The 140372-nt window shown below is 49.5% G+C and overlaps 4 protein-coding genes, 1 long non-coding RNA gene and 1 other non-coding gene across 22 annotated transcripts; 4 read left to right on the top strand and 2 right to left on the bottom strand.

The window, feature by feature from the left end:
- Nucleotides 1–41415: 41415 nt before the first annotated feature.
- FKBP6 (FKBP prolyl isomerase family member 6 (inactive)) lies at nucleotides 41416–72100 on the bottom strand. 5 transcript variants are annotated; one of them, XM_005549355.4, is made up of 9 exons: nucleotides 71636–71997; nucleotides 71430–71547; nucleotides 70676–70765; nucleotides 69780–69982; nucleotides 68354–68473; nucleotides 60203–60397; nucleotides 59653–59762; nucleotides 58131–58223; nucleotides 41416–41858 (listed from the first exon to the last, which is right to left on the bottom strand). In XM_005549355.4, exons 1-8 carry the CDS (start codon nucleotides 71690–71692, stop codon nucleotides 58133–58135), a joined length of 984 nt encoding a protein of 327 aa, XP_005549412.1. In that variant the 5' UTR covers nucleotides 71693–71997; the 3' UTR covers nucleotides 41416–41858; nucleotides 58131–58132. The 5 variants fall into 5 exon arrangements, with proteins under 5 accessions (XP_005549412.1, XP_005549414.1, XP_015302699.4 ...); XM_005549357.4 differs by having other exon boundaries at nucleotides 71806–71997; XM_015447213.4 differs by lacking the exon at nucleotides 71430–71547 and having other exon boundaries at nucleotides 71806–72100.
- On the top strand, nucleotides 62516–62623 carry LOC123572590 (U6 spliceosomal RNA). The gene has a single exon (XR_006697156.1). It is a non-coding gene; the product is annotated as a U6 spliceosomal RNA (small nuclear RNA).
- A 2869-nt stretch (nucleotides 72101–74969) lies between the features above and the next one.
- On the top strand, nucleotides 74970–88331 carry TRIM50 (tripartite motif containing 50). Of its 2 annotated transcripts, none has more exons than XM_015447212.4 (7): nucleotides 74970–75147; nucleotides 75798–76208; nucleotides 80230–80325; nucleotides 81452–81682; nucleotides 81797–81816; nucleotides 83848–83972; nucleotides 87360–88331. In XM_015447212.4, the coding sequence occupies exons 2-7, from the start codon at nucleotides 75807–75809 to the stop codon at nucleotides 87947–87949; spliced, it is 1464 nt and encodes a 487-aa protein (XP_015302698.1). In that variant the 5' UTR covers nucleotides 74970–75147; nucleotides 75798–75806; the 3' UTR covers nucleotides 87950–88331. The 2 variants fall into 2 exon arrangements, with proteins under 2 accessions (XP_015302698.1, XP_015302696.1); XM_015447210.4 differs by having other exon boundaries at nucleotides 81794–81816.
- Nucleotides 88332–92097: 3766 nt separating this feature from the next.
- Nucleotides 92098–97571, top strand: NSUN5 (NOP2/Sun RNA methyltransferase 5). 12 transcript variants are annotated; one of them, XR_012432308.1, is made up of 10 exons: nucleotides 92098–92196; nucleotides 92342–92464; nucleotides 93197–93371; nucleotides 93447–93555; nucleotides 95666–95804; nucleotides 95901–96016; nucleotides 96406–96580; nucleotides 96768–96978; nucleotides 97063–97203; nucleotides 97279–97571. XR_012432308.1 is itself a non-coding variant. In XM_074034675.1 (10 exons), the coding sequence occupies exons 3-10, from the start codon at nucleotides 93333–93335 to the stop codon at nucleotides 97403–97405; spliced, it is 1053 nt and encodes a 350-aa protein (XP_073890776.1). In that variant the 5' UTR covers nucleotides 92098–92196; nucleotides 92342–92464; nucleotides 93197–93332; the 3' UTR covers nucleotides 97406–97571. The 12 variants fall into 12 exon arrangements, 9 of the variants coding, with proteins under 9 accessions (XP_073890776.1, XP_073890777.1, XP_073890781.1 ...); XR_012432307.1 differs by having other exon boundaries at nucleotides 97274–97571; XR_012432309.1 differs by having other exon boundaries at nucleotides 95876–96016; nucleotides 97274–97571.
- Nucleotides 97572–97574: 3 nt separating this feature from the next.
- On the bottom strand, nucleotides 97575–124045 carry POM121C (POM121 transmembrane nucleoporin C). Its single transcript, XM_005549354.5, has 13 exons — nucleotides 123441–124045; nucleotides 122729–122944; nucleotides 122243–122404; nucleotides 120742–120822; nucleotides 119103–119274; nucleotides 107587–107678; nucleotides 106864–106937; nucleotides 106304–106425; nucleotides 105761–105863; nucleotides 105270–105446; nucleotides 102725–104419; nucleotides 100201–100323; nucleotides 97575–99772 (listed from the first exon to the last, which is right to left on the bottom strand). Exons 1-13 carry the CDS (start codon nucleotides 124007–124009, stop codon nucleotides 99675–99677), a joined length of 3684 nt encoding a protein of 1227 aa, XP_005549411.3. The 5' UTR covers nucleotides 124010–124045; the 3' UTR covers nucleotides 97575–99674.
- A 10426-nt stretch (nucleotides 124046–134471) lies between these two features.
- On the top strand, nucleotides 134472–136602 carry LOC141409836 (uncharacterized). The gene is made up of 2 exons (XR_012432310.1): nucleotides 134472–134570; nucleotides 136266–136602. It is a non-coding gene; the product is annotated as an uncharacterized lncRNA (long non-coding RNA).
- The last annotated feature ends 3770 nt before the right edge of the window (nucleotides 136603–140372 follow it).

Here is a 140372-nt window from a genome sequence, read left to right as displayed (position 1 = left end):
ACAGCTTAGGGTGTGGCCCCCTTGCTTGCCCTGAGTTTGCTTGGCTGGAGGGACAGGCCTTTCAATGACTCTGATAATGGAGTAGGGGACCCACAGTGGGGGGCAGCCAGCTCTGTCTATGAGAGTTTTGGCGTGGGGGGGTTTGTAGAAAGATTTCTGATGAGTTTTGTTTTTTTAAAAAAATTTTCGTTTTGAGACAGAGTTTCGCTCTTTCGCCCAGGCTGGAGTGCAGTGGCTCAATCTCCACTCACGGAAACCTCCGCCTTCCAGTTTCAAGCGATTTTCTTGCCTCAGCCTCCCAAGTAGCTGGGATTACAGGTGCCCGCCACCACGCCCAGCTAATTTTTGTATTTTTAGTAGAGACGGGGTTTCGCCATGATGGCCAGGTTGGTCTTGAACTCCTGACCTCGTGATCCACCTGCCTCGGCCTCCTAAAGTGCTGGGATTACAGGCGTAGCCACCGCATCCGGCCAGGTCTGATGAGTTTTTAAGGGTAAATGGGAGTTTTTCAGGCTGTTGGGAAGTGATGTCCCCGCTGTAAGCATGCTGGCCCCACATCTGCTTTGATGTTTCCCAGCCCAGGATGGAGGAGCAGCCCGCATGGGTCTCCTCCATGGGTCCACGGGGCAGCAGGGCCAGAGAATCCTGCCTCTCTTAAGAGAACAACTGGCTGGGCGCAGTGGCTCACGCCTGTAATTTTAGCACTTTGGGAGGCCGAAGAGGGTGGATCACTTAAGGTCAGGAGTTCGAGACCAGCCTGGCCAACGTGGTGAAACCCCATCTCTACTAAAAATACAAAAATTAGCCAGGCGTGGTGGCGGGCGCCTGTAGTCCCAGCTACTTGGGAGGCTGAGGCAGGAGAATCGCTTGAACCCGGGAGGCGGAGGTTGCAGTGAGCTGAGATCATGCCACTGCATTCCAGCCTGGGTGACAAGAGCAAAAAAACTCCGTCTAAAAAAGAAAAACAAGAGAATAACCACCCCTCCTAGCAGCAGTCCAGATGGAGACACCCATAGCAGGGTGCTGTATCCAATCTCTTCCTCTCCTCCCTCGGCCTTCCTCTCCCCACAAACCCCAGGGTCTAGAAAGTAGAAAGCTCTCCCATCTTCTCTCCTTCCTCATAATGAACTCGATGGAACTGGCCCGAGTGCAGTGGTGGTTACACTTAATTGATCACAACCAGTTACAGATTTTTTTGTTCCCTCTCCACTTCCACTGCTTCACTGTAAGAGCCTAACACAAATAAATAAATAAATAAATAAATAAATAGGCAGGTCACGATGACTCATGCCTCTAGTCCCAGTGCTGTAGGAGGCCAAGGTCGGTGGATTGCTCGAGCCCAGGAGTTCAAGACCAGCCTGGGCAGTATGGTGAAACCCCGTCTCTATCAAAAAAATAAATAAAAATAAAAAGAAGAAGCAAAAACTGGCCAGGCATGGAGGTACATGCCTGTAGTCTCAGCTACTTGGGAGGCTGAGGTAGGACCAGGGATCCTCAGAGGACTGGGTGATGTCTGACAGTAGCTGCCTGGCCTGAAAATTGCCCTTGTCTTTCCAGCCTGGCCTGAATTTCACCCACATCAATTCCTTCCTTCCTTTCTTCCTTCCTTCCTTCCTTCCCTCCCTCCCTACCTCCCTCCCCTCCCCCCCCCTCCCTCCCTCCCTCCTTCCTTCCTTCCTTCCTTCCTTCCTTCGCCAGGGTCCCACCCTGTGGCCCAGGCTGGAGTGCCATGGTGCTATCATAGCTCACTGCAGCCTCAAACTCCTGGGCTCAAGCAATCCTCCCACCTCAGCCTCCAGAGTGGCTGGGACTACAGGAACGCAGCACTGTGCCTGGCTTATTTTTCTTTTTTTTTTTGGTAGAGATGGGGGTCTCGCTATATTGCCCAGGCTAGTCTCGAACTCCTGGCCTCAAGTGATCCTCCTGCCTTGGCGTCCCAAAGTGCTGGGATTACAGGTGTGCCATTATGCCCAGCTAAACCTGTTCCTTGAAGAAAGTGTGGACCTCAAATCCAAAGCCCCTTTCCTTCTCTTCCCTTATCAGAGCTTGCTCCCAGACACGTGCCACTCCTGAATGCATCTGGTAAACTCACTCACACTGAGGCCTTGGGGACTGAGGTGAGCTGGGCCCAGCAGTGGGGAGATATATCGGGGAAGTGTTAGTGTTGGTGAATCCATGTGGATTCACCTCAATCCTTGCCTCCTCAGAAGAAAGAATTCCACTGAGGTGCATGAGGCAGAGTGAGGGACCGAGGCAAGTTTTAGAGCAGGAGTGAAAGTTCATTAAAAAGTTTTGGGGCAGGTGCTGGGCACGGTAGCTCACACCTGTAATCCCAGCACTTTGGGAGGCCAAGGCAGGTGATCACCTGAGGTCAGGAGTTCGAGACCAGCCTGGCCAACATGGTGAAACCCCGTCTACACTAAAAATACAAAAATTAGCTGGGTGTGGTGGTGAGCGCCTGTAATCCCAGCTACTCGGGAGGCTGAGGCAGGAGAATCACTTGAACCCAGGAGGCGGAGGATGCCGTGAGCTGAGATCACACCATTGCACTTTAGCCTGGGCAACAAAGTGAGACCCTGTCTCAAAAACAAAAAACAAAAAGCAACAACAAAAAAACTCAACCATCTGACCGTCACCTGGTGGTGCCTGACATTGCTGGTTGTGGGGGTCCTGCCCTGCTCCTGTGTCACTAGCTCCCTACGGTAACAGAAGGACTTCTCAACAAGGCTGCATGGCAGGGTGAGGCGGGGAGGGAGGCCGGAGAGAGGCTGTGCAGGCCAGGGCCTGAGTTCTCTGTCCAAGTGAACACGAGTGTGGGGCCAGGTGTATTTATAACACAGGCCCGAACAAACGGGACCAGGCCTCACATAAATCAGGCTATTTCCTCGGCAGGGGTAAAAATAGCCACATGGCATCCTGCACGTGGTTGTGTGTGGAGCAGAGATGGCCTGGCCAACCCTGCATCCCCCCGCACCCCGCCCCCAAGCAGGCCCCACCTGCTGGTCAAGCCCCGTTTGCCCATGGAGACCAGGTTTCTTCCCTTTCTGTCTCCTCCTCTCCCTTCTCCTTTTCCCCCTCCTCCTCTGCTTCTCCTCCTCCCCCTCCGCCTCCTCCTCCTCCTTACTCTTCCCCTCCCCTTTCCCCTACTCCTCCTCCTTCTCCCAGTCCCCTTCTCCTCCTCGCTCTCCTCCTCCTCCTTCTCCTCCTCGCTCTCCTCCTCCTCCTCCTCCTCCTCCTTCTCCTCCTCCAGCAGTTTACTGCCTGCCCTGTGTCTCCCAAGACGGGGGCTAACTGAGCTGCTGGAGAAGAGGGGCCCGGCAGAGACGGCTGACTTGGGCTGGCTCAGGCCAGCTGCAGAGGAGACAGGACAGATCCCTGGGCAAAGCCAAGGTGGAGGAACGGTCAGAGCCGGCAGCGGTGCGGACTGTGAGGCAGAGATTTCAGCTGAAAGCTCCTAAAAAGCACTATTGGTTCCTCTGTGATCTGACAGCAGGTGAAACTGAAGCAGAAGGGAAGGGAGGAGCTTAGGGTGACCTGGAGCCAGGGTTGAACTGGGAGGAGACTCCTCTGCCAGTGTAGCCTGGGGTCTGCAGCAGGGTTATTTGGGGGGCTTCTTATGATAAAGACTCCAGGGCCTGCCTCGAGTCCCCCAAGACATGGACTCTCTGGGGGTGGGGTCAGAGGTACATCATTTTATTTTTTAATTTATCATTTCACATTTATTTATATTTTTTAAGAGACAGGGTCTTGCTCTGTTGCCCAGGCTGGAGTGTAGTGATGTGATCATGGCTCACTGCAGCCTCAACCTCCTGGGCTCAAGTGATCCTCCCACCTCATCCTCCACAGTAGCTGGGACCACAGGTGCGCATGCTGCCATGTTTAGCTAATTTTCAATTTTTTTGTAGAGACAGAGTCTTGCTGTATTGCCCAGGCTGGTCTTGAACTCCTGGCCTCAAGCAATCCTCCTGCCTCGGCCTCCCGAGTAGCTGGGATTACAGGCATGTGCCACCACACCTGGCTAATTTTTTTGTATTTTTAGTAAAGATGGGGTTTTACCATGTTGGCCAGGCTGGTGAACTCCTGATCTCAGGTGATCCGCCCGCCTCGGCCTCCCAAAGTGCTGGGATTACAGGCGTGAGCCACCGTGCCTGGCCCCAGAGCCACGTTTTAAACAACGCCCCATTCCCGTGCAGCTCCAAGAGCCACTGTCCCTGCCTTAAGTGTCCCAGGCCCCCCGACCTCCACTCTGAGGCAGCCCCCACCAGAAGACTGGCACCCTGGGAGGTGGGAGGGGGTACAGGGTCAAGGTGTCCCTCTGTGCCCTCCCTGCCATCCCTTCCCCTCGGGCCAGCCAGTTTTCCAGCTGTCTCTAGGTCAGCAACTGTGGGAAAAAGTGACAGGCTGGAAAAGCAACCTATTTGGGGCATGATCACACTCTGCCCTGGTCACCCAGTTCTCCTGTGTCCCAGCCTCTCTCTGAAGAATCCATTCCCGGCTGGGGGTGCAGGGAAGTAGGCTTCCTGGGGATCAGGCCCCGGGTCAGGTCTGGGAAGGGCCAGTGGGGAAGGACCTCCTAGGGACCGTTCACAAGCACATTCATTCAATCCACACAACACATGTTTGCAGCAGCTATTATCTCTATTTTTACACACTGGGATTTGAACTGGGGTCTCTCCAACCACAACCCAGGGTCTGGTTCACAGTGGAAAACTCCAAATTCCTTTTGTGTCCAAGCTCAGGATTGTCAGGCAGCTGCCTCCAGCGTCTCTCTCCCGTAATGTCCAGGGTGTGGGCATCCAGCCTCGGCCCGACCAGCGGGTGGCAAGGTGCCCTCTCCGCCCTCTCTGGAGTCCGGCCCTCTTCCCCGGGCAGCGGCCTCTGCCTGGCAGAACATCACCATGCCCTGGGCACTGAGGGGAGAGGCTCTCATCCTGGCAGAGGCTGCAGGCACTTAATTCATCTAATTGGACTTGAGCAGTGGTTCTGGCCACACCACGCCCCAGGAGACCTCGGAGGAGTTACTCTTTTCTGAGCTTCCTTTGTGTAACTGACCGAGGTGTTTGAACCAGAGTGACTCCATCTTGAAGAGCGGCTGGGTAAAATGAGGCTGACACTGGCTGGGCTGCGTTCCCAGGCGGCTAAGGCATTCTAAGTCACAGGATGGGATAGGAGGTCGGCAGGTCTGGTATCACAAGATACAGGTCCAAAGACCCTGCTGATGAAGCAGGATGCAATAAAGAAGCTGGTCAAAACCCACCAAAACCAAGATGGTGACCAAAGTGACCTCTGGACATCCTCACTGCTCTTTAATGGTAATTATAATATATTATCATGGCGTCTGGGCACAGTGGCTCACTGCTGTAATCCCAACACTTTGGGAGGCTGAGGCAGGTGGAGCACGAGGTCAGGAGTTTGAGACCAGCCTGGCCAATATGGTGAAACTGCATCTCTACTAAAAATACAAAAATTAGCTAGGCGTGGTGGTGCGTGCCTGTAGTCGCAGCTACTCAGGAGGCTGAGGCAGAAGAATTGCTTGAACCCACGAGGCAGAGATTGCAGTGAACCAAGATCGTGCCACTGCACTCCAGCCTGGGTGACAGAGCGAGACTCTGTCTCAAAAGAAAAAATATATATATATGTGTATATATATAATATATATAGGATGCTAATAAGCATACAAAAGACACTCCCACCAGCGCCATGACAGTTTACAAATGCCATGGCAATGTCCAGAAGTTACACTATATGGTCTAAAAAGGGGAGGAACCGTCATTTCTGGGAATTGCCTGCCCCTATCCTGGAAAATTCATGAATAATCCACACCTTGTTTAGCATATGATCAAGAAATAACCATAAAAATAGCCAATCAGGCAGCCCTTGGGTTTGCTCTGCCTACGGAATAGCCATTCTTTATTAGTCTGTTTTCATGCTGCTGACAAAGACATACCCAAGACTGGGTAATTTATAAAGAAAAAGAGGTTTAATTGACTCACAGTTCCACGTGGCTGGGGAAGCCTCACAATCATGATGGAAGGCGAAAGGCACGTCTTACATGGTGGCAGGCAAGAGAGCACTTGTGTAGGGAACTCCCCTTCATAAAACCATCAGACGTGTAAGACTGATTCACTATCACAATAACAGCATGGGAAAGACCCACCTCCATGAGTCAATTACCTCCCACCGAGTCCCTCCCAGGATACGTGGGAATTATGGGAATTACAATTCAAGATGAGATACGGGTGGGGACACAGCCAAGTCACATCACATTTTTTTATTCCTTTACTTCTCTAATAAACTTGCTTTCATTTGATGGACTTGCTCCAATTCTTTCTTGCGTGAAGTCTAAGAACCCTCTCTTGGGGTCTGGATCTGGACCCCTTTCTGGTAACATAAACAACACTTGGTGAGCACAGAACCCACTGACAGGCCCCTCTTATCCAGTTCTTATCTGGGAATTCTCTCACTCATTCTACAGGCATTCATGGAGGACCTCTTATGGGAAAGGCGTTATTCCTGAGTCGGGGTAGAGCAGGGGACAGGACAGGCAAGGTCCCTGTACACCTGGCACTTACATTCTAGAGAACATCAGTGCTGCACACAGTGTCTCATGCCTGTAATCCCAGCTACTCAGGAGGCCAAGGCAGGAGAATCACTTGAAACTGGGAGGCAGAGGTTGCAGTGAGCTGAGATTATGTCACTGCACTCCAGCCTGGGCGACAGAGCAAGACTCCATCTTGAAAAAACAAAAACCACCTGATTATCGCTTGATTGTCACCTGACATTCCTGGTGAGGGGAGGGGCCCTGTCCTGCCCTGCTCATCTTTGCCTAGCTACCTATTCAACAGGATTATGGCAAGACATTAGGAATCGACGTATGAAACATCACAGTTGTTCTCCCGGTGGCCCCAGCATGCGTTCCCTCTTCTGTGTTGAAAGGGATCCAACCTTGGCCAGGTGCAGTGGCTCACACCTGTAATCCCAGCACTTTGGGAGGTCGAGGCAGGCAGATTACCTGAGATCAGGAGTTCAAGACCAGCCTGGCCAACCTGGTGAAACCTGGCCTCTACTAAAAATACAAAAATTAGCCGGGCGTGGTGGTGAGCCCCTGTAATTCCAGCTACTCGGAGGCTGAAGCGTGAGAATTGCTTGAACCTGGGAGGCAGAGTTTGCAGTGAGCCAATATCGCGCCACTGAACTCCAGCCTGGGTGACAGAGCGAGACTCTCTCTCATAAAACAAAAACCAAAAAAAAAAACCAAAGGGATCTGCCCTGACCTTCTCCCCAGATTGTTTCCTTTGGGACCACAACTGACAACCTCCTGAATGCTTATGCAACTGGAAGAAGGGCTTGGGATTCAGCAGAGAATACAGACACCGCCTTTTGCCTGACGTGGCTCGGTTTTTATCTTTCCGTTTATACAATCTGCTCACAAGGAAGACATTTGACAGTTGTTTACCTTCCGCTTACTTCCCGTTAACATCATGTTGGGAACGTGACTGAGGTCTGTTGGTTCTCTAAGAAGCAAAACACCTAGTCCAGCCCCAATGGGAACAGAGGGATCTTTAGTCACAAGGCCCCTGGGTCTGTATGCAGACAGGACAGAGTTCCTTTCAGATCTGCGGGGGCCAGCATGCTGACTTAGAAAAACAGGTAAGAGGCCGGGCACGGTGGCTCATGCCTGTAATCCCAGCACTTTGGGAGGCTGAGATGGGCAGATCACGAGGTCAGGAGATGGAGACCATCCTGGCTAACACGGTGAAACCCCATCTCTACTGAAACTACAAAAAATTAGCCAAGTGTGGTGATGGGCGCCTGTGGTCCCAGCTACACGGGAGGCTGAGGCGGGAGAATGGTGTGAACCCGGGAAGTGGAGCTTGCAGTGAGCCGAGATCGTGCCACTGCACTCCAGCCTGGGCGACAGAGCGAGACTCCGTTTCAAAAAAAAAAAAAAAGAAAATCCTGGGACATATTAATAATGGTTAATTATTAAGGCTGCCTGTGGGCCAGACACGATTCTAACTGCTTTTCAGATCTTAATGCAATAACTTGTAACTGGCTTATGAAATAAACACTATTGTACTATTATTTATCCACCAGTATCAGAGAGGATGGGCTGGAGCAGTGGTTCTCAAAGTGTGATCCCTGGACCCCCCAGCATGGACTTTCCCTGGGAACTTGTTAGAAATGTGAATTCTGGCCGGGCACGGTGGCTCACACCTGTAATTCCAGCACTTTGGGAGGCCGAGGTGGGCAGATCACTTGAGGTCAGGAGTTCAAGACCAGCCTGGCCAACGTGGCGACACCCCATCTCTACTAAAAATACAAAAATTAACTGAGCGTGGTGGCGGGTGCCTGTAATCCCAGCTACTCGAGAGGTTGAGGCAAGAGATTCTCTTGAACCCGGGAAGCGGAGGTGGCAGTGAGCCGAAATCATGCCATTGCACTCCAGCCTGGGTAACAAAGCAAGACTCTGTCCCTCCCACCAAAAAAGAATAAAGCCAGAAATGTGAATTCTTAGACACCAACCCAGATCTGCTGAATCAGAAACTCTTGGAGTAGGGCCCAATTTTCACAAGGCTTCTGGATGTTTCCAATGAATGCTCAAGTTTGAGAAGCACTGAGCTAGATTTGCTGTCATAACGAAAACTCTCCTCTTAGGGGCTTAACACAGCAAAGAAATAGTTCCTCATGCTTCTTGTCCACCGGGGGCGGGAAGCTCACCACAGCCAGACACCCTCTGGAAATGGTCCTAAAGGCATTTCAAAAGATGAATAAACATTTATTCAACAAATCTACTCAAATTTAATGAGAACAGTGAGAGTCTGTGGTATTGAAATTAAGACCTGCTCCCCACCCCTTGAGCTCAAAAAGATGGAAATTCCATTCCAGACTAAAGGTCCCCTCCCTCCGGCTCCCAGTAGGAAAGATTTCTTCCCAGGAGGGGCAGGAAATCAGAATTTCTCACCTTGTCCCCAGCTACTGGTTGGTGAAGCACTGTTCTGGGCAAGTATGCCTGTAACCGCCCCAGGGGTTCACCTTGCCCGCTGCGTAGACAGAGCCGATTTACTGAGACAGGGGAATTACAATGGGGAAAGAGTAATTCATGCAGAGCCAGCTGTATGGGAGACTGGAGTTGTATTAATTACTCAAATCGGTCTCCACGACCATTCAGGGAGCAGAGTTTTTAAGGACAGCCTGGTGGGTGGGGGGAAGCCAGTGAACCGGGAGTGCTGATTGGTTAGGGATGAAATCATAGAGAGTCGGAGCTGTCTTCTTGTGCTGAGTCAGTTCTTGGATGGGGGCCACAAGATTAGATGAGCCAGTTTATCCAACTAGATGGTGCCAGCTGCTCCATCAAGCGTAGGGTCTGCAAAATATCTCAAGCACTGATCTCAGGAGCAGTTTAGAGAGGGATCAGAATCTTGTAGCCTTCAGCGGCATGACTCCTAAACCATAATCTCTCATCTTGTAGCTCGTGTTAGTCCTATAAGGGCAATCTAGTCCCCAGACAAGAAGGAGGTCTGCCTTGGGAAAGGGCTGTTATTGTCTTTGTTTTAAACTGTAAACTAAGTTTCTCCCAAAGCTAGTTCAGCCTACGCCCGGGAATGAACAAGGACAGCTTAGAGGTTAGAAGCAAGATGGAGTCAATTAAGTTAGATCTCTTTCACTGTCTCAGTCATAACTTTGCAAAGGCAGTTTCATGTCCAAGAGGTGAGGCCTCCCACCTTCCACCCAGCCCCCGCTCTGCTGTGAGCATGGCACCACTGAGGCTCCTGGGGTCCTCAGCCTCTTTGTTCTGGCTCATAAGACAGAAGTCCCTTGGCTGGATGTGGTGGCTCACGCCTGTAATCTCAGCACTTTGGGAGGCCGAGGCCGGCGGATCACCTGAGGTCGGGAGTTCAAGACCAGCCGAGTCAACGTGGTGAAACCTTGTCTGCACTAAAAATACAAAAATTAGCCAGGCCTAGTGGCGGGTGCCTGTAGTCCCAGCTACTTGGGAGGCTGAGGCAGAAGAATTGCTTGAACCCAGGAGGCAGAGGTTGCAGTGAGCCAAGATTGTGCCACCGTACTCCAGCCTGGGCAACAGAGCAAGACTCCCTGTCAAAAAAAATAAATAAAATAAAATAAAAGACAGAGTTTCTATGGTGGGAGAAGCAAGCCAAAAAGACCTGAGGCTACTTTTCCTCCACTGAGTGCTCAGCCCCTAAAGCAGGAGTGTCATTCAGAGAGAAGCATGGGTTATCCCACCCCTAGCTATATAGCAATGGCACAGAGATTTCGCCCGGAAGGTGAGGCAGGCTGCAGCACAGAGAATTCCAGATCTCTTCCCAATAGAACTGACTTCATCGGCAACTGAATGTGGAAAGGTTGAAGCCTAAGGGTGCTCTCAAAAACAGTAGAGGTTGTGGTGAAAGATAATTGGAAAGAGATGGGTAGATTCATTAGAGATGTAGGCTAAACTTTAGGCTGGCTAGTTTTCTGGAAAGAACCAGGGAAGGAGACCACTGAGAGGTGTCCTTCTGGGATCAGAACAAATCTCAAACACTGACCTTGGGACCTACCTCTTGAAAAATGAGCCTGAATTTGATTGGATTAGTCTGATTGGGACAATTTATGCCCCAGGGGAATGTTGGGAACAATAGAGCTCTATCAGGTATAGGTTTTATTTAAAAAAAAAAAAAAAGAGAGAGAGAGAGAGAGACAGCGTGAAAAATACAGCAATCAACTAACAATTAGTAGAGCTTAACAAATGGGTGTGGTCAGGGAAAAAGATGGTCAAATAGAGACCTTCCCAAACCACCGTCATCTCAGGGTGTCTGTGAGCATATCCAAGGCTGCATCCCCTAAGAAGCAACATCAGTGGCCACTTGCTTAGGAGGGGAAGAGGGTGGAATAGATTATGCTAAAATAATCCATCCAGGCCAGGTGTGGTTGTTCATGCCTGTAATCCCAGCACTTTGGGAGGCTGAGGCGGAGGATCTGCTTAAGCTCAGGAGTTTGAGATCAGCCTGGGTAACACAAAGAGACCCTGTCTCTATAGAGAAAAAAAAAAGGAAAGTAAAAAGGTTAGCCAGGTGTGGTGGTACATGCCTGTGGTTCCAGCTACTTGGGAGGATCACTTGAGCCAGGGAGGTTGAGGCCGATATGAGCTATGATTACACCACTGCACTCAAGCCTGAGCAACAGAGTGAGACCCTTTCTCAAAAGGAAAAAAAATCCATCAAGTCATTAAACAAATAACCAAATAACAAAGGTAACCCTGGGAAGTGGATGACCAGTACTGCGCTGCTACACCATATTATCTAAAGTGTTTAGTTTCCGACAAAAATATATGAGACATGCAAAGAAACAGGTGAATATGACCCATACACCAGGAAAAAAAGCAGGTAACAGAAACTACCTGTGAGAGTGACCAGATGTCAGATTTAACAAAGACCTCAAAAAAGCTGTTAAAAATGTGTTAAAAGAACTGTTAGATATGAGTTCTAAATTTCTCTTCAAAGAATCAATATGTCAGTATGTTCAATTCTTTGCCTTCTACTTTTAAACTTAAATTCCTCGTAAAGCAACCTTTTCCAATTACCTGCTCCACCCTGACTCATTCTGATTACCTACTCCACCCTGAATCATTCCAATTACTTGCTCATTCTCCACCCTGACTCATTCCAGTTTCCTTCTCTGCCATAACCATTTTTCCTGCTGTACCACTCACCCTGTCGCTCTCTTTAAAGTAGCCAAACGGAATTTGTTTAGTCTGTGTGGTCTAATCCTAGCCAATAAGGGAATGACACAGCAGCAGGGGCCACATGCGTCAGAGGTAAGAACCCCTTCCCCTCCCTTGTCCAAGTGTGTGCTTACCATTGCCCCATCTGTAAGGGCGCACCCTTCTATAGAAGTACATTGCCTTGCTGAGAATTAAAAAGAAAATTCTAGGCCGGGCGCAGTGGCTCATGCCTACAATCCCAGCACTTTGGGAGGCTGAGGTGCGCAGATCACAAGGTCAGGAGATGGAGACCATCCTGGCTAACACGGGGAAACCCTGTCTCTACTAAAAATACAAAGAATTAGCCAGGCGTGGTGGAGGACGCCTGTAGTCCCAGCTACTCGGGAGGCTGAGGCAGGAGAATGGCGTGAACCCAGGAAGCGGAGCTTGCAGTGAGCCAAGATCGTGCCACTGTACTCCAGCCTGGGTGACAGAGCGAGACTCCACCTCAAAAAAAAAAAAAAAAAAAAGAGAAAATTTTATATTCAAGTGCTATTTCTTTTGTGGCTCTGAAACTTTATTTATAACAAGAACTAAAGAAAACCATGATTAAAGAAGTAAGGGAAGGTATGATGACAAAGTTGCATGAAGTACAGAATATCAATAATGAGATAGAAATTATAAAAAAATGGAAATACTAGAATTGGAAATACAACAACCAAACTGAAAAATACACTAGAAGTACAGCAGTAGATTTAAACTGGCAGAAGGAACAATTAGTAAACTTGAAGAAAGATTAATAAAGATTGTGCAATCTGAAGAACAAAGATTTTTTTAAATTGTGACAAGAAATGAACAGAACCTCAGAGAAATATGTGGCATCATTGAACACAATGGGAGTACCAGAAAGAGAGGAGAGGGAGGAAGGAGCAAAACAAAATATTTAAAGAAAGGGCTGGGCACGGTGGCTCATGCCTGTAATCCCAGCACTTTGGGAAGCTGAGGCGGGTGGATCACTTGAGGTCAGGATTTTGAAACCAGCCTGGCCAACATGGTGAAACCCCGTCTCTACTAAAATATACAAAAATTAGCCGGGCATGGTGGCAGGCAAGTTAATCCTAGCTACTTGGGAGGCAGAGGCAGAAGAATCGCTTGAACCCAGGAGGCGGAGGTTGCAGTGAGCTGACATTGAGCCATTGTCTTCAAATCTGGGGGATAAGAGTGACACTTCTCTCAAAAAAAAAAAAAAAAAAAAAAATTTAAAGAAAGAATGACTGAAAACCTCCAAAATTTATTGAAAAACATTAATTTACATCTTTAGGAAGTTTAACAAACTCCAAACAGGATAAAGAGATCCACAAATAGGCACATTGTAGTGAAAATATTGAAAGCCGGCCGGGCGCGGTGGCTCAAGCCTGTAATCCCAGCACTTTGGGAGGCCGAGACGGGCGGATCACGAGGTCAGGAGATCGAGACCATCCTGGCTAATATGGTGAAACCCCGTCTCTACTAAAAATACAAAAAACTAGCCGGGCGAGGTGGTGGGCGCCTGTAGTCCCAGCTACTCGGGAGGCTGAGGCAGGAGAATGGTGTAAACCCGGGAGGCGGAGCTTGCAGTGAGCTGAGATCCGGCCACTGCACGCCAGCCTGGGCGACAAAGCGAGACTCCGTCTCAAAAAAAAAAAAAAAAAAGAAAATATTGAAAGCCAAAGCCAATGAGAAAATCTTGAAGACAGGAAGAGGAAAACAACTGATCACTTACAAATGACAGCTAGGCCAGGTATGGTGGCTCATGCCTATAATCTCAGCACTTTGGAGGACTTGAGGCCAGGAGTTCAAAACCAGCTTGGTCAGCATAGCAAGACTGTATATCTACAAAAGAAAAATAAAAAAATTGGCTGGGCATGGTAGCACAAGCCTGTAGTTGTAGTTACTCAAGAGGCTGAGGTGGAGGATTGCTTGAACCCAGAAGTTCAAGGCTGCAGTGAGCCATGATTATGCCACTGCACTCAGGCCTGGGTGACAGAATGAGACTCTGTCACAAACACTCTGTCACAAACAAACAAACAAAAAGAATGAAGGCCAAAAGGCACTGAGATAGATACGAAATATTCAAAATGCTCTAGGGGGAAAAAAAATCTATCAACCAAGAATCCTATATCCAGCAAGGCTATTGTTAGAAAATCAAAGCAAAATAAAGACATTCCCAAATAAACAAAAAACTGGGATAGTTAGTTGTTAGCAAGCCTTCCTTATAAGAAATACTAAATAGGGCTGGGCACGGTGGCTCATGCCTGTAATCCCAGCACTTTGGGAGGCCAAGGAGGGCGGATCATGAAGTCAGGAGATTGAGACCATTGTGGCTAACGCAGTGAAGCCCCATCTCTACTGAAAATACAAAAAATTAGCTGGGCGTGGTGGCAGGTGCCTGTAGTCCCAGCTACTTGGGAGTCTGAGGCAGGAGAATGGCATAAACCCGGGAGGCGGAGCTTGCAGTGAGCTGAGATCACGCCACTGCACTCCAGCCTGGGTGACAGAGTGAGACCCCATCTCAAAAAACAAAAAAACAGAAATACTAAATAAAGTTCTTCAGGCTGAAAGCAAGTGACCTCAGACAGTGAATCACATAAAAAACAAACAAACAAAAAAAAACAATAAAGACAATTATATAATTATAAAAGTCAGTATAAAGTCATATTTGGCCGTGTGCAGTGGCTTATGCCTGTAATCCCAGCATTTTAGGAGGCCAAGGCAGGCAGATCACCTGGGTCAGGAGTTTGAGATCAGCCTGGTCAACATGGTGAAACACCTAGTGTCTACTCAAAATACAAAAAAATTAGCCAGGTATGGTAATATGTGCCTATGTAATCCCAACTATTTTGGAGGCTGAGGCAGGAGATTCGCTTGAACATGGGAGACGGAGGTTGCAGGGAGCCAAGACCATGCCATTGCACTCCAGCCTGGGCAACAAAACAAAAGTTCATCTCAAAATAAATAAATAAATAAAAATAAATACAAATAAAGTCATATTCCTTCTTCTTTCTTCTCTTAACTGTTTTAAAAAGCAAAAGTATAAAACAATCTGTATAATACATATTGTTGGGCCTATGACATATGGAAATGTAATGTATTTGCCAATAACAACACAAAGGAGATGAATGTGAGGAAAGCTGTATTGAGTGAAGAAAATGACTCAAGATAGTAACTTTATTATTATTATTATTATTATTTTGAGCAGAGTCCCACTCTTTCGCCTAGACTGGAGCGCAGTGACATGACCTTGGCTCACTGCAACCTCTGCCTCCCGGGTTCAAGCGATTCTGCTCCCTCAGTCTCCCCAGTAGCTGGGACTACAGGCACCCACAACCATGCCCAGCTAATTTTCATATTTTTAGTAGAGATGAGGTTTTGCCATGTTTACCAGGCTGCTCTTGAATTCCTGACCTCTAGTGATCTGCACACTTCAGCCTCCCAGAGTGCTGGGATTACAGGTGTGAGTCACCATGCCTGGCCTTAATCTGATTTTTACCTTTGCTGTTCAGTAGTAATTTAGTTAAATAAATAATTCTAAGCTCATTATTATTTTCTCTTAGCACTTTAAAGATAATTCTTCAAGATAGTCTTTTTTAAAAAAAAAAAAAATATATATATATATATATATATTTTTGAGACAAGTCTTGCTCTGTCTCCCAGGCTGGAGTCCAGTGGCACAATCTTGGCTCACTGCAACCTCTGCCTCCCGGGTTCAAGCAATTCTCTGCCTCAGCCTCCCGAGTAGCTGGGACTACAGGTGTCTGCCACCACGCCCGGCTAATTTTTTGTATTTTTAGTAGAGATGGGGTTTCACCATCTTGGCCGGGCTGGTCTTAAACTCCCGACCTCAGGTGATCCACCCGCCTCGGCCTCCCAAAGAGCTGGGATTACAGGCATGAGCCACCGTGCCTGGCCAAGTTTGTTTTTTTTTTTTTTTTTTTTGAGACGGAGTCTCGCTCTGCCGCCCAGGCTGGAGTACAGTGGCCGGATCTCAGCTCACTGCAAGCTCCGCCTCCCGGGTTCACGCCATTCTCCTGCCTCAGCCTCCCGAGTAGCTGGGACTACAGGCGCCCGCCACCTCGCCCAGCTAGTTTTTTGTATTTTTTAGTAGAGACGGGGTTTCACTGTGTTAGCCAGGATGGTCTCGATTTCCTGACCTCGTGATCTACCCGTCTCGGCCTCCCAAAGTGCTGGGATTACAGGCTTGAGCCACCGCGCCCGGCCCTGGCCAAGTTTTTAAAAAAGTTTTATAGAAGGAATGAAGGGAAGTACACTTGGAAGAGGGCCAAGTGGGTGACTTGAGAGATTCAAGTGTCCCGTCCAACCCTTGACTTAGGTTTTGTTTTTAGGAGACAGGGTCTTGCTATTATGCTCTGTGGCTATTTACAGGTGCAGTCATTGTGCACTCCAGCCTCAAACTCCTGGGGTCAAGGAATCTTTCTGCCTCAGCCTCCCATGTAGCTGGGACTATAGGTGCATGCCAGTGGCTATGCATTTATTTGTAATTGACAAATAAAATTGTCTATATTTATAGTGTACAACATGATTTGAAATATACACACATTGTGAAATATCTAAATGAAGTTAATAGCAAATGCTTTGCCTCACATATCATTTTCTTGTGGTAATACTTCAAACGTATGCTCTTAGCAACTTTCAAGTATACAATACATTGTTATTAACTAAAGTCACAGCTGACTGTTGTGGCTCCTATCTGTAACCCTGGCACTGTGGAAGGCTGAGTGGGGAGGACTGCTTGAGCCCAGGAGTTCGAGACCAGCCTGGGCAACATAACGAGACTCCCATCTCTATAAAAAGTAAAAAAAAAAAAAAAAGTCAGTTGTGGTAGAGTGTGACTGTAGTCTCAGCTACTTGGGAGGCTGAGGCAGGAGGATTGCTTGAGCCTGGGAGGCTGAGGCTGCCATGAGCTATGATTGCGCCACTGCACTCCAGCCTGGGCAACAGAGCAAGACTCTGTCTCAAAATAAAATAAAAATAGTTATTATGTTGAACAATATATTTCTTGAATTTATTCCTTTTGTCCACTTGAAATTTTGTATCCTTTGACCAACATCTCCCCAGTCCTTTCCCACAGCCTGTGGTAACCACCATTCTACTCTCTGTTTCTGAGGCTGCTTTTTAAAATTTCACATATAAGGGAGATCATGGCCCGGCGCGGTGGCTCACGCCTGTAATCCCAGCACTTTGGGAGGCCGAAACGGAAGAATCACGAGGTCAGGAAATCAAGACCATCCTGGCTAACACAGTGAAACCCCGTCTCTACTAAAAAATACAAAAAACTAGCCAGGCAAGGTGGCGGGTGCCTGTAGTCCCAGCTACTCGGGAGGCTGAGGCAGGAGAATGGCGTAAACCCGGGAGGCGGAGCTTGCAGTGAGCCGAGATCCGGCCACTGCACTCCAGCCTGGGCGACAGAGCGAGACTCCGTCTCAAAAAACAAAAAACAAAAAACAAAAAACAAGGGAGATCATGTGTCATGTGGTATTTACTTTTCTGTGCTTCGTTTATTTCACTTAATATAATACCCTCCAGGTTTACCCATGTAGTCACAAATGACAGGATTTCCTTTTATTCATTTTATTTATTTTTATTTATTTTTTTTGAGACAGGGCCTTGCTCTTGTTGCCCAGGCTAGAGTGCAATGGCGCGATCTTGGCTCACTGCAACCTCTGCCTCCTGGGTTCAAGCTATTCTCCTGCTTCAGCCTCCCAAGTAGCTGGGATTACAGGCATGTGCCACCATGCCTGGCTAATTTTATATTTTTAGTAGAGATGGGGTTTCTCCATGTTGGTCAGGCTGGTCTCAAATTCCCAATCTTAGGCGATCTGCCCACCTAGGCCTTCCAAAGTGCTAGGATTATAGGCATAAGCCACTGCACCTGGCCGAGAGTCTTTTGACTTCCAATGTTGCTACTGATGAATCTACTGGCAGAATGGTTGTCATTTCTTTGAAGGCAATCTTTCTTTTCTTTTCTTTTTTTTTTAAATAGAGACAGGGTCTTGCTATGTTGGCCAGGCTGGCCTCAAACACCTGACCTCAAGTTATCCTCCCACCTCAGCCTCCCAAAGTGCCGGAATTACAGGCGTGAGCCACTTCTCCTGGCCAGTCTTTTACTTTACTTTTCTTTCTCTCTGTTGCTCTCTCTCTCTCTCTTTTTTTTTTTTTTTTTTTTTTTTGAGACGGAGTCTTGCTCTGTTTCCAGGCTGGAGTGCAGTGACATGATCTCAGCTCACTGCAACCTCCACCTCCCGAGTTCAAGCAATTCTCCTGCCTCAGCCTCCTGAGTAGCTGGGATTACAGGTATGCCCCACCACGCCCAGCTAATTTTGTATTTTTAATAGAGACAGGATTTCTCCATGTTGGTCAGGCTGGTCTCGAACTCCTCACCTCCAGTGATCCGCCAGCCTCGGCCTCTCAAAGTGCTGTCATTACAGGTGTGAGCCACCGTGCCCGGCCTGTCTTTTCTTTCTGATTGCCTTTTAGATCTTTATGGTGTTTGGCAGTTTCATAGTGATGTGTCTAGGTGTGGATTTATTTATATTCATCATACCTAGAACCAGTACTTTTTGAAACTGAGGACTGATATTTTTCACAGAAGCTGGGACTTGGTAGACATCATCTCATTGGATATGTCCTCTCCATCATTTGCCTCTTCTTTCTTCTATGGAACTCCGGAACTCCTTGTAGATAGATGTATGTTGGACCTTCTCATTCTATTCATGTCTTTTATTCTCTCTGCATCAGAAAGCTTTTACTGTGTAACAAATCATCCAACATTTACAAGATTAAAATAACAACTGTTTGTTTAGCTCATGATTCTGTGGATCATTGATTTGGACTAGACTCAGCTGGGTGGTTCTTCTGTTCTTGGCTGGTTGGCTGGAGTCACTTGTGCATACACAGGCAGTTGCCAGGTCAGCTGGGAGCTAGCTGGTCTAGGATGGCCTCAGTTGGAATTTTCTTTGCTTCACATAGTCTCTCATGCTCCAACGGGCTTGTCTCAATGACTCACTAAGGGTTTCAAGAGAGTAAGCAGAGTTGTGCAAAGCTTCTTGCAGCCAAGGCTCAGAAACCAACATCACTTCTGTTTTTTGTTTTTGTTTTTGTTTTTTTCCTTTTTTTGAGACAGGGTCTCACTTTGTCACCCAGGCTGGAGTATAGTAACTTGAACACAGCTCACTGCAGCCTCAACCTCCTGGGTTCAAGAGGTCCTCCTGCCTCAGCATCTCCTGCTGCTGGGACCACAGGCATGTGTCGCCACATCTAGCTAATCTTTTTATTTAAATTAATTAATTAATTAATTAGACAACGTCTTGCTCTATTGCTCAGGCTGGAGTGCATTGGTGTGATCACAGCTCGCTGCAGCATCGAACCCCTGGGCTCAGGTGATTCTCCCACCTCAGCCTCTTGAGTAGCTGGGACTACAGGCACACGCCAGCATGCCCAGCTAATTTTTGTATTTTTTGTAAAGAGCGTTTTTGCCATGTTGCCCAGGCTGGTCTCAAACTCCTGGTCTCAAGTGATCCTTCTGCCTCAGCCTCCCAAAGTGCTGGGATTACAGACGTGAGACGTGCGTCATCATGCCCAGCATTACTTCTGTCACTTTCATTGGTCAAACAAGTTGCAAAGTGGTGGAGGAAAAGACTCTGTTTCTAGATGTTAGAAGCATTAAAATGACATGGTGGAAAACTGAATTTTATAAAATAAGAAAGTGACATTTATTACACCTTTGTGTTGGTGGCCTATATGTGCCAGTGGTTTAGATCATAAACTCTGGGATCAGGCTGGGCACGGTGGCTCACAACTATAATCCCAGCACTTTGGGAGGCCAAGGTGGGCGGATCACCTGAGGTCAGGAGTTCGAGACCAACCTGGCCAACATGGCAAAACCCCATGTCTACTAAGTATACAAAAAATTAGCCAGGTGTGGTGGCAGGCGCCTGTAATCCCAGCTACTCAGGAGGCTGCTGAGACGGAGAATTGCTTGAACCTGAGAATTGGAGGTTGCAGTGAGCCAAGATTGTGCCACTGCACTCCAGCCTGAGTAACACAGCAAGACTCCATCTCAAATAAATAAAATAAAATAAATAAACAAACAAACTCTGGGATCAGAGTGGAATTTTGGCCATTTTTGCATGCAATCTACCATACTCTCTGTCATGGGTACTTTTTTTTTTTTTAACTCTGTACTTCCTTGTGGAGAAATCACCTCATATCTGTCTTCTAGTTCACTAAATCTCTCTTCAGCTACAGCCAATGTGGTGTTTAACCATGCACTTGAATGTTTAATTTCAATTACTATAGTATTCATTTCTAGAAGTTCCATTTGATTTTTCTCAAATCTATTCTTTTTTCTTTTCTTTTTTTTCCCCTCGGGATGGGGTCTCACTCTGTTGCCCAGGCTGGAGTGCAGTGGTGCGATTTCAGCTCACTGCAACCTCTGCCTCCCAGGTTCAAGCGATTCTCCTGCCTCAGCCACGCAAGTAGCTGAGACTACAGGCATGCGCCATCATGCCCAGTTAATTTCTATATTTTTTGTAGAGACGGGGTTTCACCATGCTGCCCAGGCCGAGTTGAACTCCTGAGCTCAAGCAATCCTCCTGCCTTGGCCTCCCAAAGTGCTGGGATTACAAGCATGAGCCACCGTGCTCGGCCAAATCCATTCTTCTTTCATAGTGTTAGTTCTCTTGTGTTTTTGACTTCTTTGATCAGTTCATCGTCTCTATGAGATTGTTCTGGGATCTTTATTCTGCTGTTTGTGTACCTCCCGAGTTTTCATCATGCCTGTTTCCTTCTGTCCACATCAACAGGGCTTTATCAGTGGGAGCTCTACACAGATATCGTTAGTCTAGGATCAATATTTATGTTGATCTCTGAGTTTTAGGATGAAAAGGGTGGAGTTCATTTGAATCTGAAACGTGTGAGCACTGGCCCATAGTAACAAATCCATAGGAGCGATATTTTTCTTTTTTAACATGGGAGAGGTTTTTCTTTTGTTTTGTTTGTGTGTGTGTGTGTTTGTTTGTTTTTGTTTTTTTTTTTAGATGGTGTCTCGTCCTGTCACCCAGGCTGGAGTGCAGTGGCGCGATCTTGGTTCACTGCAGCCTCCGCCTCCCGGGTTCAAACGATTCTCCTGTCTCAGCCTCTTGAGTAACTGGGATTATAGGCTCCTACAATCATGCCTGGCTAATTTTTGTAGTTTTAGTAGAGACGGGGGTTTCACCATGTTGGCCAGGCTGGTCTCGAACTCCTGACCTCAAGTGATCCACTTGCCTCGGCCTCCCAAAGTGCTGGGATTACAGGCGTAAGTCACTGTGCCCAGCCTTTTATGGGAGAGTTTTAAAAAAAATTCCACCAGCTCAGGTTGAGACAGGCAAATTTCTTTCTTATCTCTCTGTGCCTAAAAATCTTCTTTCTCAAGCATTTGTTTCGCTGAGGGGATAGCTTGGACAGCCTCATTTTAGTTGGCGACACTGTTTCAATCCCTACTTTAGTTTTTGTTTGTTTGTTTTTTTGTTTGTGTGTTTTTTTGAGACAGTCTCGCTCTGTCACCCAGGCTGTAGTACAGTGGTGCGATCTTGGCTCACTGCAACCTCCACCTCCTGTATTCAAGTGATTCTCCTGCCTCAGCCTCCCAAGTAGCTGGGACTGCAGGTTTGCACCACCACGCCTGGCTAATTTTTGTATTTTTAGTAGAAACAGGGTTTCACCATGTTGGCCAGGCTGGTCTCGAACTGCTGACCTCAAATGATCTGCTCGCCTCGGCCTCCCAAAGTGTTGGGATTATGAGCGTGAGCCACCGTGCTCAGCCTCTTAATTCTTTTCGAGATAGAGGTCTCATTCTATTGCCCAGGTTGGAACGCAGTGGTACGATCATGGCTCACGGGAGCCTAGAACTCCTGGGCTCAAGCAATCCTCCCATCTCAGCCTCCAGGGGAGCTGGGATTATAGGCCTGAGCCTCTGCTCCCAGCTCCATTCTTTTAAATTAAGAAATAAGTGGCACGTGCTTGTTATCTCAGTACTTTGGGAAGCCAAGGTGGGAGGACTGTTAGAAATTAGAAGTTTGAGAACGGCCAGGCGCCGTGACTCACGCCTGTAATCCCAGCACTTTGGGAGGCCGAGGTGGGCAGATCACGAGGTCAGGAGATCGAGACCATCCTGGCTAACACGGTGAAACCCCGTCTCTACTAAAAATACAAAAAATTAGCCGGGCATGGTGGCGGGCGCCTGTAGTCCCAGCTACTCGGGAGGCTGAGGCAGGAGAATGGCGTGAACCCCGGAGGCAGAGCTTGCTGTGAGCCGAGATTGCACCACTGCACTCCAACCTGGGAGACAGAGTGAGACTCCATCTCAAAAAAAAAAAAAAAAAAAAGTTTGAGACCAGCCTGGGTAATAGAGCAAGACCCCAACTCTGGAATTAAAAAAGAAATACAAAAAACAGTGTGGTTGGTGTTTTGTAACCAGGATGTTTACAGCAGCATGGTTTTCAAGTTATCTAATTTACTACTATACTGCTCAAACCAGGAGTCCAAATACACACACAAATTAAATATATTTTTTTGAGATGGAGTCTCGCTTTGTCACCCAGGATGGAGTGCAGTGGCACAATCATAGCTCACTGCCTCCTCCAATTCCTGGGCCCAAGGGATCCTCTTGCTTCAATCTCCTGAGTAGCTGGGACTATAAGTATGTGCCACCATGGCCATGCCCAGTTATTATTATTATTTTTTAATTAAAGAATTTTTTTTTTCTTTTCCTGAGACCGAGTCTTACTCTGTTACCCAGACTGCTGTGCCGATCTCGGCTCACTGAAACCTCCTCTTCTGAGGTTCAGTGATTCTCCTGTCTCAGATTCCTGAGTAGTTGTGATTACAGGCGTGTGCCACCACACCAGGCTCATTTTTGTATTTTTAATAGAGATGGGGTTTCACCATGTTGGCCAGGCTGGTCTCAAACTCCTGACCTCAGGTGATCTGCCCACCTCAGCCTCCCAAAGTGCCGGCATTACAGGTGTGAGCCACCACACCCGGCAGAAGGTTACTTTTGTAGACGGGGTCTCACTATGTTGCCAGGCTGGTCTCAAACTCCTGGGCTTGAGCAGTCCTCCCATCTGGACCTCATGAAGTGCTGGGATTACCAGCACGAGTGACTGCCTGGCATATATATATATATATACACACACACATATATACACACACAATATAAATATATTGTGTGATTCTAAATAATTAGAATCATACATTTCCAGGACCCACAATATGAACAGAAGCTCTGCAGAAAACAGTTTGAAAACCAGGCATCCAGCAGGGAGAACCTGGGCTTGCCGTCACCTGCTTTTTCATTCCCACCCTAGCACCCTCATGCTTCACAACTTGGGGACAAGTTAGTTGTCTTCCGTGAGCCTTCTTTTTCCCTTCTGCAGCGATAAACATACCTGACTTCCCTGGCCACAAGAGGCTTGCCTGGGAACATGCATGGAAAGCTCTGCGATGAGCCCTGTGATGTTTGAAGTGAGAACTCTCCAAACAGCCACTGTGGGTATAATCTGGAAAATTCCCTCAGGTGTAAAGACCCTCTGCCGGGCAAGTGAACAAAGGGCTGACTGGTGACAGTTTCCAGACACTGTGGCAGGCTGTTTAAGCCCACAAGCAAGCATCAGTACTGAGTAGGGTCTAGGGCTGGGCACGGTGGCTCATGCCTGTAATCCCAGCACTTTAGGAGGCCAAGGCAGGAGAATTGCTTAAGGCCAGGAGTTCAAGACCAGTCTGGGCAACATAGCGAGACCCCCACCTCTAAAAAAAAAAAAAAAAAAAATCAAAACATTAGCTGGGTGTGGTAGCAATGCCTGCAGTCCTAGTTACTCGGGAGGCTGGGGCAGGAGGATCACCTGAGCTCAGGAGGTAGAGGTTGCAGTGAGCTATGATTGCACCACTGCACTCCAGCCTGGGTGACAGACCAAGACCCTATTTCAGAGAAAAAAATAAAAATAAAAAAGAGTAGGGTCTTTCCCAGCAGGACTAGTGTCCTGTCTCACTTCCTACCCGCTCTGGGAGGACAGCCCCAGCTGGCCACACCTGGTGACACCACTCTCTGACCGGCTCCAGGGAGGGACCCCTGGAGGAGGTGCCCACCCCCTCCCTGCTGACTCTGATTTCCAAACAACCCGTTCATTCATCCCCGGGTTGGGGTTGTGGGGGTGGTCGGAGGAGGACCCCCATCATGTCCTGCACCCCCGGGGGGGCGCAGGATGGGGAACCCCTAGCGGTGGCGGCGACCCCGAGGAGGCCCAGGTACAGGAAGAAAGAAAGACATTTCTGTCTCCCTCCTTCTCCGCCTCGGGTTTCGCCCTTCCCTTCCCGGGGACAATCCCGACCTTCACCATGAAGGCCTTTTGCAAACACACACGCACGCACATGTATTTTTGGAAGAAGGGGAAAAATTCCAAGAGAACCTCTGCTGGGTTAAAAATGAAGTGAAGATTATATTAAGAGTGAAAGGCGAGCGGGGCGGCTGGGGCGCAGACAGAGGCCCCTTTCATGCTCCCGGCCGCGCGCCGCGGGCTGCTGCCAACACAAACGCGGGCGGAACCGAACCCGCGGAGCGCCGGCCGCGCTGCCAGGCCCCATCCAGCCCGCCCCGGCTGGCGCCGCTCCGCGTTTCCGCTCTGCTGACGCGCAGGAATCGCGGGGCTGCCGGACGGGGGGCGGGGACCCCTGTGCACCCCGAGCCCCCGGGTGGGGGCCGCACCCCTGCCCGTCTCCCCTCCCCCTGCTCCTGCGCCACCCGTTTTCTTCCAGGCCCTGGCGGATCGCGGGTGCCCAGGCGCTTGGAGGCCGCCTCCTCCGGGAAGCCCGCCCAGGTTCTGCTGCACTCGCACAGGCAATACCGCTGGGCCTTCCTGGCTGCCCCTGTTGGCCCCAATCCCCCCACCCCCTGCAAGGTCTGTGCCTCTCCTGCAGCCCCGCCACCAACTAGGGCGAGAGGAGCTCGCCCCCACCCAAACGTATTGGTGTGATGAAGGAAGGGCCCGTGGTTCTGCCACTCGCCCTGGACACCCAGCGCTGGCTCCCCGTGGAAGTCCCCCTGGACTGAGTAGAGGCTGGGTGGCCTAGTGGTTTGCGACCTGGGGCCTCTGACTTCTATCATGTTGGGAAAGTCATTGAACCTCACTGGTGAAACGGGCACAGTGAAGTCATTTCCCCGAAGTCTCAGGACTCTGTGTAAGGCTCCGGACAGGGGCTGTGGGGTCCTAAGGGCACCTTGGGAACTGCAGGAGCCCATCCTGCCTCCACAAGACACTCACTCCTGGCAGGGTCCTCTCTCCGGGCAGAGCCCAGATTCGCCACCATCATCCCTCTCCATCAGTGGCTCCGTGCCCCTCACAGAGGATTCATCACTCTGTTCAGAATCCCCAGGACTCCCTGGAGGAGGAGGTCCTAGCCCTGCCTCCCCAGTTCCAGGACCTCCTCACGTGGCTCCTACCACCAGTGCAGAAGCGGCACTAACCCCGGTGGTCAATCAGGGAGCACCACCAAGCTTCTCATTGGTCCAGGGATGAGCAGCGATGCCTCAATCTAAGCCAATCAAAGCCTTCCCTGGGATTTTCTCAGGAAGTCCGCGGTGAGATTCTGGGTCTCAGTACTGGGAAAGGGTGAGGCTGAGGCTGCCTGCTGTCTTGGGGGCCTCACCCTGCTACCAACAGGAAGCCACACACGGGGAAGCAGAAATGGGACGGAGCCAGTGAGGGCAGGGGACAAAGGTGAGATCCCAGAGAGACAGATGCTGGGACATCATCCTTGGGTACTGGATGCAACAGTGCCTGCAGACGGAGCCGCCCTCGGACAGTCCACAATAGCAGCCAATCCATTCTGTGCGTGTCTGAGCTACTTTAAGTCGGGTTTTTGACTGTTGGAATGAGAGTCCCATCTTGGCTAGGCACCATGGCACAACCAGCTGGGGAGGTGGAGGTAGGAAGATCGCTTGAGGCCAAAAGTCCCAGAGCAGCCTGGGCAACCTATCAAGACGCTGTCTTTACAAAAAGAAAAACAAAAACAAAAACAAAACTAGCTAGATGTGGTGGTGTGTGCCTGTGGCCCCAGCAACTGGGGAGGCTAAGGTGGGAGGATCGCTTGAGCCCAGGAGGTGGAGGCTGCAGTGAACTACGATGGCACCTCTGTACTCCAGCCTGGGTGACAGAGCAAGACCCTATCTCAAAAAAAAAAAAAAAAAAAAAAGTCCTACCGATAAGGAAACCGAGGCTTCAGTATGAAGTACTGTACCCCATGTCACGCAGGTAGTGGGGGATGCGAATGAACTTGAGCCTGTCATCTGACTCCACCCCCCGCTCTCACCTTCACTCCCCTGCTCTCCCACCTCCCCTGACGACTGACTGTTCCTAACCCGGCACTTGGGCGTCTTCACCATGCAGCGTGACTCAAATGCTTCCTTCTCCTCTCTGCTGATTCAGACCAGCTCAGTGTGTGCCACCTCCCTTAGGTGCTTTCTGCATAAGCCCCTCTCCTGCCCTGGTCCTGCACCTGCCTCAGGTGTTGACGCCTGAGCTCCCGATGCTTAGGGCTGGGTGGCTGCCACCCATCTTGTTACCCAGTGTGCAGAATTGGGTGCTGGAGGCACGAGCCTGCTCTATACCTCTTTTTTAAAGATTTTAAATTATTATTATTGTCCTCCTGAGTAGCTGCGATTGCAGACATGTGCCACCATGCCTGGCTAATTTAGTATTTTTTAGTAGAGACAGGGTTTCTCTATGTTGGTCAGGCTGCTCTCGAACTCCTGACTTCAGGTGATCTGCCCTCCTTGGCCTCCCAAAGTGCTGGGATTACAGGCGTAAGCCACTGCTCCTGGCCAATTACTATTATTTTTTGGGGCGGAGTCTCGGTCTGTTGCCTAGGCTGGAATGCAGTGGCACAGTCTCGGCTCACTTCAACCTCCGCCTCCTGGGTTCAAGCAATTCTCCCTGCCGCAGCCTCCCGAGTAGCTGGGACTACAGGAACCCACCACCACACCCAGCTAATTTTTGTATTTTTTAGTAGAGATGGGGTGTCACCATGTTGGCCAGGTTAGTCTTGAACTCCTGACCTCGGTGATCCATCCAGCTTGTCCTCCCAAAGTGCTGGGATTACAGGTGTGAGCCACCACACCAGACCTCTTTTTAGATCTGCTTTTTTTTTTTTTTTTTTTTTTAAACAGGATCTTGCTCTGTTGCCCAGACTGGAGTGAAGTGGCACAACTATAGCTCACAGCAGCCTTGAACTCCAGGCTCAAGTGATCCTTCCGCTTCAGCCTCTCCAGTAGCTGAAACTACAGGCACACACCATCACGCCCAGCTAATTTTAAATTTTTTTTTTTTTTGTAGAGACAGGGTTTCACTATGTTGCCCTGGCTGGTCTAAAATTCCTGGCCTCCAGTGATCCTCTTGCCTCCGCCTCCTGAAGTGCTGGGATTATAGGCTTGATGGGGTCTATAATCAAGATGGGGTCTTCTTGATTATTATTATAATAGAGATGGGGTCTTCACCATGTTGGCCGGGCTGGCCTCGAACTCCTGACCTCAGGCGGTCCACCCACCTCAGCCTCCCAAAGTACTGGGATTACAGGTGTGAGCCACCACGCCTGACCTGAAAATAGGTGTTTAAATAAAAACAGACACAAATGTTCATAGGAGCTTTATAAAAGGCAAAAAGTGGAAACACACCAAATGTTCATCAACAAATGAACAGATAAACAAAAGATGTTGAGTAGTGCCATATAATGCAACATTATTCAGCCATAAAGAGGAATGACAGGCTGGGCGTGGTGGCTCACACCTGTAATTCTAACACTTTGGGAGGCTGAGGCGAGCAGATTGTTTGAGCCCAGGAGTTTGAGAGCAGCCTGGGCAACATCGGGAGACCCTGTCTCTACAAAAAATACAAAAATTAGCCTGGCCTGGTGGCACGTGCCTGTGGTCCCAGCAACTTGGGGGGCTGAGTCAGGAAGATGGCTTGAGTATGGGAAGTCGAGGCTGGAGTCTGCTATGATTGCATCATTGCACTCCAGCCGGGGTGACAGAGCGAGACCCTCTTTAAAAAAAAGGGGAGGCGCTGGACGCGGTGGCTTATGCCTGCAATCCCAGCACTTTGGGAGGCCAAGGCAGGTGGATCACAAGGCCAGGAGTTTGAGACCAACCTGGCCAGCATGGCAAAACCTTGTCTCTACTAAAAATACAAAAAATTAGCTGGGCGTGGTGGTGGGTGCCTGCAGTCCCAACTACTCGGGAGGCTGAGGCAGGAGAATTGCTTGAACATGGGAGGCGGAGGTTGCAGTGAGCTGAGATCATGCCACTGCGCTCCAGCCTGGATGACAGAGTGAGGCTCTGTCTCAAAAAAAAAGGAATGACAGAATGACATATGGACATGGATGAACCTGGACAGTATTGCGCTAAGTGAAAGAAGCCAGACACAAAAGTCTATGTATTTTACGATTCAATTTTTTTTTTTTTGAAATGGAGTCTGGCTCTGTCAGCCAGGCTAGAGTGCAGTGGTGCAATCTTGGCTCACTGCAATCTTGTCCTATGGGTTCAAGCGATTCACATGCCTCAACTCCTTGTGCCCTGCCTCAAGGTAGCTGGGATTACGGGCACCCAACACCACACCCAGCTAATTTTTGTATTTTCAGTAGAGACGGGGTTTCACCATGTCGGTCATGCTGGTCTCGAACTCCTGACCTCAGGTGATCCACCTGCCTTGGCCTTCCAAAGTGGTGGGATTACAGGCATGAGACTCTGCATCTGGCCAAATATGATTCCATTTCTATGAACTATAGAAAAGGCAAATCTCGGCCGGGCGCAGTGGCTCATGACTGTAATCCCAACACTTTGTGAGGCAGAGGAGGGAGGATCATTTGAGTTCAGAAGTTCGAGACCACCCTGGCCAACATGATAAAAACCCCATCTATGCTGGGCGCAGTGGCTCACGCCTGTAATCCCAGCATTTTGGGAGGCTGGGGCAGGCAGATCACGAGGTCAGGAGATCAAGACCATCCTGGCTAACACGGTGAAACCCCGTCTCTACTAAAAATACAAAAAAATTAGCCGGGCGTGGTGGTGGGCGCCTGTAGTCCCAGCTACTTGGGGGGCTGAGGCAGGAGAATGGCTTGAACCCGGGAGGCGGAGCTTGCAGTGAACCGAGATCGCACCACTGCACTCCAGCCTGGGCAACAGAGTGAGACTCCGTCTCAAAAAAAAAAAAAAAAAAAAAAAAACATTTCTACTACTAATAAAAAATTAGCCGGGCGTGGTGGTGTGTGCCTATAATCCCAGCTGCTTGGGAGAGTGAGGCAGGAGAATTGCTGGAACTCGGGAGGCAGAGGTTGCAGTGAGCCGAGATTGTGCCACTGCACTCCAGCCTGGGCGACAGAGGGAGACTCTGTATCAAAACAACAACAACAACAACAACATCAACAACAACAACAACAAAAACAACAGACAAATCTGGAGTCAGAAGTGGGGAGTGACTGTTGTGGGGCTCGGGTTTCTTTTTGAGGTGATGAAAATATTCTGGAAGGCCGGGCGCGGTGGCTCAAGCCTGTAATCCCAGCACTTTGGGAGGCCGAGACGGGCGGATCACGAGGTCAGGAGATCGAGACTATCCTGGCTAACACGGTGAAACCCCGTCTCTACTAAAAATACAAAAAATTAGCCAGGCGCGGTGGCTGGCGCCTGTAGTCCCAGCTACTCGGGAGGCTGAGGCTGGAGAATGGCATGAACCCGGGAGGCGGAGCTTGCAGTGAGCCGAGATCGTGCCACTGCACTCCAGCCTGGGTGACAGAGCGAGACTCTGTCTCAAAAAAAAAAAAAAAAAGAAAATATTCTGGAATTAGATAGGGTGATAACTGCACTATGCTTAAAAACACATCCCCTGAATTGTATACCTTAAAAGAGTAAAATTCAGGGTATGTGGATATCTCATTTTATTTTTTTATTTGAAACAGAATCTTGCTCTGTTGACCAGGCTGGAATGTAGTGGTGCAAACATGGCTCACTGCAGCCTCAAACTCCTGGTCTCAAATGATCCTCCTGCTTTGGCCTCCCAAAGTGCCAGGATGACAGGTGTGAGCCACTGTGCCCAGCCATCCAATATCTCAATTAAAAAAAATAGGGAAGAATATATATATATAAAATATTTAAAGATATCATCATGTAAAAATTGCTCACCCTCAGCTGGGCGCAGTGGCTCACGCCTGTAATCCTGGCATTTTGGGAGGCTGAGGCAGGAGGACTGCTTGAGGCCATAAGTTCGAGACCAGCCTGGACAATGTAGCAAGACCTTGTCTCTCCAAAAAGTAAAATAAAATAAATTAGCCTAGTGTGGTGGTGCACATCTCTAGTCCCAGCTACTTGGAAGACTGAGGTGGGAGGATCACTTGAGCCTGGGAGTTTGAGGCTGCAGTGAGCTGTGATGGCACCACTGCACTTCGGCCTGGGCAACAGAACTAGACTCATTAAAAAAAGAAAAACAGTTGGTTGGGCGCGGTGGTTCACACCTGTAATCCCAGCACTTTGTGAGGCTGAGGCGGGTGGATCACCTGAGGTGGGGAGTTCGAGACCAGCTTGAGAGAAACTCCATCTCCACTAAAAGTACAAAATAATTAGCCAGGCGTGGTGGTGCATGCCTGTATTCCAGCTACTCAGGAAGCTAAGGCAGGAGAATCGCTTAAACCCGGGAGGTGGAGGTTGCGGCGAGCTGAGATCATGCCATTGCACTCCAGCCTGGGCAACAAGAATGAAACTCCGTCTCAAAAAAAAAAAAAAAAAAGTCACTCACTTTCCTCGAGGCATGACTAAGAAAATGCTAACAGTGAGAAGGGCCTAGAGTGGGTGAGACACAAGGATTGGTGGCAGGGCACTTGTCGAACCTCAGTTTTGAATTGTGTGAATGGATTATATTTTCAAGACATAAGTAAGTGGGTAAAAGGAATGGATCTGGCTCTGGGTGAGAGGAGGAGGCAGGCTTGGAGCACTGTCACATTTGGAAGGAGGCACGGGGCTGTGCTTGGAGGTAGAGGATGGTCATGGAGCCCGTGGGGCCAGTGTCACTGGCACAGAGGAAGAGACATGTCTGCCCCCAAGGACCCAGAGGAGGCAGTGAGGGTGGGTGAGGATTCAGGAGTAGGAGGAGGTGTGAGGGAAGGGGTCTTTGGCCCGTGGGAGGGCTTATTTCCTGCCTGGTGGCTTTTATTTTCTCTGGGCCTGGAGAGAGGTGTGGGGGTGCCTGGAAGGGAAGAGGGATCTGGGCGTCAAGGGGGAAGCTGGGAAGGGCCTCCTTGCAGAATCAAAAAGGAGCCAGTGACGCAGGAAAGGGCTGCTGAGTAATTCTGAGGTTGGAAACGCACGTCGGTGACTTTCACGTCTATTACATGGAGCCGGAGTGAGGCTCCTTGTGCACCTCCATGGAACACTGTGCTATTGATGGCTGTGAGCTATCGGCTGTGTCCACACTGGAGTCGCCCATCTAGGCGCCTGCTTTATAGCCCAAATGCTAAGTGGGGTGGGGCAAGTGGACCTTCCAGTGCCCTTTGAGGAGCGGCTACCAGGAGGCAGGGCCACGTGTGTGTGTGAAGAGGGGATGGAGGTACCTGGCCCAGGCAGAGGTGCACAGTGTCCATGAGGGCCAGGGGTGCCCCCTGTGATGGCTCCTTCTCTAAACTGGGTTGGGGGCTGGGTGCGGTGGCTCATGCCTGTAATCCCAGCAGTTTGGGAGGCCGAGGCAGGTGGATCACCTGAGGTCAGCCTGGGCAACTTGGTGAAACTGCATCTTTACTTAAAATATAAAAATTGGCCGGGCGTGGTGGCAGGCACCTGTAATCCCAGCTACTCAGGAGGCTGAGGCATGAGAATAGCTTGAACCCGGGAGGCAGAGGTTGCAGTTAGCAGAGATCCTGTCACTGAACTCCAGCCTGGGCGACAGAGCGAGATCCTGTCTCCAAAACAAAAAAAACCAACCTGGGTTGGGGACCCAAATTGGTTAGGGGATGTAGAAGAGGTAGGTGACATGGTTTAGGGTTTCAATTCTTCCAGTCAACTGTGATTTTTCTTTTTTTTAAGACAGGGTCTGGTTCTGTCACCCAGGCTGGAGTGCAATGGTGCAATCTTGGCTCACTGCAACCTCCGCCTCCCAGGTTCAAGCAATTCTCTTGCCTCAGCCTCCCGAGTAGCTGGGACTACAGGTGTGCACCACCAAGCCTGGCTGATTTTTGTATTTTTAGTAGAGACAGGGTTTCACCATGTTGGCCAGGCTGGTCTTGAACTCCTGACCTCAAGTGATCCGCCCGCCTTGGCCTCCCAAAGTACTGGGATTACAGGTGTGAGCCATCGTGCCTGGCCTCAACTGTGGTTTTTCAGTTTTCAGCAAAAACTGTGGTTTTTCTGACAATTATTCACAGCTATGTTTCAAAACCTCCCTGCATTTCTAGCCAACGGGTTGCTTTCGGAAGCCCTGGGGCTCTCCCGACACCCGCACTGTGTGTCTGGCAATGTGCAGGTTCACCTGAGGATGTCATCGAATCTGAGGGTCACAAACAGCACGAATGGAGGGAGCCCCATTGCCCCAGGTGTAGAAAAGCCACAGAGCACAACTTTGTTCACTCCATGTGTCCCCTGGCACTTCCCTGTGTTGGTGACTGTCCTCAGAACTGCAGTCTGCAGGTCTGCCTGGGGTCCTGTGGCAGGAGAGTAACCCAGCACACTCCAGGGGCTACCACCTACCTGGGTCGTGGTCAGGGAAGGCTACCTGGAGGAGGAAGTGAAGCTTCAGCTGTTTTTTTCTGTCCAGGTGTGTGTGTGTGTGTGTGTGTGTGTGTGTGTGTCAGAGTTTCGCTCTTGTTGCCTAGGCTGGAGTGCAGTGGCGTGATCTTGGCTCACTGCAACCTCCGCCTCCTGGGTTCAAGCGATTGTACTGTCTCAGCCTCCCGACTAGCTGGGATTACAGGTGCATGCCACCATGCTGGCTAATTTTTGTATTTTTAGTAGAGATGGGGTGTCATCATATTGATCAGGTTGGTCTCGAACTCCTGACCTCAGGTGATCTTCCATCCCTCAGCCTCCCAGAGTGCTGGGATTACAGGAATGAGCCACCGTGCCGGGCCTATGCATGTATTTTTAACTACCTTCTATGCGTGGTTTTTGTATAAGGAAATGAAAATGTTTCTTTGAAAACATGAGAAAGGAATATTTTAATACCAGGCAAAGAGGAGAGTTCCTGTAGTTTTATTTGGATGGGGAAAGAGTTCACTCCTGCGCTGAGGGGCCCCTTTTCCACGGCTGCTGGGTCAATGGTGCCTGGACTCCTGGGTCCTGCGCCCTGAGGTTGGTGAGCCATGGGGCCTCTGCTGTTTTAGAAAGGCACAGGGATGCAGTCCAGGCAGAGCGAGCTGCACGCGGGAAGGCATGGGGTGGGGGTGGCTGCTGTGGACATTCAGGACCCGCAGTGGTTCAGTGCGGCTGGAAGGCAGAGAGCAGCTGTTGTGGCGGGTAGCGGGATGGGCTTCTGTGCTAAATAGAGAGTTTGAACTTGGTTTCAAAGGCTTCTGGGGCGACTGAAGGACTTCCAGCCAGGGCGAGGCAGGGCTGGCAGGTGGAGAGGGGAGGCTGTGGGGACAGTGTGGCAGTAATCGATCTAGGTGAGAAGTCTTAGCATCCCATCCGGGCAGGGCAGAGAGATGGAGAGGAGGAGTGGGTATCCAAAGCCACAAAGCCCAAGGCCTCAGAGACCAGTCGGATGGGGCTGCGGGGAGGAGAGGCAGCAGGACAGTGTCTGGCTCAGGGGCTGGGCAACAGGTGGCAATAAATGACATTTTTTGTGTGTGTGTGTGAGCCAGGGTCTCGGTCTGTCACCCAGGCTGGAGTACAGTGGCATGATCATAGCTCACGGCAACCTCAACCACCCTGGCTCAAGTGATCCTCCCGTCTCAGTCTCCCGAGTACCCAGACCACAGGCACACGCCACGACCCCTGGCTAATTAAATTTTTTTTTTTTTTTTTAATAGAGACAAGGTCTTCCTATATTGCTCAGGCTGGTCTGAAACTCCTGGGCTCAAGTGATCCTCCCGCCTTGGCCTCCCAAAGGTCTGGGATTACAGGTGTGAACCACCATGCCCGGCAGATAAGTGACTCTCCCATACCTTGTGTGGAGGGTACTGAGGTCCACACTGTGTGTGTGGCGGTCTCTCGACCTGTGTAGGAAGCGTTTTGGAAAAAACCAACCCACCCAAGTTTGGCGAGCCTGTTCAGGAACAGACTGCGACTCCAGCCACCCTGAGACTTCTCCATCTCATCGTCTACTTCAGTGTGAGAGCCCACATGAAGGTCAGCGTCAGCGACTTCACACTCCACTGGCACTCCTCGAGCACCCACAGCGCGCCCAGCACAGAGTGACAGAAGCTCCCTTGGCACAGGCCTCATGGGCGTCACCGCAGTGATGCTGGGGCTGTCACCTGGCAGGAGTAAGTTCGGGGCTCTTTCTGGGATGCCATATGGCCCCTTTTCCACAAACTACCTTTTCCACAGTACTTGTTTTCCAGAGACTGGCCTCCTGGGGCTGCTCCTGTCTTTCTCCAAAAGCAGCTACCAAATCCCCAGCACCCCCAAGCTCTTTCCTTTTTCGGTGGCGATTGTCTGGGTCTGAATGGTTCTACCTGGAGGGCCTTTCTGCTTTGACCTGAGCCAGTGGGATAAGCTCAGCAGGAGCGAGCGGGAAGAGGGGCAGGACAGGGGACAATGGAGATCTGACTCAAGCCCCCTCCACTGCCACTCTCTAGCACATTTACATTTTTATTAATTCCTTCCCCCCCGCCCCCCAGGATGGAGTTTTGCTCTGTCACCCAGGCTAGAGAGCAGTAGTGCGATCTTGGCTCACTGCAACCTCCGCCTCCTGGATTCAAGCGATTCCCCTGCCTCAGCTTCCTGAGTAGGTGGGATTACAGGCACCCGCCACTACACCCAGCTAATTTTTGTATTTTTAGTAGAAACGGGGTTTTACCATGTTGGCCAGTCTGGTCTTGAACTCTTGACCTCGTGGCCTTCATTTTTATTTTTAACAATATTTTCTGGCTGGGCGCGGTGGCTTACACCTGTAATCCCTGCATTTTGGGAGCCTGAGGCGGGTGGATCACTTGAGGTCACAAGTTCAAGACCAGCCTGGCCAAAATGGTGAAACCCCATCTCTACCAAACACACACACACACGCACACACACAAATTAGCTGGGTGTGGTGACGCATGCCTGAGGCTGAGGTGGGAGAATCGCTTGAACCCAGGAGGTGGAGGCTGCAGTGAGCTGACATCGCACCACTGCACTCCAGCCAGGGCCATAGAATGAGACCTTGTTTCAAAACAAAAAACAAAAATATTTTTTGTTATTTAAAAAATATAGAGAGATGAGGTCTCACTCTGTGGCCCAGGCTGGTCTCAAACTCCCGGGCTCAAGCAATCCTCCCGTCTTGGCCTCCCAAAGTGCTGGGATTACAGGCGTGAGCCACCGTGCCCAGCCCCAGCTGCACTTTTAGTTTGAATGGTTGGGAGTGAAAGAATATCACATATATAAGATGAAACACTTTTCATTACAATATTTATATTATATATTGTTATTTGCTGACATTTGTCTCTTTCTAGAGTGTTTGCCTCCTGGATGGACACACACACACACACACACACACACACACACACACTGGCTTAGCAGTCACCGTGGGTGAAGTCCCTCTGCGCCCTTATCACAGCTGAGTTGGCCAGAACTGTCAGAGTGCTCAAGGGAAGCTTCTTCACCTGCCAGGAGAGAGCACGTGCCAGAAAAGCAGCTCTGCCTCTTCCCCGCACCAGCCCAGTTCTTGAGCCCGTAAAAGAAGGGGCCTCTAGCCCCTTCTTTTCCCTGGGGGCTCAGGGTCCCCTAGGGCTCCCCTCTGCAGACAAGAGGGGCTGGCTGCCATCATTTCCAGGCTCCTGCCGCTGTGCCTGGAGGACTGCCCGTGGCCGTGCCCGCCACCTTTCCTCCTCTTGGAGGGCAAGGGTGGTGTCTGTGTCAGCCCCAATGCCCTTTCCTGGGGACTGTGTCTAGCATTCGGGTGGCAGAGAGAGGCCAAATACCCTTCTCAGCAGCTGCCCTGGCACCCAGGCTCAGGCCATGGGCAGGAGGCTGAGGTGGGTGACCAAGTTCCCTCGGGGCCACCAGGCTCGCCCAGAAAGCAAGGAGTGGGTTATGTCGCCACCTATTGCCAGATCTGCTGAGCAAACATCAGCCTGGCCTGAGCCCAAATCCTCTCTTCAAAAGAAAGACCCAGGTTCGGGGAAAAGCCTGCGTGCGGCTCCAGGCTGCAACTGGGGTCTCCCTCAGCTCTGCCTGTCCCCCAGGGCAAATCCTTCTGCCCAGGGTCTCATGACCTTCCCTCTGAAATGACCCTGGAGATTCCACTGTAGGGAGAAGTGGGGCGTGACAAGGCAGGCCCCCAGGGCGGACCCAGCCCACCGTGCCTCAAGTGAGGCCAGAAAGGCAGCCCCCGATGCTGGGATATGACAAGCAGCGGAGCTCTGGGAAGTCTCTGGACCCCTCTGAGCCAGCCTCCTCCGTCCTTGCAAAGTGCAGACACTTCAGTGGTCTCCAGTGTTGCTGGGAGAGTGAAGGGAAGCCCCCTGCAGAGGCGCTGTCACTCCTCCACCACACCATCCCACAGGCTACTGGGAGGCTGGCTTCAGGACACCCACGGCAGACATGTTTTGCAAGAACACTCAAATACAAAGATGTACATGAAGCACGTGGGCACGGCTGTCCATAGGAGAGTGTACAGGACTAGAATAATGAGGGTGTCGCAGACGGGTGTGGTGCCGTGCATGACTGAGGGGTGTTGTCAACTCCATGCTGTCCATCTGAGCTTATAAAGGGGGCACTCAACCCCCAAATCCACTTCAGGGGAAAGATTGAGAACTGTGATGCGCTGGACAAGGTCAGTTTCACCTGGCGGCCACTTTAGTGCCACGTCCTGCCCACTCGCCTGCGTGGGGGCCTCTTCCGCAGCTGGTCTATGGACCTCCAGTGTGGAATTTGGTTTCCATGTGCTTCAGGGACCACGTGTCTCCTTGGCAGACACAGGGTACACCACCATGCCACTGACCTCCTGTGCGATGGGTTAGGGGCACCCAGCTTGCCTTCCTCCTTGGTGCTCCCTGCACGTGCCTCCAGCACGAGGCCTGGGTGAGCCATAGCAGAAGGACCCCACCGCACTCCTGCGCTCCCCAGCTCCAACCCCACAGTCCACGCAGCAGGCAAGTCGCATTCCTTCTCATTTCTAAAGTGCACTAATAATACATGGATGCGTCTCAAATTGTATAGAAGCACCCAGGAGAAAACAGGGGACCTCCTTCCCCTCCCCGTGCTGTGCTTGCCATAGTGACAGGGCGTTTGAGCCTGTGCCCTCCGGTGCTGTGCACACACAGGTCTCCATGCTGTTTTTTTTTTTTTTTGAGACCGGGTATTGCTCTGTCACCCAGGCTGGAGTGAAGTGGTGCAATCACAGCTCACGCAGCCTCCAACTCTTGGGCTCAAGTGATCCTCCCAAGTGCTCAACCCCCTGAGTAGTGGGACCACAGGCACACACCACCGTGCCTGGCTAATTTTCTAAAATATTTTCTGTAGACACAGGGTCTCTTTATGTTGCCCAGGCTGGTCTCAAACTCCTGGCCTCAAGGGATCCTCCTGCATCATATTTTTTTTGTTGTTGTTGAGACAGAGTCTGTCTCTGTTGCCCAGGCTGGAGTGCAGTGGCGTGATCTCAGCTCACTGCAGCCTCCATTTCCCGGTTTCAAGTGATTCTCCCGCCTGGGCCTCCCGAGTAGCTGGGATTACAGGCGCCAGCCATCACGCCTGGCTAATTTTTTGTATTTTTAGCGGAGACGGGTTTTCGCCATGTTGGCCAGGCTGGTCTCGAACTCCTGACCTGGTGATCCTCCCGCCTCAGCCTCCCAAAGTGCTGGATTACGGCCTCTTGTTATTTTTTAAATGCAACATACTAACTTTATTTAACAAAGGTAACAGTTAAAGTAACAGGTAAGTCCCAGGTAAAGCACTTATCATGAGAGAAGCACTGACTGGAAGAAATGTTTGGAACACCATGCAGCTTCATCTTCCTGGGTGCTGGGGCTGCCAAAAGCTCAGCTCAGCACAGGGCTAGGGGGTCTGTACCTTCCTCAAGCGCTCACCGAATACCCCCCTTACATACATGTGTGTTAAATTTGAAAAAGATGTAATGGGGGCCGGGCGCGGTGGCTCACACCTGTAATGCCAGCAATTTGGGAGGCTGAGGCAGGTGGATCACCTGAGGTCAGGAGTTTGAGACCAACCTGGCCAATGTGGCGAAACCTCGTCTCTACTAAAAATACAAAAATTAGCTGGGCGTGGTGGCTTACACCTGTAGTCCCAGCTAGTCGGGAGGCTGAGGCAGGAGAATCACTTGAACCTGGGAGGTGGAGGTTGTAGTGAGCCAAGATCGGACCACTGCACTCCAGCCTGGGCGACAGAGTAAGACTCTGTCTCAAAAAAAAAATTGAAAAAGATGTAATGGGTAGTCCTCAGATAGACCTTACTTTGTTAATCTTTTGGAATAGGTGGTCTAAAAGGATCATGCAGTCTGGCTCATGGATCACGTCGTGAACCCAGCCTAGACTCTGTTGGATGCCAGGTGGGTTTTGGGTGCCTGTCCAGAGAGTTATCTGGGTAACGTGACATGCTGGGACTCCCAGTGCTCATCACAGGACCCGTCTGGGTAGCAGATGTGCTGTGGGCCCTCCTGCCAGGGCACAGAGAGCCAGGGGATGGTGTGAGGGCAAAGAGCACGTCTCTTTGGCCAAAGCATGGCTGCGACTGTGACCTCTTACTTTTTAAAAGCCACAGAGTCCTCCTCAGGCAGATGTGCTGGAGTTTCTTTCACCAGTCCCTCTGAAGGCCTCACAGCGGCCTCCAATTTTACCACCTCATCAGCAATGGTGCAATGAATGAACATGCTTTTAGTCCACAAGTGTGCATGTCTTTGAAGGCAGAGTCCTACCAGCAGAAGTGCTGCGTGCAGTGCATTCTTTCATTTTTAATATTCTCAAGTTAGAAGAGTGATTTCCTGAAACACCCATCTCTTCACGGCACTTCTGTGCTGAAGCCCTTCCAAAATCCCTCTTCCAAAGAAAAGCCTAGAAAGGAGGCTGGACAGGGGGCGGGCAGTGACCAGTCAGCTCCCACCACTGCACGCCACAGGGGGCATGCCTGTGCTGTGGGACAGGAGGCTGGGCTGGGGACAGGGAGCCAGGCCACAAGAAATGAGGCAGAGGAGGTCCAGGAAGGTAACCACAGCGCCATTTAGAGATGATGGGGCCCATCTTTAGAAAGACCATTCTGGGCTGGGCGCGGTGGCGCAAGCCTGTAATCCCAGCACTTTGGGAGGCCGAGACGGGTGGATCACGAGGTCAGGAGATCGAGACCATCCTGGTTAACACGGTGAAACCCCGTCTCTACTAAAAATACAAAAAATTAGCCGGGCATGGTGGCGGCACCTGTAGTCCCAGCTACTCGGGAGGCTGAGGCAGGAGAATGGTGTAAACCCGGGAGGCGGAGCTTGCAGTGAGCTGAGATCCGGCCACTGCACTCCAGCCTGGGTGACAGAGCGAGACTCCGACTCAAAAAAAAAAAAAAAAAAAAAGACCATTCTGGGGGCCAGGCGTGGTGACTCATGCTGATAATCCCAGCACTCGGGGAGGCCGAGGTGGGAGGATGGCTTGAGTCCAGGAGTTCGAGACCAGCCTGGGCAACATGGTGAAACCCCATCTCTACTAAAAATATTTTTTAAAAAATCAGTTGGGCACAGTGGTGTGCACCTGTAGTTCCAGCTACTCAGGAGGCGGAGACAGGAGAATCACTCGAACCCAGGAGGTGGAAATTGCAGTGAGCCGAGATTGCAGCACTGCACTCCAGCCTAGGCAACAGAGCGAGACTCCATCAAACACAAAGCAAGCAAGCAAACAAACTTTTAAAAAGACTGTTCTGGCTATATGGGCATGTTAGAGAAGGCTGAAAAGAGATAGCTGGGCAGGTGACAGTGCTGGTGACTGACGCAGGGCTCAGCAGCAGGCTGGGTGGAGTGTGGTGTGGGGTCTGGGCCTTCCTGAATTGGGAGGGACTAAGGGACGTCTCATGCCAGATGAAGCCAGACCGTGGTCATGAGGTCTGGAGGTGCAGATGCGGGAAACATCACCAAGTTCCTCGTGACCTCTGAGAAAGCCACTCTTCCGGAGCCACCACTCCAGCAACGCGGGCTGAAGGGAGCACGGGGGGAGGGCAGGCACCTCCAGGGGAGGCCTCTTGATAGCCTGATCCCCTGGTGGCATCACCCAGCCTCCTCCTCCACAAAGAGAGGCAGTGGAGCCTGTTCCCCCAGGACTTGGTTTCTGCTCTCTAAGCCGATTCTGTCAGGTGAGGCCCTGGAAGGCGGGGGCATGGGCCAGGGACCTCCTAGGCCAGGCAGTACACCCAGCCCTCAAGAATGACCCATGGCCTGGATGGGTCCCTTTCCCAGCCCTGGATTACATCTGAAATGCTGGATTACATCTGAAATGCTCTAAAGTGTTTTGGGGGTGGTGGGAGGCAGGCAGTGGGGAGAGTACAACCAATGGGCAGCCTTCCCAAAAGAGAAGCCAGGAAATTCCGGAGCTGGAAGCCTGGAAATACAAGGAAATTCAAGCCTGGAAATTCAAGTGTCTTGGGGAGGAGGAAGTTTCAGAGTAGCAAAGTCTGGTCCAATCGGTACAAAGAAATGCCTGCTGGATCCGATGGCCCAAGCAGGTCAGCAGCAAGATGGGACAGCAGCAGGGCAAGGAGTCGCTGGCTGAGAGTGGAGAAGCCAGTGTAGACGGCACCCTTGAGGAAGGAAGGCCCAGGAGGGTGACCAAGGTCAGGGAGGGTGATGAGAGGGGACACGGGGCCAGGAAAGGCTCCAAGGATAGTGTGGGCACTGTGGGGGAGACCTGGAGGCACAGCTGTGGGTACCCGCGGAGGCTGAGAGGTGGGGCAGAACAGGCGAGGGGAGCCTCCTGCCTCAGCCCCACGAGGGAGCGTGGGACCCTGGGACAGGCGCAGAGAGGCCTGTGTGCAGCAGGGAGCCCTGGGTTTCGGGGTGCAGGAGGGTGAGATAGCCTCAGGCCTGTGTGGGGCAGGGAGCCCTGGGTTTTGGGGTGCAGGAGGATGAGGTAGCCTCAGGCCTGTGTGGGGCAGGGAGCCCTGGGTTTTGGGGTACAGGAGGGTGAGGTAGCCTCAGGCCTGTGTGGGGCAGGGAGCCCTGGGTTTCGGGGTGCAGGAGGGTGAGGTGGCCTCAGGCCTGTGTGGGGCAGGGAGCCCGGGGTGTCGGGGTACAGGAGGGTGAAGTGGCTTCAACTTTCTGTTAAGTTGCTGGCATCAGCTCCTGACACTGGGAGCGGGCTGTAGGGAACCCCAAACCTGGGGTGCAGCGTTTCACTATCAGGTGAATCAGAACCGCTGGCTCCAGAGCTTGAGCCCCAGCCCCACTGGCAAATGGCCTCCCCCACCCGTCTGCAGACTCTGGAAGCTCAGCTGAGTCCCCGCAATTCACTTATACTGGATCTTGCAAGGACAAGGAAGTGTTTTATTTATTGACAACAAAAACATTTGTAACATAATTCTCTCTTCAAAACAGAGAACCCTACAAAATACACAAAGCAATCTCTATTGGTGTCCACCCGGGGACACTCGCAGCCGGAAGGGGGGCTGGGACTGGGAGGGAAGCCAAAGACTAATTCCGTCTAAAAAAACAAGAAACTGCCTTAAAAAAGTAGCAGTGTTCTACTTGTCAGTAGCTACGCTCTCCCCTCCTGTGTTATGAACACGGAAAACAGAAAACAGCACCTGTGAAAACACATTTCAGCCGCGTCTGTCAGAGATGCGGCCACGGGGCATTCCAAGCCCTGCTCCAGGAAGGTGGCTGCCACGGTGGCACTGGGGAGCTCCCTTCCACTCCCCCAACGATGCAGAACCACAGCTCTCTCCCCTCGCTGGTAGGTGAAGAACCTGGGAATCAAACACAGCCATTAAAAACATCTCAGGACTCAGCAGCTGCCACACAAAGTCACAGTCACATGTGCTGGGGGCCAGCGGCTGAGGTCAGAGAAGGGCATGGCCGGTGACCAGACAGGAGCCAAGAGACAGACGCTATCATGGTGTGGCCCTACTAGATGGACTCTGGGAAACTTTTTTTTTTTTTTTTGAGACAGAGTCTTACTCTGTCACCCAGCTGGAGTGCAGTGGCACAGTCTCCACTCACTGCAACCTCTTCCTCCCGTGTTCAAGTGATTCTCCTGCCTTGGCCTCCCGTAGCTGGGATTATAGGCATGCACCACCATGCCCGGCTCAATTTCTTGCATTTTTAGTAGAGATGGGATTTTGCCATGTTGGCCAGGCTGGTCTCGAACTCCTGACCTCAAGTGATCTGCCTGCCTTGGCCTCTCAAAGTGCTGGGATTATAGGCATGAGCTACCCTTTCCCTTCTCTTTCCTCCCTACCCCAACACAACCAAAGGAGCCAGCACCTAAGAGAGGGAAGAGGAGGTGGGGTGTAAAGAACAGACCCCTTTCCAGTCAGACTTCCAGAACCGTAGGCAATGGGAGAGAAGTAAGTAAAGACAGGTGGTGGCCATGTGCAGTGGCTCACACCTGTAATCCCAGCAGTTTGGGAGGCCAAGGCGGGCGGATCACTTGACATCAGTAGTTTGAGACCAGCCTGGCCAACACGATGAAACCCCATCTCTACTAAAACTACAAAAATTAGCCAGGCATGGAGGTGGGTGCCCGTAATCCCAGCTACTTGGGAGGCTAAGGCAGGGAGAATTGCTTATACCCAGGAGGCAGAAGTTGCAGTGAGCCGAGATTGTGCCACTGCACTCCTGCCTGAGTGACAGAGACTCCATCCCAAAAACAAAAAACCAAACCAAACAAAAAACCAAACCAAACAAAAAACCAAACCAAACAAAAAAACCAAACAAACATTTCTGTAACATGATAAGAAAAAAATACAGTTCAGCCAAAGCCAGCATGGTGTTTAATGGTGGAGCCAGCAGCAGCTCCATTACACTCATGAGGCACGTTTGTCGCTACTAACCCTGTTCTTGAAGCATGCACCCCCCCCATCAGACAGGCTCTGAATAAGACACGAGAGGAGGGCCAGGTGTGGTGGCTCACGCCTGTAATCCCAGCACTTTGGGAAGTAAAACTGGGGGGATCACCTGAGGTCAGGAGTTCAAAACCAACCTGGCCAACATGGCGAAACCTTGTTTCTACTAAAAATACAAAAATTAGCCGAGCATGGTGGCGGGCACCTGTAATACAAGCTACTTAGGAGGCTGAGGCAGGGAGAATTGCTTATACCTGGGAGGCAGAGGTTGCAGTGAGCTGAGATCGCACCACTGCACTCCAGCCTCAGCGACAAGAGCGAAACTCTGTCTTGCAGTGGAGGAAACAACAACAAAAAAAAATACAAGAGGAGAAGACAAAATGACCATTACCTACATATGGTATCACATGGCTGGTGCATGCAGTGAAGCTGCTGATAGAACTCACAGAACTAATGACAGAGTTATCAAAAATAACTAAAAAACGTCGGAAAGGTGTTTGATTACAGAGAAACAAATAGGCAATTTACAGAAAGGCCGCCTCAGTCTGGAAACATGTGAACAGAGACCTGGTCAGGGATGTGCTAATGCTAGAAATGAGATCCTATTTGAGATACACCAACCTGGCAAATATTAAAAAGTCTGGCAATCCAAATGATGACAAAGTGACGGAATGGAACCTCTCAGACACTACCAAGGGCAAACTGGTACAGCCACTGGAGACGTCAGTTTAGCACTACCTAGTTCAGGCAAAGACACACCCATCACAACCAGTGACAGGACTTTGACTGTCACAAGAAAAGTCAGGCGTGAGGATAACTCCACGACCATGTTTCTGTCTATTTAATCTCTATCTACCTACCTACCTGCTAATCACTGTTAAAACTATTTCCATATCCTGACAGGATGGAATGCTATCCAGCCACTTCTTCTTTTTTTTTTTTTTTTTTGAGACATGTCTCACTCTGTCGCCCAGGCTGGAGTGCAGTGGCGCGATCTCGGCTCACTGCAAGCTCCGCCTCCCGGGTTCACGTCATTCTCCTGCCTCAGCCTCCTGAGTAGTTGGGACTATAGGCACCCGCCACCATGCCCGGCTAATTTCTTTTTGTATTTTTAGTAGAGACGGGGTTTCACCGCGTTAGCCAGGATGGTCTCGATCTCCTGACCTCAAGTGATCTACACGCCTCAGCCTCCCAAAGTGCTGGGATTACAGGCTTGAGCTACCGTGCCTGGCCTGCCACTTCTTAAAAAGTAACACAAAAAGGTAGCTCTTTTTGTGTTAACTTAGAAAACACCCAAAATGTAATAAAAATATATTCTAGTACAAAATGTGTAATTCTTTTTGTGGGCAAGTTACATATACACTCATATTCTTTTTTTTTTTTTTTTTTTTTTTTGAGATGGGGTCTCACTCTGTCACCCAGGCTAGAGTGCAGTGGCATGATCTCGGTTCACTGCAAGCTCTGCCTCCTGGGTTCAAGCCACTCCACTGCCTCAGCCTCCTGAGCAACTGGGACTACAGGCACTCGCCACCACACCTGGCTAATTTTTTGTATTTTTAGTAGAGATGGGGTTTCACTGTGTTAGCCAGGATGGTCTCGATCTCCTGACCTTGTGATCTGCCTGCCTCGGCCTCCCAAAGTGCTGGGATTATAGGCATGAGCCACTGTGCCCGGCCAGCATGTGGCATTTTTGTAATTCAAAATTAAGTACTACCAAAAAATTGGAGGGTGGGTACAGGAACAGCAGAAAGATGTTCATTGTCAAGCCTGGGTAATGATACATGGGTAGTGATCATGTTATTTTTATGTTTATTTTTATTTTTTACCTTTGGAGACATTTGAAAATGTCCATAATGACAAGTTTAATAATAATCAAGTGAAAAAAGAAAGTTTCAATCTAGGGTGTGTCCCATGAAATGACTTTAGGAATAAACCCTAAAATCAATATTCTCTGGGCATGAATGCAGATGGGTGGAGATAAACTTCAAGCTCCCTTCAGACAAAGGGATCCCACGAGGTTCTGGTAGTTGAATTTTCAAATCGGAGCCAATAAAAAGTAACACTTTAGCATAAACGAGAATGCACCAACATAGGAAAGCTCAGCTTACATTTCATTTTGAAAACCCAATATATGTAGCACACAGAGGTGCAAAGTCAGAAAAAAGCTGTATCCGTGGCTCAAGGAGAAACAAGCCCGGAGATTGACAAAGACAATGGCAGTCAGGCTGAGGCAGGGAACACAGACAAAGGTCCACAGCCGACTCCAGCTGAATCTATTCCTATGAACCAGGCTGCTTCCAGGGCAGGCGGGCCCCAGGCCTCGGGAAAAGGCACAGGGACCGTGAACTAGAAACCCAAGCAGCAATGCCAGTGGTGTCCACTATAATTGTACAACATAATGAGCAGTAATCAAAGAAGGGTGTGAAATGTAACAGAGAAGACAGAAGAGTGATGTAATCACGGAGGCTGCAGAGCCCAGGATGTTTCTGTCGGAAATCTGAGGACAAAGAGCTGAGGATCAAGGCTCAGCAGGTTCCGTTCCCACGGTGGCGGTGGGTGTCACATGCCAGCCCTGCCTCGCAGCCCCAGCCTCAAGCACTTCCCTGTACTCTGCAAAGAGGAACTAGAGTCAACTCAGCCATGAACATCATTGGGTGAGAAGACTCTGGAACCTTGCATGGGTCACTCAGCCCTTCAAAAACACTGATCAAAGTTATGGCTGCCTCTTCAAAATCCCAGCAGATGAACCAAGGCTGTACGTAGTAAACGTGGAGATTGAAAGACCTTCCTGAAACTACTCAACTGGTTCCCCTTCACAAAATGCATTACTCAGCCAATCTGGATATCTCCAAAAATTCCAACTTAGGGGAAAACTTTTTTAAGGAGTCCTCGTCCCTTGGGACTCTGGTGTGACACTCTGGCCAGCCCACAAGGCGGCAGTCCTCTGGCCTGCTGGGCCCTCCACCTGCCCCTTCCAGTCCCTCCAGGCAGCTGCTCAGAGCCGACCCTCGCTGCGAGGCCTCCCCGACTTGCTTCTCCCCACCCACCCTGGGGCCCTGGCTCTCTGGCGGCCACTCCATGCTGACTGCTGCACTTCCCACAGTTGCCCTCGTGGTCCTCCAGGCTAGCTCTCTGCTCCTCCCTTGGCCACATCCCTCTGCAGGGAGTGTGATTACTTCCCCACTGTCACAGCTGGCCACCTAGTCCCATGAGAATATGCATGGAGCTGAGTGGTCTGGAGCCCACCCCTTCCAGGCTGACATGGAGTGACAACGCTTGCAGGTGCCTCCCGGATTTGGGGGTGGGCCAGGCCTCACAGCGTGGCTCTGCTGCACTTCCTCCAACAACTGCAGCTCACCACCACCAGCTGCCACCGTGCTGTGATACATGGTCAAAGAAGGGTCAAAGTGCCACCTCAACTGCTACCCTTGTTTAAAAACAAGGTTTAGGGAGGCCAAGGCAGGAGGATCTAGGCCAGGAGTCTGACACCAGCCTGGCCAACATGGTAAAACCTTGTCTCTACTAAAAATAACAAAAATAACCTGGGCGTGGTGGCACGCACCTGTAATCCTAGCTACTGGGGAGGCTGAGGCAGGAGAATTGCTTGAACCTGGGAGGCAGAAGTTGCAGTAAGCCGAGGTCGTGCCACTGTGCTCCAGCCTGGGCAATAGAGTGAGACCATGTCTCAAAAAAAAGGAAAAAAAAAAAAAAACCGTGATAATTACCAAAATGTAAATCAGAGAAATAAATTCAGCATATGCTGTTGGAAAAATGGCACCAATGGACTTGCTTGATGTGGGGTGTAGCAAACCTAGCATTTGTTAACAATGTAAACAATGCAGCAACCCTCAAGTGCAGTAAGCAAACAGCAGAAAGATGAGGTGAGCTGTGTCCATCCGGCCCCAGCCACCAGAAGTGAGCACGAGAAAGGAAACGTTCTGAAAGACGGCTGTCAGGATGATCTCATCTGGGACGGAAAGGATTAAGCCGAGAATGCTGAGGATGCAGAGTGCTGAGTTATCTCTACATTGGCAAGATGTGTAGTCCCCTGCACATGCTGATCTGTAAGAGGGTATGAGAGATGGGAAAATGGCCCCCAAGATGTCCTTGTTCCAATTCCTGGAACCCATGAATACATTACCATACATGGCAGAAGGGATTCTGGGGTTAAATGAAGGATCTTGAGCTGGGCAATTATCTTGGTCAGCCCGGTGTAATCAGATTCTCGTTAAGAGGGAGGCAGGAGGGTCAGAAAAAGAGGAGGAGACAAAATGACAGGAAGCAGAGGGGAAAGAGGGGCTGAGAGAATGAGATTCACAGAGGGGGTGAGAGAGGGAGAGACAGAGAAATACTGGAAGATATCATGCTGCTGTCTTTGAAGATAGAGGAAGGGGCCACTAGCCAAGAAACGCAGGCAGCCTCACTAGGCCATTTCTTGGAGAAGCAAAAGGAAGTTAGCGCAGATTTGCTCACATTCATCGCCATGATACTCAGCTCACCAAAAAAATGAAGCTCTATGACCTCAGGATGCAAAACATTCTGGAGATGCCCCTCGGTCTGCCTCTTGCTGTCTTTTCTGTTTGGGCTGATGCTGACAATGACTGTTGTGGGTGCTCTCACAGGGACAGGCAGACCACATCCTTCTCACCTTGTGAATGTCTGAGCAACCTCTGAGCTAGAGAGAACTTTTGCTCATAGCTCTTTACTTCTTTTATCCATTAGATTTGAAAACACTTCTCTGGGTTCTTGAACCTCTGAGGCTCACCCCAGTTCATCTCAGCTTCACCCTGCGTCTGTGGCTGCTTGGGAGCATAGGGGAGCATCAAAAGTATGACAGTCAGTAACAGCTACAACTGAAGGTCCTGAGAGCATGATCAGCACCCGCAGAACAGGGGTCAGCCAGCAAAGCTGACGGGGACTCATGCTCTTCCTAGAAGGTACAAGGCACTGGCTGCATGTCAATTCCGTATTGCTTAGGCTCACTTCTTTCACTCACTGCCTGTACACTTAATTATCCAGGTTGGTGTTTCAGATTATGTATGCTTGGAGGCTGGGCTTATGCACCTAATGAACCCGAGAAATTAAAAACAGACTAAGCCAATATCTGACGGTCTTAATGAAGCATAAACAACTCCACAGTGACCTTAAAGATGTGCCTGCTCCATGGCTGGGCGCGGTGGCTCATGCCTATAATCCCAGCACTCTGGGAGGCCGAGGCAGGAGGATCACTTGAGGCCAGGAGTTCGAGATCAGCCTAGTTAACATAATGAGACCCCATCTTACAAAATAAAACAAAAATCAGCAGGGCCTGCTGGCACATGCTTGTAGTCCCAGCTATGCAAGATGCTGAGGTAGGAGGACTGCCTGAGCCCAGGAGGCTTCAGCGAGCTATAACTGCACCACTGCACTCTAGCCTGGGTAACATAGGAGACCTTGTTTCTCTCTTAAAATAAAAAAGTGATTCAGCTTCACCCTACAGACAATGAAATCAAGGCCCAGAGACGTAAAATGACTTGGCTAATGTCATAGCAAGAGATAAAACTGAGGATCCAAACGTTCTGTCTTTCAGCCCCATCATGAATCATAAAGGGCACGTCCATGATTGTGGACGATCAGCGAAAGGAGCCCGTTATCTCCAGGAGTTTAACTTAGCAGCTCTCATTCATACCTCATCCGCAAAGAACACAGAATCCACAACAGTAAATCTTAGCAGGAAGCAGGGTTTAGGCCCATCTCAGCTGCCAAGAGAGGATGTGGAGAGGGAACGAAGGGCCAAAGCAACCCTTCCAGGGGAAATGCCTTCCCAGGAAGGGGTATGATGAAAAGGCAGCCACCGAAGTCGAGGTATTTATAGCCACACAACAAAGGGATGACTTCAGGGACACCTCCAGAGCTGGGAGAAAAGGCATTTCACAGATACGCAGAAGATCAAGAGCCCAGGTCACACAGTTTGCCTGGAACACGGCACGGCCTTCATCTGACAACAAGAGAATGCCTTCTTGGCCCAGATGCCCTGCAGAAAATGCAACGCCATTTTGAGGAGGAAAAAAAAAAGTAGAGGCATAGGGAAAAAATTAATTACAAAAATCACCAGGTGCAGTGACTCACACCTGTAATCCCACTTTGGGAGGCTGAGGCAGATGAATCACCTGAGGTTAGGAGTTCGAGACCAGCCTGGCCAATATAGTGAAACCCTGTCTCTACTAAAACTACAAAAATTAGCTGGGTGTGGTGGTGCATGCCTGTGGCGAAGGTTGCAGTGAGCTGAGGTCATGCCACTGTACTCCAGCCCGGGTGACAGAGCGAGACTCCATCAAAAAAAAAAAAAAAAAAAAAAAAGGAAAAAAGAAAAAGAAAAAATTAATTATAAAAATATATTTAAACAAGTCTTTATTCAGGACTCAGAAGTGTCTCACTGGATGCACGAAGTAACTCTGAGAGACTCAATACTGGATAGTTCTTAATCTCTTTGGGAAGAAGGGGATCAAATAGATTCCCTGCCTAGATCCAGTCACATACTGTGAGAGATGATGATCTGCTCCTGGGGTTTCCTGGCAACTGAGCAGGGCAGCCGGGTCACAGGAAGGCTATTTTGGAACCAGGGAATCCCGGGCCCCAGAGGCCTCCTGTGGCCTTGGCGCTGGCACCGGGCTGAGGGCCCACTGCTCTGGGGCTCACTTCAGGCCACCTCTGAGCCAGGACCAAACCCCGGAATCTCAACAGACCAGAGTGTACTCTCCACAACCTGGCCTTTACTTCCACTGGGGCCTCCTGGGAGCTGCTCTGACTTTCCAGAAAACATTGTTTTTAGTCTGTTAAGATCCTCTTTCCCCAGGGCTGGCCAAGTAGTAGGCCTCAATCCTCTACAGCCCAAAGGCTTCAGCTTCTCTTCAACAGAAGAAGCAAAGGAGGGGGAATTTCCTCAACATCTGAGAGAAGGATAAAAGTGCACGGCCACCCTGGGGTCATGCGCCACCTGAATAAAGCAGCTGAATATGTTTAAGGCTTCAGGCATCATCTGGGGCTTAACATTTCAAATCCAATGAAAACGCTCAGTTATTTATATACGCAGAGGCCTCCTCAGGGAAAGGCCCTGATTCACTAAGCTTTACTCCTTCCCCAATCTGAGGCAATCATTTCTTCCTCACAAGAATGTCGGGAAAGTTAAGTGGGTTTACAGACATGAGAAAGCACTACAAACATGGGACGACGCTTCCACTCTGGGCCCACATGACGATGGACTGGACTCTTCATTCATGGCGACATGGGATTCTAGTAATATGCCAGTACCTCTTAAGCTGCACATCATCATGCTGTTAAGGAGTCTGTGGCCGGACAGCAGGGGGTGGACTGTGACATAGTCAGAAATATATATTTGGTCTCTATCCCTTTCCTGGCACACAGTTCCTAAAACCCCCAGAATCTCTGAAACGATGGGTGTTTCTTTGTATGCTAATGACTGGTAGCTGGGGATTCTTGGACAACCTCAGAAAGGGGGCTGGCTGCCAGGGAACCAAGCATGGGACTAGGGAAGGGCTGAAGCAACCTTCAATTGGCAATCACCAATGGCTAACCATTTCTGTGCCAGAAAGAAGGTTTGGAGAGCTTCCGGGCTGCAGAACACCGGTGGGTGCTGGCACATCCCTTCCCTCACATCATGCCCTGTGCGCCACCCCATCTGGCTCATCGGTATCTTTTTTTTTTGAGATGGAGTCTTGCTCTGTTGCCAGGCTGGCATGCAGTGGTGCGATCTCACTGCAATTGCAACTTCCACCTCCTGGGTTCAAGAGATTCTCCCGCCTCAAGTAGCTGGGGCTATTCTCCCAAGTAGCTGGGGCTACAGACGTGCACCACCACGCCTGGCCTTTTTTTTTTTTTTTTTTTTTTATTTTAGACACGGGGTTTCACCATGTTGGCCAGGATGGTCTCGATCTCCTGACCTCATGATCTGCCCACCCTGGCCTCCCAAAGTAAGGGATTACAGGTGGGAGCCACTGCACCTGGCCTTTTTATTTGTTTATTGAGATGGAGTTTTGCTCTTGTTACCCAGGCTGGAATGCAATGGTGTGATCTCGGCTCACTGCAACCTCCACCTCCTGGGTTCAAGCGATTCTCCTGCCTCAGCCTCCCGAGTAACTGGGATTATAGGCATGCGCCACCACACCTGGCTAATTTTGTATTTTTAGTAGAGATGGGGTTTCTCCATGTTGGTCCAGCTGGTCTTGAACTCCTGACCTCAGGATCCACCCACCTCGGCCTCCCAAAGTGCTGGGATTACAGGCGTGAGCCACCCTGCCCGGCCACCCTTTTTTTTTTTTTTGAGACAGGGTCTCACTCTGTCACCTAGACTGGAGTACAGCGGCACAATCTAGGTTCACTGCAGCCTTGACTTTCCAGGCTCCAGCAATCCTCCTGCCTTAGCCTCCCAAGTAGCTGGGACCACTGGCACACACCACCACATCCAGGTGATTTTTGTATTTTTGGTAGAGAAGGAGTTTCATTCACCATGTTGTCCAGGCTGGTCTTGAACTCCTGACCTCAAGCGATCTGCCCACCTTGTTCTCCTGAAATGCTGGGATTACAGGTTTGAGCCATCATGTCTGGTCCATTTGTATCCTTTTAAAAGCTTCTGTAATAAACTAGTGACTACGAGTAGGTGTTTCTGAGTTCTGAGCACCATTCCAGATGACTCAACCCAAAGGAACAGGTGTGAGAACTTCTGATATATATATCCAGTTAGTAAGAAGCACAGGTGACAACCTGGAATTGTGACTGGAGTCTGAAATGGGGTCAGTCTTGTGGAACTGAGCCCTTAACCTGTGGAGTATGCACTAAGTCCAGGTCAAGTGTCAGAGCTGTAATGTAGGACACTGAGCTGCTCTCAGTGTAATGTAGCTGAAATGGAGGACACTGAGCTGCTTTCAGAATGGTTGGAAATGTCTGGTGTCAGAAGTGAAAGGTTCTGGAAGTCCTGAGTGTTGTGAATGAGAGTATAGAAGGAAATAGGCTTCCCCGCTATACAGGGAGGACGTGGGTGGAGTCATAGAAGGAAACCTTGGCTTTATGTTGGTAATTGTTAAAGCCGGAGGTTGAGCACATGGGGGAATCTTAATATTCTTCTCTTTAGTTATGTAACTTTGAGATTTTTTTCAAAGAAGGGAAGAAAAGTGTACTATTATGAAAAAGATCTGAGAAGAGCTCTTAGATTCAAAAATTTGATTGCTGAAATCGAAATGGAAGAGTTGGAAAATTAAGTACATTTCGCAAGGGAGAAAAAAAGATTTTAAGGAGACAGAATAGAAGATCCCTGAAGAAGGTCCAACTTCCAAACAATAGGTGTCCTGGAACAAGATGCCAGGGAATAAAGAGGAAGACACGATTAAAGAAATAGTACACAGGAATTTCTCAGCTCTTACAAGCTTAAGCCTCTAGAAGTAAGGGACCTATCTAAAGGACTTGAGCAACAGGAAGTGCCTGGACATGCTACTATGGAATTTTAGATGAATCAAGAATAAACAGATATGGCTGGGTACTGTGGCTCACGCTTGTAATCTCAGTACTCTGGAATGCCAAGAAGGGAGGATCACTTGAGCCCAGGAGTTCCAGACCAGCCTGGGCAACATGGTGAGACCCTGTTGCAACAAAAAATAAAAAATTAGCTGGACATGGTGGCACGTGCCTGTGGTCCCAGGTGCTCAGGAGGTTGGGGAGGGAGAATTGCTTGAGCCTGGGAGGTTGAGGCTGCAGTGAGCTATGATCGTGCCACTGCACCCCAGGCTGGGTGACAGAGCGAGACTTTGTCTCAAAAATAAAAACAAACAAAGTGGAGCACAGGAGATACTGTCTTTAGCTATATGAAGCCAAGAACATCAGTATTGAGTATATTATTTTTGTTACAATAATGTAATAGAGGATCTACAAGTAGTAACGTAAGAGAGGAAAGAGTTATATTATAGCAGGAAGTCAACAGATAAATATCCAAAACATAAATCAAGAAATGGCAAAAGAACCATAGTACTGAGCCCTGTGGAAGCCTCTCCAGAAGAAACTGAAATTCAAATCGGGGTCCCTGTGTATATGCAGCATTTGGCTCCAGCTCTATCACTTAGGAGCTCTGCAACCTTGGCAATGACATGGCATTTTCATGCCTAATCCATCAACTGTAAAATGGGGTCATATCTACATTATGCAGATCTTACATTAAAATATTAACACATGTAAAACATGTAGAAGAATACCTGGCATTTAAAATATGATTAATAAAAATTTTGACCAAAATTAATAAAAATACACTAAGAAAAAAGTAATAAATGCTAGGTGATACTACCTAGAAGAAAAATGTTATGATAAACCAAGAGCAAAAGAATGACAGCCACGCCTAGGCAAACTGACCATGTGGGTGCTCACCTCACCCTGCACCCCTGCTCCTGCCAGGTAACCCAAGACTCCCTCAAGTTCTGGCCACCCCGATGGAGCTTTCCCAGTCACTCCTGGTACATGGGGACCAGCCCTGGACTCCTGGTTCTGGCCCCTGCCCACCCACCTCTGTTAGCAGATGGCTGACACATCACTAAAGCTGCCCTCCTCCACAATCAGTGACTTCGGTTAGGGCACCTTCAGACCCTCGGGCACTATGGTCATGCTCCCTCAGGTAAGCTCTGGTTTGTCATGAGAACTCTTCACATGAGAACCCTACTGTCGGTTCCAGATGGGAGGCCGCATGCTCCTGCAACCTTTCCTCTCTTGCCAGTAGGTTCACCTCCAGGCTGCCATCACCTCTCACTCAGACACCTGCCACCTGATGGACCTGCCACTTTAAATGTGTCCCCACGCTGCCCCTTCAGCCCCTCAGAGCAGCTCAGCTCTGGCTAGGTCTTCCCCTCCTCTATAATGCCCTACAGAATGCCACCCACGTTCCAAGGAGGCCCCAAATGAAGGGACGATATCAGAAGCTCTCACAACTCCCTCCCAGGGCCCCTTGGGTCCATCCCCCAGGCCTGGCTCAGCAAAGCCTCTCTCTGATCAGGGGCGCCCCCCTACAGCCCACTCTTGAACACTGTCATTTAAGGGACTTGTCTTGTTGTCCCTGTTTAGACTCCCAATCCCTGCAGGTCAGGGCTGCAGAAGTGGTACTGGACCTCTCTCTATATGCCACACAGCATCCAGAGTGCCCCCCAACAGTCAGCTCCCCACAGGGATGGCTGGAGACAGTGAGGAAGGCGGGCCACACGGGGCAGGGCAGGCATGGCTTTCCCCCATTCGGAATGCTGTTTCCTTTGGCAGCCATTCCTTGCATTTGGTGTGTTTGGGACCAGCAGGCAACAAAATCTTCACCTGCTCTTGAACAAGGCCTCTCTTGCTACTTCCTTTCCTTGGGTGGTGTTTTTGACGCTAAGTATAAGATGTCATATTTCATCTCTGCTGCATGCCTTGGGGATGGGAGCTGCTACCTCTGCCTTGAAGGTCTGCAATTGCCTGAGGGTAAAAAAGGACACGAAGGTGATCTACTTTCTCCCTTCACCCACCTCTCAGGCCCTCCAGTTCTGCTCGGAGAGACCCTAACAGGGACTGCACCAGCTCCCGAGATGCCTCACAGCCCTGTGGAACACAGTGGAGCGGCCCAGGAACAGATGTTTCCCCAAGGCCATTCCCCAAAAGCAGTCAAAAGTGGCCCCTTCTACTGTGTACTCCATGGTGGGAGAACTCATGGTAGGACATTTGACTGGTAAATCTCTTATCAGGCCAGATTCTGTCTTCCTATTGTGTTGGCTTACTGGTCCTGACCTTTGGAAACCGCAGAACAAATTTTACCTGTTGTATGTTAACCATTTAAATGGTTGAATATAGCTATAGAGCTCCCTTTACAGCTCCTTTCCAGACATAGTAAAATGATCACAAGGGCCTCAGATACCAGCATGTCAGGATAGGAAGGACAAAACACAAACTCCGATTCATGGGGTTCTACATATCCTCAACCAGGCCGGAGTCCTGCCCAGGATCTTTCAAACTGGAGTTATGGTTGGGGCAGGAAGAGGAGGGAGGCACGGGGTATAGAACTCTCACTCCATTAGGGAGGAGGCTGCAGAAAGGGATGCATGGGCACTCCCTATGGAGGGAGGAAACAAAGCTGAGGGGAGACTGAATCCCTAAGGCCCTCAGAGCTGCCTGGTTGCTGCCTGCCCAAGGACTGCCAAACTCCTCCTCAACTCTGTGAGCCACTCCCAGGACCCCCTTCTGCAAATTTTTTTCTTTTTCTCTTCTGGCTGATGCTAAAGATGGGTTTCTGTCCCTGGCAATACCAAGGATCTGACAGCCAATCCCAGACCCAGCCTGAAGGATTTTCATTAGAGGCTGGTCTACTGCTTCGGTTATTTCACATTTAGTCCAACCAACATTCCTGAGCACCAATCGTGCACCAGGCTTCAGATGCTAGAAAATGCAAAGATGGAAAAGGCATGCTGTCTACTATAGTCAAAGGCTTAGAGCACATAATTAATAATTAAGAGAACACTCGTTCCACCGGAAGTAATCTTATAAGTCAGTGGTATCTAACATCTAAGATGAAAAGAACAAAAGTTAAAATTGTCCAGGTGCAGTGGCCCACGCCTGTAATTCCAGCACTTTGGAAGGCCAAGGCGGGAGGATCACCTGAGGTCAGGACCAGCCTGACCAATATGGTGAAACCCCGTCTCTACTAAAAATACAAAACTTAGCCAGGCGTGGTGGCGCACACCTGTAGTCCCAGCTACTCAGGAGGCTGAGGCAGAAGGATCACTTGAATCTGGGAGGCGGAGGCTGCAGTGAGCCGAGATTGCACCACTGTACTCCAGCCTGGGTGACAAGAGGGAGACCTTTCTAAAAGAAAAAAAAAATTGTCCTGGTTAGTGACAACTAGGTTGTCAAGATGACTGGATTTTTAGCTTCTTTTAAATGACTACGCCACAAATACTACAGAAAAAAAGGGGAGCAGGGAGAGCAAGGACACAAAAGCTAAAACTTATCACAATTGTGACAGCAGTAGCAATATGACCGTGGTGGCTACTTTTTTTTTTTTTTTTTTGAGACGGAGTCTCTGCCGCCCGGGCTGGAGTGCAGTGGCCGGATCTCAGCTCACTGCAAGCTCCGCCTCACGGGTTCACGCCATTCTCCTGCCTCAGCCTCCCAAGTAGTTGGGACTACAGGCGCCCGCCACCTCGCCCGGCTAGTTTTTTGTATTTTTTTAGTAGAGACGGGGTTTCACCGTGTTAGCCACGATGGTCTCGATCTCCTGACCTCGTGATCCGCCCGTCTCGGGCTCCCAAAGTGCTGGGATTACAGGCTTGAGCCACCGCGCCCGGCCGGTGGCTACTTTCAAACACAAATACAGTCATTGCTGATAGTAAGACAAATGCTCAAGTTGGAAATATGTAGGACACCATCTAAAGATCAGCAGCCTCCAGTGCTACAGACTGAAAAGGCTGGGAGGTAAACATGATGCAGAGGAAAACTGTTGCCCAGCTGGGCTGCCCAAGCAGGGTCTGGGATGGACCCTGGCAGAACTGGGTCTTCATTCATGATGGGACTTGTGGGGTCACAGTCCAAAATGTTTGGCAAACAGTCACTGCTCTTCATCTTTACTCGATACTAGAAGTGGCCAAACAAGGGAAGTCCTCTGGCTCACATAGCAGTTCTGAAGACCTGCAAATATGTACTCCAAAGGCCCCTGAAAGACCTGAAGGCCGGGCTTCACAGGGCCAGCATCAGTGACGAAGGCAACGTTTACCTGTGATGCTGATGGGCGCATCTGAAAGTGCAGATAGCAGTTTATGGACCTCTGTGAAAATGCTGGGGATGAATAGGCCTTTTCACTGCCTCCTCCTCTCAAGCCCCTTTTGTAGGGAGATGGAGGAAGCAACAAAGGAGAGATTTATCACCATGAACCCGTTCAGCAGCTGTTTTCTTGTTGTTCCTTGTTTAACTTCTCTCAGGAGAGAGCAGAGTTATCTGTGCAGCTAAGCAGGTGTTTCAGGCAGGTGATTTTGTTTCCATTAATTTTATTAAATAGTAGACCAGACTGGAGGGTTCAGACTGGAGGGTTATCTCATGCACTTGGGAACTCCCGCCCCGTGCCTGCAAAATTACTAGGTGTGTGCTCGAGAGGAATGTTATATGCCGCTCCCTGTTGCTTTCAGCATCTTCAAATCTCTAACTCTAGCAGAATTTAAGAGCCAAAGCCCATCCCTACCCTGCGACACCCACATCTTGTCTGCTTTAGTAATGTGTTAGAGACACAGTCAAGTTGGAGGCTTTCGAGTTCTCAGGAGAAAGAAGATGAAGAGAAGCTTGACACGTCAAAGCCCAGCTCTATCAACCATCACATTCATGACTCTACTCATAGTCTCATGTTACAAGCAACTGCAAGAGAGTTTCACATAAAACATGGAAAAAAAAGTTTGGTTTTTTTTTTTTTTTTAAAACAGTCCTGCTCTGTCGCCCAGGCTGGAGTGCAGTGGCGTGATCTCGGCTCACTGCAAGCTCTGCCTCCCGTGTTTACTCCATTCTCCTGCCTCAGCCTCACGAGTCACTGGGACTACAGGCACCCGCCACCATGCCCGGCTAATTTTTTGTATTTTTAGTAGAGATGGGGTTTCACCATGTTAGCCAGGATGATCTCGATCTCCTGACCTCATGATCTGCCCGCCTCGGCCTCCCAAAGTGCTGGGATTACAGGCGTGAGCCACCGCGCCCGGTCAACAAAGTTTTTTAAAAAAATAAATTTAGGCTGAGCACCGTGGCTCATAGCTGTAATCCCGGCTCCTCAGGCGGCTGAGGCAGAAGAATCACTTGAACCTGGGAGGTGGAGGTTGTAGTGAGCTCCACTGCACTCCAGCCTGGGCAACAGAGTGAGACTCTGCCTCAAACAAACAAACAAACAAACAAACAAACAAACAAATAGCGCAAGGCCCCCTGAACCTATACATTTAACCCGAAGGTCTGGGCGAACTTTATTCTCACGGGGAAGGCAGGCATGCAGCACGTGCATCCTGCACTACCGTTGTGTTGTTTGCTAGAGCAAGGAACTTGTCTACCCCTCGTCCAGCCTCAGCCGCAGACAGCCACCATTCACCCTGGGCGGAGGAGAGCAGCACGCTTCTCCATCCTGAAGCCTGTGTGCCACCCCAGCCCTTTGATTACCTTCAGCTTTCTCCTGCTGTAGAACCATCGCCACAGCGCGCGAACATGCGGTGCCACATTTCTTTCTCTTTATCCACGTAGTCCCTGTAATCGCTGGAGAGGGAAATACACACTCATTAGAGAAGGTCTGTGTTTGGAGGAGGTGACATCTGGTGGCCGGAATTTTCCACTCACATCCAGAAACACTGAAAATTCATCAGGACTCAAACTGAATCGGGAAGGATGGAAGTAAGCTGGAGAAGTGGGGAGGCAGGGAAAGCTCCCACAGCTGGCCAAGGAGCCAAGCCCCTGGACAAAAAGCCCGTAATTGGAAAGGACGGCCGCCTTGAAGGGCAGGTGCCTCTGGCCATGAGGCTCCAGGCTGAGTCTCACCAAGAGACCCCACACCCTCAGCAGCCTCTAACCTCTCCTGATTTTCTCACTAAATAATGACCAGATCTGACAGGATACTTTTAAATACCAGAAAGGAAATTGCTGGCAAGTCCTAAAAGGCTTGAAATGTAACCTAAGAGATACTCACATCTGAGACACTGATGCCAAGCAAGATTTAACTAGCAATCTGGACTGAATGTTTAATATTAAGACAAGTAGAGAATTTCACCATTACAGAACATATACCTTAAAAGCCATGTACCTATTACCAAGTGATGGAGTTATGGGGGACTCCTCTTTATACATAGATATTTTCAAGGGTTTCTACAATGAACACAAAACTTCTATAATGAGAAAAAATTACATCACGAAAAGACTGGTGTGCTTAGTCATGTGGATAACAAGGAGGTCAATCTACGGGTATGAGTCAGACCCGAAAGGCCTGTTTCTGGTTGCACGAGGACCTACGAGGAGCCTTTCTGCACTTGGTTAGGAGCAGTGGTTCTTGGTGGAGCACGCAGGGAAGAGCACACCAGAAGACTCTTTTTAAGTGACATCAGGGCTGGTTGCGGTAGCTCGTGACTGTAATCCCAGCACTTTGGAAGGACGAGGTGGGGGGATCACCTGAGGTCAGGAGTTTGAGACCAGCCTGGTCAACGTGGTGAAACCCTGTCTCAACTAAAAATACAAAAAAAATTAGCCAGGCGTGGTGGTATACGCCTGTAATCCCAGCTACTTGGGAGGCTGAGACAGGAGAATCACTTGAACTCGGGAGGCGGAGGTTGCAGTGAGCCAAGATCGGGCCATTGCACTCTAGCCTGGGTCACAGAGGGACTCCATCTCATAAAAAAAAAAAAAAAAAAAAAAGAAAAAGTTACACCCTCCCGCCTCTATAAGGGGTGCTTATTTGCAGTAGGGGAAACAGAAAGGTGGGCGATGATGGAGATGTATAGTTTGGCAGTCTGTCCCACCTGCTTGCTGGGAACTGCTAGTGCAGCGCACTGCTAAGCACTTCAGAAACCCAGCTGCAGAGGGGGCTGCCTCCTAACACTCTGGGCAACACCGCCAGACCATCCTTTACCCAGGTGGACAGACCAGAGTCGCAACCCCACCCATCTCCTCTCTTCATGCTCCTGCAAACACAGCTCACCTAGCCAGTTTCTTCAGCTCGTTATTGATGTCGTGATTGAAGGGTTGCTCCCTCTGGGCTCGAACTAGAAAATCCCGGGCCTTTTGATACTCAGTCAGGAGAAGACAAGCCTGTTCCAAGGAGAGAACTTTAAAAGCACAGTTAGAAAAGACAGCATCTGGCTGGGTGCAGTGGCTCACGCCTGTAATTCCAGAACTTTGGGAGGACAAGGTGGGCGGATCAACTGAGGTCAGGAGTTTAAGATCAGCCTGACCAACATGGCAAAATCCCATCTCTACTAAAAATACAAAAATTAGCTGGGCGTGATGGTGCACGCCTGTAATCCCAGCTACTTGAAAGGCTGAGGCAGGAAAATTGCTTGAGCCCAGGAGGCGGAGGTTGCAGCGAGCCGAATTTGCACCACTGTACTCCAGCCTAGGCGACAAGAGCAAAACTCTGTCTCAAAAAAAAAAAAAAAAAAAAAAAGACAGCATTTATGCAGTAGCTGAGTTGAGCACTCCTATTACCTTTTTCTGTGTGTTTATTCCCAAGTCACTGGCTTCCCACTCACCTGTCCACACCTGAAGAGGGCCTTGGCATTCTTTTGGTCAATGATCAAAGCCTGCTCTCCATAGCGCAGGGCTATGGTGGGTCGGTCTAGCTTCAGGTATGTAAAGGACAGGTTCAAGAGAACAGGAAGCTTGGCGGCCTCCACCAGGTGCTGCGCTTCAGAGGGTGCTGATCGCCGGCGCAGAAGCAACAAGGCCTGTGCAGAGGCAAGGCAGACGGTTAAGAGGAGTAACAGCCTTACCTGCAAAACCCTAACCAATCCACACACAAAAACTATCAGAGCTAAAAACTGGCTGTTATAGGTTGTAAGACACAAGATCAACCTAAAAAGTCAGGTACATTTCTTTTTTCTTTTTTTTTTTTTGAGACGGAGTCTTGTTCTGTCGCTAAGCTGGAGTGATCTCAGTTCACAGCAACCTCCGCCTTCCGAGTAGCTGGGACTACAGGTGCGCACCACCATGCCTAGCTAATTTTTTCATATTTTAGTAGAGATGGGGTTTCACCATTTTGGCCAGGATGGTCTTGATCTCCTGACCTTCTGATCCGCCCACCTCAGCCTCCCAAAGTGCTGGGATTACAGGTGTGAGCCACCACACCCTGCCAAAAGTCAGGTATATTTCTATGCTCTAGCAACGAACAACCCAAAAATGAAATTAAGAAAACAACTCCATTTACAATAGCTTCAAAAAGAATACCATAAGTAGCAATAAACTTAAAACAAATGATACACTTGCACACTGAAAACTACAAAATGTTGTTGAAAGAAATTAAAGATGGCCAGGCGCAGTGGCTCACGCCTATAATTCCAGCACTTTGTGAGGCCAAGGCAGGCTGATCACGAGTTCAGGAGATCGAGACCATGGTGAAACCCCGTCTCTACTAAAAATACAAAAAATTAGCTGGGTGCAGTGGTGTCGCCAAGCTGGAGTGATCTCAGTTCACTGCAACCTCCGCCTTCCGAGTATCTGGGACTATTCCCAGCTACTTGGGAGGCTGAGGCAAGAGAATGGCGTGAACTCGGGAGGCGGAGCTTGCAGTGAGCTGAGATGGCGCCACTGCACTCCAGCCTGGGTTACAGAGTGAGACTCCATCTCAAAAAAAAAAAAAAAAAAAAAAAGAAATTAAAGATGATTCAAATAAAATGGAAAAACATCTCATGTTCATTAATTGGAAGACTTAATATTAAGATGGTAATATTTCCCCAACTGGTCAACATATTCATGCAACCCTACCAAAATTTCAACATCCTTTTTTGTAGACACAGACAAGTTGATTAGATAATTCATACGGTGGCCAGGTGCGGTGGCTCACGCCTTTACAATCCCAGCATTTGGAAGGCTGAGGCGGGCAGATCACCTGAGGTTGGGAGTTTGAGACCCACCTGGCCAACATGGTGAAACCCCATCTCTACTAAAAATACAAAATTATCTGGGTGTGGTGGCAGGTGCCTGTAATTCCAGCTACATGGGAGGCTGAGGCAGGAGAATCACTTGAACATGGGAGGCGGAGGTTGTGGTGAACCGAGATCACACCACTGCACTTCAGCCTAGGTGACAGTGCGAGACTCCATCTCCAAAAAAAAAAAAAAAAAAAAAAAATCATATGGAAATTCAAGGGACCCCGAATAGCCAAAATACTTTTGAGAAAGAACAAAGCTGGAGAACTCATATTTCCCAATTTCAAAACTTACTAAAAGAAAAAAATAAACAAAAAAATGAAACTTCCTAAAGCCACAGTAATTAAGGCAGTGTAGCACTAGCATAAGGACAGACATGTAGATCAATGAAATCGAACACAGAGTCCAGAAATAGATTTATATATCTATAGTCAACTGATTTTCTTTTTTTTTTTTGAGACAGGGTCTTGCTCTGTCGCCCAGGCTGGGGTGCAGTGGCCGGATCTCAGCTCACTGCAAGCTCCGCCTCCCGGGTTTAGACCATTCTCCTGCCTCAGCCTCCCGAGTAGCTGGGACTACAGGCGCCCGCCACCTCGCCCGGCTAGTTTTTTGTATTTTTTAGTAGAGACGGGGTTTCACCGTGTTAGCCAGGATGGTCTCGATCTCCTGACCTCGTGATCCGCCCGTCTCGGCCTCCCAAAGTGCTGGGATTACAGGCTTGAGCCACCGCGCCCGGCCAACTGATTTTCAATAAGGGTGTCCAGACCATTCAATGGGAGAAAATAACTGTCTTTTCAACAAATAGTGCTGGGACAAGAGGCTATCAACATGCAAAAGAATGTTTACCTCACACTACATGTAAAAATTAACTGAAGTGAAGCACAGCCCTAAAAGCAGAAGTTAACACTCTAAGACTCTGCACTCGATTCGGCAGCACGTATACTAAAAACTGGAAAGACAGGGAGAAGATCGGCATGGCCCCTGTGCAAAGATGACATGCAAATTCATGAAGCATTTCATATTTCTTTAAAAAAAACTATCAGACTTTAGAAGAACACATAGGTGTAACTTTTTGTGACCCTGGATTAGAAAACGGTTTCTTAGGTAACACACCAAAAGCACAAATAACCAAAGAATTAGACTTCATCAAAATATAAAACTTCTGTGTTTCAAAGGACACTACCAAGGAAGTGAAGAGACAGCCCACAGAACATCATAGAGCATTTGCAAATCCTATATTTGTTGAGGGTCTAGTATCCAGAGCACATCAACAACATTTACTCCTCAGTATAAAGACAAATGACCCAATTTTCTGATACGCATAGACTCTGAATAGACATTTTTCCAAAGACAGACAAATAGTCATTAAATGCATGAAAATATGTCCAATGTCATTAGTCATCAGGGAAATGGAAATCAAAACCACAGTGAGACACCACTTCACCCCCGCTAGGACGCCTCACTTTAAAAATATAAAGTAAGTATTGGTGAAGATGTGGAGAAATTGGAAGCTTCGCACATTACTGGTGGGAATGTAATGGTGCAGCTGTTGTAGGAAAGTTTGGCAGTTCCTCAAAAATCTTTGACAGTTCCCACACGATCCAGCAATGGCACTCTAGCACATACCCGAGAAAACTGAAAACATGCGTTCACATGAGAACTTGTACATAAATGCTCACTGCATCAGTCATAATAGTCACGAAGTGAAAACAACCCACATGTCCAACTGATGAATGGACAAAGAGCAGCAGAGCCATCCAACGGAAAAGCAGCCTTACAAAAGAACGAGGGACCGGGCGCGGTGGCTCATGCCTGGAATCCCAGCACTTTGGGAGGCCAAGGTAGCGGATCATCTGAGGTCTGCAGTTCAAGACCAGCCTGGCCAACATGGTGACAACCCGTCTCTACTAAAAATACAAAAATTAGCCAGGTGTGGTGGTGGGTGCCTGTAATCCCAGCTACTTGGGAGACTGAGGCAGGAGAATCGTTTGAATCCAGGAAGTGGAGGTTGCAGTGAGCTGAGATCATGCCATTGCACTCCAGCGTGGGCGACAGAGACTCTGTCTCATAAAAAAAAAAAAAAACACAAAAAAGAATGAGGTTTGTACATGCTACAACATGGATGAACCTCAAAGACATGCTAAGTGAAAGACGCCAGCCACAAAATGACACATATTTGACAATTATAGTTACACAAAATATCCCGAATAGGCAAATCCATAGAAACAAAGGAGAACAGAGGCTATCTGGGGCCAAAGAATTGTGAGTTTCATTTCGGGGTGAGGAAAATGTTCCAGAATTAGATAGTGGTGATGGCTGCACAACTTTGTGAATATACTAAAAACCACTGAATTGGATACTTTAAAAGCACACATTTTATGGTATGTGAATCACATCTCAACAAAAAAACAGTAAAACAATAAAAATGGGTGAAGGCAGACCCTGCACTCCCTGGGACTCCATTTGGAAGGTGCAAGTAGAATGGAAGAATTGGAAGGCCAGGGGCGGGGGGCTCACACCTGGAATCACAGCACTTTGGGAGACCGAGGTGGGCAGATCATCTGAGGTCAGGAGTTCAAGATCAGCCCGGCCAACATGGAAACCCCGTCTCTACTAAAAATACAAAAAATGAGCTGGGCGTGGTGGCGAGTGCCTGTAATCCCAGCTACTTGGGAGGCTGAGGCAGGAGAATCGCTTAAACCCGGGATGCGGAGGTTGTAGTGAGCTGAGATGGCGCCAATACACTCCAGGCTGGGAGACAGAGCATGACTCTGTCTCAAAACAAAACAAAACCAAAAAAAAAAAACCAAAAAACAAAAAAAACAAAAACAAAAAAACAGAACTGGAAAATGTGTCAGGAGATGGCAGCACAGGCAAAAAGTCATGAGCCTTCCTTGGTCTTCTCTTCCATCTCTAAACTCTGGGCATTCACCAGGCAAGTTCCCATCAACTGTCTCCACACCTACAGAATGGATTCGGGTCCCGTTCACATCACAAGCTGGAACCTCACGCCTGAACCCTGCTCTCATACCCAAATGAAATCGTGAAGCAAGTTGTCACCCGGAAACAGTTTTCTACAGGCCCGCTTACCTGCTCATTCCCATGAGTGATCAAAATTGAAAGTAACACATTCATTTATTCATTTCCCAGTTATTCCTTGGTTTAAAGTTTTTTCTCATACCAGGAAGCTTCAAGTAATTCCCTTCTTCCGTTTCCTTGATCTCTTACATATACAACTTCATCAAGTCTAACCATCCATTTTGTGGAAGTACTTTCAGAGTTTTTTCTTGTATTTGCACAATTCACAACTGCTTTAACACATTCCTGGATCCCGTTAACAGGTTTAGGCACAGCACACCCAGCACAGTGCCTAACATGAAATAGATCCTCATTAAAATGAAGTTTGTCATTTGACATGTCCTGCACACAGTGGGTATGATGGTACGTGTTTAATAGCCAGCTCTCGGGGGGAGGCGGAGCCCTGCTTTGTAGCATTTGCCTATTCCTGTGCTGTAAATATTTCTACCAGAGCTAATTTCAAGCTACCAAAGTGACATTAACCAGGGCACAAAACTCCTGAAAATTTTACAATTGAAATTTTGAGTTTTCACGAGCTCCAGCACAACTACTACCTCTTCCCCGAACATGACTTTGATCAATACACTCTTCCTCAGTGGTTCCCTGCCATCCACTTCATCAAGTCCAAATCCACCCACGCATATTTGAATGTCTTCCTGAATGTGGCCGCCTCCTATGATTCCTTAGATGTAACCTATATTTCTGACTAGGAATCTACCAACTGTGGCCTGAATAGGTTCTGATCACTTCTGTACCTTAGCTCATCTTTCTTCGTGCCGAGAGTTTATGGTGGAAGGGACAAGACAGCTCTCAGGGACCTCTTTTATAAGGCCACTAACTCCATTCGTGAGCGTTTCATCCTCATGACCTCATCACCTTCCAAAGGCCCCACCTCCTAATATCACATAGATGATTAGGTTTTAACATACACATTTTGGGGAGACACAAACATTCAGACCACAGATATTGTTTAGCTGTTGGAACTGCATTTTATCTCCCTAGATTCAAATCCCTTGAAAGCAGGAACCCCAATACTTCTTGTGTGACCCAGAAAATGCTGAGCAAAAGGTGGAGACACAGTGGTGCTGACAATGTCAGTCTGCTGCTCCACAGACTGAGAAACTTTGCACTAGGAAAAGACATGCAAAACCTCTAGCTCAGCAAGGCAGGCTCCACACACATCCCTACTTGCTCCATCCCTAAGGGACTAAGACAGGTAGTACTCCAACATAAGCAAAGGACAGGAAAAGGACCAATAAACCCAAGGGGTCAGGGTGGGTGGCAGTGTGATGACTTCGCAGAGCGGTGCCAATGCAAAAGGGACTGGTCTGCCCCTCAGAACCTGGAAAGACCTGGGAACCGATGGAACCAGGAATTAGAGCTATCTGGTGGGGCTGAAAAAAGGAGGTCAGGTAAAATGTTCCCCCCACCCTCATTGCCCCTATGTGTCCAGATGGCCTCAGGAATCACGAGGTCTACTTTCTGGGAAAATGGAACCAATGAGGCCCTTGACTTGGGGGCAGGCTGGAGCAGATGGAAGGAAGGTAAGTATACTGGTAATGGGGCTATGAAAGGGAATCTCAATACCAGACAGTGAGAACCTCTGTCCTGCAGCCCTGCTCAGCTCCCAGAATGCTGGTCCCTCGGCATGTACACGGGGCAGAAAGAGGAGGACTCAATGGACCCTGAGAAAACACCTACGTACTCTGACGTGTGCAATCTCTCTTTTACCACACTGCCCCACCAAGTACCTGGAGTTCCCAATCAGCTCTGTGATGTCTCTTTTAAATCTTAGTGGTCAAAGATCACCAGCCATTTGAGGAAAGCCTCCGTGAAAGAGGGGGCCTCCTGTCTCCCAGCAGCTGCTCTCCCTTCCTTCATAGTAATAGGACTTTTTTTTTTTTGGCCAGGAATACATACAACCAGAATATAGATATTTGCTAGCCTTCTTTGCAGCTAGGCAAGGCCTGGAGAACAGGTTCTGGAAAACATAATTCAGTAGAAGTGTCATATGACAAGAACCTTCCTTAACAGAGCCGTACATGTCCCCAGCCTTTCTTTCCTTCTGCTGCTAGAACTCAGAGACCCTCATCCTGGACTACAAGGCCAGAGTCCCACCCTAGAAATGAGAACTGGGTATCTGAAAATGTCTGGAGCAGAGTCACCAACTGGCCCTGGCTTGCATGCCTCTACTCTAGCCTTTTACACAAGTGAGAAATAAACCATCTTTAGGTCATTGACAAACTTAGTGCAAAAGGACACAGTCCCCAATATGTAGAAAAACCAAACAGAAAAAGAATGAGATTACATTATAATCAACAGTCTAAATATATAAAATAATACATGCATGAAACAAGAACAGAATGCTGGGGGGCGGGGGAAGAACAAAGAGCCCTTCAATTCCTAAAATTTATTTTTTGTGGAGATGGGATCTTGCCATGGTGCCCAGACTGATCTTTAACTCCTGGCTTCAAGCCATCCTCCCAGCTGGGACTCCCAAAGTGCTGGACTTATAGGTGTGAGCCACTGTGCCTGGCCCCCCAATTTTAAATGAAAAATGCATCAGAAGAGGTGGCCAAAAGTCAAGGAAAGCTTCCAGACAATGACACAAACAGGAGAAAAGTTGGAAACTAGTTTGCGGGGGTAGGGACAGCCAGAAGCTCAGTGCAGGAGGTCTGATAATAGGAGTTCCAGAAAAAGACGGCAGAGGGAACAAGAGTAAAGTACCAAAGAAATAACTCAAGAAAGTTTCCCAGAGTGGAGGAAAAGTTTCCTGAATGGAAAGATACACCATGGGCTCAACACAAATTTTAAAATACATACACACAGAGGCACATCACTGTAAAATTTAGGAACGCCGGAACAAATGATCTTCATCTCTACAGAGGAAAAAACACAGGTCACGTAGAAAGGAACAGGAACCTAAGTGGTAATAAGATTGTGTTGTTGTTGTTAGCTTTGAGCTCAGAACTAACAAGACCTTTTTTTTTTTTTTGAGATGGAGTTTCACTCTTGTTCCCCAGGCTGGAGTGCAATTATGCTGTCTTGGCTCACCGCAACCTCCATCTCCCAGGTTCAAGCAATTCTCCTGCCTCAGCCTCCCAAGTAGCTGGGATTACAAGCACCCACCACCACACTCGGCTAATTTTTATATTTGGGTAGAGATGGGTTTTCGCCATGTTGGCCAGGCTGGTCTCAAACTCCTGACCTCAGGTGATCCACCCGCCTTGGCCTGGCATGAGGGTTTTTTAAAATGAGGTTTTTCTTAATGGCTGCTCATGGAAAGTAAGGAGAAAGACAAAAATCTGTTTTTTTGCCGGGCGCGGTGGCTCACGCCTGTAATCCCAGCACTTTGAGAGGCCGAGGCGGGTGGATCATGAGGTCAGGAGATCGAGACCATCGTGGCTAACACAGTGAAACCCCATCTCTACTAAAAATATTAAAAAATTAGCTGGCGGGCACCTGTAGTCCCAGCGACTCGGGAGGCTGAGGCAGGAGAATGGTGTGAACCCGGGAGGTGGAGGTTGCAGTGAGCCGAGATTGTGCCACTGCACTCCAACCTGGGCGACAGAGTAAGACTGTCTCAAAAAAAAAAAAAAAAAAAAAAAAAGTCTGTGTTTTTTAAACAAGGAAGTTTTCAGGATCTAAACTTACACTTAACTTTTAAATCATTCTTACCCTTTTATATCTCACTTTGGCATCACAGAAACGATTCTGGCGGAAAAGGTAATTGCCAAACTCCCGTTCTGTAGCTGCCACTTTAAGGACCTTCTGAAGTGGATATTGGTCTTGCTGCTCCTGAGGACCAGAGACAGGAATACTCAGCAGGGAAACCCAAAAGCCGTAACACCACAAGCAAAGTGTTAGTACACGTGAGCCCAGGAGTTCGAGACCAGCCTGGGCAACACAGTGAGAACACATCTCCATTAAAAAAAAAAAAAAAAAGTAATTGAAAGAAAGAAGTGTTACTACAGCTGTGAGCTCTTCTTTTTCAGATCATGTACTTCTGTTTACAGCCTTCTCTGTTGGAGTCACTTCTGAATCTGACAGAAGCCACACAGGTGTTATAACCGGTCCCATTTTACACACTAGAGCCAGAAGGAAGTCTACTTCTTCAGTCTTCCCCCGATGTTCTCTGAGGAAGCAGTCTCCCATGGAATTAGAAACTGATGGAGCTTGCCAAGCACAGAAGTCAGTGCTCAAAACCACTATTTGGCCACCAAGCATCGAACAGGTCTTGGTTTGCTCAGGGCCCTGGTGGTCTTTATGGTCGTGATGCTCTACCCTGGCCATCTTCAGAGTCACCCATAGAGCCTCTTTGGTCCCGGCCCCACCCCCACAGATCCTAAACCAGTACACCACAGGTGGGACCAGGCATCTGCAAGAAACTCTAATCTTGGAAGGATGAAAAAAGGGTGAGCTCCCTCACTTGGAGTGCTGACAATTTAGCAGGAGAGATACCACGTGAAGATACAAAACCTGGGAAGGACCTCTAAGATAGAGTCAGTGTGAGATGGCATGATAAAGACAGTGCCTGTGACTGCTGACGGGGTCAGAAGCCCTGCATCTAAGGGACAGGGTTAAGTGAAAGGCTACAAAGAGGAGGCAAGACTTAAGTGGTAAGAACAGTGGTCATACATTCCAGTTTGCCTGGGACTGTCTCAGTTTAAACCCGATGTCATGGGTAACCCCTCCAGTGAATAGCCCCTTTTACTCTCACCTGTGCTGGGCTGGACAATCAATTATCCAGTCACCCTAGTTATGAGCTACCAATGCCTGCCTTGCTGGAAATCAAACAATGATGAAAAGCAAGTGCTGTCTCACAGGGAGAACTAGGCAAAGGGTGACCGGAAAATCAGTTCAAACCACAAATCCTTAAACTCACAGCCTTACCTCGCCCCAGCGCATTTATCTACACATGAGAGCTATTACTAAGACAAACACAGACTAGGAAGCAGAGGAACTCCGCCACCACCACCCAGGCGCCGCGGGGGGACCCTGGAGCGGACAATCAGCAGCAGGGCAGGCTATCTGGAAGAATTACCAAAAACAGCAACCCATTCGTCTCTCTGTAAAGTGCTGACATCTGTGCTCTGGAACTTACAGCTGAGAGAGCACAAAACTTGTCCGACTCAGCAGAGTCTAGGAAGTCAAGCAGCTCAATCTCGAACAGGACAGTGGTGTTTGGGGGGATTAAGGGAGGGCAGCCCAAAGTTCCATAGGCGTAGTTCGGTTTGAACAGAAACCTGGCCAGCTCTCCTCTCCGCATGCTCAGAAGACCCAGCTCCATGCCCCACAGTGTAATATCTGTAAGAAGACACAAAAAAGGTGGGTGAAGCTTGCTCAGTATCCTGCTCAATGCTATCAGTTTCTTCCCCTTCTAAGTCAGCAGTACTTTGGCCTCCATGTCTCCCTCACACAGTTCCCTCTTCCTGCAATGTCTTCCTCCTGAGCCTACGCCCAGCTTCTACCGATAGAAATTTTATTCAAACTTCCAGGCTCAGTTCAAATGCCGCCTATTCCAGGAAGCCTTCCTTGAACCTCCCAGCTAGAATTAATCATGCCTTCATTAAGCACACCCACAACACTGCTTTCACCTCCCAGGCACTCATCCGATTCTACCAAGTGAGCTGAGTGCAGGTCAGTCTCCTCCACTACATTGTGAGGTCCTTAACGGTGGAGATGTTCTAATCTTCTGAGTACATCTTCTCTTTTCACCATGTATTATGAGAAGCAAGCATTCAATCGATTTTTACTTAATGAACACAGAAACATTCCCAGTGGTTAGTTAAGTCAGAGTGCAAAGATACCTTGCCCGTTAAGCCATCTCCCAAATGCCCAGGTCTCAAGGGGAGAGAACATGGCTGTTTTACCAAAACCCAGCCTCAGCAAAGCCAACTCAAAGAATCCGCGCTTTGAGCAGTCTTAATAGCCTGAGGTAGGCTGCTTTATCTCGCCCCTAAACAATCCCTTCTTCTCCAGCTCCCACTCTGAATTTACCCTCTCCAAGTTTCATTAGCCGAGGAGTTTTCCTAAAGTAATTAGAATCGAAGGGTCTGTCCATGTGTTCCAGGTATCCAGAGTATTTCACTAGGATAGAAGAAAGAATGTAAAGAAAATGGACCCAAAACACCCATGCCTCTATAATATCGAGTCTCATTATCACAAAGAAACAACGCGATCAGATGAGCTTAAGCTGCCCGACACCCTGAGGTACAGGAAAAAATCTTCTCTCTGCATTTTGGGTGCCTGCCCTTCGGCTCAGAGGTTCAAGAGCTTCGTGGAAGCATCACGCAAAGGGGACACAGTGGTCCCTAGCTTTCCTCTTAAAAAAACTAATTCAGCCCGGAAGCAGCGGCTCACGCTTGTAATCCCTGCTACTGGGGAGGCTGAAGTGGGAGGATCACTTGGGTCCAGGAGTCTGAGACCAGCCTGGGCAACATACAGAGTCCCCCATCTCTACAAAAATATTAAAAATTAGCCGAGCATGGTGGATCACGTCTGTAAATCCCTTATTTGGGAGGCTGAGGCTGGAGAATCACTTGAGCCCAGGAGGTGGAGACTGCAGTAAGCTATGATTGCACCACGGCACTCCAGCCTGGGCAATTCAGCGAGACCCCATTTCAAAAACAAAAATCCACTTCAAACAAAGCATTTCCAACCCCATTAAATGCTTTTTGAAAATGTGGCCTCTCTTTCCCCAACAGAGAGTGCGATGACATGGATCCTGCGGACAAACCGCCCCAGGGCACACCTAGCACCGAAGCATCAGGCGCCACCAGGTCTCCAGCTCCTTCTCGGATGACATCCTTCAGCACGCCCCGGTCCCCCGAGATGTCCAACATCCTCTGACTTAACCGCTCGTACAGGGACTGGTGGAGAATGAAAGCCAGGCCTCAGAGCCTCAGACCCACCCGGCCACCCCTCGTCATCGACGCCCCGAAACGTCCGGGCCCTCACCTGGCCGGGGGCGTCGTCCCCTTCCAGGACCCCCTGGTTTAAGGCGCTTCCCCCCATGTCCTTGCTGCCCTCCCTGTGGCGTGAGCCTTCAGCCTGGTGCGCCCCGCTGCCCTCCCTAGCTGTGACTTTGGTGGGGTTCCGAAGGCCCCTTTATACCCGGCAGACCCTACCGATGGCGGCATTCCATTCTGGGGCCACGAGAAGGCACTCATCATTTCGTTCCAACTGTCGCCAACGGCCCTGGCTCTCGCGAGCTCTGGAACTACATAGGCCGCGCCGTGAGGTGCGAGGTGCGGCCGGTAATAGGAGCGCACGAAACGTGATGGGATATGTAACGCGACCACGCAGGGCACGTTGGGCACGTGCAGGGGCGTGAGGTGGTGGCATATAATGGGAGCGCGCAGTGCATGATGGGGCACGTGAGGGAGCGCGAGGCGGGGCCTGTAACCGGAGCGTGCGGGGCATGATGGGGCACGGACGTGGGGCGGTTAGGTGGGGCACGTAATTGGAGCACGTGGGGCATGATGGGGCACCTAACTGGAGCGACAGAAAGCATGATGGGGAACTTGCAGGGGTGTGAGGCTGGGTACGTAATGGGAGCGCGCGGGGAATATTGGGGCACCTAACGAGCACGCAGAACATGATGGGGCATGGGTGCGAGGTGGGGCACACAGTGGGAGCGTGTGGGGCATGATGGGACACATGGCAAGGCTGTCAGGACACAGGGGAGCACTTTTGGAACACGTGACAGGGCTGCCGCCCTTGAAGGAACCCTCGGAGTGGCTGCGTGGTGGGGCACGTGGGGCAGGTTCAGGAAAAAGGATGCAGCATGTGATTGCAGGGCAACCTGGTGAGGACATGAGAGCCATCTGCCACCAGCAGAGTTCAGGGCTCCCAGCTGTGGGTTACATCCACCTTCTTCCACTTTCCTTCTTCCATTGTGTTCTAGAGAAATTTAGGCCCAGACGAGACACTGATTGACTGATTGATTGATTGATCGACAGAGGCTGGCTCTGAGCCCAGGCTGGAGTTCAGTGATGGATCTCAGCTCACTGCAGCCCCCACCTCTTGGACTCAAGAGATCCTTCTGCCTCAGCCTCCCCAGTAGCTGGGATTACAGATGTGCACCACCAGGCCCAGCTAATTTATTTTTTAGTTTTTAACTTGCTGGAAAGATGGTTTGTAGCTTTGTTGCCTAGGCTGGTCTTGAACTCCCGACTTCAAGCGATCCTCCCATCTTGGCCTCGCAAAGTGCTGGGGTTATAGGCGTAGGCTGTAGCCAGCTTTCAATACTGCCCCAATTGGGAGTTAAGTTTCCAACACATGAAATTAGGAGGATACATTCAAACCACAGCAGTATATTATGACCATAATATTCATTAACTGTGTAACAGGCCAGGTGTGGTGGCTCACGCCTGTAATCCCAGCACTTTGGGAGGCCAAAGCAGGTGGATCACTCGAGGTCAGGAGTTTGAGACCAGCCTGGCCCACATGATGAAACCCCATCTCTACTAAAAATACAAAAAATTAACTGGGCGTGGTGGCGGGCGCTTGTAACCCCAGCTACTTGGGAGGCTGAGGCAGGAGAATCACTTGAACCCGGGAGGTGGAGGTGGCAATGAGCGGAGATCACACCACTGTGCTCCAGCCTGGGCAACAAGAGTGAAACTGTCTCAAAAAACAAACAAAATGTGTGTAGCAGAGTGTCATTGAATTTCTAAACGTTGAAAGACTTCACATTAAAAAAAAAAAAAAAAACAAAAAACCTCACAATTCAATATTATTGAGTGAAAGAAACCAGACACAAAAGAGTACATTCTATATGATGCTGTTTATGTGAAATTCAAAAACAGGCCACATGACAGCATGGTAATAAGGACAGTGGCTGTCCTTGTTAGGAGTTATGACTGGGAGGAGTCAGGAGGGAGCTTTCTGGAAACACTACATCTTGCTCTTGAGTGTGTGCATACATACAGCAGGTATTTATCAAGCTGTGTGGTTAAGATTTGCACACTTGTATATGTTATACCTTGATTTAAAAAATCTTAAAAAAGCTACCTTCAAATCTCTTTTTTTTAAAAAAAAAAAAAAAAAAAAAGAGGCCAGGCTCGGTGGCTCACACCTGTAATCCCAGCATTTCGAGAGGCTGAGGTGGGAGGATAAACATCAAGTGTTTATCAAGCTGTGTGGTTAAGATTTGCACACTTGTATATGTTATACCTCAATTTAAAAAATCTAAGTGGCCGGGCGCAGTGGCTCATGCCTGTAATCCCAGCACTTTGGGAGGCTGAGGTGGGCGGATCACAAGGTCAGGAGATCGAGACCATCCTGGCTAACATGGTGAAACCCTGTCTCTACTAAAAATACAAAAATTAGCTGGGTGTGGCGGCATGCACCTGTAGTCCCAGCTGCTGGGGAGGCTGAGGCAGGAGAATGGCATGAACCCAGGAGGCGGAGTTGCAGTGAGCCAAGATTGCGCCGCTGCACTCCAGCCTGGGTGACAGAGCAAGATTCCATCTCAAAAAAAAAAAAAAAAAAAAAGAGGCCAGGCTTGGTGGCTCATACCTGTAATCCCAGCACTTTGGGAGGCTGAGGCGGGAGGATTGCTTGAGGCCAGGAGTTCAAAACCAGCCCAGGCAACAAAGCAAGACCCCTGTCTCTACTAAAATAAATAAAACAATAAAATTTAAAAATTAAATAGAGAGATCAAATCATCATCTGCCAGTTTGTATTAGAAAAAAAGAGAGAGAGAGGGAAGGCTGGGTGCAGTAAAGCTCATGCCTGTAATCCCAGCACTTTGGGAGGCCAAGGAGGGAGGATTGCTTGAGCCCAGAAGCTGAAAACCAGCCTGGGCAACAAAGCAAGACCCAGTACCTACAAAATTTTTTTTAAAAATTAGCTTGGCATGGTGGCATGCGCCTGCAGTCTCAGCTACTCAGGCAGCTGAGGTGGGAGGATGGCTTAAGCCTAGGAGTTGGAGGCTGCAGTGAGCTGTGACTACGCCACTGCACTCCAGCCTGGGCAACAGAGCAAGATGCTGTCTTCCCCCGCCCCGCAAGCCCCTCCCCGCAAAAAAGGAGAGTAAGAGCAAGAGTTTGAGATTCAGAAAGAACTGTTTCCCAGCACCTGTCTGCTCCTGTCCGGGTGGTGAGGTGTGGACGGTGTGCCCAGTCCCTCTGTTTCTGCCCCTCCCCCACAGTGGCCAAGGCCAGCACCTGAATGTTATCAGAGCAGGCCCAACAAAGGCTGCCTCCCCAGTCCCGTGATGTAACCCAGTTTCCACCTGATTCTGGTGACCTTGGGGACACAGGAGTGTCGCTGGGAAAGGGGAGGAGAGAAGGGGCAGAGACCAGGCAGTGGTGCAGGCGTCCAGCTGCACTCCCCACTTCTGTCTCTGTGCCTGCTGTTTCCCTGCTGGGAAGAAGAAAAGGCTGAGCAATCTCTTGATCCATCGGACGAGTGATGCTGGCTTGAGGCCATAGTGGGAGGCCCAGCGGATCGTGAGAAGCCAGGTATTCCAATGTTGGGCTCTCCCTGGGGGCTGCTGGTGCTCTTCCTGTCTCACTGACAAGCTTTAGTAGGGGAGCAGGTGGGAGATCAGGGTAGAGGCCTTGTAGGTTCCAGGCTCTCTAGAATTACCTGGGAGTGTCACCTGTAAATGTAGAGTTCTGGGTCTCACTGGAGACCCCCTGAAGCACTTTTGAAGGTGGACCTCTAGATCTATTACACCTATGCTTTCAACAGTTTCTCAAAAGTTTGGGAACTGATCTAGAAGGCGGAGAGCTTGCCTGGGTTTTGCTGCCCAGTTCTAGGTCCAGATGCCTGCTGGGGCTGGACCTTGCATTATTAGTGTCATTGCAAATGACCCTGCAGATGGCCCCTTTCATGCTTGTCTCCAAATTTAAGTAAAAAATGTAAACACACACACACACACACACACACACGTATCTTTAAGGGACCAGTTTTTTCATTGCAGTCTTTTGTTTTACAGCTGGGGAAACTGGGGCCCAAGGTCATGTGAGTTAGGACTGGGATCCAGGACTGAAAGTGTTTCCTCTAAAAGTCTGGTGCTCCTTAGGGTTGAGGGTGGTGGGTGAGTGCTGGACAGAAGGAGGGGAGAGGACAGGACTGAGGATGGATGCCTGTGTTTCATCCCGGGCAGTGAGTGTGGATGGCTTGGCAGGTGAGCCTGCCGGAGCTGGAGGACCGGCTTCAGTGTCCGATCTGCCTGGAGGTCTTCAAGGAGCCCCTGATGCTGCGGTGCGGCCACTCCTACTGCAAGGGCTGCCTGGTCTCCCTGTCTTGCCACCTGGACGCGGAGCTGCGCTGCCCCGTGTGCCGGCAGGCGGTGGACGGCAGCAGCTCCCCGCCGCCCAACGTCTCCCTGGCTCGGGTGATCGAAGCCCTGAGGCTCCCTGGGGACCCGGAGCCCAAGGTCTGCGTGCACCACCGGAACCCGCTCAGCCTCTTCTGCGAGAAGGACCAGGAGCTCATCTGTGGCCTCTGCGGTTTGCTGGGCTCCCACCAGCACCACCCGGTCACACCCGTCTCCACCGTCTACAGCCGCATGAAGGTGGGGAGCGACGGTGCAGCGGGGCTGGCGGGGCCCGCGGGGACCGGATCTTGTGCTCTCTGGCGCCATCACCTGGCACCAAAAGCATCCAGCTATCCTTGATTTCCCTCCAGCCCTGCCCTGGCGCATTCATTCCTTAGCATCTGAGCGGCAGCTCAACCCAGGTGCCGAGGATTGAAGCCACATGCGCAGGATGGGGCTCTCCTTTTTTATTTGCCGTTCTGGTTGTTTTTCTTTTTATTCTCTCTCTCTCTCTCTCCCTCCCCCCCCTTCCTCCCTCCCTCTCTCTCTCTCTCTCCCCCCCTCCCCTCTGACCCCCTCTCTCCCCACTCTTCCTCTCTCTCTCTCTCTCTTCCCCCCCTCTCTCTCCTTTCTTTTTCTTCTTTCTTTTTGGAGACAGCGTCTCACTCTGTTGCCCAGGCTGGAGTGCAGTGGTATGATCATGGCTCACTGCAGCCTCCAACGCCTAGTCTCAAGCAATCCTCCCACCTCAGCCTCCTGAGTAGCTGGGACTACAGGTGCACACCACCATGCCCAGCTCATTTTTTTTTATGTTTTGTAGAAATGGGGTCTTGTTATGTTGCCCAGGCTGGTGTTGAACTCCTTGGCCTCCAACAATCCTGCCTGGGCCTCCCAAAGTGCTGGAATTACAGGCATGTGCCACTGCCCTAGGCTCTTTGTTTCTGGACACTCCCCTGTTTGCACTCTCTAGTGCATGAGGATGGGGACTTCATTTTGTCCCCTGGTGTATTTCAGTGCCTGGAGCCATACCTGGCACACTGTAAATGTCCAAAATGCTGAATCAGTGAATTCCTGCCTTTGTAGGCCATCACCAAACCTAGCAGATCATTCTTTAATACCTGGCTGGGTGTTATATATATAAACCACCTGTTATAAAACACGTGGCTGGGTGGCTTATGCCTATAATAACAGCACTTTGGGAGGCCGAGGTGGGTGGATCACTTGAGTCCAGGAGTTTGAGACCAGCCTGGGCAACATAGTGAGACCCTGTCTCTACAAAAATTTCAAAATTAGCCTGGTTGGGCGGGCGCAGTGGCCACTCCTGTAATCCCAGCATAAAGCTGGAGGGAGCATGGGTGGGGGCGAGATAGGGCCAGCGAGGTAAGCTGCGGCCGGGGTCTGGAGAGGCCAGTGTGACCCTGGAAGGGATTTGGAGTTTATTCACAGGATGAGGGAGTAAGGCGGGGGCTGGAGGGTTTGAAGCTGGTGGTGATGTGCTCAGATCCCTCTGGCAGAGGGGAGCTTTGAGGGTGAGGCAGAAGGACAGCGAGAGATGAGGGTGCCAGGACCTAAGTCGGTGGGAACTGGGACAAAGGCCTGGGGCAGACCAAAGACAAATCTCGAAAAGAAAAAAACCTGACACCTGTGTGTGGCAAGGAGGGTGAGGGACGGGGAGGTTGACTCCAGTGCTGTAATTTCCCCTTGTACAGATGAAGTGATCGCAGAGAACGATCTGTCATGGGCAGGTTGAGCAGGAGGTGCCTGGGGATGTGCAGTCGGGTTGGGGGCGTGTAGACCAGGACAGCAATGCGGCTCAGGGCAAGGGGTGTGGAGGGTCCTTCCTCCTGGTGGTCACTGAAGTCCCCTTTGATGGAGAAGACCAATCCAGGAGAGTCTACATAGTGATAAGGGAAGACATTGATGATGACCCCAAGGGGTACCAGGCTTAAAATCTGGATTGAGCGAGAGAGAGCCCTGAAAAAGGGATAGAAAGAATCCTCAGAGCGGGAACACCGGCTGAGTGTGGCCTCCCGGAAATCGGAGAGAGCACTGAAGGAGGAGATCACTTGTGTGAAATGTCTCTGAGGACTGAAAAGTGTTAGATGTAGCAGTAAGAACTGATTATCTTGATAAGAGCAGGTTTAGGGGAGTATGGAAGGTGGAAGCCAACTGCGGGTGAGGAAGCTGAGTTTATGTTTTATTAGTTGATGGGAAGGAGGGAGGGAAACAGGCTGGGAGCTTGTCTGTCCTTTGTGGTTAGGATCCAGGGGCCCAGCTTGGGTCCCTGTTTTAGATTTGGGCTTAATTTTTTTTTTTGGAGAGACAGGGTCTCATTATTTTGTCCAGGCTGGACTCAAACTCCTGGCCTCAAGTGATCCTCCCGCCTCGGCCTCCCAAAGTATTGGGATTCCAGGCGTGAGCCACTGCACCCAGCCAGATTTGGGTTTTGATGATCCCAGGGCTCTTCTCTGCTGCAACACAGAATGTAACTAAATTGTACTCATTTATTGCCCTCTTTTGGGTGTTCCTGTTGCCTCCTGTTTATTGAGATCTTGAGATGCTCGATTGATGGGTGCATTGATTTGCGTAACTTAGTTCCTGTCACTGGGAAGGAATGAGTCCCGTCCGTCTGCCTGGGGAGGGTGGCATTGGAATGCCCTTCTGGGGCCACTGTGAGATGTTCTGAAGCCTCATTCTCCAGAGCAAGGACGCTGTCCATTTATGCCAGCAAGTGCTTTGTTCTTTACCCAGCTCCCTTCCTGAAAGCCCCTTGCAGCTCTCCGGTGCTTGGGCACGATCCAAGCCAAAGATTCCGTACACTGCATGAGTACAAACGGATGGGGGCTGTGGTCAAGTCATGGAGTAGCTGGTGGTCCAGGAGTCCCGGTTGGCATCCCCAAAGCTAGGCCAGATTTGGGGCCAGGGCAGTCCAGGAGAAGTGCATTTATGTCAGCCTGGGGAGGTCGCAAATCCATGCTGTGTCCAAGTCCACCAGCAATGGATTCAGGTGTTTATAGGCGTGAGGATTCACCAGGTTTAACCCAGGCCTGGGTAAGCAGCACTGGCCCTAGAATTAGCCTCACCTGGCGCCGGCCTTTTGGCGATGACTCCTGATTAAGTACCCACTAATTCAGGATCTGCTGGTGACCACAGAGTCCATCTGGTGGGTCCCCTACAGGCAGCATTCAATCCAGGAAGTGCCAGCATCACATGGTGACTTCCGGTAGCTGTAACATTTAGTGACTCTCTCCATGTCACGCAGAGGGGTGACATCGAGACCCTCTTATGCCTGGGAAGTTCCTGCTGTCAATGCAGAATATTCTTAAAAAAAAAAAATTTAGAGATGGGATCTCACTATGTTGCCCAGGCTGGTCTCAAACTCCTAACCTCAAGTCATCCTCCCATCTTGGCCTCCTAAAGTGCTGGGATTACAGGCATGAGCCACTGTGCCCAGACTAGAATATGCTTGAATTATTTTATCTTTTTTTTTTTTTTTTTTTTTGAGACGGAGTCTCGCTGTGTCTCCAGGCTGGAGTGCAGTGGCGTGGTGTCGGCTCACTGCACTCCAGCAGTAACTTCCACTTCCCAGGTTCAAGTGATTCTCGTGCCTCAGCCTCCCAAGCAGCTGGGACTACAGGTGTGCACCACCACGCCTGGCTAATTTTTGTATTTTTAATCGAAATGGGGTTTCACCATGTTGGCCAGGCTGGTCTCAAACTCCTGACCTCAAGTGAAGTCCTGTCTCAGTCTCCCAAAGTGCTGGAATTACAGGCATGAGATACTGTGCCTGGACTATTCTTTTTTTTTTTTTTTTTTGAGACTATTTTTTTGAAGTCTCCAGGCTGGAGTGCAGTGGCGTGATCTCGGCTCACTGCAAGCTCCGCCTCACGGGTTCACGCCATTCTCCCGCCTCAGCCTCCCAAGTAGCTGAGACTACAGGCGCCCGCCACCACGCCCGGCTAGTTTTTTGTATTTTTAGTAGAGACGGGGTTTCACCGTGTTAGCCAGGATGGTCTCGATCTCCTGACCTCGTGATCCGCCCGTCTCGGCCTCCCAAAGTGCTGGGATTACAGGCTTGAGCCACCGCGCCCGGCCGTGCCTGGACTATTCTTGAACAATTTAACCTGTTTTGGACTCAAGGATACCTGGGTGGCTCTGGTTCCCACCCTGGTTTCCCTGGGAGTGCTTGTGGCCATTGGGATACTCCCAAGAAGGTGACCCAAGGAGCTGAGAGGAGGAGAAATCAGCTGCTCATGGGGCCATGGCCTGTTGCCTCCAGGAGAAGCTCGCAGCCCTCATCTCTGAGCTGAAGCAGGAGCAGAAGAAGGTGGATGAGCTCATCGCCAAACTGGTGAACAACCGGACCCGAATTGTCGTGAGTGCCCTTCCCTCTGCCCCCTGCCTGGGACCGGCCACCTTCACTTTCTGTTAGAGCTGAGTTCTCATTGGTCCTTTACAGAAAACCAGGCCTTCCATATAAAGTCAGAACTCAAAGCATTCCGGGGCAGGGTGGGGAAAGTGCAAATCCTCTCAGGGAATTCAACCCAGTTGTTGTCAGGACTGGCTCCAGGTTGGCTTTTGCCCTCTGTGTCCTTGAGACTGAGATAACCCAGGACTTGAGTCCAAGGGGGTAAACAGCTCAAAGCATGGGCGTGACTCCTCCGCCCCTGTGCCACCTGTGTCTGCTTGACCTTGCCAGCCTGTCATGGTGCCCTCCCAGTACCTGGGTGCACAGGCATGGAGAGGCTGGTAGTCCTGGGCCCTGGCAGATCTCCCGAAATGAGAGGCACATGGGGCCGGGAGGTGTGGAGCCCCGGCCCTGGAGGTGGCTGTGAAACAGAAACAGGAGCCGAGCAAGATCCAGGAGCACTGGGCATCCCTCATTTACCCTCCTCACCCTTGCGCAGCGGGCGGTATCAGCCCTGCCTGGTGGAGGCAGAGCTCAGGGTTCTGCAGGGAGTTCTGGCTCCCTCACAGCAAAGCCTGCTCGCCCAGGGCCTTCCTGCTTTCCTTCAGGTGTGGAACTCTGTGATAAAACAAAATCTTACATGCACATTTAATAGCTGACATAGGCAAAGTGGAGTGTGGTGGCATGCATCTGTAATCCCAGCAACTCGGAAGGCTGAGGCGGGAGGATTGCTTGAGGCTGGGAGGTCAAGGCTACAGTGAGCTATGATCATGCCGCTACACTCCAGCCTGGGCAACAGAGTGAGACCCTGTCTCAAAAAAAAAAAAAAAAAAAAAAAAAAAAAAAATTAAAACATGCCAAAGCAGAGCCACTCCATTTGAAATGGGAGCTGGGGTCACCCTCCCCATGGCCACCTCCAGGGCTCCCCAAGCATGGGGTGAACTCCCTGCTCGGCGTCAGGCCATGCAGCCTCCCCTGGAACCCAGGTCCCAGGACCAGCCCAGTCAGGAAGGCCCTGGGGACCCTGAGGCCAGCCAGCCAGAGCCTGGCAGCTTGGCTGTGACTCTGCAGTGACCAGCCCTCCCTGTCCCAGAATGAGTCGGATGTCTTCAGCTGGGTGATCCGCCGTGAGTTCCAGGAGCTGCACCACTTGGTGGACGAGGAGAAGGCCCGCTGCCTGGAGGGGATAGGGGGTCACACCCGTGGCCTGGTGGCCTCCCTGGACATGCAGCTGGAGCAGGCCCAGGGAACCCGGGAGCGGCTGGCCCAAGCCGAGTGTGTGCTGGAAGAGTTCGGCAATGAGGGCCACCACGAGTTCATCCGGGTGAGTGGACGGGGGGTGTCCCGTCCCCATACCCGCCAGGGCCTTCCCCTTCCCAACAGTGCCCTGGCTTCGCACCTTCTAGCCTTAACCTCCCTCTCTCTTGCCTTCCAGAAGTTCCACTCCATGGCCTCCAGGTAATAACCTTGGAGAGAGCTCAGCCAGGGTCTGGTGGCTGCAGGCACAGGCATCTCAGCTCCACTGGTTCCTCCATTCGGCTTAACCAGCGCCTCCCAAGCAGTTGCCCACAGCTGACTCTATAACTGAGCCTGGGGAAAACAGAGGAAAGTCACGTCCCTACCTTCAAGGGTCTCGTAGACGAGTGGGGAGGCAGATGGTGAACTGTGGGTACCTAGAACAGCAGAAGTTCACCCAAGCTACAGAAATACTAGAGGAGGGTAGCTCATGCCTGCAATCCCAGCACTTTGGGAGGCCAAGGCAGGAGGACTCCTGGAGACCAGGAATTCGAGACTAGCCTGGTCAACATAGTAAGACCCCATCGCTACAAAAAATACAAAAATAGAAAAAATTAGCTGGGCCTGGTGGCATGCGCCTATAGTCACCATTACTCATGAGGCTGAGGCAGGAAGATTGCTTGAGCCCAAAAGTGTGATGCTGCAGTGAGTCACGATCATCCTGCTGCATGATCCATCCTGGGTGACAGAGTGAGACCCTGTCTCAGAAAACAAAACAAAACACTAGAGGAGGAGCAGGTGTCTGGGGGGCCTGGCAGAGGGGCACAGGCCTGATGGCTGGGAAGGGTCCAGGACCCGAGTTTGCCAGGCAAGCCAAGGGAACGGTCCTGTAAAAGGGGGAGTGGTGTGCAGACTCTGGTTATGAGAAGTTCAGGGTGGCTGGGTGTAAGGCAGGATATCAGGAGGACTGGGAGCTGGGAGAGGTGGGAAATGGCCAGAAGCAACATCCAGGAGCGCTGGCCATTCCTTGCTTGCCCTCCTCACCCTTGTACAGCAGGCAGTATCAGCCCTGCCTGAAACTTGCTCTGCAGATTGTGGGAAGAGAGTGGATCCATGTTCTAGACCCAACAAATGAACACGTGCCATTCCCAAGCCTTCCTCGCTCCCTGTTTATGGGAGACTCCTTGTTTCTCACATTTATTTTAGTCTTAGAGACAATTTGGTCAGGGGACATGGGTTTAAATGAAGGGACAGAGGCTGGGCAAGGTGGCTTATGCCTGTAATCCCAGCACTTTGGAAGGCTGAGGCAGAAGGATGACTTGAGGTCAGGAGTTCAAGACCAGCCTGGCCAACATGGTGAAACCCCATCTCTACAAAAAATACAAAAATTAGCCAGGTGTGGTGGTGCACGCCTGTAATCCCAGCTACTCGGGAGGCTAAGGCATGAGAATCGCTTGAACCCGGGAGGCGGAGGTTGCAGTGAGCTGAGATCACGCCACTGCACTCCAGCCTGGGCGACAGAGTGGGAGTCCATCTCAAAAAAAAAAAAAAAAAAAAAAGAAAAGAAAAAAAAAAGTCCGGGCGTGGTGGCTCATGCCTGTAATCCTAGCACTTTGGGAGGCCGAGGTGGGTAGATTGCTTGAGCTCAGGAGCTCAAGACCCGTCTGGGCAACGTGGCAAAACCGTCTCTACCAAAAATAGAAAAAAAAAAAAATTAGCTGGGCATGGTGGCGCATGCCTATAGTTCCAGTTGCTAGGTAGGCTGAGGTGGGAGGATCACTTGAACCCAGGAGGTTGAGGCTGCACTGAGTCGAAATCACGCCACTGCACTCCAGCCTGGGTGACAGAGTGACACTCTGACTCAAAAAAAAAAAAAAAAAAGACACATTACTTGGCCCCCATAATTGGTTTCTGATTGGCAGGTCTGGTATGGGGTCTAAGAACCTGCATTTCTGACCATTTCCCAGGTGGACCATTGGCTTTCCACTGGGAACAGGTTGGACCATTTTCCAGCCAACACTGCTGGTCCCCAAACCTACACTCTTGAGAAGCACGCTATAGAGCGTTTCCCCTTCTCGGAAGGAGATGGGTCCTCTCTGAAGGGCTGTGCAGAGGAGGGGACGATGGGCATTGATGAGCATTGTGACTGCAGTCCTGCGCTGTGGATCTGGCTGGGCAGACGTAGATAGGATGGAGGGATGGGGCGAGCCACATGATACATTGCTCTCTTGTACTGTGTACTGTCACCTGCAGAGCAGAGCTGCCGCAGGCGCGGACCTTGGAAGGCGCATTCAGCCCCATTTCCTTCAAGCCAGGCCTCCACCAGGCTGACATCAAGCTGACCGTATGGAAAAGGCTCTTCCAGAAAGTTCTGCCAGGTGAGGCCCTGACCCGTCCTCCTTCCTGAGGGCTGCCGCCCAGGGCAGGTAGCAGTTCATTGATTGTATCAGAGAATAAGCTACAGAGAACTTAGACGGAGGTTTGCGGAGGGTCCTGGTGAGAACATGGGACTGAGTTTCGAACAGCTTGGGTTCATGCTCACTTCATCCCTTCCTAGCTGGTGGCTGGGCAAGTTGTGTCATTTCCGAGCCCCAGGTTCCTCATCTGTAAAGTGGGGCTATTAGCACCCACCCAGCCAGGCTGCAGAGTTTGTATGTAGACATACGTGTGTTGCAGTTTAGTGCTTCATAAATGGTATTAGGTTGGTACAAAAGTAATTGCGATTTTTGCCATTACTTTTAAAAGTAATGTACTTTTTGGCTGGGCACAGTGGCTCATACCTGTAATCCCTGCACTTTGGGAGGCTGAGGAGGGCAGATCTTCTGAGGTCGGGAGTTCGAGTCCAGCCTGGCCAACATGGTAAAACCCTGTCTCTACTAATAATACAAGAATTAGTCGGGCATGGTGGCATGCACCTGTAATCCCAGCTACTCGGGAGCCTGAGGCAGGAGAATCACTTGAACCAGAGAGGCGGAGGTTGCAGTGAGTTGAGATGGTGCCATTACACTCCAGCCTGGGCAACAAGAGCAAAACTCCATTTCAAAAAAAAAAAAAAAAAAAAGTGATGTCCTTTTAAAAAATGTCTTTCCTACTCGAAGGACAAGTGGCCTTAAAAGTAATGGCAAGGCCGGGCGCGGTGGCTCAAGCCTGTAATCCCAGCACTTTGGGAGGCCGAGACGGGCGGATCACGAGGTCAGGAGATCGAGACCATCCTGGCTAACACGGTGAAACCCCGTCTCTACTAAAAAATACAAAAAAAAATCTAGCCGGGCGCGGTGGCGGGCGCCTGTAGTCCCAGCTACTTGGGAGGCTGAGGCAGGAGAATGGCGTGAACCTGGGAGGCAGAGCTTGCAGTGAGCTGAGATCCGGCCACTGCACTCCAGCCTGGGCAGCAGAGCGAGACTCCGTCTCAAAAAAAAAAAAAAAAAAAAAAAAAAAAAAAAAGTAATGGCAAAAACCGCAGTTACTTTTGAACCAACCTATTAGTTCTTGCTCTCTGTCGAAAACAACTCAAACACATTTCATTCCTTTATTATTAGGATGCTGTTTTGTACATAAGGGAGATTGCTAACAGAGTGATTTCTTCCACCAAAAGCAAAAATAGGGTTTGTATAAAAGAAGGGGCTGGGCGCGGTGGCTCATGCCTGCAATCCCAGCACTTAGGGAGGCCAAGGTGGGAGGACTACTTGAGGCCAGGTGTTTGAAACCAGCCTGGGCAACATAGTGAGATGCCATCTCTACAAAAAATAATTAGTGGGGTGTGGTATCATGTGCCTGTGGGCCCAGCTCCTGAGGAGGCTGAGGCAGGAGGATCGCTTGAGCCCAGCAGTTGGGAGGCTGCAGTGAGCTATGATCACACCACTGCACTCCAGCCTGGGTGACAGAGGAGACCTCATCAGTAAGAAAGAAAAGAATGAAGAAAAAAAAAGGAAAGGAAAGGAGGAAAGAAATTGCAGTTTGTGAACAGTGAATCCTGTTCGTACATTTAACTCAGCAGTGTACACTTTACCCAGTTTAGTGGTAGGTTCTTTAGCCTTTGTCTTTTCGAGTTTGGCAATGTAAGCCACAGACTTGGGACCCAGGACACTGCCTCCCTAGTGACGGCGGATCTCATCACCTTCGTTGTCATTGGTCCTGACAGCTTCCACCAGCTTAGTCAAAGCTCCTTTGTCTTCCAAGTTCACCTGTGTGAAGGCGATAAAACTCTTCACTAAAGAACCTCTAAAACCCTCAACATCTACTACTACTCTCTACATTATCGGTGATGCGGGTCTTCCTGCGGACTAGACGTCCCAGTCTTGCCTTCCCCTTGGTGATGCAGTAGGGGACTCCATTGTAGAACAAAGGCACAGGCAGGAAGACAGCCAGCTTGATGGGACCCAGGCTGTGTGGAGTCACCACCAGCTGAGCCTTTTTTTTTTTTTTTTTTGAGACAGAGTCTCTCTCTGTCGCCCAGGTTGGAATGCAGTGGTGTGATCTCAGCTCACTGCAACCTCCGGCTCCCAGGTACAAGGGATTCTCCTGCCTCAGCCTCCTAAGTAGCTGGGACTACAGGCGCATGACACCACGCCCGGCTAATTTTCGTATTTTAGTAGAGATGGAGTTTCATTATGTTGGCCAGGCTGCTTGCAAACTCCTGGCCTCAAGTGATCTGCCCACCTTGGCCTCCCAAAGTGCTGGGATTACAGGTGTGAGCCACTGTGCCTGGTCCAGCTGAGCCTTCTTGTTCTCTACCAAGGTGATGACGGTGTTAATTCCTGCTCCAAGGACAGGTGGCCTCTTAGTGGGGGACGTCCCCTTTGCCGGCAGCTTTCTTCTCAGTCAGGACCGACAGTCTCTGCTTCTTGTCTTGCTTTGCCTCTGGTCTGTACTTGTGGGCCAGCTTAAGCAGCTGGATAGCTGTTTGGCAGTCCAGGACCCGGGTGAACTGGTTAATAGTGGGAGGCACTTTCAGCCACTTATAGAGGATGGCTGTCCGCCCCCACACCCTGACTGAGCGGGCCATTGCACAAAGCGGGCGAGGTCCCTTTTGGCCTAGAAGTCCTGTCCAGGGCCAAAAGTCTTAGGCCTTTTCTCAAACAGGGGATTCACCACTTTCTTGGCCTCCTGCTTCTTCACGCCAGCAGGGGCCAGAGCCACCTTCTCCCCCTTGGCCTTCTTTCCTTGCGGCATCTTGGGCGGCAGGAAAGGGGTGGGGAGGGTGGGGGGGCGGGGGAGCACATTTCACGTTTCTGGGGTAAACGGATCAGCTGGTAGCTAGCAAAAAGCTCAGGTGGGCTAGTTTGTCCTTGAATAGGCTGACTAGGCTAGCAAATCCAACAGCTGCAGTCGTTGTGGGTTCTCCAGAAAACCCTGAGGGCTGAGCTGTGAGCTCGTGGGACAGGTGTCTTCTGGGTCCTCCCCCAGCACCTCTGCCTCAGGCAGGCGGGCCAGAATCCCTGAGCCCAGTGTCCATTTCTTTCTCCGGCCACCTCAGCCCCCAACAGCCCACCAAGCCACTCCCTTTTATATAAACCCTGTTTTTGCCTTTGGTGGATGCAATCAGTCTGTGATTGATCTTCCTTATGTAAAACTTCATTCATTCATTCATTCATTCATTCATTCAGGGAGCAGCCCTGTACCAGCCCCTTCTAGGTCCTGGGGATAGAGAAATGAGGAAGACACAGCCCCTCTCCTTGGGGAGCTCAGGGCCTCCGTCATCCTCTGTGGGCGGGGTCTGCTGCCCTCCACGTTGCCTCATAGGCCCTCTGTGATCTCCCTCCCAGCCCCAGAGCCTCTCAAGCTGGACCCTGCCACTGCCCACCCACTCCTGGAGCTCTCCAAGGGCAACACGGTGGTGCAGTGTGGGCTCCTGGCCCAGCGGCGCGCCAGCCAGCCTGAGCGCTTCGACTACAGCACCTGCGTCCTGGCCAGCCGCGGCTTCTCCTGCGGCCGCCACTACTGGGAGGTGGTGGTGGGCAGCAAGAGCGACTGGCGCCTGGGGGTCATCAAGGGCACAGCCAGCCGGAAGGGCAAGCTGAACAGGTCCCCCGAGCACGGTGTGTGGCTGATCGGCCTGAAGGAGGGGCGGGTGTACGAAGCCTTTGCCTGCCCCCGGGTGCCCCTGCCCGTGGCCGGCCACCCCCACCGCATTGGGCTCTACCTGCACTATGAGCAGGGCGAGCTCACCTTCTTCGACGCTGACCGCCCCGATGACCTGCGGCCGCTCTACACCTTCCAGGCCGACTTCCAGGGCAAGCTCTACCCCATCCTGGACGCCTGCTGGCACGAGAGGGGCAGCAACTCGCTGCCCATGGTGCTGTCCCCGCCCAGTGGGCCTGGCCACCTCAGCCCTGAGCAGCCCACCAAGCTGTAGGGCCACCCAGGGTCCTGCCGGCCCACAGGCCCATCCCCACAGGGCACCAGGGACTCACGGGCTTCTGTTGGGGGGTCCCAAGGTGATATCTTCACTGTTTAGGAAGGTCTTCAGGCCTGTGTGTCCCTGGAACATGTAATGATAGGGAACAGGACCCCATTCCCTTTGCCATCAGCCAGGGGTGTATTTGTAAACGTCAGCCCCCAGGCCTTGGCAGCCACGGGACACACAGAGCTCCCCATGGTCCCTGCTAACCACGCTGTCTGCGCAGACGCTTCCAGCTGAGGGCAGAAATAGTCCCATGTATACTTTTTCCTTATTACTGTGAACTTTCAACTACTATCAAGGATAATAAATTTGACATTCTTTCTTTCTCTTTCAATGATTTGCAAATATTAGTCGCTGTACATACATACTGCTTTATGCTTCAGTCTCTTTTTTTTTTTTTTTTTTGAGATGGAGTCTCGCTCTGTCACCCAGGCTGGAGTGCAGTGGCATGATCTCTGCTCACTGCAACATACACCTCCCAGGTTCAAGTGATTCTCCTGCCTCCTGAGTAGCTGGGATTACAGGCGTGCACCCCACACCCAACTAATTTTTGTATTTTTAGTAGAGATGGGGTTTCGCCGTGTTGGCCAGGCTGGTCTCGAACTCCTGACCTCAGGTAATCCACCTGTTTCAGTCTCCCAAAGTGCTGGGATTACAGGCATGAGCCACCATGCCCAGCCTCAAGTCTTTAGTTTTAGAGACAGGATCTCGCTCTGTCACCCAGGCTGGAGAGCAGTGGTGCAATCGTAGCTCACTGCAGCCTGGGCTTGAACCTCCTGGGCTTAAGCAATCCTCCTGCCTCAGCCTCCTGAGTAGCTGGGACGACAAGTGTCTGCCACCATGCCCAGCTAATACTTAAATTTTTAGTAGAGACGGGATCTTGCTGTGTTACCCAGGCTCGTCTGGGCTTCAAGCAATCCTCCCACCTTGGCCTCCCAGAGGGCTGGGATTACAGGTGTGAGCCACTGGGCCCAGCCTCCCATACCCCTTTGACTCACCATACGACAGGCTAAGTGGGTTCTGGAAACTCCGGGGTAGCCCTGTAACCAAGATGCTGGCTCTGGCCACTGGAAGTCAAACTGGGTGCACAGACCAGTAAGAGGGCCTGAGGGAGCCTAGCGGGGGCAAACAGCAGCCCTTAGCCTCCCACAGCCCTGACTCTCCTGCCTCTCCTTGGTCTCCTTCGAGGATTCAGCCTCTCCTCCTCGCCACTCATGCTGAGGGGCTCCAGGCTCCTCTTCCGGCTGTCTACACCTCCACACCCACGGCTCCAGTCATCACTTCCACAGGGATGACTCAGAAGTTCCCTCTCCAGGAGACCCGTCTCTTACATGCCACATCCACTAGAGCTCCAGCCATTCAGCAGCTCCACCTGGACGTCAAGGGCATGTCCCAAACTGCGCTCATGATCTTCCTACTCCCCCATCCCTGAGATTTATCCTGTGGCTGTGGTGTCCTGTGGCTACTGTAACAAATAACCACAAACTTGGTGACTTCAAACAATAGAAATTTAATCTCTCATGGTTTCGAAGGCCAGACATCCAAGATCACGATTATGGCAAGGCCGCGCTCCCTCTGGAGACTGTGGTGTAAAACCTGCCCCTTTCCTCTTCAGCTTCAGGTGGTGGCTGCCACGCCCTGGTGTTTCCTGGCCTGTGGCTGCATCATTCCGATCTCTGCCTCTGTCTTCATGCGGCCTTTTCTGTATATGTCAGTCCAATCTTCCTCTGCTTCTCTCTTGTTTTTGTTTTTTTTTTTTGAGACAGAGTCTTGCTCTTGTCATCCAGGCTGGAGTGCAATGTCGCGCTCTCGGCTCACTGCAACTTCCGCCTCCCGGTTTCAAGCAGTTCCCTTGCCTCAGCCCCCTGAGTAGCTGGGATTACAGGCATGCACCACCACACCCAGCAAATTTTTGTATTTTCAGTAGAGATGGGGTTTCACCATGTTGGCCAGGCTGGTTGCGAACTCCTGGGCTCAAGGGATCTGCCAACCTTGGCCTCCCAAAGTGCTGGGATTGCAGGTGTGAGCCACTGCGCATGGCCTTTCTCTGCCTCTCTCTTATAGGGATACTTGTGATGCCACATAGGGCCTGCCCAGATAAGCCAGGATAACCTTCTCTGCAAATCCTTCTCCTGATCACTCCTACAGATCTCTTCCGTAGAAGGTGACATTTCCAGGCTCTAGGAATTAGGACCTGCTCTCTCTGGGTGGCCATTGTCCACTCCACCACCCTGGGTTTCCCCATCCTACCAAAAGACACAGCATCACTGTGTCAACTGCTCAAACCAAAAACCTATGAGTTACTCTTGACCTGTCCTTTTTCCTGAGCAAGTTCTGGGGATTTAACTTAGTGGTCGCACTGCCAACTTCAACTTAACTCCACTGCTACCAACTCAGTGCAGGCTACCAGTTCTTGCTTTAGGTGACTGCCATGACCCCCATTGGTCTCTCCCTTCCTCAACTCTGCTCCCTCTATCCTATATCCCCACACTGTAGCCAGACTGATTATGTATGTATGTATGTATGTATGTATGTATTTATTTATTTATTGGAGAAAGAATCTCGCTGTATCCCCCAGGCTGGAGTGCAGTGGCACAGTCTCAGCTTACTGCAACCTCCGCCTCCCAGGTTCAAACGATTCTCCTGCTTCAGCCTCCCGAGTAGCTGAGATTACAGGTGTCTGCCACCATGCCTGGCTAAATCTTTGTATTTTTAGTAGAGACGGGGTTTTGTCATGTTGGCCAGGCTGGTCTCAAACTCCTCACCTCAAATGATCCGCCTGCCTTGGCCTCCCAAAGTGCTAGAATTACAGGTGTGAGCTGCTGCACCTGGCCAGACTGATCTTTTAAAGAAGTGTATGTGAGCACAGCACTCCATGACTTAAAATCCTTAAGAGGACTACCATTTCTCTCAAGATAAAAGAACAAAATCCTTGTTGGGCACAGTGGCTCATGCCTGTAATCACTGCTTTGGGAAGCCAAGGTGGGAAGATCGCTTGAGGCCAGGAGTTCGAGACCATCCACAGGCAACATGGTGAGACCCCCATCTCTACAAAAGATAAAATTAGCTGGGTGTGGTGGTGCACACCTGTAGTCCCAGCTACTTGGAAGGTAAAGTGGGAGGATTGCTTGAGCCCTGGAGTTCAAGCCTGCAGTGAGCTATGATGGTGCCACTGCACTCCAGCCTGGGTGACAGAGTGAGACCTCATCAAAAACAAAAACAAAAACAAACTATTATTGTGGCTTTAAGGCCTGGATCATACCTACATCACTTACTGTATTTGACCAAACCGGCCCATTTCAGGTACCCAAATACCCCATGTGCTTTCTTGCTTGGCTCTGGGACTAATGTGGTCACTGGTGCAGGGTGAGTGGCAGGTATTGTGAACATTGTGGACCTGGAGTTGCTAGGACCTTCTCTGCCATTGCACAGAAAAAGCCTCCCTGAGAACACAGCCATTGGAGGACACATGACAGAGGAAGATAAGCCAATACACAGAGACACATAATTACGGCCAGCGTGGGGGGCTCACGCCTATAACCCCAGAACTTTGGGAGGCCGAGGCGGGCAGATCACCTAAGGCCGGGAGTTCGAGGCCAGCCTGGCCAACATGTGAAACCCCGTCTCTACTAAAAATTGAAAAATTAGCCGGGCGTGGTGGCGGGCGCCTGTAGTCCCAGTTACTCGGGAAGCTGAGGCAGGAGAATGGCGTGAGCCCGGGAGGCAGACGTTGCAGTGAGCCGAGATCACGACACTGTGTGACAGAGTGAGACTCTTTATCTCAAAAAAAATTTATACATATATACATATAATGACCAATACACATGTGAAGATATTCAACCTCAATAACTGCAGTTAAACAGCAGTAAAATCCCATTGTTTGCCCATCAGATTGGCAAAGACTGAAGAACTAGAGAAGAAATGGCCAAACGGGCTCGTAGAGTCGCACTCCCCACCCCGGCAGGTGCGCGATCACACACACTCCTTGCAGGGGGACTTCGACCGGAACTTCCGGTCCCGGAAGGTCGTGCTCTTTGACCCCGGAAGTTCGGGCGTGCGCAGAGCCCGGTGCGCTTTGCGACAGAGCCGTAAAGGCGCGCGGGAACATGGGGCTGTACGCTGTCGCGGCAGGCGTGCTGGCAGGCGTGGAGAACCGCCAGGGCTCCATCAAGGGGCTGGTGTACTCCAGCAACTTCCAGGTAGCGGGCCCGGGCGCGAGAAGTAGGGGTGTGGGGTGAGGAACCCGGGGTGGGGTGAGACGGGCACCGGTGGGGTCGGGAGTTGGGGCCCGGCGAGGAGGGCCGGCGGAGCCCCGGTCCCAGCCTGTCTCCCTCGGCTTTACAGAACGTGAAGCAGCTGTACGCGCTGGTGTGCGAAACGCAGCGCTACTCCGCCGTGCTGGATGCCGTAATCGCCAGCGCCGGCCTCCTCCGTGCGGAGAAGAAGCTGCGGCCGCACCTGGCCAAGGTGAGCGGAGGGGCGGGGCGGGGCGGGGCGGGGCGGGGCGGGGCGGGGCGGGGCGGGGCGGGGCGGGGCGGGGCGGGGCGGGGCGGGGAAGTGAACCCCGACGGTGTGCGCTTTGTCATCTGGTCTTAGCTCTGCTGCCGTGCACGGCGGGACTGGAGCAAGTCGCTCATCTGAAATGAGTATGAGCAGACCTTCCCTGGGTAGCGAATTGAAATGGGATGAAAATGCTTAAACTTAGAGTGTTTTGAAGAATTAAATAACCGAAGTACAGAGTAGTAGTGGCGGAGACTGTAAGGAAGTCGGGCGTGGCGGCGCGCACCTGTGGTCCTAGCTAGTCGGGAAGCTGAGGGGGGAGGATCACTTGAGCCCAGGAGTTCGAAGCTGCAGTGAGCTATGATCTGGCCACTGCACTTCAGCCTGGGCTACAGAGCTAGACCCCAGTTATTAAAACCCCAAACCCACGAAAGGGTAATGTCGGCAAGAAGTTGGGTGCAGAGGTCTACTGGTGAACATCTGTGGGGAAAAGGTCTAAGGCTGGGAAGCAGGATGCCAGGTTCTGATCCTGTTCTGTAGTTAATTTCTGGTGTGATCTTGGGTGAGGTACCCCACCTTTGTCTGCCAGGTTATCTGTTTAGCCATTCCAGTGCCGGGGCTCTATTAGAGTTAGTTCTAAGGCATTTATGCGTCATGCTTAGGGCTTTTTTGTTTTCGTGTTTGTTTCCTCATCCCCAGGTGCTAGTGTATGAGTTGTTGTTGGGAAAGGGCTTTCGAGGTGGTGGGGGCCGATGGAAGGCTCTATTGGGCCGGCACCAGGCGAGGCTCAAGGCTGAGTTGGCTCGGCTTAAGGTTCATCGGGGTGTGAGCCGGAATGAGGACCTGTTGGAAGTGGGATCCAGGCCTGGTCCAGGTGAGCTGGAAGGAGTTGGGGGTGGGGGAGGCGGGGAACTTTGCTTCTGTCTACTCACTGCTCATTGCGTCCTAGTCTCCCAGCTGCCTCGATTTGTGCGTGTGAATACTCTCAAGACCTGCTCCGATGATGTAGTTGATTATTTCAAGAGACAAGGTTTCTCCTATCAGGGTCGGGCTTCCAGGTGAGAGCTTAGAGCCCTGGCCGTCCTCATCTAGGGAGGTGGGGTAGTGGGAAGAGAAGTGGCTGGATAGTTGTGACTTTGCTCTCTGGGCTTTCTTCCTACCTTTCCAGCAGTTTCTCCATCTTCAAGGTTTGTCTTCCTCCCATCCCTTAAACATCAAACTCCTAGGAGTCCCATTCTACATTCTTTCTGGATCTCTACATTTTTTTCTCTAGCTTGAACTCCTGCCTGCGACCTGGTGATTCTCACCGCCCAGAGTAGACTTCCCTTCCTCCTCAGGCTCATACGAATGCACCACAGATGCCACAGCCGCTGCGTTCGCCATCTCTCCTCTCAAACTACACTTAGTGCATCCCCAGTTTAATCTAACAGATGTCACTATCTTCCACCCATTTGATCAAGCCAGAAACTGAGTCATCCTAGGTGCTTCCTTCCCCTCCCTCCAATCATTTACTCCCCCACCTTCAGCATCTTTCTCAGCTCCACTCCTTTCTCTCTTTTTTTAAGACTGAGTCTCACTCTGTCACCCAGGCTGGAGTGCAATGGCATGATCTTGGTTCACTGCCTCCCAGGTTCAAGCGATGCTCCTGCCTCAGCCTCCCAAGTAGCTGGGATTAGAGGCTCCCACCACCATGCCCAGCTAATTTTTGTATTTTTAGTAGAGATGAGGTTTCACCATGTTGGCCAGGCTGGTCTCAAACTCCTGAACTCAGGTGATCTGCCCGCCTCGGCCTCCCAAAGTGCTGGGATTACAGGCGTGAGCCACCGCACCTGGCCTCTACTCCTTTCTCTTCATCCCCTTGGACACTGCCTAGGTTAAGCACTCATTTCTTATTGGGATTACCACAAGAACTTCCCAGACTGGTCCCTCTGCTTCCAGACTGTCTCACTGCATTTTCCTCCTTGAGGTTGACTGTAGGAAGCTCTAAAGGCAGATCTGATGCTGTTACTCCCCTGCTAAGCTCTTTCTTTTCTGAGATGGAGTTTCGCTCTTGTTGCTCAGGCTAGAGTGCAATGGCGTGATCTCAGCTCACTGCAACCTCTACCTCCCAGGTTCAAGCAATTCTCCTGCCTCAGCCTCCTGAGTAGCTGGGATTACAGGGATGCAGCACTGTGCCCGGCTAATTTTGTATTTTTAGTAGAGACGGGGTTTCTCCATGTTGGTCAGGCTGGTCTCAAACTCCTGACTTCAGGTGATCCGCCTGCCTGGGCCTCCCAAAGTGCTGGGATTACAGGCGTGAGCCACTGAGCCCGGCCATGCTAAGCCCTTTCTTGGCTTCATTGTGCTGTCCCTCCTGCCTTCTCTCCAGGTCCATCTGCCACGGTGCTGTGTGCACCAGTGGGCCAGCAACAGTGGCTGGTTCCTGTCCCATGCCACTAGCACTGGGCTCACACCTGTCTCGTTTTGTCCTTTGGTGGCTCTGAGAAGCAGCCTCTGCCCCTCTTCCTTTCCCCCACTCTTTGTAAGATCCTTTCTTCTGCCTCTACCATGTTGCTTGGACACCAGGCTGGAATAGCAGAGAACAGCTGCTTGCGTTTGAATTCCAGCTCTATCGCTTTGATAGATTTCTGAACCGAGACATGTGGCTCTCTAGGCCCATTTCGGCATGGATCGGGTAGAGTGGGCGGTCCTCCTTTACTGAGTTACAGTGAATGGAGTTTTAACCTAAGTGCCTCACACTCCTCATCCATCAGGAATGAGCTCAGCTCTCACCTCCCTGCATCCCCTCACCCCCCCGTAAAGTAACCTTTCTCGAAGGTTATGCTTCAACAGGAATAGCTAACATTTATTAATTTGTGCCAAGTAAGTATCTTGGATATATTGGCTCATTGAATCCTCACACCTACTATTTTACAGAGATGCCAGTGGGCCTTGAGATTGAATCACTTGCCCAGGCTCCCACTGCTGGTAAACAGGAGAGGGGGCTCCTGAGCCATCAGTCTGGCTTGACAACCCATTCCCTCAACTGCGGAGGATTCCATAGGATTCCACAGCCTCTAGCTTATCACCCTGTTGATTTCTCCGTAGCTGGGGTAACATTTGTTGCATGTTGGAATGGGGCCTGGCAGGGAGAAATTCGGGAAATGATGAATGGTTCTTCCCTGGCAGCCTCGACGACTTACGAGCCCTCAAGGGGAAGCATTTTCTCCTGGACCCCTTGATGCCGGAGCTGCTGGTATTTCCCGCCCAGACAGATCTGCATGAACATCCACTGTACCGGGCCGGACACCTCATTCTGCAGGACAGGGTAAGCAAGAGGAACAGAAAAGAGAAGAATGTGTAGGTGTGGGAAGGGCCTAGCCTGGGGTCTCTGTTCAGCCGGCCCCTGTGCTCTGCCCGCCAGGCAAGCTGTCTCCCAGCCATGCTGCTGAACCCTCCGCCAGGCTCCCATGTCATTGATGCCTGTGCCGCCCCAGGCAATAAGACCAGTCACTTGGCTGCTCTTCTGAAGAACCAAGGGTGAGTGCCACAGTCAGGAGCCGGGAGGAGGGCATGGGGTTTGATTCTATGCCTTTCAGTGGGTAATGAAGGCTGAAAGGATGGCGTCCGCTTACTCTTTCCTGCTGCACCAAAGCAGTTCATGGTATTTGGCCCAAGCTAAGCTTCCCCCACTGCAGGTGTGAGATGTGGATCCCTTAGCCCTTGGGGCGGAGACCCCAGGCCAGTTACCTCTGACCCTGGGCTCTTTAAACGTAGGCCATTTCGATGTTGTATGTCCTGGCTTAACCTGCACATTCTTCGATATCGTGTGTCCTAGCTTAACCTGCACATTCTGGCTGGCTGTGACAGGCCCTTAGCTGCTCCATGCGTGCTCAGGTCACCCCTGCTTTGCCCTCTGCCCTAGGAAGATCTTTGCCTTTGACCTGGATGCCAAGCGGCTGGCATCAATGGCCACGCTGCTGGCCCGGGCTGGCATCTCCTGCTGTGAGCTGGCTGAGGAGGACTTCCTGGCGGTCTCCCCCTCAGACCCACGCTACCGTGAGGTCCACTATATCCTGCTGGATCCTTCCTGCAGTGGCTCAGGTGAGATGGGGAGAAAGCGTGGCCGACGGACTTGTAGGTCCACAGCAGCCTAGACCCAGAGTCATCATTTGTTTTGGTCTTGGTTCTGACACTTTAATGGGCTGGGGACCCTGTGGCAAAGGTTCTCTGTGAAGTGAGGATTTCAGGACTGAGGCAGCCTGTGTGACCGAGACACGCTTTTCCTTAGGTATGCCGAGCAGACAGCTGGAGGAGCCCGGGGCAGGCACACCTAGCCCGGCGCGTCTGCATGCCCTGGCGGGGTTCCAGCAGCGAGCCCTGTGCCACGCGCTCACTTTCCCTTCCCTGAAGCGGCTCGTCTACTCCACGTGCTCCCTCTGCCAGGAGGAGAATGAAGACGTGGTGCGAGATGCGCTGCAGCAGAACCCTGGTGCCTTCAGGTACGGGGCGTGCGCCAGGGTCGTGGGAGGGGGGACAGGGGTGAGCTGCTCTCTTACCCAGCACTGGGGCTATTTCCCTCACAGGCTAGCTCCTGCCCTGCCTGCCTGGCCCCACCGAGGCCTGAGCACATTCCCTGGTGCCAAGCACTGCCTCCGGGCCTCCCCTGAGACCACGCTCAGCGGTGGCTTCTTCATAGCCGTAATTGAACGGGTCGAGGCGCCAAGGTGAGTGAGTGGGAGCATGCTTGGGAGATGCAGGATGGCACCGGCACATCTGACATCTACACTTCTTTAGTTCAGCCTCACAGGCCAAAGCATCAGCACCAGAATGCACACCCAGCCCAGCCCCAAAGAGAAAGAAGAGACAGCAAAAAGCTGGAGCCGGTGCTTGCACGCCGCCTTGCACATAGCAGCGGCTTCGGGCTGACTCCTTCCTGGTAGGAAAGGAAGACGCCCGTCCTCTCCGTGGAGGACCCTGGGCCCTCACCGCATGCAGCAGTTTGGGTTTTGAAAGGTTATTGGGTCCTTTCCTTGGGCTGTGTTCTTGCTGGTGAGAAAAGTGCCTGCAGAAATAAAATAAAATGCAGAACGTACTCTATGGTAGATCACAGTTTTTTATTCTTAATGACATAAGCAGGAGAAAAATCTCACATTCATACTAAAAATTCCAACTAGACTCAACAGGAATGAAGTCTCTACTTGTAATGGAAAGTCCCAGCCTCCCGCTTCTGTCCAGTGCGCGTACTGTACACATCCACACTCACACTCACTCAAGGGTTCCCGGACCGGCTGTCCTGCCTGCGGAACTGAGGTAAACTAGCTCAGGTACTGACACTAGGAGGGTCTACCTTACATAAGGTACAGGTAGAAGCTTGATTTCTAGGCCCAGGCCCGGGCCCACCCCGACCCTCCAATCCTAACAGGTATTTAGGCTTGAGGTTCACTCCCTCCTCAGCTGCACACACCGCCGGGTATGAACAAGGATCAGAGCTGTTCTGAGGGGTGGGAAGGAGCAGCCCCGCCACCGAACACTCACCCTCAGTCACAACGGGGAGGGGGCACCGGTTACATCTACATCACATTATTTATAAAATAAGAATTACATTTTATATAACGTGGCCAGAAGGAGCTCTAGTCCCCCAGGAAAGCTGCCCGGGACAGCATTTGAGCCTCCTCTTTGCACAGGCATAACTTAACTATACAGCTAATTCCTAGTCAATAGCATTTATACTTAACCACCTCAATGAACCAAGCTTGAAGGAATTTAAAAGGCAATTTAGCTTAAATACAAAAATAAATTTTTGTTAAAAAATGTTTAAATATTTTTTTCTTTTAATTTAGACACACGCATTCATACTTCTCCCAAAGAGGTTGGGCATGGCAGCAAGGCTCTTGGGCCTGGGGTATGTGGTTTCAGAAGGAAAGGAAAGGAAAGGATGGGCTGCGGAGGAGGACCCTGTTTGGGAAAAACAGGATTTTAAAAATATGGTTCATTAATTTAGGTTTTCTAACATCTGCTTTGGGTGATGTAGCCTCCAGTGAGGTCAGGTAAGTGGGACAGAAGCAGCAGAGGGAAGAAGGGTCTTTGCTTCCCCGGGGCCCCATCCTCCCGGGCTGCCAGCCCTTGAAGTCAGAACACCATTGGAAAATTCAGGAGTCGGCACTTGTAGCCGTCAAGTGGTGCTACTTTCCACATTCAATTAGCGAGGCCCCAGAAAACTTGAAACAGGAAGTCCGGCACTACCAACATGCCGCCACTCATACAACTCAATTCTTCCTCCAAACTCGATTCAAAGAGCAATACACAGAGTGTCAGACAAAGGAACACAGGACAAGGCTTGAAACATACAATCCTGGAGAGGCAGACGAGGGCCCAATGGGGCCAAAGGGTGGCTGGGCGAGGAGGCAGCTGAAGCAGCGGTGGGCATCCTGCCTGCTCCAAGAGCTTCTCCCTCCTGGAGCGAGGTATCTCACCCCTGGCTCTGCCAGGCTAACAGTCTTGAGCCACCAAGCTTTGAGGGGCCAAACTGGCAGAGGGTTGGAGATGAAACATTGATTCAGGCTTGGCAGGAAGAAAACGGCAGGAGCAGCACCCACTGGGGTCTCCAAGGCAAAGCTAGATTCAAGGGCATTTAAAAAGGAATCAATCCTGCAAGGAACCGGTGAGGGACACAGCAGCAAGAAATGGGGAAACAGAGTCCCCAGAAGGGACCAAAGGAAGAGAACCGCTTCTCACAGCCAAGCCAAGCAAGGTCAAGCCTTAGGGATAACCCATTTCCCAAATCCCATCAGGTGCACACCAGCGATCCAGGCGGGCTGGACCCTGCACCCTCCAGCCACGGCGGCTCTTGGGGAAAGGTGGAAGGGGCGCCTGTCTAAGGGCGTGCTAAGCGGGAGTCAGGGCAGCGGACGCTATGTACAGGTGTTTCCTTAGTTCTCCAGCCTCCCCAGTGGAACTGTTCAAGTAGAGGTCCCGGGCTTTGGCCCTCCGCATCCTGCTTCCCCATCCCTGAGGCTTGTGCTTCCTCTAGGAGAAGGGAAAGGGCCCCAGGGCTGCCACTACCCCCTGGCGGCTGAAGCCAGAGATCCGGGGTAGGTTTACTTTATGCAACTCGAAGGGTCAAAGGCTCTTCCCAGCAGGTGCCAAGGTCCAGATTAAGGGAAGGGGTGGGGGAAACAGGGACAGGGGACAAAGGCTATTTTTTGCGGTTGTGCTGCCTTCGGGCCTGCAGTCGCTGTCGAGCCCCTGGGGTCTTGGATCCCGCACCAATGGAAAATGAAGGGGCCGCCGATCCTGGAAAGATTCAACAAGACCTCATCAGGGCAGCTGCTACCTGAGACCCCGGCCCTGGGGGCCCCAATCTCTGGAAGGCTAGGCCAGTAACAAACACAGGGTGCCTCAACAGGGCTTTCCCCGCTGCATCACAAACACTGTACGGGAGGAGCCTCCTGAAATGCAAACTCCCAGAGAGTCTCAGAGCAAGGCCCACGAATCTATTTTTGCCTGGCTTCCCATGGGACGGCAAAGTTCCGCCCTGGATGGCTCCTCTCTGATCTCTGCCATCCAACTCCCATCCCTGGGCTGTGCTGGACTCCTAACCCGAATTGTCTTTCCTGTGCTGGACCTGATCTTCACCGGGCCTCAGAGGGCCAGGAGCCTGCCACCCCACCCAAACCCTCCTCAGACAGAGGAGCAGGGCCATAGGGCAGCTTGCTGCTTACCAAACGGTCCAATGCCAACAAAGCCTTGGGCAGGTGTTGAGGATGCCCCAAAGGAGAGGCTGCTGCCTGATGTGCCCACTCCAGGCGCAGGGGTGTTCTGACCAAAGGTGGGAGTGGCGGTGCCTGGAGTGAAGAGAACAGAGAGCTGCAGAGAGCTGGCCAGTGAGCAGAGGGCGGAGGCAGGCGAGGAACCGGGCAGGAGCCTGCACTCTGCAGGGCACCTCCCACAAGGCCCTCAGCCCCATTCCTGCTCCTTGGGCACTCCTTCATCAGCAACTGAGCCAGACAACCGAGTCTTCATGCTGGGTGCCCCAGCTCAGCCTGCTCCTCCCACCTGCTAATGGCCCTGCCATGGCAGAGAAAAAGCCCTCCTGCCCCGCAGCCGCCTCGTGGGCCTCTGGACCACCGCTGTAGAGGGGAGGACTCTGGGGCCCCCGCCTCCTAGTGTACCCGGGTTGGCCACCTCCTCTCTTCAGGCCTTTTCCCCCAGCCACTGTCTCCTCTCCTGTGAAGCCTGCTCTGTCCACCCCTCATCTTTTGTGATGCCCCCTGGTGCCCTCCCCTCCCTGGCCTTGCCCTGACTGGCTCTGGCTGCCTGCCTGATGCCCTCTCTGGCAGCCCCTGCTCTCAGGGCTTGGCCTCCGGCCCGGGCAAGGGGAGGCTCCCTGTGCTCCCACGCTGCTTCCACACAGTTTCTCTTCCTTCCCTAAATACCGTAACTCAAGTTTAAATCATCACTTTATTCTAATCCGCCGTGTCCTTGTGTCACCTGTCAAATGCCAGGTCACTCCCCGATTCACAGAGGACCCTTGGCTCACTGGCCTCCTCCCCATCACCACTTGTGGTGACCTCGCCCTGTGAGGCTGACTGATAGTCCTCTTAGCCCCTCGACCTTGCCACCCCCATGACCTCCTCTCCCTGACCCCTGCCACCATTCCTGTGGTCACACTGTCACCCAACTGCTCTGGCTCCTAAATCTCCTGCAGGCACCACCCCTCCTGCATCTGACTTCACCTGCTCTGCACTCCTGCACCCGCTGAGCCGCACTGGGGTACTGACCCGCTGCCCCTCCTGCTTTGCTTGCTGGGGTCTCCAGGCAGGGTGGCACCAGCTGTCCACTGACCTTAGGTCTACACCCACAGTGTTGCTGGGAAACACACACACCATGCTAACTGGCCTCACTTTAACTTCACAATCACCATTTTCCAGCCCACAAACTGCTGGAAAGTGATTACACTTTTTAATATGATGTTCCTTTCCCCCACTGTCCAAAATGACTTTCAAAAGGCCCCCCCCTTTTTTTTTTTTTTTGAGACAGAGTCTGTCGCCCAGGCTGGAGTGCAGTGGCGAGATCTTGGCTCACGGCAAGCTCCGCCTCCCGGGTTCACACGGCAAGCTCTGCCTCCCGGGTTCACGCCATTCTCCTGCCTCAGCCTCCCGAGTAGCTGGGACTACAGGCGCCCGCCACCACGCCTGGCTAATTTTTTGTATTTTTAGTAGAGACAGGGTTTCACCGTGTTAGCCAGGATGGTCTCGATCTCCTGACCTTGTGATCCGCCCGCCTCGGCCTCCCAAAGTGCTAGGATTACAGGCGTGAGCCACCGCGCCCGGCCAAAAGGCCCCTTTTTTATACACTTTATCCCGACCCTCTCCCAGATTTTCTCTGCTACTTCACAAAGAAAACAGAACCCATGAGGTCTACATTCATCTTCCACACAGGAGGAACCATCACTGCATCCTTCTGCCTGATTCTGCAATGGTTTTCCTGAACACTTAAGACCCCAACACCCAGCCCTGGCCACAAACAATCCTCTTGGCCTCCTTCCACACCACTGCCTCTGCTTTTCACCCTCCTGCCACGCTTGCCTTTGCTCTGCTCTTGAACATACCAAACATATTTCTGCCTCTGGGCCTTTGCATGCACCATCCTGTGCCTGAAAAGCATGTCCACTTGTGCTGTGCCCACCCCCACCCCACCCTCACACTCAGCTTACTTTGTTTTTTGAGACAGCCTTGCTGTCACCCAGGCTGGAGTACAGTGACATGATCTTGGCTCACTGCAACCTCCACCTTCTGGGTTCAAACCATTCTTGTGCCTCAGCCTCCCGAGTAGCCAGGATTACAGGTGGGTACCACCACACCTGGCTAATTTTTTGGTATTTTTAGTAAAGACAGGGTTTCGCCAAGTTGCCCAGGCTGGTCTTGAACTGCTGGCCTCAAAAGATCCACCCTCCTTGGCCTCCCCCAAAATGTTGGGATTACAAGCATGAGCCACTACACCCAACCCTCAGCTTACAATTGTTAATTACTCAGAAGGGCCTTCTTTGACCAGCTAAATCCACAACAGCTCCTCCAGTCCTTATTACATGTTAGCAAAACATGTATCATGCCCTGTCATTTCATTTAGTTCTATACTCAATGCCTGTCTCTTTACTGCCACATCATGAGCTCCCTGAGAAGGCAGGCTGCGCAGGCACAGCTCTTCAGTGTCCGGCCTGCAGCCCAAGTCCACACCCCTCCTTACCTCCAAACACAGGTTTGCTCTCAGGCGTGCTGCCCACGTTGAAGGCAAACGGTGTACTCTGGCTGGTGGTGCCCAGGGCGTTCTGACCTAAGCCCCCTGCGAAGGGGGTGGAGGTGGCTGTGGTCCCACTCTGTCCCGCTCCGAAGCTAAAAGCCCCAGAGGTGGTGCTGGAGCCTGGGGTGGCCACGTTGATCCCAAAGCTCCCACTGCCAGCAGGGGCCGCCGAACCCCCAAATGTGAAGGGTGATGGTGTTGTGCTGCCGAACACCGAGCTGCTGCTCCCGCTGCTGGCGGTCTGCGTGGTGGCTCCAAAGCCAGAGCTGGTGGCTGCACCGAAGGAGAAGACAGCAGTGGAGCTGCCAAAAGCGGGCTGTGAGCTGGCGGGAGTGCCGAAGGCCGAAGTCGTGGCTTTCAACCCAAATGCTGAGTGCGTGGCACCACCAAAGGTAGGATGGATGGGTGTAGGCACGTGCGCAGGCACGATCTTGATCGTGGACGCAGGTGCAGGTGTGGGTGCAGCAGCTGGGGCTGGGGCTGCGGAGTTTCCAAAAGTGAAAGAGCTGCCAAAGCTGGGGGCAAGGGCCGGCTTGGCGGGCCCCGGCGGCTGCCCCTCAGCGGCCCCAAATGCAGGCTGGGGGTTGGCTCCTGGATATGATGGGAGTGGGGACTTGGCGCTTGAGCCAAAGGGAATGTTGAATGTGGGGGTGCTTGTGTTACTGAACGTCAGAGTGGGCTGGCTGCTGGTGGCCGGGGCGGAAGTGGTAAGGGTGCTGCCGAAAGCACTAAAGCCGGAAGCGCTGCTGCTGGTGGCCGTTGGCACGGCAGTGGGCAGGGACTGGCTAAAGGTGGTGACTGTGGTGGTTGTGGGCAGGGCAGGAGGTTTGCCAAACTGGAATATGGAGCCCATGGCCGGGGTGAAGCTGGCAGCAGAGGCCTGGGGCGCCCCGAAGAGGAAAGGCTGTGAGGTGGCAGTGGCGGTGCTGGTCGTGGTGCTCACACTGCTGCTGCTCACACTGTTTACGCCAAAGCCAAATGCAGGCTTCACAGCAGAGTCTGCGGATGGACTGGCGGTGGTGACGGGAGCCACGGCAGAGGTGGCGGTGGCCAGGCCAGTGAAGAGCGGGGCAGTTGTGGTGGGAGCAGTGGTGGGAATAGTTGTCTGCTTGAAGAAGGGAGCAGACAAGGGCAAAGATGCAGGTGGCCCCATGCTGCTAAAGACAGGCTGGAAGGTTGGGGCTGTGGTGCTGGTGGTTGTGGGGAGGGAGGAGCTGGAGGGCGCTGTGGCTGTGACTGAAGGGCCAGGCGGTGTGGGGCCTTCCTTCTCACTCTTGGGTGGGGCCATGAAAATGGGCTTGAACATGGGAGATGCTGAAGACGCGGCAGGGGCGGGAGGGCTGGAAGGTGAGGTGCTCTGTGTTCCAAACAGGAAGCTTTGCTTGGGGGCGGGGGACGGGGCAGATGTGGCTTGGGGTTTGGCAGCCGTCTCTCCCTGAAGGGTTGGAGGTGACTTGGTGTCAGTGGCTGGTACTGTGGATGGAGCAGGGATCAGCCCCAGCAAAGTGGTCGGGGGTTTGGAGTCTAAGGAGGGGCTGGGGAGGGGCCCTGGCAGCCCTGACTGTGGTAAGCCCAGAGCGGGCAGGAGGCTGGGCGTCTTTGGAGGCGAGGGGGCCTCAGTGGTTGCTGCTCCAGCAGATTCTGGAAGAAGAATAGAAAATGTAAATTTGGAATAAATACTTCGAAGGTGATGGTATTCAGTATTTCAGTATCCTCCCCACGCCTACCACAGAGCCTGGGATCCAAGAGTCAGTCAAAAAACTCAGCTAAGTCTACACTACAGGCCTGTACAGTAAATCAAGGACGTGTTCATTATTTCTACCACACAGATCATCAGACAGAAGAGGATAAAATGGGGCCTAAATGGGGGCCTAATGTGTAGAGACTAAGACAATCCAATTGTCTGAACTCTGAAGTTCACGTACGAATCTAGATATACTTTATTTTTCGCCTACTAAGCTCACCTGCCAGGCGCTAAGAGCATGCAACTGTGAATGGGGAAGTCTCTGCCCTTGAGCAGGGAGGTGGAGTGTGATTCCCAGGTCACCGTCTGATAAAGAGTGTGAGTGCACAGGGCCATGAAGGCCTGGGCTGGGAACACCAGCAGCCCTCCAAGTGCTGGAGGAAAAGGAAGCAGTGCTGTTCTGGACTGGTGGTTCTGATAGGCAAGGATATCCTGACCACATCACCCACATTCACACTTCAGAGGCGCTACACCAGGAAGATCGTTCTCATCTGACAGATGAAGAAGCAGAGGCTCAGGGCAGCTATGAGCCAGGCTTCAGATCCTAAGTGTCGCAGCACCCCTTCCCTAACACTCCCTGATGCAGGCTCCGGCGCGTTAAACGTGGGCCCACTCCGGTGTGCTGAGTCAGGGTGCGTTTGGTCTGCAGAGCAATCTCCAGTGACTGACAGGCATGACGCCCTTACTCTAACCCAAGCAGGGGATGCTAATCAGAAGGCTGGATCCAAGGGCCCCACTCCAGCTCACCTGGGCAGGGTGGCAGGTTCGGGGGACTCTGCATCTTCTTCAAGCTCTCTAACAGTGGGTTGGTGCTTGGGCCTGGGAGGGAGGTGGGTGGGGAGGCAGTTGCAGCAGCAGGCAGGGTAAAGGTAAACGAAGGCTGAGTGGTAGGTGGGGTCTCAGTGACAGAGTTCGAGGCAGCGTCTAAGAAAGAAAGAAAGAAAGAAAGAAAGAAAGAAAGGTGAAGCAGTCCTGGCTTGTCTGGGACTTCTTTCCAGATGCCTGTTGGAGAGCAGGGTCTCAGCACAGCTCACGGAGGACTGCCTGCCCTCAACTGCAATGGTCACTGCTATTCCATGAAGACCAACACGGATTTCTCAGGTGAGAAAGAGCACAAGAAAACATGGAACCCTACTTGGGATTCTCCCAGAGAAACCATTTTTTCAAACACCAAAATAAAACCAAAGAAAACAAGACACCTGACACCTCTCGAGTGTGCAACGATCTGTGCTCCTTACCGCTCTTGTCCTCCAAGGCCTTGTTGAACCACTGTAATGAAGCCTTCTTCTCTAAGTCTAGGTCCTCGGCAGTGATCGAATAGCCAAGCTGGGGAGGTGGAGGCTACCAAAGAGAAAAAGAAGAAGTCAGGCCAATCAGAAAAAAAGGGAAGGCTGGGCATGGTGGCTCACGTCTGTAATCTCAGCCCTTTGGGAGGCCGAGCCAGCTGGATCACTTGAGGTCAGGAGTTTGAGGTCGACCTGGCCAACATAGTGAAACCCCATCTCTACTAAAAATACAAAAAATCAGCCAGGCGTGGTAGCGTGCGCCTGTAATCCCAGCTACTTGGGAGGCTGAGGCAGGAGAACTGCTTGAACCCAGGAGGCAGAGGTAACAGCCAAAATAGAGCCACTGCACTCCAGCCTGGGTGACAGAGTGATGCTGTATCAAAAAACAAAAACACAGAAACAAATTAGAAAAAACTAGAAGAAACTTGTCCTTAGTGTTCCTAAGACTTAGGAAAGCTAAGCCAGGAGGGCAGGAGTAGATGGACAAGACCATACCAAGGTCAGCTGTTCCCCTCGCCGAGAAGGCAGCAGCTGAATTTTCCGCTTACGCTGCCCAGAGTTGCCAGGTGTAGACTGAGAATTCGAGTTTTGTTTCTTCCTTGGGGTTGTATCTGCAACTAAAGAAAGAAATCAAGACTCGTTTGCTTCCTTCCATCTTCCAGAAATGGATGGTTTTGTCTACCCACTTCATATTTAACACTGAGTTTTCACTGGGTATCTCTGAAAAGATTCGATCTTCTTTGGTTTGGTTGCTTGGATGGTGTTTGCAAGATTAAGGCGTGCACACAAACCACTTACTGCGCCGTCATTACCAAGATTACCCAGGGGTGACTCAAACTGAGCTTACCTCCATCCAGTCGTTAATACCCATCTGTAACCTTTCTCTCTCATCAGACTATAAACTTCTGAAGGAGAAGAAATCTCTCTTTGTATCTAGCATGACTTAGACATAGTAATGCTCAAGACATTTTCCCAATAGGTATTAATCTCTATATCCTCCACAAACACCTCCACCATCAGCAGCAGCAGCCCCTCCTCCTGGCTCAGCAACCTACCCTTTTCTCCCTGGGACTCCTTGTCCGCCGCCAATGGAGTTGAGGAACTGGAATGATGACATAGCTCCTCTTCTCTGTCGGGAGAAAAGGAACAGTTTAGTCTAGAGAGACTTCTAGGCTGAAGTATTAAATAATTTCTCACACCCTCCTAACTACCAAGTGGCCAATGTCTAAAACAACTATAATTTAAGATCTCAGCATGCCAGGATAAAAAAAGTCAAAAGGAAATTCCAACAGAATGAAGGGAGGCTATTCACAGAGGCCATGGAGACAGCTTTTGTCTTAAAACAAGCACAAAACAATAATCTTCAAACCTTACTTACAACCTACCAAGTTCCTGGGAGTTCTAGACACACATGTGATCCCTGAGGGAGTGGCGTTCCAGCCAACTGCAAGCACCTAGGGGGTCAGCTAGAGTCAAGAACCTGAAGGCAACTGCCCACTGACTTGACTCTGCTCTCCACTCTGCATGGCCTCTGTGCTTGCACCCGATCCCTCATGCTGGAGTGGGAGGCGACAGTCAGAGGCCACTGGAGTCAGTATCCAAGACTGTAGGGATGACAGTGGTTCGGGTGGGTGCTGCGTTGTCCCTCTCAGGGACTTAGTTTCTTTGATTCTCCAAGTCACAGCCGCACAAAGCCTAAGAGCCCGGTTCATTTCCCACCTTTCCTCACCCCCATCTGTCCACGCAGCAAATGAAAACTGCAGGAGAATGCCGAGTACCTTATTTTCTTTGCTGGCCTCTCTGGTGTCTGGGAGCGGGATGAGGCTGGGCTAGAGAAGGGTGATGAACTGGGGCCACTTCTCTTCCAGAGCTAAAAATCAAGAGGGACATGACTGAGCCTGCTGATAACTTAGCATCTGACCTTCAACATGACAAAGTCTCTTTTTAAGTAACTAAAAAAATATTTTTTGTGGTTAAATGGTTAGTCATGCCTGTAATCCCAGCACATTGGGAGGCCAAGGTGGATCGCTTGAGTCCAGGAGTTTGAGACCAGCCTGGGTAACATAGCGAGACTCTTGTCTCTACAAAAAATCGAAAAATCAGTTGGCTGTGGTGGTTTGCATCTGTGGTCCCAACTACTCAGGAGGCTGCAGTGAGCTGAGATTGCCCCACTGCACTGCAGCCTGGGTGACAGAGCGAAACCCTGTCTCAAAAAGAAAAAAAGAAAAAAAGAAAAAAATTTGTTTGTGAAGAAAGAGCCCTGAAAAGAAAGTCAACTGCCAGTATTAATTATGAAAGCCCAAAAAAAAGAAGTCTATAAAAGTAATGGAATGTGAATAAAGGTAGAAGGGATGGACGCACTTTTTGCATGTATTAAGTGGAACGTTAGACTCAGTAATGAAGAGTCAGGACACATTCAAACCTACGCTAGACTCTCTATGGCAAGGATAGAAGTAAATTAAAGATAATCCAGTAAACTAATTTAGTCCTGCTTTCATTAAATTTTCGATTTTAATTTACTAACTTCATCTTAAAAATATGCCGTCATAGCGTTTATGACTTTTGCAACAACTAGCATTTATCATTATGTGGTGATTACCCATACATACATCTTCTACCAAGCGAGTTCTTGACAGCAAAGATGGTGTTTCCATCTCTGCTTCCTCCACAGACCAGCAGCAAAGTAGCTGGCACATAGCGGACATGGCAAATAGTCTCCGAAGTGCTGAGCCTAATTACAAAGCCACGAAACTGTCACCTCAGACCGTCTTTCCTGCTTGAAAAGCTGCTAGTGATTTCTTACCCAGTACCAGCTACGTCACATAAGTACAAACAGGAAGCCAACAATGCTTAATAAGAGTTCAAAAGGGAAAAGAGAAAGCTTCAGACAAGTGGTAAACAGTGGAACAGTTCGGTGAGGTTACCATCAGAAAGCCGGGCCTGGGAGGAGCTTGAGAAAACTGCTCACCGCAATAACAGTTGAAGTTATGCTCAAACAGCAAGAAAGGCTAGAGCACATGGTTTAAAAAACATGGGATTACAGGCATATAAAAAAGCAGAATACAAAAATTCACCAAAGTGATCCAAGGATTGAATATATAAGCAGCATTTTCAATCACTTCAGATCCCTGACACTAGCTTGCTGGTTCTCACATGACTGCTCATCAGTCACCTGTGGAACTTTTTTTTTTTTCTTTTGAGATGGAGTCTTGGTCTGTCGCCAGGCTGGAGTGCAGTGGCACGATCTCAGCTCACTGTAACCTCCACCCCCTGGTTCAAGAGATTCTCCCGCCTCAGCCTCCCGAATAGCTGGGATTACAGGAGCACGCCATCACACCCGGCTAATTTTTGTACTTTCAGTAGAGACGGGGTTTCACCATGTTGGCCAGGATGGTCTTGATCTCTTGATCTCATGATCTGCCCACCTTGGCCTCCCAACGCACTGGGATTACAGGTGTAAGCCACCACGCCTAGCCACCCGTGGAACTTTGAAAGCACACAGATGGCCAAGTGCGGTGGCTCACACCTGTAATCCTAGTACTCTGGGAGACTGAGGCAGGAGAACTGCTTGAGCCCAGGGGTTTCAGACCAGCCTGAGCAACATAGAAAGACCATATCTGTAGTTAAAGCAATAAAATTAAAACAAAAACATAAATGTTGCATTTTTCTTCACAATGTGCTCCAGACACTGAGGGATACACATCACTGAGTGAGCAAGGGTCAGAAATGCCAAAGGGGCTGGATGACGTGGCTCACACCTGTAATCCCAGCACTTCGGGAGGCTGAGGCAGGAGGATCACCTGAGGTCAGGAGTTCGAGACCAGCGTGGCAACATGGTGAAACCTTATCTCTACTAGAAATACAAAAATTAGCCAGGTATGGTGGTGCACGCCTATAATGCCAACACTTTGGGAGGCCAAGGTGAGAGGGTCACTTGAGCCCAAGAGTTTTGAGACCAGCCTAGGTAACATAGTGAGGTCTAATCTCTACCAAGAGAAAAAAAAAAAACAGAAATGCCAAAGGAGACTGTAATGATTAGCTAGGATTGGAAGACGACTGGACAACTAGTTTAACAATTAGGGGAAAAAAGTATTACTCCTCTACTTCATTGACTGTACATACACACTCATTTCAGATATAACAAGACAAGGATGTTTATTATCATGTCTATTCAACTTATCAAGTCCTAGCCAAGTGCAATAAGACATAAACAGAATAAGATTGCAGAGGAAGAGAAAAACTCATTATCATACACATAAGTGTATGATACACATTATACACACATAAGTGTATATACTAAAATCCTAAAGAAAATACAGATTTAGCAAACTTTCTGAATACAAAATCAGTTGTATTTCTACACATCAGCACAGTCAATCACATTTTGAAGGCACTATTTATAACAGCGTCAAAACCATATACCTAGGGCCAGGCGCCGTGGCTCACGCCTGTAATTCCAACACTCTGGGAGGCCAAGGCAGGACGATCACTTGAGGTCAGGAGTTTGACACTGGCCTGGCCAACAAGGTGAAACCCTGTCTCTATTAAAACTACAAAAAATAGCCAGGTGTGGTGATGCGTGCCTATAATCTCAGCTACTTGGCAGGCTGAGGCATGAGAATAACTTGAACCCAGGAGGTGGAGGCTGCAGTGAGCCGAGATTGTGCCACTGCACTGCAGCCTGGGAGACAGAGTGAGACTCCATCTCAAAAAACAAAACAAAAACCAGATACCTAGAAATAAATCTAATAAAAGAGAAGTAAAACCTCTACAGAGAATTAGAGATGATGTAAATAAATGAAGAAGGAGGGACATGGTGGCTCACGCCTACAATCCCAGCACTCAGGGAGGCAAAGGTGGGAAGATTGCTTGAGCTCAGGAGTTTGAGACCAGCCTAGGCAACATAGTGCAACCGTGTCTCTACTGTAAGTTTTTAAAAATTAGCTAGGTGTGGTGATGCATGCCTGTGCTCCCAGCTACTCAAGAGGCTGAGGCAGGAGGATGGCTTGAGCCTGGGAGCTCGAGGCAGTAGTGAGCTATGATCATGCCACTGCACTCCAGCCTGGGCCACAGAGCAAGAACGACATTCATGTTCATAGATTAGAAGTAAACAAGGTCAGTATTACAACAATGTTAATTCCATTCAAAGTAATAAGTAGATGAAAGGCAATCCCAATCAGTATCTCAGAACTCTTTTTTTTTGTGTGTGTGAAAATTGACAAGTTGATCTGAAAATTGTATGAAAAAGCAAAAGGCCAAGATACAAGACAGTCCTGAAGAGAAACGAGAAAGGGGGATGATTGACTCTATCAAGACTCAAAATATAAGGGTAGGGGTAAAACAAAGACTGGCACAAGGGGAGCTAAAAAAATAGACCAATGGAACAAAACAAGAGTCTAGAAATGGACCCACATATATACAGACACTTAGATTAGACAAAGACGGTGCTGCAGAGAAATAAGGATGGTCCTTTCAATAAATGTTGCTGAGATAAATGGGTATTTCTACAGTTTAAAAACAAAACAAAACAAAACAAAAAAAAAACACCTAATTTTGATCCCAACCTCACACCATACACAAAAATGAAGTTCAGGTGTATTATGGATTTACATATAAAAGTAATAATAAAATAATAAAGCTTTTAGAAGAGAGCATAGGAGAAAATTATCATGACCTTAGGTTAGGTAGGCAAAGATTTCCTGAATACTACACAAAATATGCTAACCACAAGGAAGCAGAATGGCAAGAGCAGGACACTTTTTGGTTGCAACACATACATGACAGAGAGCTTGTATCTAGAATATAAAGAGTGTATTCAAATCTCTAAAAGACAACAGAAAAGAGCCAAGCAGTTTGAACAGGCATCTCACAAAAGAGGCTATACAAATAGCTAACAAACAGTTGGTACTTCTACATTAGCAATCAGGGAAATGCAAATTAAAACCACAATGAAATATTACTTCACACTTACCAGAATGGCTAAAGAGACTGGCAATACCAAGTATTGATGAGGATGTGGAAAAACATAAAAATCTCATATACGGCTGGTAAGAATATAAACTGGGCTGGGCGTGGTGGCTCACGCCTGTAATCCCAGCACTTTGGGAGGCCAAGGCGGGTGGATCACCTGAGGCTGGGAGCTTGAGACCAGACTGACCAACATGGAGAAACCCCATCTCCACTAAAAATACAAAATTAGCTGGGCGTGGTGGCGCATGCCTATAATCCCAGCTACTCGCAAGGCTGAAGGCAGGAGAATCACTTGAACCCAGGAGGTGGAGGTTGCCATGAGCCGAAATCGTGCCATTGCACTCCAGCCTGGGCAACAAGAGTGAAACTCCATCTCAAAAATAAAATAAAATAAAATAAAATAAAATAAAAATAAACCGAAACACTCCCTTTAATACATTGCTTAGAGGCTGGGCACAGTGGCTCACACCTGTAATCCCAGCATTTCGGGAGGCTAAGGCAGGCAGATCACTTAAGGCCAGGAGTTTGAGACCAGCCTGACCAACATGATAAAACCCCATCTCTATTAAAAATTTAAAAATGTAGCTGGGCGTGGTGGTGCACACCTGTAATCTCAGTTACTTGGGAGGCTGAGGCATGAGAATCACTTGAACCCAAGAGGCAGATGTTGCAGTGAGTGCCAATATGGTGCCACTGCACTCCAGCCTGGGTGACAGAGTGAAACTCAAAAAAAAAAAAAAAAGAAAAGAAAGAAAGAAAGAAATGGCTGGGCATGGTGGCTCATGCCTGTAATTTCAGCACTTTGGGAGGCTGAGGCGGGTGGATCACCTGAGGTTAGGAGTTCAAGAACAGACTGACCAATATGGTGAAACCTTGTCTCTAACTAAAAATACAAAAATTTGCTGGGTGTGGTGGCATGTGCCTGTAGTCCCAGCTACTAGGGAAGCTGAGGCAGGAGAATCACTTGAACCCAGAAGGTGGAGGCTGCAGTGAGCCGAGATTGCACCACTGTACTCCAACCTGGGTGACAGAGCAAGACTCCATCTCAAAACAAAACAAAACAAAACAAAACAAAAAACACACACAAAAAACAATGGTTAGCAGTATCTACTGAAACTGAACATACACATACTTTATTGTACTAAAAGACTTAGACAATTGTTTATAGCAGTATTTATGTATAATAATCCCAAACTGGAAACCCAAATGTCCAATGGCAGAATGGATAAATTAACTGTGGTTATATGCATAGTGTGGAACAGTATATATCAATGACAATGAATTACCCACCAGTACGTGCAAGAATATGGACAAATCTCACAAGTAAAATGTTAAGTCAAACACCAAAGAATGCACGCTTTATTTGCACTCATATAAAATTCAAAAACAGGGTACACTATAAAAGGTGCTAACAGGAAGGAAAGAAGGAGCAGTGATGGGGAGTGGGCAGGAGGGAGGTTTCTGGGTGATGAAAATGTTTTATTACTTGACCTGGGTGGTGGTTACAATTTGTGTTTTTCTGTGTATTATACTCTAGTAAAAAAGGCCATCTAAAGAGTGAGGCAAATTACACGACACAAAATGCTATGCAAGATGTAATGGATAAAAGAGAAAAGAAGATGCTTTTTAAAAAGCAAATACGCGGCCGGGCGCGGTGGCTCAAGCCTGTAATAATCCCAGCACTTTGGGAGGCCGAGACGGGCGGATCACGAGTTCAGGAGATCGAGACCATCCTGGCTAACACGGTGAAACCCCGTCTCTACTAAAATACAAAAAAAATTAGCCGGGCGAGGTGGCGGGCGCCTGTACTCCCAGCTACTTGGGAGGCTGAGGCAGGAGAATGGCGTGAACCCGGGAGGCGGGGCTTGCAGTGAGCTGAGATCCGGCCACTGCACTCCAGCCTGGGCAACAGAGCCAGACTCTGTCTCAAAAAAAAAAAAAAAAAAAAAAGCAAATACGCTATGACTCTGTTATGTAGAACAGTCAAAAAATTCTGGGTATTATCTGTGTTTGCACACAGTAAGAATGTTAACAATGGGTACCTACTGGATGGAGACTCAGATTGCTGGGAGAGGAATTTTACTTTTTTACTTAAAAAAGCCAAAACCAGGAAAGGTAATACTTGCACATTACAGATTCCAACAATAAGAATGTACAGCAGGCCAGGCGCAGTGGCTCACATCTGTAATCCCTGCACTTTGGGAGGCCAAGGCAGGCGGAATCACGAGGTCAGGAGTTCGAGACCAGCATGGCCAACATGGTGAAACCCTGTCTCTACTAAAAATACAAAAAATTAGCTGGGCTTGGTGGCAGGAGCCTGTAATCCCAACTACTTGGGAGGCTGAGGCAGGGGAATTGCTTGAACCTAGGAGGCAGAGGTTGCAGTGAGCTGAGATCACACCACTGCACTCCAGCCTGGGTGACAGTGTGAGACTCCATCTCAAAAAAAAAAAAAAAAAGTACAGTAAAAAGTAAATTTCCTTTTTATCTCAATAACGATTACCAGTTTCTAATATATCCTGTAAGAATTATCTTATGCATATTAAAAGATTTTTAAAAGCCCGAATAATAGAGGATACTATACAGTTCTGAGCCTTGTTTTTATGTAATTTCTTTTTGAGATCATTCTCATGAGTACTTATTCAGTTGCCTTATTCTTTTTCATAGTTACATAGTATATTTCAACTTACAGAAACACTGTAAGTTATTCAACCAGCTCCCTGAAAAGATAACATGTACATTGTTTCCAAGCTGCTGTTATTAAAACAATGTTACATTAAATCCTTGTATCCATTTCCCAGTATGTGTGTAAGATAAATTCCTAAAGGTAAAGCTGCTTGGTCAAAGGGTATGTGTATCTCTTATCTGGACAATTCCTGCCACACAACTTGTCCTCTAGAAAGCTGTACCAACTGACCCTCCCACCAGCAAAGCGTGAGGAGCCTGTTTCTTCTAGCATTGCACTTCTATGGTTTCTACTTTACGTTCAAAACTTTGCTTCCTTTGGAATAGGTTTCTCTACTACAGGAAAAACTCTCGAATGTGAGATTTGACTGTTAGCCCTTCAGAAAAATGGGTAAAGGATATGAACTAAGATTCATGGAAACAGAACTGAAAATAATCATTCAATATACGAACAGATGATCAAACTACTCATAAGGGACAAAAATTAGATACTTTTTTTGAGATGGAGTCTCACTCTGTCATCCAGGCTGGAGGGCAGTGGCACGAGCTCGGCTCACTTGACCTCCACCTTCTGGGGTCAAGTGGTTCTCCTGCTTCAGACTTCCAAGTAGCTGAGATTACAGGACACACCACCACGCCTGGCTAAATTTTTTGTATTTTTAGTAGCGATGGGGTTTTGCCATGTTGGTCAGGCTGGTCTCAAACTCCTGATTTCAGGTGATCCACCTGCCTCGGCCTCCCAAAGTGCTGGGATTACAGGTGTGAGCCACCGTGCTCGGCTACCTTTTTTTTTTTTTTTTTTTTTGAGACAGAGTCTCACTCTGTCGCCCAGGCTGAAGTGCAGTGCTGCTATCTCTGCAACCTCTGCCTCCTAGGTTCCTGATATTCTCCTTCCTCAGCCTTCTGAGTAGTTGTGATTCCAGGCATGCGCCACCATGCCCAGCTAATTTTTATATTTTTAGTAGAGACACGATTTCACCATGTTGGCCAGGATGGTCTCGAACTCCTGACCTCAGGTGATCTGCCTTCCTCGGCCTCTCAAAGTGCTGGGATTACAGGCATGAACCTCCACGCCTGTCCTAGATACTATTTTTTACCTGTCAAATTGGTAAAAGCCCAGAGCTACAATAACCAAATCTGCTGGTGAGGCCATGGAGAAACAGTCCCTTCTCATACAACACTGAGGGGAATGCTGAGTGGTACACGCTCTGTAGGGGGATTTACCAATATCCAGCAAATTTACATGCGCATTTAACCTTAAACTTGGGAATTTGACTTCTAGGAATTTTCCAGAGGCAAAATTGCTAAAGGTGAAATGACATATGAACAAATGTATTCCTTGCAGCATTATCTGTGATAGCAGAAGACTGAAACAACCCAACCTTTGTCAACAAAGGACTAGAGTGCCTATCTAGTTGTAAGACAAAAGATGAGTTTCTGTGCACTGCTATGGAATGACCTCAACTGTATATTATGTGAAAAAGCAAGGCTCAAGTATGTATATACTGTCTACTACCTTAAATGTTAGAAAGCGGCGGTTTTCAGATACACTGATATGTGTATCGTTTAAAAAAGAACAACGAAGGATAATGAAAAAATAATAAAAATGGAGAGGAAGGAAAAATGCAGAGTGGAAAGGGATGGAAATTGAATTTTTTTTTTTTTTTTTTTTTTGAGACGGAGTCTCACGCTGTTGCCCAGGCTGGAGTGCAGTGGCGCGATCTCGGCTCACTGCAAGCTCCGCCTCCCGGGTTCCCGCCATTCTCCTGCCTCAGCCTCCTGAGTAGCTGGGACTACAGGCACCCGCCACCACGCCCGGCTAATTTTTTGTATTTTTAGTAGAGACGGGGTTTCACTGTGGTCTCGATCTCCTGACCTTGTGATCCGCCCGCCTCGGCCTCCCAAAGTGCTGGGATTACAGGCTTGAGCCACCGCGCCCGGCCGGAAATTGAATTTTTGAGTTTATCTTATTTTAGTGTATGTTTTTTTGAAACAAGTATTTTACATAATTTAAAACAGAACTATTTCAAAAAGGAAAACATAGAAATCCCTGTAACTTTCAAACATACTGAACAAATGAACCTCACTGTATATAAAGTTGGTGTACCAAAGAACAATTAACATTACTTTAAAACACGATATATTGATTCCATGTCCCTAGGATTCACAGAGGGATATAAAGACAAAATGAATCACAAACAATTCTTTTTTTTTTTTTTTTTTTTTTTTTGAGACGGAGTCTCGGTCTGTCGCCCAGGCTGGAGTGCAGTGGCCGGATCTCAGCTCACTGCAAGCTCCGCCTCCCGGGTTCACGCCATTCTCCTGCCTCAGCCTCCCGAGTAGCTGGGACTACAGGCGCCCGCCGCCTCGCCCGGCTAGTTTTTTGTATTTTTTAGTAGAGACGGGGTTTCACTGGGTTATCCAGGATGGTCTCGATCTCCTGACCTCGTGATCCGCCGGTCTCGGCCTCCCAAAGTGCTGGGATTACAGGCTTGAGCCACCGCGCCCGGCCCACAAACAATTCTTAAACTGACTACAGCAGTCTTAATAATGACAGTGTTAATAATGACACTGATACCGTTATTTGGAAATTGCATGGGCCAGGTGTGGTGGCTCACACCTGTAATCTCAGCACTTTGGGAGGCCAAGGCAGGTGGATCACCTGAGGTCACGAGTTCGAGACCAGCCTGGCCAACATGGTGAAACATCATCTCTACTAAAAATACAAAAATTGTTGTCCGGGCATGGTGATGGTGCCTGTAGTCTCAGCTACTTGGGAGGCAGAGGCAGGAGAATCGCTTGAACTCAGGAAGCGGAGATTGCAGTGAGCCCAGATTGTACCACTGCACTCCAACCTGGGTGACAGAATAAGACTCCGTCTCAAAAAAAAAAAAAAAATTGCGTGTACTAGGATCAAAGTAACTATAAACCGACATTTTCAGTGTAATACATAAAAATATAAAACCAATTACATAGAAAATCCTGCCATCATAAATATGAATTTGGAATATTATGAGTTAATTCTTTACATTTCTCTTTCTAGAGGATCTATCTTCTCTCTCCTAAACCTTAAGACTGTAGTCTCTACAGTTCTACATGGAAGAAACCAAAACTTTTTGAAGAAACAGTCAACTTCAGTATAGGCTAAAAAAGGACTTTGGGAAGGTGGGCAAAAAGCAATGAAGCTATCTGTCAAAGATGGCTGGGGTCAAAACGAAGGACATAGGAGCCAGTTTGGCTTCCACAGGCCAAAGCTGGAGAAGTTTGCATATCAAAAATAATAACTAGATATTACATAATATTAAGGCTAATAATTTAAGAGGGATAATGATATTACGGTTATTAATGTTCATTTATATGACTGTCAGAGCCTTCTGGGCTGATGAACTCGTCTCAAAATTTTCCTCCTCTCAAAAACATTTCTCCGTACATGCTTTACATCTTTTTGTCTGGCTGCTGCATACTGGGTACCCACTTATTAACAACCACTGTAATAGGTGCTTTTTAAATATTACCCTCAATCATTGCAACAGCACTTCAGAGATAAGAAAAAGAGATGTTATGTGATTTGTCTGCCCCAGACCTTATAGCTACTAGATGTCAGAGCCAAGCATTTTTTTTTTCCTTTTCTTTGAGACACAGTCTTGCTCTGTTGCACAGGCTAGTCTTGAACTCCTGGGCTCAAGAGGTTCTCCCACCTTGACCTCCCAAAGTTATGGGATTACAGGCACGAGCCACCCCACCCAGCCTCAGAGGCAAGATTAGAACCTAAGTCTGTGCAGCAGCAAAGCCTGCTCTGTTCCCTATACTGTGCGATAATCCCTTTTCCAAAAAATCATGACCACTTCTTTAAAAACCCTGCACTCAATTCTAAATGCCTACAGGATAAATCTCTTTTATGACCCAATACCACTTGGACTCAGTGTACCTTTCGAATCACCTTCCGTCCATTTATCTACATCATAGCTCTGTCTTGAATCAGCTCGCACACATGCACTGCTTTACATTCCAGGCTTTCTACTCCATTCCACTGGCCTATATTGATCACTCAATGATCTGTATTTTTTTTTTTTTTTGAGACGGAGTCTCGCTTTGTCACCCAGGCTGGAGGGCAGTGGCGCGATCTCGCCTCACTGCAAACTCCACCTCCCGGGTTCATGCCATTCTCCTGCCTCAGCTTCCCGAGTAGCTGGGACTACAGGCGCCTCCCACCACGCCCAGCTAATTTTTTGTACTTTTAGTAGAGACGGGGTTTCACCATGTTAGCCAGGATGATCTCTATCTCCTGACCTTGTGATCCGCCTGCCTCGGCCTCCCAAAGTGCTGGGATTATAGGCGTGAGCCACTGCACCCGGCCTTTATCTGTATTTTCTATTAGCTTAGAGACAATTCTAATGTCTGACAGATAGAAGGTGATTAGCAAACCTTTGTTAATCAATTACTTTATTTAAAAAAATTTCTTTAAAAATTACTTTGTACAGACAAGGTCTCACTATATTGCCCAGGCTGGTTTTGAACTCCTGGGCTCAAGCAATCCTCCCGCTTTGGCCTTCCAAAGTGCTGGGATGACAGGGCTAAGCTACCACATCGGGAATGCTGGGAATTCATGTCCCCCACATTACAAGAGCTGTACTTGTACCTGTGAGATGCCTCGAGTGGAGCTGTAGGAACTGGTAATGGCATTGCGGCTGGAGCTAGGGATGCCACTTGTGTAAGCGCTTGTCAAGGAGCTCATAGAAGAGCTTCGGGATCTCTTATTCAAGTGGTCATCTGAGCTCTGAGAATTGAGGCCTCTCTTCAGAGACCCAGGCCTGATAAAAAGGAAGAAGACAGATGCTTTATTGAAGGCAACATTCTTTTATGGTTTCATCCACGGTCATAACATCTTTCTTAATAAACATGAAGGGAAGAGAATAATGCTTTTAATTTTTACTGTTAACAATCTGGCCAAATCTATCTGACAAAGTCAGTAAGAAAAGCCAAATATTTAAAACTTAAATGTATGATTCCATGTATAGAATATTCTGGAAAATGCATACCTATCTACAGTGACAGAAGGCAGATCAGTGGATGCCTGGGGACAGGGGTGGAATTGAAGTGAGGGATTACAGGCATGTGGGAACTTTTGGAGGTGATGGATGTTCATTATCTTACTGGTGGGATGGTTCCACAGGTGAATGCGTGTCAAAATGTCACATGCTTTAAACAAGTAGTTTATTGTATGTCAATTATACCTCAACAAAGCTGTTTAAAAAAATCAGAATTAAGAGGAACCCATCATTTTTCTAAACCTCCAACTGAAACAGAAATCTCCTATGCATCTTTCCTGTAGGACAGATATCCAACCTGTTACAATATAGACAACTCTCTCCTAGAGTGACCCACGTCAACCATGAACCAGTTTACTCTCACAGTGGATTATGATGTATTTCCTCTAACTTTCACCCACGGATCCTATTTGAAGTCAAACAGAGCAAGTTATTTTGCTTCTTTCAAGGGACAGTCCTTTGGTTTTTAGGGCCCATTATCCTTCCGTCACTTATTTCCTTATTCCCCCCGAGATTTTTCTGCTCTGGGCTAACACGTCCATAACTCCAAAACCCCATCATCCACCACCCCCACTTTGGGCTGTTGAAAATCTCCTTAACATTTTCGTTGCTTCACTGGGAATGAATTTCCGTTTGTGTACATCCTCCCTTACAGTGCAGTACACTGATCTGACCACAGTGCTCCACGGACAGTGAGCAGAACTACAGAAGGCAGGAATACCATCTACCTGCCTCATTCTAGTCTTTCTTCTAAGAGCACAGACCAGGAGCACATTAGTTTTCCTGGTGGCCACATCACACTGCTGACTCAGATGAGGCATCTAAGTTATCCTAAGTCTTTCCGCACATACTTTTGAGCCACTTTCCTTTCCATCCAATTCTTCCTCCAATTTGTTTTTAAACTGATATGTAGAAATTTAACATTTAATTTCATACTGTTTTATCCACTGCACAAACTTTGCAATCCTTCTATGTGCTTGGTTATTAAATATATTTATAAAACCTCTTAGTCTCAGCATATTTCATCCATATTAATGCAAGAACATTAAAAGGAATTAGACAGAAGGCAGTTAATTGTGGAAAGTTACTCAAAGTGTTCCTAATTTCAAAGATGTAAACCTGAACTAATTAAGCAATGCAAAAAACAAACAGGAAAATCCATAGGGCAACAGCTCTGATCATGCCTTTTTTCCAAACAGTGGTATTTCATCCAGACAGGCTCGTACGTACTTAGGCACAAAAGAAGCGGGGACTCCATTGGCCACCAGGGGCTCAAATGCTGAATGTCCACTGCCACTGCTATCATGGCGCCTGTGACAAATCAAAAAAGTCTCAATGAAATGACATGACTTTTTTTTGTCCCTTTAAAGTGTATTCTCACATTTCTGGGGCCTTATACTACTTCTATGGAGCACAGAGCCCACGCCAGACCAGTAAACGGTTGTTTAAAATCCCTAAGTTTCTGAAAGGTAAATTTTTTCTTTCCCCAGACAGAGTTTCACTCTTGTTGCCTAGGCTGGAGTGCAATAGCACAATCTGGCTCAGTGCGACAAACCTCTGCCTCCTGGGTTCAAGCAATTCTCTTGCCTCAGCCTCCAGAGTAGCTGGGACTATAGGTATGCACCACCACACCTGGCTAATTTCTTAATTTTTTGTAGAGGCGAGGTTTCACTATGTTGCCCTGACTGGTCTTGAGCTCCTGGGCTCCAGCGATCCTCCCATCTTGGCCTCTCAAAGAGTCAGGAGTACAGGTGTGTACTATCACACCCAGCCTTATAAAATGGTGTTTCCCTCAAGAGTCCCATGAGAGCAGAGATTTGTCTTGTCTACTGCTCTATCCATATCATTTGGAGTAGGGTCTCATACACAGTGGGTGCTCAATAAATGCTCAGCCACTTCAACTTCCTTTCTTTCTATACTTAGAAAACTATTTATCCCCTTTTCATTAGGTTATTCTATAAACCACGAAAGGAATTTTTTTTCCTTTTTTTTTGGAGTCTCACTCTGTCACCCCGGCTGGAGTGCAGCGGCATAGTCTCGGCTCACTGCAACCTCCGCCTCCTTGGTTCAAGCAATTCTCCTGTCTCAGCCTCCCGAGTGGCTGGGACTACAGGCGCCTGCCACCACGTCCCACTAATTTTTGTATTTTTAGTAGAGACGGGGTTTCACCATGTTGGCCAGGCTGGTCTCGAACTCCTGACCTCAGCTGATCCACCTGCCTCGACCTCTCAAGGTGCTGGGATTACAGGCGTGAGCCTCCTTGCCCCACCAGGAAATTTGTTTTAATCTCATTACTGTTAAATCTACCAAACTCTAGTTTTCATTTTTCTTTCACAAGCATTTCCTTCAGCAAAATTAAGACACTGGAACTGGTGGTTACCCAAATAACTGAACACCATAAAATTCCAATGGGAAGACTTAGAGCCTTTTATCTTGAAAATAAACTTTAACACATTTCTACAAAAGCACGAGGCGAACTAACATGGCTAATAGCTGTCAGCTTATCTCTACTACTCACGGAAAAGGTAAATTGTAACATCGATCTAACCTGTGCCTTGAAATGAACAGCATTAAAACGCTTGTTATTAGGTTCTTCCATGAAAGCCAAAGAAGGGGGCCTACAAAGGCTCACAAACTGGAGGTGGCCTCTGTATCTTTATGGGAATGTCTACATCTCATCCCATAGGAGTCCAACCGGGAAACCCGCTTACTACTCTCCTGAGTCTGTTACCTTCTTTTATTTTCCTGGCCATCAAGGAATATTTGGTCTTCTTCCTCCACTGTCCTTTTCTTCTTCTTCTCTTTGAGGGCACTCAGTACAGTCTCCTTTGCACATGGGTCTGGGGCATTACTTGATGGTGAGGACAGTGTTGAGCTGATTATCTGCTCTGGTCTATAATGAAAGACAAGATTCTAGCTGTAAGATATTTTAATTCTCACGCCATATAGCACAGATTTCAGAAACGGGAAATCAGAAGCTAACCAACAGATCAAAGTATAATTTATACACTCACAGCAGTTCCCCTTAGCAAGTAAAGCTACTTTTTCATCAAGGGCAAAAAGCGAAAAACAAAATTACTCGAATTTGGTATTTCTTATTCAAATAAGCAGCTTTGTCTTTTCTTTTTTGCGTTGTAGTCATGTTGTCATAGGAACAACTGGAGAAGAATAAAGTGGACACGAAAAGGGAGAGTATTCTTCCAACGATAATACTCACATCGCAGAACGCGAAAATCTTCTGTCGGGAGGGGCGATTCTCACAGTAACTGGGCTACACACCATCCTGGAGTTGCGAGGGGACAGCACAGCCTTCTTGTGATAACCATTCCAACACACTGTGGGAAGTACCCCCAGACAGGAATATTGGGCCTGATGGATCGGATAGCGTCTTCGAGGTGTTATTACAAACCGATTTGGTAAAGTCCCACAATCCCTGCAGAGAATGTGAGACAAATCATGGAACCAAGCATAAAAGAATGTCAAAAATTTAAACGGCTAAAAATCCACCAGTTCACACATTTTCCAAAGAACTTAAGTGTCTTCCAAAGCAACACAGAACACGGTGTTTTTATGGCAACTTTCCCCTATTCCATCTAAGGGCAGAGAGTGACAGCTGCTTAACAGCTGTCTCAACAATGGATTTCAACAATTTGAGAGGGAAAAATCTAAATGTAGACTACATCTAGACTGCACTAAAATTCAGGAAGTTTTTAAAACTGAAAAGAAGGGAATCGTTTTGGCAACACATCTCATTCCAACAGTTAGACGAGGCCAGGAGACGGCTGGCACACACCAAGGTGTTAAGGAGGGCAAAACCACACACAATCCCCTTTGGACTAGATGAAAAAGCAAATCGGATTTAAAAGTCAAGTCCTCGATTTCAAGCCAGCCGAACCACAGGATGCTCTGGGAAAATCAGCGCATCTTACCGTGGGGAAGGCCTCCCGGAGGGTCGGAGAAGAGGAGTGGGGAGAGAGGGGTAAACGTGGTGAACGCGATGCGGCTGCGGGGAGCGCGGCGCCGGGCGGGCGAGTGGGCGGCGGCCAGGCCTATCCCGCAGGTCCTGGCCCTCCGGAGCGGGGGCGGGCTGCGGCGGCCCGGGCTTGCCCAGGTAACTGCCCATGAGTAGCAGTTCGGCAGGGTCAGGTCCTTCGAGCAGGGTCCGCGGCTCTAGGAGGTTTCCGTTGGCTGTCGACTTGGCCGGAGGCGAAGCGAACAGTGTTCGCCGATGTCGCGCGTTCCGAACGAAGGAGGACAAGGGGCGCGAACCTCGGGGCTCGCGGCTCAGTCCCCACCAGGCCGCGGTAGCCCCCACGGCCAGCCAGGCCAGCGCAGCCGCAGCCGGCACGAGGTACAGTAGGAGGCCGACCAGCGACAGGCCGAGGAGCGCGGCCCCGGCTTGCCCGCCGCGGCCCCGGCCCCGGCCCCGGCCGTCCCTGACACTCGCTATGGACCGCCGCCGCTCGCCTGCTCCAGCCGCCGCAGCCGCCGGAGACATCGCGGCTCCGCGCCGCGGAGGAGACTTAAATATCCCAGCGTGCACCGCGCCGCGCGTCGCGTCATCGCGCGCCCTCTACGTCATGCGCGCGCGACTCCGGGAGACGCTACCGCCAGGCAGCGCCGGAGACCCAACTGGTTTGGAAAATGCCGCCTGCCTTCAACGCCTGTTTCTGACTCTTGAGGTTTCCCGTGTGGCTCCCAGCGCAACACCCATCCGGAGGCGATCCCGTGGAAGGATCGCGTCCAAAATAAAAGGGCCTGAGACCTATGCTTATGTAATTCCTAATCCGTGATCTTTTCTGGGGGCTGAACTCTCCTCCACCACAGCCTGTTATCAGGTACTTTTCACAAATGCTACTGGGGACTGCGAGTTTTTTTTTCCTCCCTCCATTTCTGCGTTACAAGTTGATAATGTGGGACGATTACTTACCAAATTTCACATCATGGCCCAGATATTGGGTGGATTTTGAGGCTCTGTGATCGATTTATACCTATACTAAAGTTATCGGTCTGAGAAAGATTAGTGGTTGCCTAGGGCTAGGGAGTGGGTTTGGGGGTGGGGAATAGAAAGTGACTGCTCATGGTTATAGGCTTTTTCGTAGCAGCATAAACATAGTTTAAAATTAGATTGTGGGCCGGGCGCGGTGGCTCACGCCTGTAATCCCAGCACTTTGGGAGGCCGAGGCGGGTGGATCACGAGGTCAGGAGATCGAGACCATCCTGGCTAACACGGTGAAACCCCGTCTGTACTAAAAAATAGAAAAAATTAGCCGGGCGTGGTGGCGGGCGCCTGTAGTCCCAGCTACTCGGGAGGGTGAGGCAGGAGAACGGCGTGGACCCGGGAGGCGGAGCTTGCAGTGAGCCGAGATCTCGCCACTGCACTCCAGCCTGGTCGACAGAGCAAGACTCCGTCTCAAAAAAAAAAAAAAAAATTAAAGTTATGATAAAGGGGAAGGTAGGCAGGGAAGTGCTCCTGGAGCTGAGAGGTCTGGCAGGTTCAAGGCAGATGAAGGAGCATTGTGCAGAAGTCCAGAGATGAAATTGTTCATTATCGCTGGAGATTAGGGTGTTTGGGGGGTTAGAAAAATTGGAAAGGTATAGATGCCTTTGGGGCAACTCAGAGAGATGAGAAGAAAGTGCAGTCTGGGTTCTAGATCCTCCCCAACCCAGTCCCAAAGCAATTCTGCTTCTATTTAATATACTGCGATTTCACATAGACTTAATTTGGAAAAAAAGGGGGTGGGGCGGGTGGAGGGGGGGAGCTGTGCTGCTTAAGAAAAAAATCTCAGTATCAGTAGACTAGTAGGACAAAAACCAAGCTGCCCTGGGTTGAATAGTGACTGGAAGGTGAAGAAATGGAGGCAGTGACTGCAGACTCCCTACTCAAGAAACTTGGGTAATAGGGGAAGAAGAAACATAGTATCTAGGTCAGTAGGGGATCTTTAAATTATTGTATATGGCTGGAGTTAAGTGGAGAAGCTACACAGAAAAGCCATCAGGCTACAGATGTCCTGAAACCAAGCAAGATTATTGAGAATTAATGTAAATAGAGAGGTCCGTAGCCTGAGCCCTTGGGGCACTCCTGTGTTTAGAGGTCAAGAGATGAATACACAAAGGGCACAAATCATTTAGGAAAATATAGATAAATATGACTACATTAAAAGTTAGCACTTCTAGGCCGGGCATGGTGGCTTACACATAATCTAGCACATTTGTAGGCCGAGGCGGGCGGATTGCTTTGAGCTCAGGAGTTCAACACCAGCCTAGGCAACATGGTAGAACCCAGTCTCTGATTAAAAAAAAAAAAAAAAAAAATTGCCTGGTGCGGTGCCACATGCCTGTAGTACCAACTACTCAGGAGGCTGAGGCTGGAGAATCACTTGAACCCAGAAGGCAGAGGTTGCAGTGAGCCGAGATTGCACCACTGCACTCCAGCCTGGGCAACTGAGTGAGACTCCGTCCCCTCCAAAAAAGTTAACACTTCTATATGAAAAAAGGCAAGATATGCATCTAAAAGACAAGTCAAGACTGGGAAAAACAACTCTAATACATATAATCAAAAGATGATTAGTAAGTAGAATTTATAAAGAACTCCAAAGAATCAATAACAAAAAGATGACCCAATTTTTAAAAAGGACAATTGATATAAAAAAGCTATGGAATGGGAAACACAAATACCTAATAATATATATGTGCATATGTGTACACTAGTAATCTAGGAAAAACTAAAATAATGGATTTTGCACTCATTTACACACTAGAAAAATTAATTGAACAAGATCAAGTATTGGCATGGATGTGGATCAAACAGAACTCATGCCCTTGTGGATATATGAAACAGTACAATTTGGAAAGCAATTGGCAACATCTAGTAAAAAATAAGGGTGAAGAAGTATGTATCCTATAAACCTGCAATCCCATTCTGGGTAGTCACTGAAGCATTATTTGTATCACAGACAATTTGAACACACTTCATGGGTGATGTTTATCAATACAAGGATGGGCAAACTGATATAATTCATATAATAAAATACTATAAAGCAGCTGAAAATTAATCCTTCCAGCTATAGGTTAGTCCTCCCACCATGAACAGCTGTAGACATGGACAAAATGCATTGATTAATAAAGCTGTTAAAAAAAAAATCTAGTAGTCTGCTGATCCAGACTTTGGTTTAACTCATGCTGTTGTGGATATATAAAATAGTACAACTTGGCAACTACTTTCAGGCAGAGGACAACAGGAAGCAAAAGACTGATCCCTAGGAGAAAGGAAATTTGTGGGATGAGCCCCAAAGTCATCTGGTTTCTCTGCCTGGGGATAATTTCCCAACTGCAGTGCAGAGAGCTGGAGTCTGAGCAGAGTAGGGAGATCCTACTGGGCTGAGGAGACAGATATCAGGCTGAGACAGCTGAAATGGCAGAGAAATGGGGCAGAAAAAAGAAAGGAGGGCACTATGCAAAGAGGAGTTCTAGAAATCTATGCATGACACAAACCCATGGCTGAAGGCTGGAGTGATGGGTAATTTCATATGTCAACTTGAAGGGACCATGGTGTGCACAGATACTTGGTTAAACATTTATTTATGAGTGTGTCTGTAAAGGCATTTCTGGATGAGGTAGTCATTTATTTATTTATTTACTGATTTTTATTTTTTGAGATGGTGTGTCACTCTCGTTGCCCAGGTTGGAGTGCAGTGGCGCTATCTTGGCTCACTGCAACCTCCGCCTCCCAGGTTCAAGCGATTCTCCTGCCTCAGCCTCAGCAGAGTAGCTGGGATTACAGGCATCCACCACCACACCCAACTACTTTTTTGTATTTTTAGTAGAGACTGGGTTTCACCATGTTGGCCAAAACTGCTGACCTCAGGTGATCTTCCCGCCTCGGCCTCTCAAAGTGCTGGGATTACACACATGAGCCACTGTGCCCAGCCTCTTTATTTTTTTATAGAGATGGGGGTCGCCACAAGTCAGACTAGAAAAACTCACAATTTATAGGGCTGTGCGTGGAGTACTTAAGCACCCCAGGAATGGGAAAGAATTAGTCTTAGATTGAGCATCGCTCTGGACCCACCTAATGAATCATAAAAACAAGACCTGAAAGGATCCAACTTTCCAGTGATCTTAAATACATCCCAAAACAAAGCTCAAGAAATTGTACATACGATTAAAAATTGGCTGGGCGCGGTGGCTCACGCCTGTAATCCCAGCACTTTGGGAGGCTGAGGCGGGCGGATCATAAGGTTTGGAGATCGAGACCATCCTGGCTAACACGGTGAAACCCCATCTCTACTAAAAATACAAAAAATTAGTTGGGCGCGGTGGCGGGCACCTGTAGTCCCAGCTACTTGGCAGGCTGAGGCAGGAGAATGGCGTGAACCCGGGAGGTGGAGCTTGCGGTGAGCCAAGATCGTGCCACTGCACTTCAGCCTGGGCGACAGAGTGAGATTCCAACTCAAAAAAAAAAAAAATGACCATTACTCAACAAGTTAAAATTTCCAGTCTGGCATCCTGACATCCTATTACTAGGCATATAAATAAGCAAAAAACACAGCCCATAATAAGAAAAACCAATCAATCCTTATTTTGATCCAAACTAACCCCAAACTGACACATATTAAAATAAGCAGAGAAAGACACTAACATTAATTTTAACTATATCTGTTATGTTTACAAAGTTGAGACATGGAAAAATATTAGAAGAAATAATGGTCAAAATTTTCCAAACATAATGAAAAATATAAACCCATAGACCTGAAGTTCAACGTCAAGTACAAGAAATACAAAGAAAACTGTAACAAGTCACACAATCAAATTGCACAAAACCAATGATATAGATCAAATCCTGAAGGCAGCTGGGACAAAAGGACATGTTATTTACATGGGAACAAAGATAAGAATGATATCAAATTTCTTGTCAGAAATACTTCGAGTGAGAAGACAGCAGTGCAACTTGATCTTTAAAGTGCTGAAGGAAAAAACTGAAAATCTAGAATTTTATACCTGATGAAAATATATTTTTAACAAAGTGAAATAAAGATATTTCAGACACATAAAAGCTGGAAGACATTTTGAGAGGCTGAGGCGGGCAGATCGCTCGAGCCCCAGAGTTCGGGACCAGCCTGGGCAACGTCGTGAGACCCTGGCTCTAAAAAAAAAATGCAAAAATTAGCCTAGCATAGTGGCACATGCCTGGAGTCTCAGTTACTCGAGAGGCTGAGCTGGGAGGTTTGCTTGAGCCTGGGAAGTCGAGGTTCCAGTGGGTCATAATTGTGTCACTGCACTCCAGCCTGGGTGACAAAGCAAGACTCTCTCTCAAACAAATAAAAAGCTGAAAGAATTCATCACCAACAAACACTAAAAGAAATGTTAAGGGATGTCCTTCAGGCAGAAGAAAAATACCAGATGGAAGTCTGGATCTACACAAAGGAATGACAGGCATTGAAAATGGTAACTATATGGGTAAAGATAGGTGCCTGTTTTTCCTTCTTATTTAAATCTCTTTAAAATACAATTGAGGAGTTATATCAGCAAAAGGGCAGAGTAGAGAGCTCTAAGCTCCCATCACCCAACAGAAACATTAAAAAAAAAAAAAAAAAAAAAGGCTGGGTGTGGTGGCTCATGCCTGTAATCCCAGCACTTTGGGAGGCCAAGGCGGGTGGATCACCTGAGGTCAGGAGTTCGAGACCAGACTGACCAACATGGTGAAACCCTGTCTCTACTAAAATAAAAAATTAGACAAGTGTGGTGGCGCACGCCTGTAATCCCAGCTACTTGGGAGGCTGAGGCAGCAGAATTGCTTGAACCGGGGAGGCAGAGGTTGCAGTGAGCCAAGATGGCGCCATTGCACTCCAGCCTGGGCAACAAGAGCAAAACTCCGTCTCAAAAAACAAAACAAAAGCAGTAATTGTTAGAAACAACTTTGTCAGTACGCTGAAAAACAGCCAAAGCTTTACAACAACCAAATGAAAGCTAAATCAAGAAAAAGGCAACTTAAAAAGGAAAGGTAGAAAACCTTTGTGGCAATGTTTTTTAAGAGACAGTATCTTGCTCTGTTGACCAGGCTGGAGTGCAGTGGCATGATCATGGCTCACTACACCCTTAAACTCCTGGGCTCCAGTGATTCTCTCACCTCAGCCTTCCAAGCAGCTGGGACTGCAGGCTTGAGCCACCACACCTGGCTTTTACGGGTGTCTTGAAGACAGAAGGCTGCATTCCCAGTGTGGGACCTCTTGGCATTCCACAGGGACAGGGCAGACCTTACCTTCGAATTACTGGTAAATCTGCTATCACACGTCTGAGGGCTACCTGAGGGAATGATGTAGACGCCTGTCTATTTGCTGGTTAGAACTCATTGACGGGCCGGGCGCGGTGGCTCAAGCCTGTAATCCCAGCACTTTGGGAGGCCGAGACGGGCGAATCACGAGGTCAGGAGATCGAGACCATCCTGGCTAACACGGTGAAACCCCGTCTCTACTAAAAATACAAAAAACTAGCCGGGCGAGGCGGCGGGCGCCTGTGGTCCCAGCTACTCGGGAGGCTGAGGCAGGAGAATGGCGGGAACCCGGGAGGCGGAGCTTGCAGTGAGCTGAGATCCGGCCACTGCACTCCAGCCTGGGCGACAGAGCGAGACTCCGTCTCAAAAAAAAAAAAAAAAAAAAAAAAAAAAAAAAAAAAAAGAACTCATTGACGCTAGAAAAATGGTGAGCATTGCTCACAAACATTGCAAGGCAAACAATCTACCTAGGACTGGGGCAAAACCTGACAGTTGAGACACACAACACTCCACTGTTCTCTCTCTCTCTCTCTCTTTTTTTTTTTTTTTTTTTTTTTTTTGAGACAGAGTCTCACTTTGTTACCCAGGCTGGAGTGTGATGGCGACATCTCAGCTCACTGCAACCTCCACCTCCCAGGTTCAAGGGAGTGTCCTGCCTCAGTCCCCCAGTAGCTGGGATTACAGGTGCCCGCCGCCAAGCCCGGCTAATTTTTGTATTTTTAGTAGAGATGGGGTTTCACCATGTTGGCCAGGATGGTCTTGAACTCTTGACCTCAAGTGATCCACCCACCTCAGCCTCCCAAAGTGCTGGGATTACAGGTGTGAGCCACTGTGCTCGGCCTCCACTGTTTTTTTTTTTTATGTGGCCATTCTTGCATTGCTACAACACTCTGTTACGCACTTGATTGTGTTCCCTAAATGCATATGTTGAACCTTTATCCCACATGACCTCCCTGGAGATAAGGCCTCTAAAGAGGTAATTAAGGTTAAATGAGGTCAGAAGGGTGGGACCCTAAGCCAGTATGACTGGTGTCCTTAAAGAACAGGAAGAAATGCCAAGGATGGCTGGGCGTGGTGGCCTCACGCCTGTAATCCCAGTACTTTGGGAGGCTGAGGCAGGCAGATCACCTGAAGTCAGGAGTTTGAGACCAGCTTGGCCAACATGGCAAAACCCTGTCTCTATTAAAAATACAAAAATCAAGGCTGGGCGCGGTGGCTCAAGCCTGTAATCCCAGCACTTTGGGAGGCCGAGACGGGCGGATCACGAGGTCAGGAGATTGAGACCATCCTGGCTAACATGGTGAAACCCCGTCTCTACTAAAAAATACAAAAAACTAGCCAGGCGAGGTGGTGGGCGCCTGTAGTCCCAGCTACTCGGGAGGCTGAGGCAGGAGAATGGCGTAAACCCGGGAGGCGGAGCTTGCAGTGAGCTGAGATCCAGCCACTGCACTCCAGCCTGAGCAACAGAGCAAGACTCCGTCTCAAAAAAAAAAAAAAAAAAAAAAAAAATTAGCAGGGCGTGGTGGCGGGTGCCTGTAATCCCAGCTACTAGGGAGGCTGAGGCAGGAGAATCGCTTGAACCCGGGAGGTAGAGGTTGCAGTGAGCCGAGATTATGCCACTGCACTCCAGCCTGGAGACAGAGCGAGGCTCCATCTCAAAAAAAACACAAAAGAAACAAGCAGAAATGCCAGGGACGTGCAGAGAAAAGGTCACATGAGGACACAGCAAGAAGGCAACTATCTGGAAGCCAACGAGAGAAGACTCTGGGGAAGTCAGCCCTGCTGGCACCTTGATCTTTGACTTCTGGCCTCTAGAACTGTGAGAAAATAACTTCCAGCTGTTGAAGCTACACGGTCTGTGGCATTTCATTATGGTAGCCCTAGAAAACTAATAGAGACTTCCTAAATCTGAGAAGGAACGCTGGAGAGAATTCCTTTGGGAAAGCAGGGCAGTCACAAGCACTCAGGTGTTACAGGGGCTTTGCCCAGCGCAGGATGCTTGCTCAGAAACACCTGACAAAGATCCTACGCTTTCACCTTGGCCTGATCACGAGGGTCAGTGCAGGCCTAGCTAAGTGCTGAAGAAAAGCTGTGGTGCAAAGGCAAGCTTCAAAGACTGGGAGAGGTGTTTTCTTCCATTTTTAGCTCCTAGTATTCAAGGAAATCTGTATCAAAATGTGAGCTGAACACAAGCTAAAAGAATCAGAGACTTCAGTAACCACACATGAAAATGATAAATTTTTGCAAAAATAGTTCAGAAGTCACTAAACGTATGTATTACTACATAAACGTATGTATGACTAAAAACACACACACTCACAAACACAAGCAAATGCAATGAGAAGAATCATCTAAATGCCAGAGTTACTACCTTACAATATTCAAATGTCCATGTTTCAATGACAGGCACAAATCATGCCAAGACAAAGGAACGTATTCAAAGTAACAAAATAAATTGATGGAAATCAGCCCTTAGGAAGCCCAGACATTGGACTTAGCAGAAAAAGACTTTTCAAAAACTCTCATAAATCATGAAGGACCTCTTCAAGGAGAACTGCAAACCACTGCTCAAGGAAGTAAGAGAGTACACAAACAAATGGAAACACATTCCATGCTCATGGATAGGAAGAATCAATATTGTGAAAATGGCTATAGTACCCAAAGTAATTTACAGAGTCAATGCTATTTCCAACAAGCTACCACTGACTTTCTTCGCAGAATTAGAAAAACTACTTTAAATTTCATATGGAACCAAAAATGAGCCTGTATAGCTAAGACAATACTAAGCAAAAAGAACAAAGCTGGAGGCATCATGCTACCTGACTTCAAACTATACTACAAGGCTACAGTAACTAAAACAGCATGGTACTGGTACCAAAACAGATATATAGACAAATGGAACATAACAGAGACCTCAGAAATAACACATCTACGACAAACCTGACAAAGACAAGCAATGGGGAAAGGATTCTCTATTTAATGGTGATGGGAAGACTGGCTAGTCATATGCAGAAAACTGAAACTGGACTCCTTCCTTACACCTTATAAAAAATTAACTCAAGATGGATTAAAGACTTAAATGTAAAATCCAAAACCATAAAAATCCCAGAAGAAAACCTAGGCAATACCATTCAGGACACAGGCATGGCCAAAGACTTCATGACTACAACACCAAAAGCAATTGCAACAAAAGCCAAAATTGACAAATGGGATCTAATTAAACTAAAGAGCTTCTGTATGGCAAAACAAACTAGCATCAGAGTGAACAGGCAGCCTACAGAATGGGAGAAAATTTTTGCAATCTACCCATCTGACAAAGGTCAGATCCAGAATCTTTTTTTTCTTTTTTTTTTTTTGAGATGGAGTCTTGCTCTGTCGCCCAGGCTGGAGTGCAGGGGCATGATCTCGGCTCACTGCAAGCTCCGCCTCCCGGGTTCACACCATTCTCCTGCCTCAGCCTCCTGAGTAGCTGGGACTACAGGCGCCCGCCACCACGCCTGGCTGATTTTTTTTTGTATTTTTAGTAGAGATGGGGTTTCACCATGTTAGCCAGGATGGTCTCGATCTCCTGACCTCGTGATCTGCCCACCTCAGCCTCCCAAAGTGCTGGGAGTACAGGTGTGAGCTACCGTGCCTGGCCAGATCCAGAATCTTGTAGATTCTTGTAGATCCAGAAACAAGGAACTTAAACAAATTTACAAGGAAAAAACAACCCCATCAAAAAATGGCAAAGGGCCAGGCACGGTGGCTCACGCTTGTAATCCCAGCACTTTGGGAGGCCAAGGTGGGTGGCTCACCTGAGCTCAGGAGTTTGAGACTAAAAATACAAAAATTACTAAATTACTCTACTAAAAATACAAAAATTAGCCTGGCATGGTGGTGGGCACCTATAATCCCAGCTACTTGGGAGGCTCAGGCAGGAGAATCTCTTGAACTCAGGAGGTGGAGGTTGCAGTGGCCCTGGATCACGCCACTGAACTCCAGCCTGGGCAACAGAGTAAGACTCTGTCTCAAAAAACAAACAAAAAGGCTGGGCACACCGTCTCTACTAAAAATACAAAAAATTTAGCCGGGTGTAGTGGTGCACACCTGTAATCCCAGCTACTAGGGAGGATGAGGCAGAAGAATCGCTTGAACCTGGGAGGTGGGAGGTGGAGGAGGAGCCGAGATTGTGCCACTGTACTCCAGCCTAGGTGAGTGAGACTCGTCTCAAAGACAAAAAGCAGTGCATGTTGGCTAGTTTGTTAATCAATGTTGGTTAGTTATTAGTTCCAAATAGATGCCAGGTAATATGGTAGGCACTGATGACATACTCATGACGCAAAGCTGGTCCCAGTGCTAGAATGATCTTTGTTCCTGAGATCCAGGTTGCTGCAGGGTATAGCATGGTGGGAGTTCCTTGGGCTACTGCCACTAGAGGGCAGCCGAAGCTCATCTGTAATGGCACAGTAATGGTTAACCCCAACAATCTAACATTGCCAGGGAAGAACTGTCCTGAAGGGCAAAGTACCAAGCTACCTAAAGTTTATATTGATTCTCTCAAGATTGTTGCTAACAAAATTGTAAAATTGGTCAAGTTTGTGTTTGGAACCCCTAGCCTCTCATTTCTTCACCCTCTTTTTTACAGGTACCACCTGTAAGTAAAAAATGTGGCAGAAACAGTGAGTTGCATCTCTCACCAATAGGTGGGTCAGCGTGGGGAGGGAGAGGAGATTGCTGGAGAGGAATGGATCAAGCTGGGAAGCACAGAACTGCAGGCCAGAGACAACTATGGAAGCAGAAACAGGTGTGTGCTTCCAGTAACATAGGCACCAACTGTGTGACACTCACATGAGAAGGAGAAACACACACCTTCTACTCATAAACTCACTATTGACGGTGCACCTACTACCACCACCTACTTTGTGCAACACAGGAAACACTAATCAACACTAAAGACAGTGTCAGGCAAGGCATGGTGGCTCACGCCTGTGCTCCCAGCACTTTGGGAGGCTGAGGTGGGAGAATCGCTTGAGGCCAGGAGTACAAGACCATCCTCAGCAATACAGCGAGACCCTATCTCTACAAAAAGTTAAAAAAAAAAAAAGACAGAGGCCAGGTGTGGTGACTCACGCCTATAATCCCAGCACTTTGGGAGGCTGAGGCAGGCAGATCACCTGAGGTCAGGAGTTCGAGACCAGCCTAACCAACATGAAGAAACCCCATCTCTACTAAAAATACAAAATTAGCCGGGTGTGGTGGCGCATGCCTGTAATCCCAGCTACTCGGGAGGCTAAGGCAGGAGAATCGCTTGAACCCGGGAGGCAGAAGTTGTGGTGAGCCGAGATCACAACATGGCACTCCAGCCTGGGCAAGAAGAGCAAAACCCTGACTCAAAAAAAAAAAGACAAAAAACAAAAACAAAAACACAAAAACAAACCAGTCTCATTCCTTAATGAGTATAAAGAAGTAAAGTCTGTTTCAGTTACTAATTGCACAAGAAATCCATCCAAAACATAGTGGTATAAAATAATCATTATCAGGGATTCTGTGATTCCAACAGGCCTGGCTCGTCTCTGGTCCACGACATGTGGGGCCTCAGCTAGGAAGACGTGGAGACTGAGTGTGATCAATGGGAGGGGATTGGAATCATTTAGAGGCATCTTCATTCACAAAACCAGGAGCTGATACTGGCTGGCAGCCAGGACTTCGACTGACCTGTGGGCTGGAACCTGTCCACATGGCCCCTCCTTGCATTCTCCCCATTTGGGCTGGTTTGGCTTCATCACAGTCTGGCAGCTTACTTCTAGGGGCAAGCATTCCACAACACAGCACAAGGGCATGGCATTTTTATAGTGCAGCCTGGCAACCTCATAGCGTCGCTTCTGACCTACTTTATTTATTCGTCAGGGCAATCACAAAGATGTGCATAGGCTCAAGGAAAAGAGATATACCCCTGACCACGCAGTGGAAGAAGTGACAAGGTCATGTTACGAGAGGAGCGTGTGGGATGGGAGATAGGGCTGTGGCCACCTGCAGAAAATAGCATCTGCCATAGGCTGTCATGGTAGCGCAGGATGGGGATTTAGCCTAGCTGAGGAGTCAGTCAGCAAAGGCCTCGGCTGAGGATGTGAGGGGCTAAAAGGAGACTGAGGAAGAGTTTCAGGGAGAGGAATCAATGAGACTGGAGTCCAGAGAGAGGCTGGTGAGTTGAATGGTTTGCCTCAGTGTGATGACAACACAGAGGGCAAGGAGACTGGACTGGTGCAGGAGGAGAGGAAGGTGCCATGTGCTCTGGGTCGCGCCTTCTGTGTCGGCCCCCCTTAGAAGAGGAGCAGCTTCCAGTCAGCAGTGTCCCAGGAACACAGAGGCTGGAGAGGACAATGGCAGCCAATCCCCACTCACAAACTGGTGACAGTGGGGAAAAGCTGCATGGTCTAGATCCACCTGCTCCCTGGCCCCAGTATAGAAGATCAAATGCAATCTCTCCAATCTTATGCAGATAAATTAAAGGAAGACTGGAAAGAAGAACTAATCCATGGCTCCATCTGCCCATGACTATTCTCTGCTGACGCCAGAGGATAAAGAGACGGCACACGACATGTCCCAATGCAGTGGAGGTGGGGAGACCCCGCAAGTCCACAGGAAAAGAGTGAGGTTGCTGCCACCTGGGCATCTGCTATTCTCTGCTCTTCTGCCTCATCCTCAATTCAGACCATGATGGAGCTGATTTTCCCCCATTTTATACCTTGGATTGAATGTGTCTCGAGCTGCTGGTCTTGTCTCCAGTCACATCCAAGAGGTTTGTCTTTCAAATAAATGCTGTGTATCAGTGTGCAGTGTATATAATTAATACATGATATCAGACTAAATTATAGATAAGACAAGAGATGAAATCAGAGAGTTAAGTAGAGACCCAATGATGAAGAGCCTTGTAAATCAGGGAGAGTCTGGATCACGTGCTTCTCCAGACGCAATTTCAACAAGGCTGTAGGCATGTGCCACTGATGATGCGGACACTGAATTACCTGCCGTGCTGGTCTGTGGCTCTCAAGTTTTGCTCATTCTGCTTCTGTGGGAAATGCCTTGACTCACCTTAGGAAAACCCACTTAGATCTTTTTTTTGAAACGGAGTCTCGCTCTGTCGCCAGGCTGGAGTACAGTGGCATGATCTCAGCTCACTGCAACCTTTGCCTCCCGGGTTCAAGAGATTCCCCTGCCTCAGCCTCCCAAGTAGCTGGGATTACAGGCACACACCACCATGCGCAGCTAATTTTGTGGGTGTGTTTTAGTAGAGATGGGGTTTCACCATGTTGGCCAGGTTGGTCTCAATCTCCTGACTTTGTGATCTGCCTGCCTCGGCCTCCTAAACTGCTGGGATTAAAGGTGTGAGCCACCGTGCCCGGCTGGAAAACCCACTTATCTTTTAAGATTCAGCCCAACTGTCACCACCTCTGGGAACCTGTGGCCACTCTCCCTTTGGGGTCCCCGCTCTACCGTGTCTCTTTTCATTACATTCCTATCAGTTTATTGCACTGTACTGCATATCTGTTTCTCCCCACTCTGGCCTGTGGGCTCTTTGAAGACATGGGCTGTATCTTGCCTGTGTTTTGATCCCTCACATAGGATATGGTGCATGGTGAGCACTCACTAAATTTTGTGCAGAGTACTGCATGAATAAAAACTTCATCCAGACTGGGCGCAGTGGCTCACGCCTGTACTCCCAGCACTTTGGGAGGCCAAAGAGGGAGGACTGCTTGAGCCCAAGAGTTCAAGACTAGCCTGGGCAACATAGCAGAGATCTCGTCTGTACTAAAACAACAACAACAACTAGCTGGGCATGGTGGTATGAACCTGTAGTCCCAGCTACTCAGAAGGCTGAGGCAGGAGGATCCCTGGAACCCAGGAAGTCAACGCTGCAGTGAGCTATGATCGCTCCACTGCACTCCAGCCTGGGTGACAGAGTGCGACCCTGTCCCTTAAAAAAAAGTAAGTTCATTTATAAACAGAAGTGAACAGGAATCTGACTCTTGTACTTTGGTGGGAGTTTGGGTTATCTTTTACCTGAGGCTGAGGCTATGCTAAAACTGAGGGCTATAACAACCAGCACCATGTACCACGTGCTGCTTCTGTGCCATAGAGTCTCCTACATGCTTGACACACATTCGTCTATTTCATCCTCCCAATAATCCTACTCCATGTCCAGCAAGGAGTGAAAAGGCTGTGGCAGGTCACATGGAGAAGAGGGCCCCCGTGAACAGACGAAATGAGGAAGAAGATCGGGAGAGGTCGCATGAGCTACAGTGCAAAGGCACAGTGGCTGCGGTGCAGGCTCTTTAGCAAGGTGCTTTGGGCTGGAGATGGGGTTAGGTTTTTACTGCCTGTTGCGAGATAGCGCCAGGAGACACAATCAACATGCAAATGGGTAGCATGTTTCATCACACAGAAGCAAAAAGTATTGCTCCCAAAATGAGAAGTTACGCCCTAAAAGTTATCAAGACAACAATTTTCAGTGCCAAATGTTGTTTCCAGTTCCAGAGGAGATAGAGTAAGCACACCCATTATATTTCTCTTCCAATTACAACTAAAACTCCTGTTCAAAATACATGAAGCAGCTGGGCATGTTGGCTCATGCCTGTAATCCCAGCACTATGGGATGCCAAGGCAGGCGGATCACCTGAGGTCAGGAGTTTGAGACCAGCCTGGCCAACATGGTGAAAACCCATCTCTACTAATAATACAAACATGAGCTGGGCATGGTGGTGCGTACCTGTAATCCCAGCTACTCGGGAGGCTGAGGCAGGAGAACTGCTTGAACCAGGAGGTGGAGACTGCAGTGAGCTAAGATCTCACCATTGCACTCCAACCTGGGCAACAGAGCCAGACTATCTCAATTAAAAATAAATAAATAGGCCGGGCGCGGTGGCTCACACCGTAATCCCAGCACTTTGGGAGGCTGAGATGGGTGGATCGCGAGATCAGAAGATCGAGACCATCCTGGCTAACACAGTGAAACCCCGTTTCTACTAAAAATACAAAAAATTAGCCAAGTGTGTTGGTGGGCGCCTGTAGTCCCAGCTACTCGGGAGGCTGAGGCAGGAGAATGGTGTGAACCCGGGAGGTGGAGCTTGCAGTGAGCCAAGATTGCGTCACTGCACTGCAGCCTGGATGACAGAGCAAGACTCCATCTCAAAAATAAATAAACAAATAAAATAATAAATAAATAAATAAATGAAGCAATGATCCAATCAATCAAACAAACAAATTCTGGAAAGGTGGAGAAGAGGGCTGACCTAGTGGTGAGTTCCCGGGGGTTTGACAGTTTGTTGTTTAGCCTCCTCTATACCCTGTCTTACGGTTAAAGCAGTGTCCAGGAAATCCCAGTGCCCCCTCCAGCCCCCACCCCCCACAAAAGGAGCCTCATCTTTTGAGCCAAATGACAGGGAAGAGGGCAGACCTGCGGGACAGTGCCCTTTTGACTACACACACCCTACTCTAGGAAAACAGTCTGAAAAAAGCTGTACCTTCCCCTGTCGTAGATACTGTAGAGACTGTGGGACAAAGACCTGTTGACCCTTCCCACCTGGGGCCAACACAAGCAGAGGTGGCATCTCTCCGTTATCCATCGAGCACTGGAAAGACTATGTGGAAGGGCCCTGTTGACTATCCACAACCTGCACAAGATTGAGTCACCGTAACAAGGTGGCACCCCATCCTCTCTCAGATACAGTGAGGAGCTAGAAGAAAGGATTCTTCAACCCATTTCCCGCTCCCTGTCCCACCTGCCACAGAATACGCCTCTCTGATCCTAAATAACATTGTATACATTTCAGTTACATAGGATTAAAGACAAGTTCTGTTTAATAATAACTCCAAGAACAGTTTATATATATATTTTTTCTTTTAGAACAGGAGTGAAAATTTATTAAAAAGTTTTAAAGCAGTAAAGAAAGGAAGGAAAGGAAGGAAAGTACACTAGGAGGAAGGCCAAACCCAGTTTTCATATTGTATTTTTGCATTGAAAATCAGTCAGATTTCCTTCAGCCTCAAAAGTGTGTTTATGTAAATGAAATGAGCGCTAGCAGCAAGCTGCACTTTTTTTTTTTCCTAAATGAGAAACAGGTTAAATATGTGTAGGAAGTCCTGGCCATGCCCTCCAAGTGCCCATGTGTGAAAACAACCAGGATCAACACAGCAAAAGCTTTGAGAGCTCAACAGCAATGTGGAATACTCTGAGGTTTCAAATTGGCCTCCAGAGCTGGGTGCGGTGGCTCATGCCTGTAATCCCCACACCGTGGGAGGCCAAGATGGGAGGAACACTTGAGCCCAGGAGTTCAAGATCAGCCTGGGCAACAGAGTGAGACCTTGTCTCTACTAAATATAAAAAATTAGGCCGGGCGCGGTGGCTCAAGCCTGTAATCCCAGCACTTTGGGAGGCCGAGACGGGCGGATCACGAGGTCGGGAGATCGAGACCATCCTGGCTAACATGGTGAAACCCCGTCTCTACTAAAAAAAATACAAAAAAAAAAAACTAGCCGGGCGAGGTGGCGGGCGCCTGTAGTCCCAGCTACTGGGGAGGCTGAGGCAGGAGAATGGCGTAAACCCAGG

Source organism: Macaca fascicularis, chromosome 3, assembly GCF_037993035.2.
Source record: "Macaca fascicularis isolate 582-1 chromosome 3, T2T-MFA8v1.1".
NCBI classification, from domain to species: Eukaryota; Metazoa; Chordata; class Mammalia; order Primates; family Cercopithecidae; genus Macaca; species Macaca fascicularis.
This window is presented reverse-complemented; position numbering and strand designations above follow the sequence as displayed.

Excerpts from the sequence above, each read along its gene's own strand:
- FKBP6 (XM_015447213.4), bottom strand. The coding sequence starts at position 72,100 with ATGCCCCGCACGCTCCGGTTACAGGCCCCGCCTCGCGCTCCCTCACGT. Across the intron at positions 70,766-71,805 it reads AGAATGGAATGCCGCCATCG|TGAAATACTCTGGATACCTG; the intron begins GTAGGGTCTGCC and ends CTTCTATCCTAG. Across the intron at positions 68,474-69,779 it reads AGTTTTGTGCTCTCTCAGCT|GAGCAGCAAGACCAATATCC; the intron begins GTAAGTTCCAGA and ends TCTGGTCCTCAG.
- NSUN5 (XM_005549351.4), top strand. The coding sequence starts at position 92,104 with ATGGGGCTGTACGCTGTCGCGGCAGGCGTGCTGGCAGGCGTGGAGAAC. Across the intron at positions 96,979-97,062 it reads CAGAACCCTGGTGCCTTCAG|GCTAGCTCCTGCCCTGCCTG; the intron begins GTACGGGGCGTG and ends TTTCCCTCACAG. Across the intron at positions 97,204-97,278 it reads GAACGGGTCGAGGCGCCAAG|CCTCACAGGCCAAAGCATCA; the intron begins GTGAGTGAGTGG and ends TCTTTAGTTCAG.
- POM121C (XM_005549354.5), bottom strand. The coding sequence starts at position 124,009 with ATGTCTCCGGCGGCTGCGGCGGCTGGAGCAGGCGAGCGGCGGCGGTCC. Across the intron at positions 119,275-120,741 it reads CCCGCTTCTTTTGTGCCTAA|GCCTGGGTCTCTGAAGAGAG; the intron begins GTACGTACGAGC and ends CCTTTTTATCAG. Across the intron at positions 106,426-106,863 it reads GGAGTCCCAGGGAGAAAAGG|TTGCAGATACAACCCCAAGG; the intron begins GTAGGTTGCTGA and ends TTCTTTCTTTAG.
- TRIM50 (XM_015447210.4), top strand. The coding sequence starts at position 75,807 with ATGGCTTGGCAGGTGAGCCTGCCGGAGCTGGAGGACCGGCTTCAGTGT. Across the intron at positions 76,209-80,229 it reads CCGTCTACAGCCGCATGAAG|GAGAAGCTCGCAGCCCTCAT; the intron begins GTGGGGAGCGAC and ends TGTTGCCTCCAG. Across the intron at positions 81,817-83,847 it reads TTCCACTCCATGGCCTCCAG|AGCAGAGCTGCCGCAGGCGC; the intron begins GTAATAACCTTG and ends TGTCACCTGCAG.